Genomic DNA, 144,179 nt, shown 5'->3' on the forward strand with positions numbered 1-144,179 from the left:
CTTAGAATCTCACACCTGGCATAGAGTATCTGCTTACTCACATCCTTTGTAGAATGAATGGATTCTTCCTTCCGGGGTCCACAACCAGGAGATCAATTTCCTTAGTTATCAAATCTGGAGAGGTTTTAGAATAGTGAGGTCTAAGCAAGGAGTTCACAGATTTGAAATCCAGGGACACTTCCGTGGATTCATTAGGTTGTTTCAGAGTTGGGTCTTGGGCTCTGTCACACTTGCAAAATTCATCAGAGTTGGAATTATATAAAACAGGATACATTTATTAATTTACACGGTGCCATCACTGTGGCTGCCTGCAAATGGCATTCTCTTCTTGGGTATTTCCCAGGTAGCTAAATTCAGATCAGAACACCGCTGGGTGAATATATAATTAGACTCCAAAGGAGCTGTATGTCCCTAAGGGACATTTCTAACAAGCTATGGTAGCTTAACAGAAATACCTTTTTTCTCTCTGGGGAGAAAGAATATTTCTGCTCAGCAGTTGTCTGAGAGAAGATAGTGCAGCAGCTGAAGCTTGATCTGGGGGCTTAGAGTTTTTGTGTTATATGTGTTTAATTTTTTCAATGCCCTGTCCTCCCTGAATTTAGAAAGCCTATGCTGCTCACAGAAGTATCAAATAATGGTTATTTTTATCTTGGTATGAATTCAAATCTATACATTATCTTTCTAAGGCATTTTACATTCTGAAGCTCACCTAAAAATATGGACCCCAAAGTGTTGCTTCCTATAGAAGGAAACCCAAGGGTCGGTGAGCATGGGAGTGGGGGAGGGAGTGTTTTTTGGTTAGAGGGCAATTCTTAAGTGTCTCCTCATATGAGCACACCCCTACCCTGTCTCTAAATAAGGTGCTGTTTCTGCTTTAAAGATCCAGGACTGTCTGTGTGGAGTTACATAACTGTTGGGTGGGTTTTCTGGAAGAAACTCTGACATTGTTCCTCAGCTCTGTTTTTCTAACCTCAACGAGGACAGTCACTCATCTTTGCCTCTTGATTCTTCAAATTCTTAAGTACATTTCCGCGCCAGGGCTCTCTCCTCTCCCTAGAAAACTCTTCTGCCAAGTACCCATACGGTTCTCTCACTTCCTTCAAATCTGTGCTCAGCATCTCCTCAGAGAGAACTTCCCTCACCATCCATCTAAAATGGTGGCCCATCACTCTATCTCCTTATCGTGCTTTCCCTTATTCATAGCATTTATTACGACTTGCCAGTACAGTATACATTTAGTGATTTATTATCTATCTCTCTTGTGTGTTAGCTTCTCAAGGGCAGGGGCTTTTTGTTTACCTCTGACTCTTAGCCTGGCACAAAGTAAGTTCTCAGTAAACATTTGCTAAACAAGTGGATGAATTAATGAATGTATTAATCCCAGGTTCGGAGGTTATTTCTCCTGCATTATTTTTTTTTTAAAGATATCTTTTATTTATCTATTTGACAGAGAGATAGCACAAGTAGGCAGAGTGGCAGGCAGAGGGAGAGGGAGAAGCAGGCTCTCCGCTGAGCAGGGAGCCCGATGCGGGGCTCGATCCCAGGACCCTGGGATCATGACCTGAGCTGAAGGCAGCTGCTTAACCAACTGAGCCACCCAGGTGCCCCTCTCCTGCATTATTTTGTCAGCTGGGCCTGTTCTTTCTTTGTTATTCCCTTCCTCCTTCCTTCCTCTTTTTTTTTTTTTAAGATTTATTTATTTATTTATTTATTTGAGAGAGAGAGAGACAGCGAGAGAGGGAACACAAGCAGGGGGAGTGGGAGAGGGAGAAGCAGGCTCCCCGCGGAGCAGGGAGCCCCTTGTGGGGCTCGATCCCAGGACCCTGGGATCATGACCTGAACCTAAGGCAGGGGCTTAACGACTGAGCCACCCAGGCGACACTTTCCTCCTTCCTTCTTATTTTTCTTCTTATAGTAAGCTTTTACTGGGTTATGAAACCCTCCAGTGGAAAAGGTTCCTTCTAGACTGATTTTCTGCAGACCAATGGTGTTCTCCATGAATTCTCACCGTCTTCTTACCCAGATAGTAGTCTTTTCTGCTAGTGCGTTCTCCATATTTTAGGACCTGCAGCTCTCAGTTTATTGATTACACCATCACTCTTCCCATCTGGCTTGAAGGATAACAATGGTGAATGGACTGAGGACTGAGCTCATGGAGACAGCAGTCAGGCTTTAGTCTCTTGCAGCCCCAGTGTCGGTCACACCGAAGGCATTTAGTAAATATCTGTCCAATGAGTGCATATGAATGAACGATAGGACACTGAATTAGCAGGCATCTAGAGAAGGCACTTTAAGGGTAGAATGCATGGAAAAGCCAAATGCCTAGCAAACTAGTTTTTAAAATGTTATAGATAAGATTAATTTTCTTTCCTTAATACAACATCCTTTTTCTACTGCCCTCACTTAGACAGAAAGGGAAATGAGAATAAATGTACCAAATCATTGTTTCATATCTGATCATTAATTATCATTTATCCAAAATACAAGTGTGGTAATTTAGTTTCAGGATTACTGTCATGATAGCAAATCAGGAAATGTATATATAATAATAACTTCACTTTCTCCCCAAGTTTATTAATTTTAAAATAGCTGCTGTACATTTATATGTTAATTTTTTTTTTTAAGATATCCAGTGGAACATTAACTCTCTCTCACCCTGTGTTCTAGTTCCTGAGTTACAATCCCTAGATAGAACCACTCTTCCCAGTTTCTTATGTAGTCTCTCACTTGATCTTGACACAAACATATTTAGCTTTTTTTAAAAGAAAATATAAATGGTAGCATACAATACTCATAGTTCTTCACCTTTATATTTTTATTTAACATAGAGTTTTGAGATTATTCCATTTTACTGCATGGAGAGCTGCCTCCTTTTTTTTTTTTATCCTATTGTCTGCATCCATGATAATTTAATCATTTCTCCACTGATACGTATTTGTTTCCAATTATTGCAATTACAAATAACATTATTTTATACATGGGCAAATATAACTGTTGGATAAAGTTCTAAAAGGGGAATGGTTGGGGAATGGTGAATACGTTTGCAGTTTTGACAGATAATGCCAAATTATCTTTCTTGAAAGTTGAACTGTTTCTACTCTTACCTGTAATCCTGGTCTTCAGTGATAAGTCTCATTATTGGCATGAGTGTTGCTATTTGTTTATATCTCCAACAGTGTGTTTTTAAACTTTTTGATAACTTTACCAGTCTTTTAGGGAGAAAACACCCTCACTGCCATTTTAATTTGCATTTCCCTCTCTCTGAGGGAGACTGAACATGTCCCCAAAGGTTTAAGATTCATTTGTATTGGGGTGCCTGGGTGGTTCAGTTGGTTAAGCAGCTGACTCCTGATTTTGGCTCAGGTCATGGTCTCAGAGTCCTGGGATCGAGCCCTGCATCAGGCTCTGCGCTCAACAGGGAGTCTGCTTGAGGATTCTCTCTCTCCCTCTCCCTCTGCCCTTCCCCCTGCTTTCTCTCTCTCTCTCTTTAAAATAAATAAATATTTTTTTTTAAAAAAAGATTCATTTGTATTTCTTTTGCTGGGAACTGTTTGCCTTTATCCTTTCCCCATTTCCTTATTAGGTTCTTTTTCTAGTCAGTGTTCATTTGTTAGAGCTTTTTATATATTAAAATAGCTAGTGGAAGTTATTATTGCTGATGGTAGTTGAAGGCCACTGGAAAAAAATTGTGTGAAATGAAATGTTAAGCACTTAAAATTCAATGTCATGTTGCTTTTCTAAAAATGAAGATGGATTTAGAAAGATAGTTACAATAATATTTAGATTCTCCAAACAGTAATTGGCAATTACGCTTAGTGCCAGGGCCTATATGTGCCATTCACACATATTCAAAGTTGAAGGAGATCTTAAATGATCTAGTTCTGTTCTCCCAGCTTATAAGTAGTAGACTAAGGGCAAGAAAAATTGGTCCTCTGGCTGCAAGTAACAGGAAGCCAGGCTCAGACTGGCTTGCACAATTAAAAAGAAAAAAAAATGTATCGACATACTTAAAAGCAAGTCCAAAGTCAGTGCAGGTTTGGGGCCTGGCTGATCCATGAGCAGTATTAGGGACCCAGGTTCTTTCCCACGAAAGGATGGTTGCCAATATCAATCCAGGGCTATCGATTGCTCGTTCTCCTCCAACAGCCGAGAGAGAATGAAGCTTCTGTAAAGCCTCTCAGAAGCATGAGGACAAATCTTACTGGACGTCGACAACAAACCTCTTCTTACAGCTCATTGGCCCTGACCAAAGTCGCAGAATCCCTTCTGAGCCAGTCATTGCAAGAGGGACATCTCCCCCTCAAACCAGTCAGGACTACCCCTGAAACTGGGGGTCAGGTCAGCCTCTAGTGAAGTGGGTGGGCTGATGGAGAGGGGCTGGGTACCCAAATAAAACCAGAAGTCCCTGCTGTGTGTAATATCATGTAAAATAGCATCACTAAATGTCTTCATGGTTTTAATTTAGATGGCATGAAAAATAAAATAGATTCACTTGAAATCTGTATCAGTCGGAGTTTTCCAGAGAAACAGAACCAATAGTATATACAAACATACACCCCCTCCCCGCCACACACAAAGAATTATTTTAAAAAATTGGCTCTATTATGGGGCCGGGCAAGTCTGAAATCTACAGGGTAGACCAGCATGCTGGAGACACAATTTTAGTCTGAAAGCTAATCAGCTTTATTAAACCATACAAGAATTGGGCAGCATCCCATCTAGCAAGAAGAGGGAGGAGCTCCCGAGATGATATAGTCTTGAAGCAGAATTCCTCAAGTTTGTTCTTAAGACCTTCTGATTGGAGGAGCCCACCCACATTACCAAGAGTAATCCCCTTTACTCAAAGTCAACTGATTGTACATCTTAATTACATCTACAAAATACCTTCACAGCAGCATCTAGACTAGTGTTTGCCCAAGCAACTGGGTATACCACAGCCACATAAAACGGACACATAAAATTAACCATCACATAATCTTTATTCTTCAATCTTACTTTCCTTAATGTTTCTAGTTTCAGATCTCCTTGGAGTGGGCGATGTTGGTGTGATTTCAGAAACACAAACCTATGGAGAGTATGACCACTATAGAAACCACATGAATCATTGTTTTTCCTACTAGCCCGTAACATCCAGAGAGATGTCTCCAGAAATAGATGGACTTGGCCCAATTTTACGCTGTTCCACTTACACTCTAATTCAGATTTAATCCGCAGCGTTCTGCTGTGAGGAAGGAACTGGAGAGACTTTCTTTGGTGTCCACAGGAACACCAAGGCAATCCAGGACCCAGCAAGTGTCCCACACATTGGGACCCAGGCTCAACAAATAAAGGGGGAAAGTTAGGGTTTAACAATGGGCTCTACCTGAGTCAGCCTCTGGCTGATAAACCACTTATTCGATGATGATGATCCACTAGCCTGACAGCACCTATCAATATATACAGTATGTTTGAGGCATGTGTCTTGACCAATATTCTGGAGCAAGTTATGGGATTTTAGCTCAAGCATCTCTCAGACTATTTTAGATCTATTTTAGACGTTAGTATGTAATTATTAGATTGTTTTAAAATTTTTTCATAAGCTGACATTTTTCTTTCCTTTATGAGAAGGGATAATTTTAGTGTGCTGGTCATTTTTGTTTTTACACGCTGTGACAGCCCTTGTTCATCTCAAAGTTTAGGAAAGTTTAGGCTGTTTTTACCACAGAAGTCACTCCATTCCAGTGGCTAACCCAAAATCGTGGAATTACTTACTCTTCGGAGGTAAAACCATGCAAAACAGACCTTTATTAATTCTAAGGGGAAGTCTGTTTGTTTGTTTGTTTGTTTAGATTGATTTATTTATTTGAGAGAGAGAGAGGGAGGGAGCGGGGCGGCGAGAGAGGCAGAGGGAGAAGGAGAGAGTCAGACTCTGCGCTGAGCCCAAAGCGGGGACCCAGGAGCCCGGAGCTCAGAGCCAACGTGGGGCTTGATTCCACGCCCCTGAGCCCTGAGATCATGACCAAGAGTTGGAGGCTCAACCGACTGAGCCACCCACGCGCCTCTTTAAGGGAGAGTTTTGAGTGAAAGACTCCTACTTGGTTGTCAGTGTTTCATCCTGCCTTATCTTAAAACCTTCTTTCTAGTTCCCTGGAGACAACACAGGGTGGTGGTGAGGGGTATGTTTACACAAGGGTGTGGCGAGAACTAAAGGAACTTCGGGGAGCAGCCAAGTTAGTGCAATTTAGGAATTCTTGCCTGGTACTGAGCCAGCCCCATTAGTTTCCTTTCTTTCGGTATCTTAACAATTAATTGTCAAAACAAAAATAAATGAAAGGTGACTGTTTTCCCTCTCTGGTCATGTCTCAGATTTGGAAGCCCCTTTCTTCTCCTGTAGGTCCCCTTAGCATCACACTGGATGTCCCTGGGAAGGGACAGTGTCCTGCTATGCCTATTAGTTACCCCCTTATTTTAAGCCTGGGACGGGGGAGACCTCTCTGCCAAGGCTAGAGAAACTACTTCCACCTCCTAGTGAATCTGTTTCTTTCTTTCCTATAGACAGTCTTCCAATAGGGCTCCCTGAGGGTTTTCTCGGGATTATTGTCCTTAGAGTGTACATTGCTTTTGAACATCTGTCCTGGCTCGTTTAAAACAGATAAAATGTTGGAAGCTGGGCATGCCTGTGACCCCGTCTTCCAGGCTCCCCAGCCCTTGGTGCAGTGCTTCTAGGCTGCAGGTGTTGGAGATGCAGCCCTTTGTCTGCCAAATATGAGCTGGGAGGCCGGCGGTGCTCGCTGCAAAGAAGAAACCAGCAGAGGAGGAGAGGCGCCCTCCTGTGTCCAAAAATAAGACTGCCCACAGAGACAGGCGCGCCCAGGGTGCGCGGAGGAAATGTTCTCTCTGCAAATATGCTTGCCCACCGCTGTAAACAAGGCGAACCTGACCTTCAACCTCTGCCGCTTTACCACCCTGAATTCATCTTTCCCAGAGGAAAGAATGATGGACCCTGAGAAAGAAAAAGAAGAGCTAAGGACTTTTTCTTCTGTGTTAGCTTTTGTGCACGGCTTCCTTTCCCCATTTCACCTTCTTCCAGCCTACTGGCTGAACCAAACCGCCTGTGCCTCTCCTCCCCACCTCCACCTTTTGACTTTCTTGTCCATTATACGTTTTATTTCATTTTGCCTCCCAGTGAAATAAGTGGTTCGTTTGTCTGCCTTCTCCACCAGACTGTGTTTCCTAGAGGACGGGGGTCGCATCCTGGTTACGCCCGTATCCCAGCTCACATGTTCCATACGGTATGTGCTGCAAAGAGGTTCTTAGAACACTGACTGGCAAAAGGGAATTTCTTGATCATCTGGTGAGAGTTCTGTATAATGGCTGGTTGCAATTTCGGATTGTCATTGTAAGCCAGAAGCAGCAGGCTGATTTTAAATGTTGGTTCTACCAACTCCTTCAATTGACTTAGATTTTACAAAATGTCCTAGCTCGCATGGTTTCATTAGAAACATGTGTTTTTTCTTTAAAACAGCTGAGTGAATTAGATGGGGTAGCTGTTACTCTCCTCATTGTTTAAATAAGGAAAGTGTTCAGAAAGTGCGAGTGGCTTGCCCAAGGTTCTTCTTCTTGCCTGTTTGCCCAGACCTTCTGACATTCTCATCGAGTCACCTTTCGGGATTCATGCTATCTGGGTAAGTAAATGACCTCTGCATACTTGCCCAGGGCCTTCAGTGAGTTGGGGTAGTTGGGCACCCATCAATTCGGGTCCTGTCCCCAGCTGGCTGCATATGACATCTGGCAAGTCATTAACCTGTACCTACACCTCAGTTCCTTCATCCTGAAAATAAAGATGACAATAGATGCCGGCTGCCTCGAATGGTGTGAAGATTAATGAGATGATGCAGGGAAGCGCCCTGAGCTCCTGGGATGAAAGGCTTAGTAGAAGCACAAAGTCTAATTATAACTTTTAACAGTTTCAAAGGAGCCTCTGGGAAGGCTAGTTCTTGCTTCTAAATCTGGACAGGATGCCCGTCTGGGATGCATGCTTTTCTCTCTATGGCAGTCTGGGCCGTCTCCTGCTTCTGCTGGTCTTGACAGCTCTGCTCCGAGGGTAGTGCTCAGTGGACCCTCAGATCTCATTAACAATAGAAGTTAGAGACCCTGCAAAGGCACCGCCCCCATCTTCCAGGCTCACAGGAAGGAGCCGGGGCAACCTCTTTGGGCAGGCTTCAGAAGGGGATCTCTTCATTTTTGGGAATCTGGGCACAGTCCCTAATCTAAGGACGGGAATGTCACATAGACCAACAAGAACATAAGAAATCTGCTGGGACCCTCCTGGAAAGATTTTTCTTCCCTGGTAAGGGAAGGTACAGAAAAGAATCTGACCTAGCCCTGTCCTCAGCTTCCTGCCTTTGAACACAGTGTGAGATTTGCTCCTTGGAGCTTCTGTTGCCATCTTGTGACCTGCAAATTGCAGTAATGTTGGCCCTGACACTGAGTCACCGAGGTGACATGAAGTTCTTGTTTGTGAGGGAAAGAAATTTTTGCTTAGGCCGCCATTAATATGCTTTTCTGTTACTTAGAGACAGATACTCTTAACAGATCCGTTGCCATGTCCACCATAGTGGGGATCAGGTCCAGGGTGTAGTTGTAGATCTCTGACCTGGAGCGTTACTGTAGAAGTCTTGGAACACTGGATTTTACACAGAAAAGCTCCGGCTTTGCTCATTTCTACCTTACTTTGACTTCTTTCTGGCCACTCCCCCTGCTACTTGTCAATCTATCTTGAACATAGGAATAAAATCAGGGCTAGCTCCAGCTTCCAAACAACAAAGAAGTGAGCTTTGTCTTTGTTCTCCTTATTTATTTATTTAGAGCGAGCAGGGGTGGGGCAGGGGGGAGAGAGGCAGAGGGAGAGAGAGAATCTTAAGCAGGCTCTATGCCCAGTGTGGAGCCAGATGCAGGGCTGAATCTCATGACCCTGAGATCATGACCTGAACCAAAATCAAGAGTTGGATGCTTAAGGGACTGCACCACCCAGGTGCCCCTGCTCTCCCCATTTCTCAGCTTTCTCAGCCAGATATCCAGAGCCTTCAATGTCCCTGGCTCTCTACTCTGCTTCTTACCCCCACCACTGTGTGTCCTGGGCCCGGCACCCCCTCCCTCATGCAAACTCTCCTCTCTCACGTCCTACTTCTTCAGAGCCATAACTGGTGTTGGTTTAATGTGTCACCTTCACGGGTGGCACTGCCATTTTCACATAGTGGAGAAAATTCTGGGCACAGTTATGAAGGAGCCAGCTAGGATTTGGCACCTTCCCACTGCCCTTTTCTGTTCTCTTCTGTCCTCTAGTCATACACATTTTCAAGGATCAGTGTCTTCTTGCTGTTCAACAGGGTACCATTCTTAATTCTAAAGGACTCAGTTGTCTTATTTCTGAAATGGGGTAACCATGTTTTGTCTGATCAGAGATCATGGATTCTATCATGTGCTCTCCGGATCTTCTCTGGCTCTGTATTCTGTGCCTACTCCGGCACCATCAGAGGCTTTTTTCACCTGGCTTTACAGAAATTATCGTCACCTCAGTGCCCTGAGCAATGCTACAATGCAAAAAGATGTCTTCTTAAAGACGGTTTATCTCTCTCAAGATAGAGAGATCTTGCATTTTCAGAGAGGATCTGGGCGCAGAGGGGAACACTAAGAAGTTTGAGATCCTTTCTGGAACCCAGAGTAGACAGTCAGCTACTCCACCTTTGTGACCGGTCTGGTCCTGAGATGGGTACAGGAACACCCACAGTCTAGCTTTCAGTTGATTTTCCCGTTTCAGATCTACTGTGGATCAGGGCACAAAGAATTTGCTAAGGCCTTTAACATTTAATGAGTAGCAGTGGAAAGGAAATAAGAAGATGAACTGCTTGTCATAGAACTGTGAAAGCAAATATAGATTTCCTAGCCACCTCTGGGGAAGGGGGCCATTTTCCTGAGACCCGGAGGAAGCCAGCAGATACCTGGAGATACTTAAGGGAATGATAAAGCAGCTGAGCTAATTCAAACATCATCCAAATGCCACAAATTGGGAAGATGAATGGTGAAAGGGAGGCTTTAAGGACCATTTGTTTGCCTGTAAGGGATATGGTTTCAAATGATAAAGTTGACTGGAGATTCTCCCAGGCATTAAGTGGCTTGGGGGGAAGACCTTCAGTTGGCTTTCTCTGTGTGTGAGACAGAAATCTGCCTGTTGGTGGCATTTTAATATGGCGAAACTCAGTCCTCACGAGATTGAAATGTGCTGGGTCTTAAGGTAATTAGGATTCCTTCCCAGCCAGAATGAGAAAATTGGCTTTGCCTTATGCTTGGAAAGAAAGTTGAGTGTATATGGAAGCCAGCAGATATCTTACCTGTGAGCCAACTCATTAAGACAAATAACAAGTGAATAAAGAGAAATTCTGTTGAGGAATGAGGTATGTGTACACAATCATTGATGACATGGCTATATAAACATGGAATCCCATTTTTTCAGATTAACTTTTACTTTTGCCTCTTAAATCTTAGGTTTCTTGTTCTGCCCTCAGTGATTAATGATGGTTTGTTACTTCAAGCACCCAAGCCTGGCTCTGGTGATCGGCTGTTCCTTTGCTTGACTTGATAAAATCATTGATGAAAATGACATTAATGGACCATGGAATAGTTGGCACTATGTATGGATGGACTGATTTAGATTGGCTACCAAAGTGACCCAGTTTATTGTTTGGTAATTGGCCATGAAGTGAGCCAGCACTAACAGACAGTAATTCAGTTGTCCTAAATCACTGTTTAGTATGAGATGAGAGGTACAATAAGGAGTAATATCCAATATTTGTTCTGTAATTTTCTAAACAAATATTTTGGAGAGCCAGGTGCTGTGCTAGGTTCTGGGAAGGTCTTGGAGGAGGGAGTAAAGGATGAACAAGACATTGCGTGGTAGGGTTTATTTGGTGAAAGAAGGGTTTAGCCTTCATGCCCTCTTTTACTTCACTCAGGAAGCAGCCTGGAAAGCATCAAGGTTTAAAACACAGGTATGTGCAGGACCATTGTGTAAAGACTCATCATAAAAATGCCAAGCAGACTGAGGAATGGTAGAAAGTACAGCTAAGGTCACTGTATTCATTTTCTAGGGCTGCCGTGACCAAGTGCCTATTACTGGGTGGCAGAGAACATCAGGAATTTTTTCTTTCACAGTTCTGGAAGCCGGAAGTCCAAAATCAAGGTATTGGCAGGATTGGTTCCTTCTTGGGGGTTCGAAGGGAGTATCTGTTCTCTTTTAGCATCTGGTGGTTGCTAGCAATCCTCGGCATCCCTTGGCTTACAGCTGCATTGTCACGTGGCTACATTGCCTCTGAGCCTGTCTATCTCTGGGTGCAGTGCCATTTTATGCCTTTAATCTTGAAAATGTGTACGGTACTGCTAATTTGAGGAGAAATGGAAGAAGGTGAATTGGTCAATGAAATTCGTTCTTGTAGGAAAAAAAACAACAGGGAACATGCATTGCCTTCTTGATGAGGCCTCAGATGTCATCATTCTCGTTGTAGCAGGTATACCAGTTGGTTAGTTTCTCTTCTTAAGAGAAGTTAACAATTTTTGTTGTTGTGTTAGTCAAGATAGGCAAACTTATACTTCGCTGATAAGTAACTCCAAAATCTCAGTGGCTTAATACCACAAAAGCTGATGTCTCTGTCTTGGGACAGCTCTCATTTCTATCTCTGGCTACAAGCCAGCAGGAGGACCCTACTTAACACAGCCACTCAAGGACCTAAGCTGACAGAGGCTCCATCTTGGCATAGACTTTAAAAATCACTCTAGCAAGGACAGGGAATGTGGCAAATCCTACACTGGCTATCAGGACTCCTGCTCCTATTTCATTTGCTTAGTTCAGTCCCATGGCCAGGTCTAACTCTGAAAGGTAGAGAAGTGCAGACCCTACGGTGTGCCTGCAAGGAGGAGAATGGGAATATATGTGAACCGCCCTAATTTCTCCCACATCGAGGTGCTGCAGCTTTCTTTCTTCAGCTCTGCGGTTACTATACGTTGACATCACCAATCCTTTCACTCTGCAGAGGGAGAATATACTCCCCCTCCGCGGTGTGGAACTTGGACCAAAGAACTGAGTATGCTGCTGAGCAAACTCTTAGGACACAACGGTGGGTAATAATGCCGTTTGTAAGCAAAGACTTAAAAACAGAAGGACAAAGGATATATAGTCATCCCTTGAAAAGTCTTATGATTACTATTCAATAATTTAGGCTCCCAAGTGTGTTGGTTAATATAGAAGATATAAAAATAACCTATCTATTTAAGCTTGCTATTTATCTAGTTGATCCATTTATGCCTTATTAGGAAACTCGGCCAAGGAAGGTCAAGTAATACAATTAATATGACCCTCATTTAGATGGTCATGTTTCTCCTGTGTTGGTGTTTTTGAGCCTAGTCTATGTTTGGTTAGTGGGAGCCTATAGGGACTTCTGTGCTGTGAGTTCCTATTTCTGCGACCTGAAATTTCTTTTTGTGTTTTTTTTTTCTCTTCGAGATAAAATGGGAGAGTCCCATCATTTTCTTTTCCCTCATAAGAAGGTGTTTAGATAGGAGGGCAATAGGCCAATTAAGGTGTTGCTAAAGGATGATCCCTAATCAAGTTCTTTTTAAATCGAGCCTCAAGTTTACCAGTGAACTCTAACAGTGAGGAAGGCATGGAAATGAAATGAGGAGAAACAAGCACTCCACTTCCATTTCAAGAAAAAAACTTTGTCCCCTGCCCCCAAAGAAAAGGATTATACTAGAGCCATTTCCACTTGTGCTGTTGTATGTCTGCAATAAGTAACAGCTTTGAATAATGAACAGTCTTCACAGTAGGAGACTGCTACAGAGAGGCTCTCAATAATGGTCTACTTAATAATTAGAAATATGAGCAGGACTTGACCTTCCAGGTTGGATGTATTATTATTCACTTTACCTGTTCACTGTCACAGTGGGTGCTGTCACAGAGACGGTGACCAAAAATCCCGATGAAGATTTCTCTGCCAAGTCCCATAAATAATCTGTTTGCCCAATTTGCCTGAGGTATACATGGCATATGCTTAGATCCATGTGGGAGTCTGGATGGGGTAAGTGGCTTTGAGTTTACAGAGAATTTGTACCCAGTTTGTAGGTACGGACACACAGTAAATATGGCTGCCTGCCAGTGTCCTCCGGAAATAGCTTCCTGCTCCTTTGACAGGAGATTAACCTGGGTTATATAAGGTCCCTGATAATGAAGTCCTATCCAATGACATCTATTTTTAAAAAATTCTTACATCTGTAGTGAAATCATGGTTTGGGGAAAGAACACAAGACTGGAACTTGGAAAGCATGATTAGTCAGTATTTCTCAGATGACTCATGTCAGCTGTCCTCACCTGGCTTCGCTGCCCACTGTGAAGGCCAGCCTTCAATCCTCCAGGCATAAGGTGTACGAGGGATATCCATAACCCATGGTAAAGAGTGTGTGCAGAGCTTACTATGTGTTCTAATTCCCAGAGGAACCAACGGCATCAGTGTGCAAGGTGAGCGTGTCATACAAGGCTTTATCTCCTTTTCTGATTTGAGGTCTGTACTTTACTTATATTTCAATGTGTGGGAAATACTTTGTGTGAAAGCACCAGACACAGTACCTGCATTCCTGTCGGTGCTCAATAGTTGGCCGTTTCCTTCTCCCTTCTTTTTCTGAAACTCTGCAGCTCAGTAGCTGGGATGTCAGTCAGCCTGGAGCATGCTCATGAGGACCTGTGTCCCCTCTTGGCTGTAAGTAATATTCATCCTCAGGGAATGTCCCTCCTTTAAGAATCTCATCTTGCACTGACCATCAGATAGTCCAATGGTTGAAGTCCTGAGAAGTCATTGGCAAACACAAACATTTGAGGTTGATGAGGCTAATCCTGGGGGTAAATACCAGGCCTGAGAGCCAGGGCCCCTCAATAGGCTCGTGAAGAATAGCAGTTAGGATGACTGACTGTCACTACATATGGGCCTGGCAGGGAAACACAGAGGACTACATCAGCTTCCTGGGCCAGCCAGGGAATATCCAGTGGGAGGGACAGAAGGAAACCAGGCAGCCTGCTCTTTGAAGGTGAATTTTTTCCCTTTGTGGTACGGCTCCCCACCTACAGAGTCAAGCCCAGGGGGAACTCATTGGTATGGCACCCATGCTCCACATGACAGCAGAGTGTAGGACACCACTCAGAACGTTGTCCTTATACTGGGGAGCATGAGGACCAGTGGGCACTTAGTGCTGTTTTCAGCAAGCAACACGCCTCTCTCCATTCTCTGCAACCTCTCTGCACCGCCCACGTCAGTGGGGTCATTTGAATGGAAGTTTCTCTTCTCAGCCATCTGGTGATTCATTCTTCCCTACCCCCTGCCTGGAGTTGGGAGAGCTGCTCACAGGCTGCCAAGTCAGCTGAAGAGGGCGGCTGCCGCCTGCGGCCTGCCAGACAACGGGCCTCCTCAGAGGCCTTCTCCGTTCCCTCAGAACATGTGCAGTGGCTGGGTCGAAATAAAAAGAAATCCCACAAGGCAAACACACAAATTAGCTAGTTAATGAATATGTAAACTGGTGTGTGTATGTGTTGGAGATCCAGCCAAAATGACAGGGGCACGTAAAGGATGCATGCTTAGTTATTTTTTATGTTAAAATAGATCTTTCAAAATGTACTGCATAAGGCTTGTATTGGTTTTCCAGGGAAGCCATAGCTAATTACAAACTGGGTTGTTTACAACGATGGGAGTTTATTCTCTCACAGTTCTGGAGGCTGGAAGTGTGAAATCCAGGTGTGGGCAGGGTTGGTTCCTTCTGGAGGCTCAGACGGGGAATTTGTCCCATGCTTCTGTCTTAGTTTTTGGTGGTTGCCAGCAATCCTTCTTTTTTTTTTTTTTTTAAAGATTTATTTATTTGAGAGAGCGAGAATGAGAGAGAGAGAGAGAGAGAGCACATGAGAGGGGGGAGGGTCAGAGGGAGAAGTAGACTCCCCGCTGAGCAGGGAGCCTGATGCGGGACTCGATCCCGGGACTCCGGGATCATGACCTGAGCTGAAGGCAGTCGCTTAATCAACTGAGCCACCCAGGCACCCGCCAGCAATCCTTCCTGAAGCATCACTCCAACCTCTGCCTCAGTGGTGCTCCCCTCCCCGTGTCTCTGTTCCTTTGTCCAACTTTCTCTTTTATAAGCACACCAGTCTTGGGACGAGGGCCCACCCTAATCCAGGATGACCTCATCTTAACTTGATTACATCTGTAAACAAAGACCCTATGTCCAAATAAGGTCAGATTCACAGGTACTGAGGGTTAGGGCTTGAACCTATCTTTTAGCAGACACAGTTCAACTCACAACAAGGGTCAGAAGCAGAGCAGTTAAAAAGAGAGAGCCTTTTAAAAATGGAGTTATAATAATTGGATAAATGGAGTTAGAACAATTGGATATCCATATGTGAAAAAAAAAGAGCCTCAATTCAAACCTGCTAATCTACAAAAATAAACTCAAAATGGATCTTAGACATTAAAACCTAAAACCATAAAACTCTAAAATAAAACATGGAAGAAAATCTTTCTGACCTTGGGTAGGCCAAGATTTCTTAGAGATGACACCCAAGCACAATCTATAAGAGAATAAATTGATGAATTGAGTTTTATTAAAATCAAAAACTCCTGCCCTTCAAAAGACATTGTTAAGAGAATGAAAAGCCACAGACTGGGAGAAAATCTTTGCAAAGCATGTACCTGGTAAAGGACTTACATCTAGCAAATATAAGGAAATCTCAAAACTCAACAATAATGGAACAAACAACTCAATCAAAAATGAGCAAGTACATCTGGATACTCCATTAAAGAGGATATATGGATAGCGAAAAAGTGCACGAAAAGATGTTCAACATTATGAGTCACTAGGGTATCAGAAACTAGAACCACAGTGAGATACTATAATACTCCTACTGTAATGACTAAAATGACAAAAACTGACCATGCCAAGGGGCGGTGAGCATGTGGAGGAAATAGGAACTCTCATATACTGCTCTTGGGAATGTAAAATGATAAAAAGACTGGAAAACAGTTTGGCAGTTAAACATCACAAAACGTATACCCTCATGATTCCAGCCATTCCATTTCTATGTATTTATCTATGAGAAGAAAAAATATTTATCTGTACAAAGACTCGTAAGCAAATATTCACACAGCTTAACTTGTAATGGCCCAAAGCTGCAAACAATGCAAATGTGCATCAACACGTGACTTGCTATGGCTTGAATTGTGTCTCCCCCAAATTTGTACGTTGAAAGCCCTCATGCTTAATGTGACTATATTTGGAGTAAAGAGGTCATTAAGGTTAAATGAGGTCATAAGGGTGGGGCACTAATCTGATAGGGTTAGTGTCTATGAGAAGAGAGGCTGGAGAGCTCACTTGCTCTCTCCACCATGTGAGGACACAGTGAGAAAGCAGTCATCAGCAAACTAGAAAGAGGGTCCTCCATCAGAACCTAACCATGCTGGCACCCTGATCTCGTACTTCCAGCTTCCAGAACTGTGAGAAAATTAATTTCTGTCGTTTAAGCCACCCACTTTATGGTATTTATGGCAGCCCAAGGAGACTGATAGATGAACAAAAAAAACAGGTTGTAGTGTATCTATAAATAGAATACTGCTCAGCAACAAAAAGCAATGGACTACCTGATACACACAGTGACCTGGATGAATCTCAAAAAATGCTGAGTGAAAGAATCCAGATCTCCCCCACGCCCACACAAAAAAGTACACACTGTATGATTTCATTTATATAAAACCCTAGAAAATGCAAACTAATCCATAGAAAGCACAACAGTGGTTGATTGGAGTTGCAGGGGAGAGGCAGGTGCAGGAAGGATGTATTATGAAAGGGTGTGAGAAAACCTTTGGGGGTGACAGATATACTCACTATCTTGATTGTAGTCATGGCTTCATGGGTATATATGTATGTCAACACTTATTAAATTATATACCTTAAATATTTTTATTGTATGTTAATTATACCTCAATAAAAATATATGCTTGTTATATGTTGGATATTTTGCTAGCTGTTTTCATGGAATGTTCACTTACTTCTTAGAGTACTGTGTGGTAGGGATACGACTTAATTTCAAAGAAGAATAATATAACCATAGAACAAAAATGTAGTCTATAGAGAAGAAGAGGAGTAGAAGAGAGAAAGGGAATAGTGACTAGAACCAAAAATGATTCCTGGGATTCAGGGAGGAGGCAGGCGGAAAAAGGGGAAGGACAACGTGGCTGATCACTCTTTCCAACAGTGGGCATATTATTTCTTCTTGCAATGTAGCCCTGACACTCTTCCCGTTGAGAGGTGGAGTTCATGTTTCCTCATTTTCAACATGGGGAGGCTTGTCACTACTGTGGAAGTAACGTTATGTGACTTCTGGTCATAAAAGATGATTCAGTTTCTGCCTTTTCTTGGGACGTTCACTCCTGGAACTCAGCACTGTGATGTGGGGAAGCCCAAGGAGCCATGAGGAGGTCTTGTTGGCAGCCCGGTCAGGTCTGGATAGCCAGCACCAACCCCCAGACATATGGAGGAGGTTGATGAGTCACCCCCAGCCTTTGGTCACCCCAGCTAAGGTCCTGACATTGTGGAGCAGAGAGGAGTTGTCCTTGGTGGATCCTTCCTGAATTTCCACCTGCAGAGTCTGTGAGCATGATAAAAGTCATTGTCTTTTTACACCACTTAGTTTGGAGGGTCTTTTTATGCACCAATAGTCACAAAACAGGGATTCGGAAGGAAGGGGAAGACATGGAAATAATAAAAGAGAAGCTAGGATTCAGCCTTTCTGAAAAATTAGAAGAGATTCATAGGTAGTTTTAATGGCTTTTGAGAGTCGATACTCCCAAGAAGTGTCCCAAGGCTTTCTGGGATGGGAAGTAACCCTTGTCATCATTTGTACCAGAAAGGCAGCCACAGTAGCAAAAGTACTGGGGTGGAAGAAACACCCTCATCATCAGCCCTCTGACAATCCTTTCAAAACCAAAAGTGTAGCCAAACACATGGAGTAGGATTTGCAAGCTTCCTGTCTCAGGAATAAAGATTTTAGAAAAATTTTGTTTGGGGCTAATGTTATCGTTTATTTTTCTTAATTTAATTAATTAATTAATTAATTAATTTATCTTTGTCAGAGAGAGAGAGAAAGAGCTAGCACAAGCAGGGGGAACGGCAGGCAGAGGGAGAAGTAGGCTCCCCGCTGAGCAAGGAGCCCGATGCGGGGCTCGATCCCAGGACCCTGGGATCATGACCTGAGCTGAAGGCAGACGATTAACTGACGGAGCCACCCAGGCATCCCATTAATGTTATAGTTAATTGCACATACTGTAAGTTAGTACTCACGGTTTTTGCAAAACACGAATCACAAGAGACAGGTATGTGTCATTAGTAGATCATTTTAAAAAGAAGATTCCTTGATGTAATTTTGTCCACTCCCAATATCAGAACTTTGACCCTTAGAATTAAACAAAAGCTTCCTAAATCCAGGCTCGTAGAGTGTATCCCATGTTAATGTAGTCCTACCACTATGAAGAATATATTATGAGTTCTGACATCAAGGTCCAGTTCTGCATCACTAGTGAACTAGTAACAAGCTGTAATCAATGTGCCTGCACTGATTTTGGCTTGTCTGAATTTTGATTCCAGGATTTATAGACTTTTTTGTGTGTGAACCATTCCATCTTTGTCTTTGCCATCTGCCATGTTGGGATAGTCTGTTTGTTTCAGAAAATTCATTGATCATTTTTATTTGCTTGTGTTCTTGTTCCAGAATGGTTTCAGGCTGTCTTACTGATTCCTACCGATGCTCCTGTTTCCCCCCAACATGTAAGTTATAGGCTAGCTCCTTTACCTGTTAACAAAGCAATGGCTGAATAATTTTACAGCTCTCTTGCCTAACCTGATCACATTCTGCCTTCCATCTGGTGGTGATAATGTTTTCTTTTCAGAGGGACCAGCATTTCTGGTAAACTGTGGCAGTGGAAAGGAAATTTTAAAACTCATTTGGAGGAAGAATCTCTTTCAGCTTAGAGTGTGAGCTGAAATGGATCTCTTATTCTGTGCTTCTCTCACACTTCCTGTATCACACCATTAAACATCCTCCCAGGGACCAGAAGCTCCAGGAGATTGTTTAATCACTGCAAGCCCAGTATCATGGGTACCACATTTGCAGGATGTGGGGCATGATAACCTCCTGTGGTTAGGATAACAGCTGTTCCCAGTCCTTAACACATGCAATACAAAGTGAAATAGTCACAAAATTATCCTCAGGGCTAGTGACAGAAAGGAAAAATGTTATAGGGGTTAATTTGCTCACATTCAAATAACTGGTATGTTGTAGAGGCTGGTTTGGACTCAAGTTCATGCTCTCTTTCTTTCTTTGCTAAGTTTATTTATTTTTATATCACACCTTACCCTCATAGCAGATGTGCGAGAGCTGACTTTCATGGGAAGAAAGGGTTAGTCTACTGAAGTTTGATGATAAGAATTTGCTTGGCTGTTAGTGTACCATGTAATAGACCATCTGGCTCCTGGACCCTCTTCAGCCTTCTCACACACTTCTGCCAAACTGTCCTTTATACTGGGGGGGGAAAATCACAGATTCTACGGATGGGACGGGCTCCAGTGCGAGCGGGCTGATAATCTAATCTTCCTGTGTTTGAGAGAGAGTGGCCCATACAACAGAGGTTCTCAAAGTCTGATTCCTGGACCAGTGGCATCATCACCACCTAGAAACTTGTTAGAAATGCAAAATGCCCCAGATCAAATGAACTGGAAACTCCAGGGTGGTAGTGCCCAACAAGCTATTGTTTAACAAGTGTTCTAGGAGATTCTGACACCCATCAACATTTGAGAACCATTTTTATAAACAAGACCCACAGAAAACTATCTTGTTCACAATCAATTATGGGGCAAGGAAAGATGAATAAAATATGGTCCCAGCCTTCTGTGAACTCGCCCAGTGTCGGTGAGCTGTACAGATTTCGTATATATTTGTACACATGTTTGTACATATTTGATTTGCCAATAGAGATAAAAGTAGCATAGTGGCCTGTCTTTTGGTGGCTATGTGGAAAACCCTCTCACAAAATGAAAAATATGGCACAATTCACCATTATATCATTGATATCATCAAACCATCCTTTACTCTTTTCAGAGATGGGGGGATGAAGACGGTTCATGAAAAGCTTAACAGCTGGAACCACAACATTCGTGTGTTCAGCGACTGGAAAAGAATGCACAGCGTCATACTTCTCTGCAGCCGCCTTTGCCTTATGAATCAGCTCCAGCCCCAGGAACCTGAGGCTAGGTCAAGATCACAAGGCCATCTTTGTGCTCCGCAATTAAACAAATGTGCAATAGACTTTCCCTTCTATTTAACTTTTATTAAAAGAAGTGCTAGGGTACTGAGATGCAGTACATCATATTTATTACCAAAATTATTAACAAATATACAAAACTTATACATGTAATTTTCTTACATCCATTTATTCTCTATAATACCGATTTTTGTTCAAGTAGGTTATCTACAGTATGTAAACATCCCTTGGATTGACCTCACACAGATTAGGAAAGCCCTCTAACCCATGCTTTTATCAGATACTTCTTTTTATTTGGCTTTCGTTTGTAGCATCTAATCTTCACATTTGGCACATGGAAGAGACATCTACAGTGCAAAAGAGGCAGATTTTCTGGATTCGTTCTGAACAATTTTGCAGGGGCACAGTTAAAGAGCCAAGAGAACAGAGCACTCTAACTTGATGGAGTTGGATTCGTTGTAATGCCAACAACTCTTGGTTCAGCCATTAAACTTGAGCACAAAGTCAATGCCTCTTCCTTCTCCCACCCCCACCCCCCAGTCATGCAAGGCCGATTCGCCTTAACCTTGTCTCAAAAGGGTTAAAAGAAATTCCATCCATCCCAGGACAAGTAGGTTAATTTCACAGAGTAACAATTTTTCAGTGTTCTTTCGTGTGGGTTGGTTGTGCGGTTTGATGAGCCAGCAAAACACTTAAATGGAGAAAAAAAAAAAAAAAAAAAAAGGAGGTAAAAAGAAAAAGGATGCGAGAGTCAAACTTCCCTTCAGTTGCCACCCGTGTGTGTAAGGCCAGAAACTCTTCAGGGGTGGCCAAGTGACAAAGTGACAAAGGCCTTGACGAATGGGAGAGAAAAGCCAAGCTCGCCGTAACTTCACCTTGGACTCCCAGCCCTTGAATGCAGAGTCACAGAAATTAAAAAAGACAAAAGGAAAGAAAGGTGATTGGAGTGTCTGCCCCCCTCTTCCTGCGTTTCCTTTCGATTACCGAACTTAATGGAACCAAGTAAAGCTGATCCAGAGAGAGCTCTCCTCGCCGCTCACCCCCTTCTCGCTCTCCAGCACAGTAGTGCTCGTGCGGTTGGCCGCACCGACCGCGAGCCTGGCGAGCGTCCGCCGAGAACGTCTGCGTTTGGACGCGCGCCTGCCTCCAGGCTTCCGTCACCACAGGGGCGCCGGCCCCTCCGACGCCCCGTAGAGCTCCGCCAGCTTCCGGAAGCGGGGCCCCCAGTCCGTCAAGAAGTCGAAGCTCTGCTCCGAGTCCGACGTGGCCGACTGCAGGGAGCTCAGCGACCCGGCCACGGAGCCGTCCCCCTCGAACATGTACGTCTGGAGGGAGTCGAAGGGCGGGGCCCACACGTCCATGTCGGCCTCGTAGAGCTTGGCCAGCACGTAGCTGTGGACCGTGCTGTTCACGGCGCACGTCTGAGGCACGTAGCGGGAGAGGCTCTCGATCTCGGGCAGCATGTCCTGCCGCGTCTTGGGGGCGCCTCCCCCCTGCGCCTCCCGGGGGTTCCACATGGCCGCGATGTCAAAGGCCTCGGTGTCCTCCTCTCCGCCGCCCTCGTCATCGTAGCGGACGATGTTCTCGTGGATGTTCTCCTCGTCGTCGATGATGTACGGCTGTTTCCGGTGCCGCCTCATGGACAGAATGAGCAGCACTAGCACTGCGGGAAACAGAGGACAGGCTCTTTACCCGGGAGACCTGGCTGTGTGTGCCCTGACTTGAGGTAGCGGTGATTAACCAGGTATGGGAAGAGTTCTTTGAGTGCTGAGCTCAGAGACAGCATTTGGGTATTTTATTTTATTTTTTTAAGATTTTATTTATTTATTTGAGAGAGAGAATGAGACAGAGGGAGAGAGCACATGAGAGGGGGGAGGGTCAGAGGGAGAAGCAGACTCCCCGCCGAGCAGGGAGCCCGACGCGGGACTCGATCCCGGGACTCCAGGATCACGACCTGAGCCGAAGGCAGTCGCTTAACCGACTGAGCCACCCAGGCGCCCAGCATTTGGATATTTTAAACCACGGGGTCCACCTCGTTCTTACTCATTCTGCGCGGTCAGATTGAGAGTTTGTAGGCAAATGAAGCCCTGTATTTTTTCCAGGTGGTTCAGTTAGAAGAAGCTGCATATAAGGTCTCTTTGCATCAGCTTGCTGCTTTAAAATTGCGTGGGTGTATGTGTACACCCCCCCAGACCCCCCCAAATCAAATCCCATTTAACTAAGCGCAGAGCACTGCGGCCTGCCATGGAGTCTATGCTGAGCATCAGACAATGTCTCCTGACCATATAAGGACGAGTATACATTTCTGATTATGTGGAAATCTTGTTACGTAGGTGGAATCCTACTTTTTTTACATTAGTATCTTAGTAGGATTCGACTCTGTAAATACAACCACATATTAATACATACGCATAGAGACATACAGGCTAAGTATGAATCAGAGTCTTAGTCTTTCTATACCTCTTTCAAAAAATAAGAGTATAAGTGATCGCCGTTTTCCAATAAACTCCGATTCCTCAGAAAGCCTTCTGTTAGAGGGGTGGTTGTGACTCTCTGGATCCAGTGATGTTCATGGAAGGGAGGGAATGAGCAGGGACATTTTATGTAATTCACCATGTTATCAAAGAAGCACCACACTGTTAGATGTGCCCTTGCAGGCTTGGATAAAATTTTATCCCAACAAATGTATTTTTTCCCCAGGATGTGTTCACTGGGGTTTAAAGGAGAGGTAGAGATAATCCCGTTGAACTGTTTATCTCTGTGACTGAAAATGTTTTCCAGGAAGTGTGTTGAGGTTTTAGCTGTAGAACTGCTATTGATTTTTTTTCCCTGATGTGCTTTGTTACACCTAGTGAACAGTGACAATTTGCCACAACTACGAAATGAAACTGCAGTTTACCAAGGGGAGAAAAATGGAGTTCAGTCTTACGCCTAGTAAAATTATGAACGGACTTAAAAAATTCACAGTAATGATTTAAAAAATTTGAACGTAGAATGTGCTTTTTGTAAATTGCAGTTAATGATGTTAATACCTAGTATTTTCCCAAATAGCTAGGATGACAAAACGCACACACAGGAAGCAGTTATATACTCTCGTATATTTTCTCTGTGTGCCAAAATACGACCCATGAACTGCCTGATTGTGGGATTTCAGAGAAGTGGACTAACAGGGCTCTAAGGAAGTTGGGGGCTTAAACTGGGTGTGGGAGGCTGGGGTGTGATGCAGGCTGGACAAATGGGATTTTAAGTGAACATGCTGTGTTTGTGGGGTTCAATAAACAGTTACTAAACTCAAATATTTTTAGGCACTGTGCAAAACAAGAGAGAAACAATATTGAATATGACATGATTTTTGGTCTTATAAACTTGTAATCTAAGGAGATTATAGACACTGATGATTAATACAAGTCAGGCAGTGATAAGGGCTATCCTAGGGTTATAAGTGTTGCAAAGAGAATACAGAGGCAGGGCTGGGTAATTCTTCCTAGGGGAGAATGAAAAACCTTCACACAGATGATATTAGAATGGTAGGGGTGGTATTTAAGAAAATGCTATGAAGCAAAATTAGAAAAGTCTTTGGATATCTGCTGGAAAGAATTCTGATGATAGAATTAGGCAGTTTATAGAACTGGTCCATCTTAACATTTATCTTACAAATATCTTACATATATCTTGTTTTTTAGATAATCTGATTTAAATAACAAGTATTGGGTAATGCCCCGAAAATCAGATTCTGGGAAACATGGTCCTGTTCAATTGAAAGTCTTCCCTGACAGAAAAGAATCCGTTTTAGGGGTGTTTGTTCTTTAGGTATTAACGGGCACAGTTCATAGGGCCTATGAGATTTTCTAGGAACTAGATATATACTAAAGACATGAAAAAAAAAAAAACCCTATAAAGTCAAAATTAGTATGTTTATTTAATTGTCCACAAAATGTAGTATTTTGTTGGCGAATCAGCTATAATTCAATCTTATGCAGTTTTATGAATTATATTTTATTTGGGATGTGCATTCTTAGAAATAAGAGAGCCTAAAACTATGAGGATTTTATATAAAGTTGCATATAAAGCTCTGCTCGGTTTAGCTCCTGAAAATTGTCTATTTATTCTGTGCAATTCAAAAGATAAGACATAATGGGTTTGGGAGGCACAATATAAATTGCCCCTTGCACACCATTTCTAGCTTGAGAGCCTCTCTGTGCCAGTCTTTTAAAATCAATCTTTCTGTAATGATGGCTTTTTTTTCTCTTTGTGGGCAAGGGTGAACTTATAATGTAGACATTTTCCAAAGATAGAAGTAGGAACAGCCAGGCTGGAAATTTCTTCAAGGAGCTAGTTTCGTTAGAGGCTGCTTGTCGTTTATCCGGTTTTGCACTCAAGGACTCCCGACGCCATCTTATGGACATTCAGGGAATTGCAGGAGGGTGTTACTTGTTAATGTAGACAGGGACCAGAAAGCATAACAATTCTCTGATCCAGGGATCTGAGGATTTAGAAAAGTTACTTATTTATATTACTTCTCTCTTCATATAGCATTGAACTAAAACAACAAAATCAAACCACATGTGATATTTGTAAATATTTTTTGAAAGGCATATTTTACAGACCTACCTAGAAATTCAATCAAGTGCTGACATTTTACAGTCGGGACCTTTCTTTCTTTGGTCTGACTCAGTCTCCTGGTGCATAGGTAAACCTGGGATCAAGGGGTTCTGTGGATATCTGCATGTCTATTCTAATTTAAATCCCCAGGGCTGTATTCTTTTCCTTCATAGAATGCTAGGATTTCTTCCATATTGAATGATATTACTATCTTAAGTCTGCTTTTTTCTAAGCAAAATATGTGTGCAATGAATGAATTCAATCAGAAGAGTTGGGATATGTGTACAGATATTTTTGGTGGTTTCCAGAGTTAGTTTAGGTGTTTCATTGTTTTTGAGTGTTGAGTTCAAAAACGATTGCTCCAATAGCCTTATGTACAAGGGAGGTGGGTGGCTGCCTTGCTGTATGATTTGAGCAGAGGACTAAAGGATCCTTTCCCTCACTAATGCTCTCCCACCAGCCTGTCAGCACATCTTTTTATGTCACCAGCAGTAGGACACCCGCCCTGTGTAGTCACTGCTCCTTGTTAGATGGCCACAGGACCTCGGAGGGGTGCTAATGCCCCCAAATAGCTTATTCCCCCAGATAGCCACGGGGTTCACTCTGTCACTTCTTTCAGGTCTCTGCTCAAAGGTCTCCTTATCAGGGAGGCCTTCCCTGACCACCTTGTTTAAAATGGCACCTACCCTTGTCTCCTGTCCCTTCGGGATACCCTGTCCTTCTTCTCGTCTCTGTAACACCTACCACCTCCAGAATTTGGGGGATGAACATTTAGGAGAAGAGCCTTACCACTCAGATACAGGGATGCACAGTGTAGGCTCTGCCTGCATTTCACTTCTGGCTCTGCCTCTGACACTTGGCTTTGGGCCTGTCACTCTGTCTTTGTGATTTAGCTACTACTTATCTGAAATGAAGGGGTTAGAAGAGGTGTTTATCATATCCTGCCCCAAATTGTCATGTTGATTCTGTGGTGTCAAAATGAACTTGCTTTGCTTGAAGTAAGCTTCGTGAAGGCTGGGACGTGTCTGTCTTATTAATCCCAGCACCTCGAATGGTACCCCGGCCCGTAATAGATGCTTGATAAATATATTTGCTTTGGTCTGGCCAAAGAGGCCATGAGTTCCTTGAAGGAAGGGACTATCGTCAGTTTCTGTGTTCTTTCCCCGCCTTACTCTGCCACCTTTTCCATAAGCATGGTGTAGAAAACCGGTTCTGAGCAGCCGTGTTAGAATGGTAGCTATGTAAGCACTTGCGGGGCCCCACAGAAGAGAAGGGAGGCACCTGCTCACCTAAGAGGACAAAGATGCAGGCCAGGATGGCGATGAGAGCGCCCCGGCTCAAACTGACGGGGAGCATGTAGGCCTCGGGGCTGCAGGACAGGACGTGGCCGAAGTCGTCACAGCTGCACACCTGGATGGTCAGCGTGCCCGTGCTGCTCAGCGCCGGCTGCCCGCTGTCTGCTATCAGGATGGGCAGGTAAAAGACGCTCTGCTCCTGCTGCCGGAAGCCAGACCTCCTGGTGAGAATCCGGGCAGTGTTATCTGAAGAAGACAGGGATTCCAGGGTTGAAAAAAGGGAGAGGAAAAGTGGGAGGGAAGAAGAAAATGGAAGAACCCACAAGTGAATTAATTTCTTGGGCTGAGGAGAGCAAGAGGGCAGGGATGAGAGGTGGGAAGGACGGAGAGGGACCGTCAAACGTTCCCCGGAGGCGGTCAGCTACAGCCAGCCGCCTCTGCTCTGTCTGGATCAGCATTTGAATTCAGAAAGCATGGATTTTTGATTTTTGCTCGCTTCTAGGCAAAACCCTGAGGCCTAGGAGAGAAACCCTTTATGAGAGTCTGTTTTACCCTTTGTGACATAAAGTGCCCAGGGCGAACTGTTAGACTTCAGATCTAACTGAAATGTTCCTGTGAAAGCTTGATAGGAATGAGCAATCACTGGCCACTTGTGGTCCCTGTTTGTTCCCCGCTCATCAGCTTTCCAAGGCCCTGGGGCTGCTTTGTGCCTCCAGGAAAAGAATGCTGAGGAGCCCACTTGGCTGTGGCAGATTGCTTATTTTTGCCACTTTGGCTGGAATTCACAGCTTTTGCTGTTTTCTTTTATTCCTCTCAAACGCAGTCACCAACTCCTGTGCTTTCTGAAGGACCTGCTCATTTAGCAGAAGCTTATTTGAAATCCCCTAATCACGTGATACACCCTGTTATTTCCCCCTACTTGTGGTCTGAGATGACACAGTAAGAACTTGGAGAAATTCATTCCTGATCAGCAATACTAGTTTTTTTTTTTTTTTTTCCCTCCAGCTTTAAAGGGAGTAGCAAAATTATTTGATGTGTTTCCACAAAGGTGGGGTGTGTGTGTGTGTGTGTGTGTATTTATATTTGTATTTGCCTAATGTAATGTTCTGGGATCTTTTATTTTTTTAATTTGTGTTTTCAGGTGTCTTCCAGTGGGTTTGAATAATAAGTCATATTTTTTGCACAGTTCAGATCATTTTCAGTAGAGGAAAAGGTTGGGAGATGTGATAGGACATGCAAGCAGTGACTCTCAGAGCTAACATCAACATGGAAGGTCCTCTGGATGTGGTTTACATTTCACAAGGAAGAGTCTAGAACTTCACAAAAACTTCTGAGAGCCTAACCAAAGTAAACATTATTAATTATCAGTATTTCTGGTTCTCTTTCCCTTCTTGGACATAATAAAGGATTATACTTTTCTACCCTCTTGAATTTTGGCGTGTCCGTATGATTTGCTTTTCATCATGAAAAATGAGCAAAAGCGATTTGTGTCACTTCCAGGCAGAAGCATGTAACAGCTGGTATGTGTTTCTCTGTGTTCTCTTGCCTTGGTGTGATACTGTACAAGAACGTTTAAGAAGGAGAACCAGGCAGCCTGGGACACTGAGCTACATGGACGGACACCAGCTGTCCTTGTTGCTCAGACCTGCGGTTGGTTTTATGTGAGCAAAGAAACTTATTTTAGTTGTGTTAAGCCACTGGAATTTTGGAGTCATTTGTCCCGCAGCATCGGCTGGCCTGTTCTGATGAATATGTTATTCCTTCATTTGCTTTTCCACTTTCTCCTTGCCCTGCCTTTTCACAATTAGCAATGATTGTTTACTGAGTGCTTATGTGCACAGCAGCTCATTTAATTTTCACATTTGATGAGAGAGTGATAATCTGACCCTTTTACAGGGGGTAAGTTAAGCCCTAGAGAAATGATATAATTTGTTAAAAGTTACTAACTTAGTAGCAGAGCTGAGATTTGAACTCTGGTGTCTCTGACTCCCAAGTATACATTTCTTCCATTTTGCTGTGTAAACTGCTTATTTAGTGTAGTGATATTAACTCTTGAAAATTATCCAGCCAATGGAAATCCTCTCTTGCTTTGGTACGGGCCCCTTCTTGTATTTGCTTCTCTGTGGAGGAAGATAGCAACAGGTTGCCGACCTGAGGATTATATTAATATTTCTACCTACTGTACGACCCACCTGTTTTTCCAGATTTAGTAGCTAAGTACTATTAATTCTGTTCCACAGTGTTAATTTTGCTTTTCCAGAAACCAAGTTTTTCTCAAACAAAAATCTGTGTTATTTTTTATTTTTCAGTTTAATTGAGGCCAGGTTGTAAGACTTTTAGAAAGCTTGACCAGAGCTGAATTGCATAAAAGTATTACATCATGTTTTTTGATCTCAGAATTATTTAAGGTTAAAGAAAAAGAGAAAAGATCAGAGCATTGCCTTGCTGATTTCTTCTTAGAAGGGTTCTGGCCACTTGCAGAATAGCCACTTGCAGAGTTTTTGTTGAATGTGATGAGTAGGGCTTTAGTAACCCATTTGGAAACAACATTGTTTCCAAGATGAGACAAAACTTCTTTCTTTTGTGTATGTGTGTGTGTGTGTGTGTGTGTGTGGCTAAAACAGGCTCCATCTTCTAGTCCCAGCATTAATGCTTACTCACTTTCTGATTGTGGGCCATTTGCTTTCTTTCCTTATCTATCAAGCGAGACAGTGAGAATCAGAGGGGTTAGTAACTTCCTCAAAACCCTAGAGGGTTATTATAAATATCAAATAAAGCAAAGTGTGGGAAAATGTGTTTGAAACTGCAAAATGCTTATATACACACAATCCTTTTAATAATGCTTCGGGGATTAAAAAAAAAAAAAGAAACACTCTGCTTGAGATAGTGCCTTGTTGTGTTCATAAAAGGATATCATGTTTTGGGCATGGGAGTTGGGGTCCTGATAGTAGATCCACCAAATCAGATGTTGGTCAGTTTTTTAATGAGCCTCCACAGAAAATACTCATGGGATAAATTGTCATGAGGAGATTAAGGGTTCATTCTTCTATTGAAGATGTGCTGACTTTCGTTTTGGAAAACCTTCCCAGAAATGAGTCGTTTCTTTTTATAGTATCATGTTCCAGTGGCCCATCTTTTTAAAGCATTGGCTCCATGAATTGGTGTCCAAAGTCATCTTTAATAAATTTGCAGCATTTTGCTGCATATTGTTTCTGTGTTGATTCTGACAAATATCAGAGTGAAGGAATAGAGTGACACTTGACTAAAAATTTGAAGAAACAGTATAATGTATTATCCCCCCGACCCCCCGCACCCTTGGTTTCCACTGTAAAACCAGTCCTGAGGGGGGCTGAAACCACTTTTTGTAGGAAGGATTGCCCTGTGAAGCAGATAAATGAATAGTTCAAAATTTGACCCAATAAAAAGATCGGGTTGTTTAATTGTAGTACTTCTGTTGTTATGATTTATATTACCCTCCCTTCTAGAATTAGCAGAGTGATTTTATGATGACATGTAGAAGGTTAAAGGAAAGACTTGGAGGAATGTTTTCCATTGAAAAGAGAACAGGTTTAATAGTCTCAAGTGTTAATGGCAGGATATCATGTGGGGTGAAATTAATACCTTAAGTCTCAAATAATTGATGTTTGAGACTAAGACCAGGCAGGCCTAATCATGACTTTTTGTTACCCTTTGTTTAGATTGTTACACAGTGACAATTAGTATTTTAGAATTGGAATAAGAATGAGGCTAGTAGAGCCCAGAGAAGTGATGACCTCTCTCCCCAAGGTCAGACAGCAAGTAGCAGAGTTAGCAACAGAGGGGGGTTCACTTAGCAGATTTAAATGATTTTTTTCTGATCTTTCTTTGAAAATTATTTGATGCGAGAACAGAAGTCCCTCCTTTTGCCATCTCTGCCCAGTGAAGAGTATGCTAGGTCTATACATTTCTTAGCCAATCAGAATGCTTATTGGAAAAGAGGGGTCTAGAATTCCATTCCAGCAAAGTGGTAGTGGGGAGTGCTTTCTGGAATAGGGAACCCCACCTGGCTCTGTCTTTTTAAAATCATTCTAAAGTGATAAAGTTGTTTCAGGGCCAAAGCTACACTTCGTGATCCTGTGTTTGTCCTTTGTCATCGTAGCCTTTCTCTCCCTTTTGTTCTGCTAGCTTTTCACTGTTATCCCCTTTGATGCTTGCTCAGAAATGTTCCCTCAGGTTTTTCTCTTTATCTAGTTCAATTTCTGTCATTTTTCTCAGATTCTTCCGATAGTTACAGAGCATACAGGCATGGCTGTTATCTGTGGGAGTGAAGGAAGGCTTTTGCCTGTGTGCCTGGCATGCCGTCTCCCACAGAGCCAACTCCAAAACGTTTGTGAACTGATTAACTGAAAGTTTCAGAATCAGCAGAGGACATTCTTTGTCTTTGATCTGTTGAAACAAAACTTTTAAAGACATTACAAATAAGCATTAATGTCTTCACTGCTACTACAGAGCAGGTGACCTTTGACACTGTTTGCATGGTGTAGTAACCAAAAGTATCTGGCCCAAGCTATAGAAAAGCACTGGTAGTCGCCTCTCCACCTGATTACCTTGGTTGTCCCTAACGGTGAAGTTGGGGTTGTTAGCAGCGTCCGGAGCCAAGCTGTAGTAGAAGTGCTGACCACTGTGTGGGTCATCTTGGTCCACTGCACTCACTGTCTGGATCAGCTGTGGGAGCGACATGAAATCATGTGAATCGGAGTTGAAAGAAAAATCCTCAGGGCCTGGTGAGATCCTAAACCCTGAAATCCAATAATGGATTGTTTTCCCTAATGAGAAGGACATCCTGAAACTTACTGGAAAGTACCGTGCCATCACGCAACTCAGGGTTGAATTTTGGTCTTTATTGCTGGGCCTGAATACATTGACAGGCACATGGTGAATGTTACCTGAATACCTCAGGGGTTAAGCCATAACATAACAAATTCCCACACCAACACCAGTCATTTTTAAGCAACCTAAATAGAAGATTGGCTAAAAGAACTGTGGGATGCCACAAGGTCCTGCTTGTCTCGCAGTTTTTCCTTCTCTCACCTCAGCCACTTAACCTCATCATTTGGGTTAATGTTTTCAGGGTCAGTTTGCTATCTTTGAGAAGCCTCTATTTAAAAATGACCAATACCTAGAAGAGAGATAGACACATCAACATCTACTGTGTCAGGTTAATGGAACACAGATGGGAGGGCTTGGGTCACAGGCTGTTGCTTTTTGTTGCCTGGAAGGGGAGCTAGGAAAGGTGCAGAGCTCAAGACCTGTGGTGGGATATATGAAACAGACTAGAGTCAGAAGCAGAGCTTGGGGTTTAGGAGAACAAAAGAAGGGATGGCTTTCTCTTAAGCTCTTTGGCCCAAACTTTGCCTTTTCCACAGTGCTTTTCAAAGTTAAGTGTCCTGACTCTTGATTTCAGCTCAGGTCATGATCTCAGGGTCATGAGATAGGAGCCCCATGTCGGGCTCCACGCTGAGCATGGAGCCTGCTTAAGATTCTCTCTCTCTCTCTCTCTCTCTCTCTCTCCCCCTCTGCCCCACTTCTGCATGTGTGTGTGTTCTCTCTCTCTCTCAAAAAAAAAAAAAAAAAAAGCTGCTAAAGAAAGCAGTGCAAAATACACAATTTGAAAAATTAGTAGGCCAGCTGGGAGGGATATAGAAAAAGTGATGAGTGGGTGGTCACCTTCCTATGTGTTTCCTCCTCTACCAACCAATAGCATGGACACCTCCTACCCCTCTTGGGCCTGGCCCTGTCGACTTGACATTCCTGCCAGAACATCAAGGGTCAGCTGGAGGGCCTAGGTGAGCTTGCTTAGTCTTTATTTCTTCATCTGTAAATTAAGGGAGGTAATGCTACCGCTCAGTATACCGAAGGTTAAGTAACAGAGAGGGAGACTCCCAGCTAGGGGCCTTCTGGTGGACACTGTGTTGCTCAGATCCCTGTTCTGTGAAGGACTTGATGCCCCAACCTTCACTCATCTCTTTGAGTATTGCCTCATTTGCTGAGAGCTACCTACCCACATTTACCACATCCTTTCAGGGCAATCCACATCCAGTGACTGTGATGTAATTGTATAAAGGCCTGGCCATCGCATCTTAACTTGGGAAAACCCTAGTTCTAGAGCTCTCTGACATCATCCAAGGCTTATTAGTGGGTCTGCATCATAGCTGGACTTCTCATTTTACCTAGTCCTGCAAAAGTCCTTCTCTTCTACAGGCATTGGGTCCCAAGGGCATTCCTTAATAAACATCTTATACCAGAACTCCACCTCCGGGTGTGCCTCCTGGTGAACCCAGCTGGCAGCTGGCTTCTGTTGAATCTAAAAGCTGGGAGAGGGTGCCTGGGTGGCTCAGTCGTTAAGCGTCTGCCTTTGGCTCAGGTCATGATCCCAGGGTCCTGGGATCAAGTCCCACATCCGGCTCCCTGCTCGGCGGGAAGCCTGCTTCTCCATCTCCCACTCCCCCTGCTTGTGTTCCTGCTCTCGCTATCTCTCTCTCTGTCAAATAAATAAATAAAATCTTTAAAAAAAAAAATAAAAGCTGGGAGAATGGAGTTGCATAAAGGAGAGGGGTTGGTAGAACACTGAAGATGAACTTGTCCCACAGCCTAGCCTAGTGTTGGCACTGCTCACACATGAGGGCCACCCTACCACCCCATCCCTGCTGAGACAAATCCTGCACTTTCCATCTTGCCCATAGTGCCATACCCATAAAGACAAAACATATTTTTTTTTAAAATTTTTAAAAAGATTTTATTTATTTAACAGAGAGCCAGAGTGAGAGCATAAGCAAGGGGAGCGGCAGGCAGAGGGAGAGGGAGAAGCAGGCTCCCCACTCAGCAGGGAGCCCAATGCGGGGCTTAATCCCAGGACCCTGGGATCATGACCTGAGCCGAAGGCAGACGCTTAACTGACTGAGCCACCCAGGCGCCCTGACAAAACACATTTCTTGATGAATGTTATAAATAGGTGATTATGTATAATGAGGCAATCATAGTTGGGGAAGTCATTTCAGAATATCTGACCTGTGAAATCACATATGTATTGGTGAGATGGGGGCTTGAGGCATAGGACTGGTTGGTTACAGGACTTTTAAAGAATGAGTGAGCAAAGACACTGCCTTGCTGGGTTAGTTTCTGGGGTCTGAATTTTTTTGATGGCATATTTGGTTGCAGCAGTTGGGAACACCATGGCCTGCCCTCCTGCCCTGCACTCTCCTGGCAGGTCAGATACCATTCTCAGTCCCACTTTCCATGCAATATTCTGCTCAGCTGGTTTCATTCTGCTTTCAGCCACCGCCAGGTATGTCATCTGATTTCTTTATGGGCCTCCTTCGTGGCTGCTTGCTAGGAGGAAAGCACATATCCCGACTTGGCAGACACAGCTGACGACAGTATCTGACACATCTAACACAAGGAGGCCTGCTGCGTTATAAACCAGACATGCCTACTGAGCCTGTGTGCTTTTGAAAATCTTTAAAACATATCCCAGAGCCAAAATCAAGGGGTAGGATTTTTAGTATCTTGGGCTAAAGATGATAAATGTGACAGACTTGGGGCGCAGGACCTGAACTTTAAGTCACAAATAAACCGTGCTCCAAAGGACCGCCTGATAAGCCATTAGCAGGTGTATTTAGAGAGGCGCCTGCGTAGCTCAGTCGGTTAAGCATCAGACTCAGTCTTGGGGTCTTGGGATCAAGCCTTGTGTTGGGCTCTGCTCTCAGTGCAGAGTCTGCGTGTCCCTTCCCCTCCCCTTCTGCTTCCTTCCCCCTGCCCCCGTCCGCTCATGCTCTGTTTCTCTCAAATGAATGAATAAAATCTAAAAAAAAAAAAAAAAAAGATGTATTTAGAAATGTAGAAATGGGAGGGGGAAAGATGGCGTAGGAGTAGGGGACCCTATTTCAACTGGTCCCCGGAATTGAGCTGGATAACTACCAGACCACTCTGAGCACCCACGAAACCAGCCTGAGATGTAAGAAGATCTGGATCTCTACAAACAGAATATCGCAGGCAGTTGGTTTTGAGGTACGAAGCGGAGAGCCATGATTCTGAGGGCAGATATCAGAGGATAAACGGCGGCGGGAGGGTGCCTGGCCGTGGGGATCCTACACCGCCGGTGAGTGACAGCCGCAGCGCGCGACTCGAAGCGACCACAGACTCAAAGACCGGTAGCGTCGGGAAAGGACTTTAGGGCAGCCCCCGGGGTGGAAAACCAGATCGGCGGGGTCGCGCGCACGCGAACTGCAGCCCCCCTGGACAGAAACCGGAGCGACGGTCGCGCGCACGCAAACTGCAGCCTCCAGGTCGGAAACCCGGTGCGCCGGGGTCGTGCCGGTGAACTGCAACCCCCGGGGGTGGAAACCCTGAGCGGCTGAGTCACATGCACGCGAACTGGGAGCGGCTGGTGGTTTTAGAAGCACAAAGGGCAGAGATGCGCTCTGACGTGGAGGCAGGACTGGGGGTGCTGCAGAGGGGCGCACAACCCAGGATGCTGCAGTTTATAGCAGCACGGACAGAAATGGAGACAGTGTGGCCTGGAGAGCTCACTGAAGAACAGACTGAGGTCTCTCTGCTCTGAGGCAGAGGGTTGGAAACGGTCTCTTCTGCTCTGACTCGCGGAAGAGACACAGAAAGCCACCAGGGAAAGGCGCCAGAGAACAAAAGCCCCAAAGACTGATTCCCACCGAGCCCATCCCCCGCCACAGGGGCGCAGGGCAACTCCGCCCAAACAGGGTTGCCTGAGTAACAATGCAGCAGGCCCCTCCTGCAGAAGACAGGCTGGGAAAACAAGAGGCCAGCAACCCTAAGGTCCCAAGAAAACAGGTGCATCTTGCTTGGGTTCTGGTCAATAATTTGGACTCTAAACATTCCCTCAACCACCCATCAACAGAATGACTAGGAGGAGGAGCCCCCAAAATAGAGAAGACTCAGAGATTATGACTTATGCTGCAGATTTACAAATGGATGCAGACATAACCAAGATGTCAGAGATGGAATTCAGGCTAGCAATTGTGAAGACAATGGCTAGAATGGAGAAATCAATGGCAACATAGAGTCTCTAAGGGCAGAAATAAAAGGGGAATTGGCAGAACTTAAAAATGCTATCAATGAGATCCAATCCAATCTAGATAATCTAACAGCTAGGGTAACTGAGACAGAAGAGAAAATAAGCGACCTGGAAGACAATGTAATAGATAAAAAGGGAAAAGAGGAGGCCAGGGAAAAACAACTCAGAGTCCATGAAAACAGAATCAGAGAAATAAGTGACACCATGAGGCGTTCCAATGTCAGAATAATTGGAATCCCGGAGGGAGTGGAGAGAGAGAGAGAGGGCTAGACGATGTATTTGAGCAAATCGTAGCTGAGAACTTCCCTAATCTGGGGAATGAAACAAACATTCGAGTCCTAGAAGCTGAGAGGACCCCTCCTGAGATCAAGGAAAACAGGCCAACACCCCGGCATGTAATAGTAAAACTTGCAAATCTTAGCACCAAGGAAACCATCTTAAGGGCAGTTAGGGGGAAGAGATTCCTTACAGAGGGAGGAACATCAGAATAACATCAGACCTATCCACAGAGACCTGGCAAGCCAGAAAGGCCTGACAAGACATATTCAGAGTACTAAATGAGAAGAACATGCAGCCAAGAATACTTTATCCGGCAAGGCTTTCATTTAGAATAGATGGAGAGATGCAGAGCTTCCACGACTGGCAGAAGTTGAAAGAATATGTGACCACTAAGCCAGCCCTGCAAGAAATGTTAAGGGGGGTTCTATAAAAGGAGAAAGACCCCAAGAGTGATCTACAACAGAAATTTACAGGGACAATCTATAAAGACAACGTCTTCACAGGCAACATGATGACAATTAATTCATATCTTTCAATAATCACTCTCAACGTGAATGGCCTAAACGCTCCCATAAAACGGCACAGGGTTGCAGATTGGATAAAAAGACAGGACCCATCCATATGCTGTCTACAAGAGACTCATTTTGAACCTAAAGATACATCCAGACTGAAAGTGAAGGGATGGAGATCCATCTTCCATGCCAGCGGACCTCAAAAGAAAGCTGGGGTAGCAATTCTTATATCAGACAAATTAGATTTTAAACTAAAGTCTGTAATAAGAGACACAGAAGGACACTATATCATTCTTAAAGGGTCTATCCAACAAGAAGATCTAACCATTGTAAATATCTATGTCCCCAACATGGGAGCAGCCATCTACATAAGCCAACTGTTAACCAAAATAAAGAGTCATATTGATAACAATACGATAATTGTAGGAGACCTCAATACTCCACTCTCAGCAATGGACAGATCATCTAAGCAGAAAATCAACAAGGAAACAAGAGCTTTGAATGATACATTGGACCAGATGGACCTCATAGATATTTACAGAACATTCCACCCTAAAACAACAGAATACTCATTCTTCTCGAGCGCACATGGAACTTTCTCCAGAAGAGACCATATACTGGGTCACAAATCAGGTCTCAACTGATACCAAAAGATTGAGATTATTCCCTGCATATTCTCAGACCACAATGCTCTAAAACTGGAACTCAATCACAAGAAAAAATTTGGCAGAAATTCAAACACTTGGAAGCTAAAGACCACTCTGCTCAAGAATGTTTGGGTCAACCAAGAAATCAAAGAAGAACTTAAACAATTCATGGAAATCAATGAGAACGAAAACACATCGGTCCAAAACCTATGGGATACTGCAAAGGCGGTCCTAAGGTGGAAATACATAGCCATCCAAGCCTCACTCAAAAAATAGAAAAATCCCGAATTCACCAACTAACTCTACACCTTAATGAACTAGAGAAAAAGCAACAAACGACGCCTAAGCCACGCCTTAGAAGAGAAATAATTAAAAGTAGAGTAGAAATCAATGAATTAGAAACCAGAAACACAGTAGATCAGATCAACGAAACTAGAAGTTGGTTCTTTGAAAGAATTAATAAGATTGATAAACCACTGGCCAGACTTATCCAAAAGAAGAGAGAAAGGACCCAAATTAATAAAATTATGAATGAAAGGGGAGAGATCACGACTAACACCAAGGAAATAGAAACAATTATTAGAAATTATTATCAACAACTATATGCCAATAAACTGAGCAATCTGGATGAAATGGAGGCCCTCCTGGAAACCTATAAGCTGCCAAGACTGAAACAGGAAGAAATTGACAACCTGAATAGGCCAATAACCAGTAACGAGATTGAAGCAGTGATCAAAAACCTCCCAAAAAACAAGAGTCCAGGGCCTGATGGATTCCCTGGGGAATTCTACCAAACATTCAAAGAAGAAATAATACCTATTCTACTGAAGCTGTTTCAAAAAATAGAAACAGAAGGAAAACTTCCAAACTCATTCTATGAGGCCAGCATTACCTTAATCCCCAAACCAGGCAAAGACCCCATCAAAAAGGAGAATTTCAGACCGATATCCCTGATGAATATGGAGTCCAAAATCCTCAACAAAATCCTAGCTAATAGGATCCAACAATACATTAAAAGGATCACCCACCACGACCAAGTGGGATTTATCCCCGGGATGCAAGGGTGGTTCAACACTCACAAATCAATCAATGTGATAGAACACATTAATAAGAGGAGGGAGAAGAGCCATATGGTCCTCTCAATTGATGCAGAAAAAGCATTTGACAAAATACAACATCCTTTCCTGATTAAAACTCTCCAGAGTATAGGGATAGAGGGAACGTTCCTCAATTTCATAAAATCCATCTATGAAAAACCCACAGCGAATATCATCCTCAATGGGGAAAATCTGAGAGCCTTTCCCTTAAGATCAGGAACATGTCAAGGGTGCCCACTCTCACCACTGTTGTTCAACATAGTACTAGAAGTCCTAGCAACAGCAATCAGACAACAAAAAGAAATAAAAGGTATTCAAATTGGCAAAGAAGAAGTCAAACTCTCTCTTTTTGCAGACGACATGATACTTTATGTGGAAAACCCAAAAGACTCCACCCCCAAATTACTAGAACTCATCCAGCAATTCAGTAATGTGGCAGGATACAAAATCAATGCACAGAAATCAGTTGCTTTCTTATACACTAACAACGCAACTGTAGAAAGAGAAATTAAAGAAACGATTCCATTTACAATAGCACCAAAAACCATAAGATACCTCAGAATAAACCTAACCAAAGAGGTAAAGGATCTATACTCTAGGAACTACAAAACACTCATGAAAGAAATTGAAGACACAAAAAAATGGAAAAATCTTCCATGCTTATGGATCGGAAGAATAAACATTGTTAAAATGACTATGCTACCCAGAGCAATCTATACCTTCAATGCCATCCCGATCAAAATTCCAATGACATTTTTCAAAGTGCTGGAACAAACAATCCTAAAATTTGTATGGAATCAGAAAAGGCCCCGAATCGCCAAGGAGATGTTGAAAAAGAAAAACAAAGCTGGGGGCATTACATTGCCCAATTTCAAGCTATATTACAAATCAGTGATCACCAAGACAGCATGGTACTGGCACAAAAACAGACATACAGACCAATGGAACAGAATAGAGAACCCAGATATGGACCCTCAACTCTATGGTCGAATAATCTTTGACAAAGCAGGAAAAACATGCAATGGAAAAAAGACAGTCTCTTCAATAAATGGTGCTGGGAAAATTGGACAGCCTCATGCAGAAGAATGAAACTCGACCATTCTCTAACACCACTCACAAAGATAAACTCAAAGTGGATGAAAGACCTCAATGTGAGACAGGAATCCATCAAAATCCTAGAGGAGAACATAGGCAGTAACCTCTTTGACATCGGCGACAGCACCTTCTTTCAAGATACATCTCCAAAAGCTAGTGAAACAAAAGCAAAAATGAACTTTTGGGACTTCATCAAGATAAAAAGCTGCACAGCAAAGGAAACAGTCAAAACAAAGAGGCAACCCACAGAATGGGAGAAGATATTTGCAAATGACATTACAGATAAAGGGCTGGTATCCAAAATCTATAAAGAACTTCTCAAACTCAACACCCAAAAAACAAATAATCAAGTCAAAAAGTGGGCAGAAGAGATGAACAGACACTTCTCTGAAGAAGACATACAAATGGCTAACAGACACATGAAAAAATGTTCATCATCATTAGCCATCAGGGAAATCCAAATCAAAACCACACTGAGATACCACCTTACACCAGTTAGAATGGCCAAAATGGACAGGGAAAGAAACAACAAATGTTGAAGAGGTTGCGGAGAAAGGGGAACCCTCTTACACTGTTGGTGGGAATGCAAGTTGGTACAGCCACTTTGGAAAACAGTGTGGAGGTTCCTCAAAAATTTAAAAATAGAGCTACCTATGACCCAGCAATTGCACTCCTGGGTATTTATCCCAAAGACACAGATGTAGTGAAAAGAAGGGCCATATGCACCCCGATGTTCATAGCAGCAATGTCCGCAATAGCCAAACTGTGGAAAGAGCCCAGATGCCCTTCAACAGATGAATGGATAAAGAAGATGTGGTCCATATATACAATGGAATATTACTCAGCCATCAGAAAAGATGAATACCCAGCTTTTACATCAACATGGATGGGACTGGAGGAGATTATGCTAAGCGAAATAAATCAAGCAGAGAAAGTCAATTATCATATGGTTTCACTTATTTGTGGAACATAAGGAATAGCATGGAGGACATTAGGAGAAGGAAGGGAAAAATGGGGGGGGGAATTGGAGGGAGAGATCAACCATGAGAGACTATGGACCTGAGAAACAAACAGGGTTCTAGAGGGGAGGGGGGAGGGGGGATTGGTTAGCCCGGTGATGGGCATTAAGGAGGGCACGTAGTGCATGGAGCACACTGGGTGTTATACGAAAACAATGGATCGTGGATCAGTACATCAAAAACTAATGATGTTTTGTATGGTGACTAACATAATATAATAAAATTAAAACCTAAAAAAAAAAAAAAAGAAAAAAACCAAAAAGAAATGTAGAAATGGGAGATGTGTGTGTGTGCTCCCAAAACAAGAGAGGTATTTAGGGGTGACTGGGTGGCTCAGTTGGTTGAGTGTCTGATTCTTGGTTTTGGCTCAGGTCGTGATCTTCGGGTCATGAGATTGAGCGCTGCATTAGGCTCTGTGCTCAGTGGGGGGTCGCCTTGAGAATTCTCTCTCACCTTTACCCCCTCCTCCCACTCGCATGCGCTGGCTGCACTCTCTTTCTAAATAATAAATAAATACTTAAAAAAACCCACACCCAAACCCAAGATTGGTAGTTAAAGAGCTCTTCACCTGTCAGAATGCAACTTCTACTCTGAGAACCTTTAAGAAAGTAAGTGCTTCATTTTCTGGGGGAGAGGAGCTTTAATTAATGTGCTGCTTATCACCTTCTTTATAATGTAGATTGATAATTATTAGCTTCACTATATATATTATAATAAGATCTTATAAAACAAAATATTGTTATACTTTATGTAATATATATGCAATTGTTATAATATAAAACAAAAATTATTAAAATAAAGGTCCAAACCCCCTCACTCAAAACTCAACTACCATAGCACAATAACTATTGCTGTTTTTGCATCCTATCCCCTATATGTCTTAGTTCACATGTAGGCATAATTTTATGTAACTGCAAGCATGTACATGTAATTTTTATATCTTCTTTCTTTACATATAATAACACAGATCATTTCTTACACCATAAAGTCAGCATTGTAACTTTTATTAGCTGCATGTTTCAGGTCTTCCTAGAAATTCAATAGATGTGGAAGTAGAATTATTCCAGACTTGTTGAAAAATTTTAGGAATGCTATAGCCCATTGCACTGAGTTTCAAAAATCCATGGATGAGAGGATTTAGATGAGAATCATTATAGGACATTTTTTTCCCCCTGTGGCAGATGTGAATCACTTTTTCTTTTGACTGAGTTATAAAGGTGAAGATGTGTTGACTTAAATTTTGGTGAATACAGGATGCTAATATAAGTTTTGATTGTATAAACTAGTCTCTGTGCAGCAAGATGCCATGTTCCAGGTGAGTAAGAGAAGTGAAAGCAAAATCTGCCTGCATTACCAAAGCATGAATCATTGCCTTATAGATATGCACTTCACAGACTCATAACTTTCATATTAAAACTATCCTGACCCATTTGCCTTACCACCAGAATCCACAGGACCACAGAATATACTTTGGGGGAAGAAATTAGGACTGTTAGGGGATCTGTTGGGTCACAGGCAGAGAAGAAAGCATCTTACAAAAGCAGGAGCAGAAACAGGACATGGCGTATGCTCTGAGGTATGGAAGGGTGGGTACAGGGTGGGCAGCAGCCCAAAGCATGCATGAATACATGGCCACTCCAAGCAGAGTTCTGGATGTTTCTCAGTTATACCACTTGGAATTTGATCAGCCAAATTATTCATTTACATTTAAAAGTATACTTTAAAAAATACACAAATATGTCTTTGCAGATTATAGAACTGTGGTTATTTCAAATTAGTAGAAATTTGTGTCTTCAGATTACTTTCTTCTCAAAATTGACCTGACAGGAGCAACATTATGAAAATGGTGTTTTAATTGAGGGAGGAGATAGTAGGTATTCTAGGTTAACAAAGCATTCTGAGAATAGGGCAGGTAGTCCCTGAACAAGGTACCTGTTGTCAGAAGTTAAGAAAGGGAGGTGGGAAGATACAAAAAAATAAAGCTTCCCTACTGCAAGTATTTTCAGGTATTAGTGCTAAAAAAGAGTTTTCTGATCTTCATGGTCCCTCGCTCCTCAGACCCAGAGCACATAAGACTGCAGTGGTACTCTATAGACAGTTTAGTTACAAGATGGGTGGATAACTTCATGTCAGCCTGTGAAGCAAGCTACCATCAAAGCATTGTTGAGATCATAAAATGTTATGGGGACTCAACATGCTTGTCCTAACAAACTGTTACAACATGATGCACGGAAGTCGGGGACCCTTTCGTGAGCTGTTAGTTTCTGTAGTCTAAATTTCTTTGATGGCAAATTTGGTTATCTGTAGCAGTCATTTATGTTGGAGGTGAACCAACGTGCACATTTCACAGACTGCCTTACCTGCCCTGCTTTGGCATTTTCACACACAAAAGCTTCATAGAATCTGGGGAATTCTGGAGCATTGTCATTCACATCTAAGACTTTGATTGTGACGGAAACACTTCCAACCTGGGAAGGATTGTCTAAAGAGAAGACAGAGAAAACCAAAAGGTGAGGGTTCAGTAGTACAAGAAAGCAGCTCTTTGCTGGAAAAGGTATTTACCTTGTCAGTTTGGTTTTTTAAAGGAATGGATAAAGAACTTGGAAATGGCGAGAGAAACATAGGATGCGTGTGCTGCCCAGTAAGAGTGCGGTCAGCACACAAGATGCGTGGGCGGACTGCGGTGTGTGTCTGAGGGAGTGTGATGTCAGGAGGATGAAGAGAAGAGTAGGACTCTGAGGCGGGTGGGGGGGCAGGTATCATACAATGCAGCTTAAAAAGGTTTGAATCTCTCACTTGGCTCACGCTTCAGTTTCTGAAATTAAAGACAGGTCAGTTCCGTATTCTGGGCTTGAAAACAGCCCATTTCGGACTGGATGCCTACTGCGTGGCATTGCTTGGCTTTATTCTTGTGGAATAATCAGTTCTTTGAATTATATTTCAGAAGGTTTCAAGTTATTCCTGGGAATACAGATAACACTGCACATTTATTTCTGCTTAGGGACTAAGGGGTTATTATAGGATCAAACACACACCAAATCTATATCTTTGGCTGAGGCAGGAGAAGTTATTCATAGTCACTCATGGGGAAATGTGTCTTTTGGTCTGTCTTTTGCTTGGCATTGCCACACAAGGACAATTTCACAGCCGCAGGATTGCCCCTCCTGTCCTTTTTTGTTTTGGCCACATCCGAAGAAGATAAAATAGAAATTAACAGATTATTCTTAGTAAATAACTTTATAAAATCTCAGAATGTCTTATTCTTCTGATTTATTTTTTCTTTTCTTTCCCCAAAATATCTATGCTCTCCTATGTTATCCACTTAAATATTTCTGTTGCCTGGTTATCAAAAGTACTGACCTATTTAAATTTTTTTTTTCCATTATAACCGTGGTACTAGTTTATGGAAGGAATAATGAAAATCCCCCAGATTTTCAGGTACATATGATCTCTAATCCTACCCCAGAGATATCCATTATATAATATATGTAATATTACATGTGTCCAAAAATATGGAGAGACACACACACATACACTGCAATTAAGCAAAATTAAAAAGTTGGATTTAAAACTTTTAGGGCAATATTGTCCTGTGTCATTGAAATATACTTGAAAACATGTATATTAATATCTGTTTGATAGTCTCATTTTATTGTACGGTTGTACCACAGTTTACTTAGACCCCTATTACTAGACTTTTAGGTAATTCCCATTTTTTCCCCTATGTTAAAATAACACTGCAGGAGACATTTTGGTACATGGGTCTTTGTTGGTATCTGTGATTACTTCCTTAAGATAGTTATTAGAAGTAGAACTCTTGGGAAAAAGACTATGAATATTTTGGAGAATCTTAATACAAAAGCTTAATTGCCTAATTGCCCCCCTCTCCCTGAATGATTGTACATAGTTCTGCCAGTACATTAGGGTCTGCATTTCCCTGAAACTTTACCATCCCTAAGTGTTATGAAAAAAAAAATTGAATGTAGTAGTAAATAATCTAATTTTTGTAAAGTTTGTAATAAATATGGTAATCTAGTTTTTAGTAGTTTTTCATTCTATTTTTATGTTCATAAATCTGCTTTTTAGTGTTAGATGTCTCAAAATTTTGTATCCATGTTTCTGTGTATGTATGTGTGTGGTAGGGGTGATATGTTGTAAATGTTTTCTTTCATCCAGTAATAATATCTTATACTAGAGGGGTTCAGGACAGCTCCCCCACCCCCAGGTACCACTTTGGCATGTGGATTATTCTGAGCTGAAGGCACTTGAGGCCCTGAGGGTTCAAGAGAAACTTTTGTCACTCCCTTAACCCACAGAGAAAAATCTAAATTGAGTTTTTTTCCCCCAGAATAAGGGTTATTAACAGATAAATTTTATCTGAGTGACCCATCTGTACAGTAGGGCAAACTTCTGATTACCAAATATCTGCTCTTATCGTCCTATAAAATGCATTCCTTTCCTTTGGAATCCCAAACTCCTACCCCCTTCTTCATAGTTCACAATGACATATATACCTCATTTTGTCTGTCTTTGTAATTTTTATGTCTGTGTGCATTCCTCATATGTATGCATGTTAAATTTGATTTTCTTTTGTTAATCTGTCTCATGTCAGTTTGATTCTTAGTCCAGCTAGAAGGACCCTTGAAGGGGACAGGAATTCTTGGCTCCCTGACAATACTATTTGTGCATTCCCAAGCTTATTAAAGATTGAAAACCTCGGGGCGCCTGGGTGGCTCAGTTGGTTAAGCGACTGCCTTCGGCTTAGGTCATGATCCTGGAGTCCCGGGATTGAGTCCCGCATCGGGCTCCCTGCTCGGCGGGGAGTCTGCTTCTCCCTCTGACCCTCTCATGCTCTCTCTATCTCATTCTCTCTCTCAAATAAATAAATGAAATCTTAAAAAAAAAAAAGATTGAAAACCTCTTAGATTTCTCAGGAATTGTCCCTTTCCTCAGATAAAAGTCTAGCTCCTTGATTTAAGGGTGCTATTTTTGGTACTGCTTTTGCATAGTGTTTTTTTTTTTTTTTTTTTTTTAATCTCTAGCACAGAACTAGGTATATAGGAGATAGTAAGTATTTGAACTGAATGCATTCACTCACTTGCATAAACCATAATTTCTTCCTGTAAAGAATATAACAAGCTCTAGAAGCTTTCACATTCTACAATGCTTATATTTTGTCATGTTATGGAGACCAGTTTATTGTGTTACTTACTCATTTCCATAGCAAGGACAGTGATATTATGCCAAGAAAACTCCTCCCGATCAAGGGGTCTTGCAGTCATTAGGGCACCTGTTGTAATGTCAACATAGAAAAATCTTCCAGGGTCACTGCTTCTGTCAATGGAATATCTGCAAAAACACAGATTAAATACACTGTTTTATTTGAATAAATATACTATAGCATATTACTTGAGAGAACTGAGTGCATACTATGTGAAATATGGCTCAACCAGTTCTGAGTTGTAGACACTTGGAAGACCGCATTTGCTGTTTTATCATGTCCAGAAACAGTCCCCCATCAAAACCCCCTTAAAAACATAACCAACGACAAACTATTACTGCTTGAATTTCCACATTCATAAAATGAAATAAAAAAGGGTGTCAAAGCCTTAGGGCAGTTTTAGCCAATTAAAGATCAACTTCAGCTATTTAAAGCTTAATACTGCCTTAAGGCTTTTGGGACATTCTGAGAAGCAACCCCTGCATGTCTTAGTTCAAAACAAATTTTATTCACATAAGTTTTGAAATGCTAGATTGGAACTGGAAAAGGTATAGTTCAGTAGTTCCAATCCCTGTAATTAGTATCACCTATTGAGAAGGAAAGATTTCCATGAGGTCCTTTATAAACATGCTAATGACTGACCTGCTGGCAAACACAGTAGTAAGTCCTTATCTATGGAATATTTTCAGCAGGATGAACCAGGTTTGACTACATTGCTTAATGTAAATAAACCTGGAATTTATGAATTTATGGGGCACAGCTTGCTGGAAAATATCATGTGAGCTATGTAATTAATGGGGTATAAAAAGCAGATGTTCCATAACCAAAATGGCTTCTTTTTTGTTCGGACAGTGCACTTCATTGCTTGTATCTTTCATGTTCGGTATGGACCAGCATGCATCCTTACACAGGAAAAGAAGGATATTTACCTCACGGTTTCAGACCTCTCCGAGGACAGACTGCTTGCCTCATATTTTGCTTTTGTCTCTATCCTTCGAGTCATTATTTATTTTGGGTACTAGGTAAGAGCCACAGTTCCTGTTGAACCTGATTTGGCAATCTGACTCTCTGTGTTCTCTCACCTGGTCCCCATTTTGGGAGATTAAGTAAGTGTGGAGGGAGATTCAGGCATCTGTATATTTAAAATCTTCCATGATATATAGCCATGATTGAGAATCACTCTTTTTTTTTTTTTTTTTTAAAGATTTTATTTGTCAGAGAGAGCATGAGCACACACACAAGCAGGGAGCAGAGGCAGAGGGAGAAGCAGGCTCCCCGCTGAGCAGGGAGCCCGATGCGGGGCTCGATCCCAGGACCCTGGGATCATGACCTGAGCCGAAGGCAGATGCTTAACTGACTGAGCCACCCATGTGTCCCTTGAGAACCACTCTTGAGAATCTGTGTAGTCCTTGGTAATAGCCAGTAATTATAATAGGTGCCACTTATGGAATACCAGATATTTTATAGCTTCTTTTTAAATTTTTATAAAAATTCTAGAAGGTAGGTGTTACCTCAGTTAGCAGAAAAGAAAACTAAGAGAAGTTACTTTCATACAGTTAAACAGCTAATAATTTGCAGAGGTAATATAAAACTACTGTTCAAAATTCTATTTAAAGTTGCCAGTGATTGCAACCATGTCTTAAAGTTGTTGAAACTAGGAAACTGCCATTTTGATGGGAGTAAGAAGTTTCTTTAGTGCATTATTTTTCAAAATGCAGGTTAGTGAAATCAATAGGCTGGTTATGACTAGTGTTGAAAGAAAATGAAATAGAACATATGCATGCCAGACTGTCACATGCAATAAGGGTAAATATTGATGGTACAACTTTTGTTTCAAATAGGTACAGGTGTGTAGGTATATATACATCCATCCATCCATCCACACACACACACATAGTATATGCATGTATATGTATTATCGGGTAAAATATTTGTTCCAGATAGGTATTTTTTTCCTGTAGGGATTCTAGTTGGCTGTTCAGAGAGGAATTAAAGGAAAAAGTGATCACTAAGGGCTGGAGAAATGGAATCATTTCAGTTATAATTCTCCAAGAGTTGTGAAATTTAAGGAAGTACATTAATGCTTTTCTCTGTGACCCTATTTAATGAATACTTACTGTAGCCAGGCACTGCTTCCTACACCTTACATATATTGGTTCATACATTCCTTACAGTATCCCTAGGAGGGTAGGTACTGTTATCTTGGTTTTACAGGTGAGGACACTGAGGCCTGGATTGGTTAAGTCACTGTCCCAAGATTGGAATCAAGCCTAAGCAGTTTGGGTTTAGGTTCCTGCTCCTAACTGCCACTCCGTGCTGCCTTATTGCGCATGGAATGTATGCAACTGTTTAAGGAAACAAAGCCTTATCTCTTCTTGAAATAGACGAAGCCATGATGGCAAACCATTGACTTCTTAGTAAAGAACAAACACATGCCTACAAAGTTCATTTAAAATTAATTGGAGCATTTTTTTAATAGGTATAATTAGCGATTTAGTTTTGAAGTTCACTGGCTATTTTAAGAGTTGAATTTGTCTTTGGGAAAAAATGCAGTCTTTTCTTTCAGCCAGCCATTCAGCGCATGGAGCCATAACCCCGATGGCAGCTCTCCAAGCTGTAGGCATAGTGCCGAGGGGAGAGGCAGCCCGCAGCCTCTATGATGAACCAGCTTTTCACACTCAGACCTACCGCGCCATAGCAAATGTCGCAGATGCGAGATGGGAGATGGGGTGATAGAAATAGGCAGAGCCCATGACGGTACTGCCTGGTGCCACAGCGAGAGGAAACTCTGCAAGCTTGCCTCCAAGCAACCGTCCTCAGCAAGTGGAATCCCCTTCTGATTTCCCAAATCAGAAGTTCCTGAATTGAGGCAGTCACGGCATTCACTACTCTGAATGAGACACGGGGCCAGTTTTCAGGAGGCAGGAGAACAAATTAAAGGTGTAGATACAGATGGAAATTTAGGAAATTGGGACACACTAGTGAATTATGTAGGTGGTTTTCCTTTCTCTAACCATAATATTCTCACCTATTATGGGAAGAATAGGCATGATATGCACATACAAAACTGCCTTCAGGGAACGATAGCTAGTGTTTGTTGGGCTCCCTGCTTACTTGCTTGGCTGAGGACATACTCTGAATTTGGGAGCGATTTGAAGGTAGGGCGTCATGGGCAGGCTTGCTAAATCCACACACATACACTCTAGGAAGGCACAGGAAAGCAGGCTGTTTCCATACCAGCAGAAGCCTATTTCATTTGCCAAATGGTTTAGTTTCCTGCTTGCCAGAAGTGCCTTGGGCATTTATTAAAAATTTAGGAGATCCTAAATTGTTTAGGAGATACTACACATCGTATTTTTCATGTATATGTAACTAAATCTGGAGATTTAGTTTTGGGATTTACTAGTAAATCATGACCAGCTTATATGCCTGAACATGCCATAAAGTTTCTAGAAAGGAGATGATGAAAGTCCTTATAATCTTTTTAAAAAGTTAAATGGCCTTTTATCCATAACATCTTAACTTCAGGTGATATATTGATTTTGGGGCAATTTAATATGTGTGTTTTTTTTTTTTAGGAATATAAATCTCATTTATTTCTAATAAAAATGCAGAAGATGAATTAGATAGGCAAGCAGCATGTAACTTGCAGATTATTTTAAAAGAAAATAACTTTTATAGGAAAAATAAGGATAAAATGAGCAATTTGGGGAAAGATAACATAGGACAGTAATTTCCAAATGGGTTTATTAAATGATAGCCAAGGATTTGCCCTTTATGTGCTTTTCCCTGTGAGAATCCAGGACTCCTGATGTTCTACTTGAGTCTAGGGACCATTCTTCATTCCTGTCAGACAGTACAAAGAGTCAGGAACCCTCTATCTTGGCAATATGAATTCTCCTTTGCAACCAAAAGGCAGAGGGAGAATTGTCCCCAGGTCTGATAAGTGGAATTCTTTGCCCCCTCTGTCTGAATGCTTATCTTGTTATCTCCAGGCCTGTGGCTGTCACCCTGTTCTTGCCAGTTTCTCTCTCAGGACCTAGAGTTCTGCCCCAGGATAAGCAAGGGGACCTTGCTCCCTGCCTCTGGACTGTTCACTGGTGGATTCCTCCTGACTGGGGTCTATTGGAATAGAAAGCCTCTCTATTGTGTACCTCCCTGATGCTGGCAACTGATGATTTTCAAAGGCCAGGCATCTGAAGCAGCATTTTCTGTTAGCCAGACAGGATTCTTTAATTTTGTGTACCTCATTTTGCTCCATGGCAAGAGTGGATGTGGGCCTGTTGGTGTTTTGCTTTCATTTCGGCATCTGTTTTGAGATAATTAATGACTTTAGTCTTGAATACTGCACATACACTCTAGGAGCGTGTGTGTGTGTGTGTGTGTGTGTGTTTTCTGACTGCAGTCTCTTTTGCTTGTCATTTAGCAGTGTGACTCCTAACAACTGTATTTCCAGTGCTTACCATGTGGAAGTCCAGATTCAGAATCGGGAAAGAAGATGTAGAAGTATCCACTGGATATTTGATTGACTATTTTAGAAATGGTCTCTAATTTTTTCAGGCTTATGCCTGTTTTATTTCTCTCCCTCCATAAAATTTTCCCCACAGTATCTTTTCCAACATGAATAGATTAGCTAATTGATCAGAAGATACATATATTTTTTTCTTGGCTTCTGAAAATATGAATTTATAGAATCTGTTTCATTTATCTTATGGTTGTTCTGGGGATAATATGGTTTCACTTCTTCCCTCCTATTATACATTTGAAAAGCTTAAGGTTGAAATATCATTTCTATAAAGTTGGTATAATTCATACTAGAAAGATTAGTTGACTTCTAAAAATCAAATATCAGAATTCAAACACAATCATTTTAGCCATTTTAATGCCTTCAAATGTGAAATGTTTACTAGTTGGTTAGATGAAGCAGATTCCCCCAGTATAGTTATTCTCAGGAGAGAAGCATCCTTGTTAAACTGAAAAAGCACATTTTCATTAAATGCAAACACTAGGTGAGGGAAGTACCAGTTGATGGGAAAGGCATTTGATAAATTGGGGTGCATTTAAAATGTGTTATATGCACTAAAGCCCCAGATCCATTTTGCCATGTGACTTTCAACAATGAATGTGACAGATGGCCTCAAACAGCCTTGGAATCCTGATGTTTTGTGTCAAGCTTCAGAGGCTTGGCAGTTGCTCTAGAAGGTTGAGGTGTCAACCTGTCCACCAGCTGTTTGCTCTTTGGTTCTAGAGTTGAGGGGAGGAAATGGCCATGGCTATAAGAGCAGCTCTCCTCCCTGCCTTGATGGGGAAGCATCTTGATTGGAATCTTTAAGTTCAAAACACACTTTGGAAAGACTCATATGTAGGCTTGAAATAGAAAGCCCTATCAGGCCATTCTACATGGCATCGAAGCCATTGACAGCAGGAGTAGTTACCATGTTCTTTTGTAGTATATGGAAATATATATAGTAGAAAAATCAAAGGTTCATAAAAATTGAAAGAATGTGCATTGATCACTTTTGTATTCATCACTGAGATTTGACTTTTTTTTTTTTTTTTTTAAGTAGGCTTCATGCCCAGCATGGAACCCACTGTGGGTCTTGAACTCACAATGCTGAGATCAAGACCTGAGCTGAGACCAAAAGTCGGATGCTTAACTGACTGAGCTACCCAGGTGCCCCAAGATTTGACAGTTTTTAATTTTTTGGTGTCATGTGTCTATGCTTTATCTGAATTGGTAGTTGTCAACTGGGGATGATTTTGATCCCCCCATCCCTTCCTCCTCCTGAGACATTTGGCAATATGTGGGACACTTGAAGTTGTTAGAACTCAGGGTGCTACTGACATTTAGTGGGTTGAGGCCAGAGATGCTGTTAAACATTGTACAATGCACAGGACAGCCTGTCACAATAAAGAATCCATCCCCAAAATGTCAATAGGGCTATGATTGAAAACTAAGGTAGGGGTGTGTGTGTGTATGTGTGCGCATATGCGCATGTGTGTGTTTTTTCGCTAAACAAATTGACAGTGAGTTGCAGACATAATGATAACTTTACTTCTAAATAACGTGAAAAGGCCATCTTATTTAAACAAGAAGAACTGAAGAGGAGAGTCTTCAGAGAGGGAAGAAACAAAGGGAAAAAGTGCTAGAAAATTAGATACCAGGGAAGGGAAGATTCTAAGGTATAAGAAAGGTGAAATCTGTGGAAAAACCTGATTGAGTTGTTGGTCACATCTGGGTCCTTGGCAGAAATGATCTGTATGGTTGTTCCAATCGCCACATCCTCAGGAACCTCCACAAAATAAAAGCCCGGCTCAAATATGGGGGGCTCATCCACATCTTCCACACTGATGTGCACTGTTGTTGTGTCCTGAAATGGGCCTAGGTTCAGAAAACGCATCTCTAGGTGAGGATTGGCTCCTTCCACTTTTAAGGTGTAACTTTTCTTGCTTTCAAAACTCAGGGGCTGAAAAGTAATGACAGGAAAATTGATTAGCAATGAGCGTATATGTCAAGGTTTTAAAGGATTGCCAATATTGATGGCTAGGGGGTACACTTCCAACTTCATTAAAATGGTGGAAAAGAGGCAAAGGGAAAAGCAAGGAGAATTTTTCCTTTGTTTGTAGTTCTTGGTCTTAAGGTCATTTTCAACAAATGGGGTAAAGAAAGTAAGGAAGATCTAGACACTTCAGAGAGGGTGAAGGCAGCCAGTGTACTGATCAGGAAATCCACTGTTACTCTGGGCAGGCTGTACTTTAACCTGCCTACTCTTCAATCACCCTGGTCCCCTTATCTTTAAAGCTGCTTGTTTATCTGAAAAAATGTCATGAGAACTAGGCGTTTCAGAATATCCATATAACTGAGGCCTTGTCTTTTCCATTTTCTTCTTTTAAAAAAATTTTTTTAGATTTTGTTTATTCATTTGAGGGAGAGAGAGAGAGACAGAGAAGCAGGGGGAGAGGCAGAAGCCGACTCCCCACTGAGCTGGGATCCGACATGGGCCTCGATCCCAGGACCTGGAAATCATGACCTAAGCCGAAGGCAGATGCTTAACCATCTGAGCCACCTAGGCACCCCCACAAAAATTCTTCAGTACAAAGGCAATAGTCATTTTTTTTTCCAAGAAACTACCATAAGCACCTTACAAGGGTTCTCAGAGTACTGTGTCAGATCAATGTTTGTGTATTAAGTTTACCATAGATGCTGTCCTTTAAAAATCTCTTTTAAAGACCTAATCCAATGCCTCATTTTGTAGTTGAAGAGACTGAGACAGAAGGCTTGGAATACTGGGTGAAGCAGACATGGTTACATAGTGTTAAAGTAGAAATGCTCATCTAGATTTTTAAATTCTTCATTCAGAGGTCATCTACAAATCTTTTAACTTTTTCTAGTAAAATTCCGTGTCATACATAAAATTTTGTGGTTGCTCCTTTTTTTTTTAAATCTATTCCTACCTTAAAAATGTTTTATGCCAAAATAAATACAACATTTTAGGGTAGAAAGTGAACTTGAATGTATCTCTTAAGAACAATCCATTTATTTTTTTAAGCTGACAAAATGTCTAAGTGTTTTGAGCAACAGTTACCTCAGAACATCATCAATAATAAAAAATCATGGAAAGTTAGTCCTTTAAGATAATTATAGTGGATAGCAAAGCAGTTATTGAAGCTTAACAGTCACATATCTACTTGGTAGTGAACTAAATATTCACTGTTGCTTTTTTTCATAAAATAAGCTGAATGTCAGCACATTTTATGTTAGAAAGAGGCATGTTTCCATTTAATAAACTGCTTTGCTTTTGAGAAAAACAGCAGTAGAAGTTGCTTTAACTAAATTAGGTATTTTCAAATCTAACAAAGTGTTTTGTGTTGTTGCTGTTTGGTTATTACTTGTTTTGCATGGTTAGACCCTACATTGTATTCCTTGTTTTGTGGAGTCAGCCATTCCCATTTAAACTAAGCAGCCATTTTACCAGCTTGACTGTCTCCCTAGTTTTTAGTCAAAAGGCAAGGTTTTAGGGACGCCTAGCTGGCTCAGACGGTAGAGCATGTGACTCTTAGTCTCAGGATTCTGAGTTTGAGCCCCACATTGGGTGTAGAGATTACTTACAAAAATAAATTAAAAAATAATTTTAAAAAGCAATTTTTATTAACAGGGAAGTCTGCCACTCAAATTATGATACTCTTGAAGGAATAGTTTTACCAATTTATTTTATTTATACTTACTCTCTAAATCTAGACATCCACTGTGTCCTGGTAAATTACATAATGTTTTCTTGAAATTTTTCCTTAAATATGGGTAACCCAAAGTGGGCACTGTTGTTTATGTTAGGTTTGAGCTAGGTAAAGTTTATTTTCCCCTTAATTTTAAGTCTTTTTTCTAATTTGGTGTAAATTTTGTATTTTTTTTTAAAATTAAGGTATAATTTACATTAAAATTCATCTTTTTTAGTATAAAGTTTTGAAAGTTTTGACAGATTATATAGTCATGTTTCCACCATGATAAGATATAGAACAGTTCTATCACTGCCATTACCCCTTGCCCTGTGTCCCTTTGTGGTCAGCCCCTCCCCACGGCAACCACTGATCTATGCTCTGCCCGATTATAAGAATGTCATATAAATGGAACCATTCAGTATATACTTTTACAAATCTGGTTTTTTACTTGGCATGATGCATTTGAAATTCATCCATGTTGCTTTGTGAATGAATAGTTTGTCCTTTTTTATTGCCAAGTACTATTTATTGTATGGGTGTACCACAGTTTATCCACTCTCTACTAGAGATACAGTTGGGTTGTTTCCAGTTTCTGATGGTTATGAATAAAGCTACCATGAACATTTGCATACAGGTTTTTCTGTGACATAGATTTTTATTTAATTTGGATAAAAACCTAGGAATGGGATTGCAGGATTGTATTGTTAAGTATATTTTTAACTTTATAAGAAACTTCCAAACCAATTTTTAAAGTGGTTATACCACTTTGCATTCCCACCGGGAATGTATGAAAGTTCTAGTTGTTTAACATCCTTGTCATTATTTGATTTCATCAGTTTTTCTGATTTTAGCTGTCCTAGTGGGTATGAAGTAGTATCTCATTGTGGTTTTGATTTGCATTTCCCTAATGCCAAATGATGTTTAACATTTTTATGTATCTTCTTGAAGAGTTGGTTACGTGTTCTATATTTGAGTCCTTTATCAGACATGTGTTTGCAAATATTTATTCCCAATCTGTGATTTGTTTTAACAGTGCTTTTGAAGAGAAGAAACTCTTAATTTTGGTGAAATCGTATTTATCACTTTCTTATTGGGATTTTGGTGTCATATCTAAGAAACGGTCACAAAGATTTTCTTTCATGTTTTCTTCTAGAAATTTTATGGTTTTAGTTTATTACATTTAGGTAGGTAGATGATCCATTTTGAACTTATTTTTATAGTGAGGTATGAAGTGGTTTTTTCCACATATGGATATCCAGTTATTCCAACACTATCTGTTGGAGAGACTAAAACGAGTTTTTAATTATTAAAGTTTTTTTAAAAATAAGTTACCTAGTGATGATTACATTAAGATTATTGTCTCTCTCACTTAAATAATTGTATTATTTAAAATTGAAAGAAGACATTGTCCTTAATACTCTAAGCTTTGAGTTGCTCACAAATGAAATACGAGTTTAACTTTTCTCTCAGGAAAAGTTTTTGTACTTATTTTTTAAAATCAAAGAATTATTTCCATAGTCATAATAGTAAATCCAAGAATAGTAATCTCAAAACCTAAGTTCCAAATTCAAGAAATTTCCTAGAGTTAGAGCACATAATAATGAAGAGGCATTATAGCCTTGAAAATTGAGTCACAAAAATTGTGGCACAAAATAGTAATGCAGCTTTTTTAGGCAGGATTATTTATTCCTTCCTCTGTTCCCATAGCGCTTTTGTCATACTTACATTATGGATTTTTTTCATTTTGTTTTACAAATGTTTCTTTGCTTGTTGGTCCCTTTCACAGACTCAAGGGCAAAGGCTATGAATTAGATTTTTATTTCCCAGTGCCTAGCAAGGGTCTAAAACCCAAAAGGCCGCAAAAAAATGTTACATTGAGTAGCGCAAAAAAGCTTTTCAGTGCAAGTATTAACAAGTACTGGTTAGGTGATAATATATACAGATTTTATGTTACAGTATTTCAGTGATTTTAAGGTGTGCATCTTTTCATATTTTGACATTTTGGAAATAGAGTTGCTTCTCCAATTGATGGCATCTTACAATTGCTTTACACCCAATAGGAGACAGGATGCATGCATTTCAGTTGAGTTCTGCACATTGTGGATACTACATGTGTTGAACTTCATTGCCTTCTAAAATGTCTTCAGAAAGATTGTACTGTGATACGACATTGAAACAAGAATTGTTATATGGGCAGAATGGCATGGAAACAACAGCAGGGAGTAAATCTGGTATTAGTGAAGCACTTATGTCTGTGTCAACAAGAGCTTTTTCAAAAACTATAAACTAAGGCAGAAGAAGGCATTGTATCCATTAAATTGCAAGAGGTTTTTTTTTCTTTTTTAAGGTAGTATCTAAAACAGTGATGTAATTTACATTTCATGGGCATCTTAGATTTGATGAACTATAGAAGTGTTGCTCTGTGGACTAAGAGGAAAATGGAGTCAAACCAGTTGCTTTTATTGTATGCTGGGAGATGGAAGACATGCTGAAGACTGGAATATGGCATAACGGCATGCTCATCTAGAATAAAGAGCAATCTGCAAAATATGTATTTCAAGTTATCTTTCAAGCATTTGACTTAAGAGACTGAAAATCAATTGATTGATTACTTAAAAGGCAAAAAGACTCAAGGTACTGGGTAGTAATCAGTGTGGTTTTATGAAGACCCAATTCTATCAATTTAACTTAATTTTTCTTTTTGAAAAAGCATGTGCTTTTTAGACAAATAATAGGGCTTAGGGAAATAAATCAAAAACAGAACTTCTGTTTCAATTTTATACGACATTATTAATGACAAAGTAGAAGATGGGTGTGGATCAGGCATCTGAGTGAATGTTGTTCCAAAAGTACAGACTGAGCAGTCAATAGCCTCTAAAGTATTTATTATATTTGACTTGTCCATCTACCCAACTTATTGACCTCTTTTTTAATTCCATTTTCTGTCACCTCCTAAGTTCAGAAGAGAAATCCAGATGACCTTGCCCAAACTGATGTCTGTTTTGATTAAACAGGGATATAGTTTTAGTAATGACAATGAAAGACAGCGTTGTATCTTATGAGGTTTAATCTTTTCTTCACTTAAGGGAGCTGGAGAAAACAGCATGTTGAATTTCCTTTCAGATACAAAATTATAATGGTTAATATTTTAAAAAAAGGAATGGCTTGTAATAAGGTATAAGCTATATTCTAATAATCTGACATAAATTAATATTATTTAGCATTATCTTGTATATTAAGATACAGAATAACATTTAAAATATATTGAGAATCCCAAAAACTCTTTTTCTGATTGCTTAATTGTTTTAAAGAAAATTTTTGCATTAAAGAATCAGTAATTATCTGAAGCTTTGAGCATTTATCTTGTTTACAGTTAAGGCATACCACATAGTAGGGGAATGTTCTTAATCCTATGTCATATACCAAATTTGTATTATTATTTCTAGTCATCTTTTATACTTCTAACATGTTATTAACTCTAAAGGGATGAGAATAAAATAAAAAACTGTAATATTTAAATTATATTCAGATTTATTTGATGATTGTGAAGTTAATATCAGCATTTTACACTGTTTTGAGGTCATTGGGTGCTGGTTGTAAAGATTTTGGGTTGGTGGAATGCTGAATATATCTGTTCTTTTGCTGTATTTGTATATTGCTTAAGTGAATACAGGACAAATATGTGAACTCTTCCCCTCTAAAGTAGTGTTAATTCAACTCTGTGGAACAGCATATAGTAAAGTTGTTATTAAACACATTAACTTGTGCCCCATTCTAAGTTATGACCGTTGCTTTCATCAAGGTCATTAATGGTCTCCATATTCCTGAAGTCTGCGGTCAGTTTTCAGTGTTCTTACATGAATTTGAGTAGCCTTTGTCTTTCCCTTCTCCTGAAGATGGTTTTTCATGCCTTCCAGAACACCACACTCCCTTGATTTTCTTCCTATTTCCCTGATCTCTCCTTAGTCTCCTTGCTTATCTTTGCTCTTCTCTCTGACCTCTTCATGTTGGGGTGCTGTGGGGCTCATGTCACTAGCATCTCCATCTATGCTCAAGCCCCTGGAATGTCATTTTCTTGTATTTGCTTTACGTACCATTTATATGCTTGTGATCCCCAAATTTGTATTTCTAGCTCAGAACTCTTCTCCAACTCCACACTCCTATAACCAGCAGCTACTACACATCTCTACTTGGGTAACATGTCCAGAACTTAATCCCAATATTTGCCACCACCTGCCACCTTTTTTACCTGCAGACTCCCCCGTCTCAGAGGCAGCTCTGTTCTTGTTGCTCATTTGACTTCTGTCTTTCTTTCATGTCCTCATCCAGTCTGTTAGGAAATCCTCTTGACTCTAGTTTCAAAATTTATCTGGGTTCTGTTTGCTTCTCACTGTCTCCATTCCTACTACCCTAGGCCAGGCTACCATCATCTACCTAGATTATTGCAGTAGTCTCTCAGCTGGTGTGCCTGTTCCCATCCTTGCTCCCCTTTTATGGTCTTTTCTCAACACAGCCGACAGAGTAATTATTTTATAATGAAAGTCCAGTTATGCCATGTATGTTTTATTTTTTATTTATTTTTTAAAGATTTATTTATTTATTTTATGGAGAGAGTGCAAGAGCATGAGTGGGGGGAGGGGCAGAGGGCGAGCGAAAGAAACAGACTCCCTGCTGAGTGTGGAGCCCAGTATGGGGCTTAATCTCACGACCTTGAGATCATGACCTGAGCCCACATCAAGAGCTGGACGCTTAACTGACTGAGCCAGCCAGGTGCCCCACATCATACGTGGTTTAAAGCCCTCCAGTTGTTCCCTGCTTTATTGAGAGGAAGAAGTACTTACAGCAGCCTATAGGGTCCTATGCAGTTTGGCTCCTTTGTTACTTTTCTGACTTTTTTCATCTATTGGTCTTCCCCTCCAACTCAGCCTTATCAAACCCTTTGCTGCTTTTGAAACAAACTAGGCAGAGACCCGTCTCTGGGCCTTGGCACCGGTTGTCCCTTTGCCTGGAACACTTTTCCGCAGTCACCATGCCCATTCCCTTGTCTCCAGGGCTGCATGTGCAGTTCTCACGGAAAGTCATTTGTAAAGCACCTCCTGGGGTTGTGCACTGTCAGCCTGCCCAGCTCTGTGCTGTGACTACCCACGTTAAATCTTTGTATAAATGTCACTTCTTTGTGAAGCCAATCCCAAGCACCCAGTTTAAAATTCGAAGTCATGTTGGCTTTTCTGATATCACTTTTGTTCTGTTTTACTCCTCCCCACCATAGCACTTACCACTTTCTAGTATATTACTTTGTTGGTTTACTTGGTATTTTGATTGTCTTCTTCCCTTTATTAGAATGTAGGCTCCATGAAGGCAGATATTTTTGGTTATTTTATTTACTCTGTATATTAAATGCCTAGAATAATACCTGGCACATAGGGAGAAGCTCAACAAATATTTGTTGAATAAATAATTTAAGATACCTTGGGTTTTTAGATGTATTTAAAATGGAGGAGAAAGAAGATTAAATCAATGAGTTTTTAAATTTCATCACATATATTTACTAGGATATTAAAACTTCAATTTTTTAAGGTTTTATCTTCCACCCCAATATATCCATATGTGCTTTATGCTACAGAAAAACTTGATAGCTTACATTCAGAAAACTTGGTAATTTATGAAGCAAAGGAGTTGCAAGTGATAATACCACTCAGCAGCTATGTTTGACAAAGCTTTTCCAAGTCTAATTAGCATCTATGAGATCTTTTAGTAGCAATTAAAAAATCTCTGTGTGTTATTTATTGATTCATAAATAATATCATAGCTTGGTTTATTGTTATTTATGGTACAATAATAGTAAAAAATGAACATTATTCAACTGAAAATATTGATCAACTCATTAACATCATTAGTGAATTAAGCTACAATAATTTTTTTTAGTGGTTAAGTAGTGAGCTAGGAGAAAGGAAGTATTTATAATATATTTTTATCATGACATGGTACCCTCTCTGTAAAATGATCACACAGCCAGTGTTTACATGTAAGCAAAAGGAGTAAGAGGTTTGTTTTTTTTTTTTTTAAGAAGTGGAAAGAATGTTTATCAAAGGATTTGAAGCAATATGTATTAATAGCCCAACAGCCCTTACTAACATCTCATATATATTCAAAGCCTCCATTAACATGATTTGGAAAGAGGAGTTGGATTACCTTCTTCACAGTTATGATGCCAACTTGGAAATTGGGATCTGTGTTAATGTCAAAGGCATCTGCACCATCTCCATCCACAATGGTGTATTTCATCTCTGCATTGATTCCTTCGTCCAAGTCCTTGGCAAACACTCTGCCCACAGTGGAGCTAACTGGAGCTGATTCCAGCACACTCATCTGATAATGTTCTGTGAAGAAAGGTCAGAACATGCATTCTTGTAATCTGTTGCTATAAAAAATGCCTTGGCAGTATAATCATATCATATCAGGCATGCTGGAAAAGATGTCTTTCTCTTGCTTGGTTCAAGAATTAAAACTTGAGTTTTACAGAAGAAAAACTGAGATCCAAAGAGGCTGAGCCGACAGTAGGTCGTCTTAGCTTATACTGGATGTTTGATAAGGAGGGGCCAAAATAGCTTGACCTAATCCTAAGAATACGACAGAATAAAAACAAAAATATTTCTTATCTCAGTGAATCCACCTTCAGAGTGGAAGGAATTACCTTGCTTTCCAATCTTTCAGTCCCTCCTCATGAACTATCTCCCCAAATGTTAATTCCTTCTGAGAAAGAAAAAAACATTGTGATTGCAAAGTACATATTTATTCTGTTCAAACTTGAAATGCCCACATTTTCCTTTGTGGCCAAGCCAGTGTATGGAGTTTCCATCTCTGTGGCCACCTGCCCAAATTGAACGGCCATCAGTGATCTGTAAAGGAGGAATAGCCACAGAGAACAAGCTCCCGCCAGCTCCATGTGTCCATCAATGTGTCCTTGCACTTGGTTCTGCCCAGTGGAAATCTCTGTTGTTTCTTGTTCTCTTGTTCCAGAATAGAATATGCCAAAAGTTCTCACAAATGTAACAATCTCAGGGTTGGTAATGTTCTCCTTCTCAGCTTCACAATTAAATTTAGGTCCTTTTCATCTCCACAGAGTTGTGTCTTCGCTCACTTACCTTCTCTGGGGCCCAACTTTTTGACATTCTTCATTATTTTGTCAGTCAAAATGTGACTGACTAAATAGCAAAGAAAATCACACAATCACATTTTCAATATGTTCATGGTCTCTTTTATTCTAATATGTATTGTAAGCTACAGGGAAGCCTGGGATGTGAGGGCTTGATTTGGGGAGGTTGACAGCACCCAACCAGCTCACAGCACCCTCCCTTGCACAGGAGGAGAAGAAATAATGCCTGTTCTTTGCAAATACGAGCCAGGAAATTGCTAATGTCTGTAGTCAGCTGGCAGGCACTTGGATTTCATGATCTCTTTCCATTCTCTTCCAAAATTGTTGATGGATTAGACTTTGCTATTGCAGAACTTTTAGGAAAAATAAACAAGTATTTTTCCCACACCAGGAAAGCTTTGTGTTCTGTGTTTAAAAAAGCATATACATAAAATTTCTACATGTGATGCATTATATTAGAAATAAATAGCCTGAGATCTTGATATTCCATTAAATTTGGTTCAGTTAAAGGTAACTAAGCTTGTTCAATATAAAATAGTAGGAGTGTCATTTTGCCAACATCCCATGATCAGTTATGGTAAGATTTATAACAAGGAAGGAAAATTGAATTTTTAAAATGAGTAATTAGAAGATTAGTAAGGCAGAGAGTTTATCCAAGGCAGGTTTATGGAATAGTGAGATCATTTAAACTTTGTTTTAGCAGACAGATGGGGAGATATTTAATGGTGAGATAAAGGCAATTTTTTAAAAGTCCAAAAATAATTACGGTTTTAGAGGAAGCAGAGATGATGCACAAAGAATACTTGCAGGCAGATTACTTTTATACATTTACATTTCATCTTCTCTGCAACACAGTCCTTGCTTCTGCTCTATGCTAGATTCCCCATTATCTTGAAAAAGTGGTAACTCGAAATGTTTGCTTTAGAATGGGTGTTAAGATGTTGGTTTGTGGGGCAGGACTAAAACTTACCTGGTTATCATTGTGTTGTGTTATGCTGTTGTAAAGTTGTCATGTTTGGGGTGATTTGACTTTCCTGCAGTTTGTCTAAATCCACATACTTACGAGCTCTGTAATAACTTGCTGCTTTTGCTCTTTCTGTCTTCATCAGAGATACTGTCGAGTGTCAAATTTAAAAAGCCGAATAGGGTAGTTCAAGGATATAGTCTATAATGTATGCAATGTGAGCCATTCATGAAGTGATAAAGATAGAACCCACACAAAGTAAGAAGCCAGTCCATATGGCATTTCACAAACTGTTCCATGATGCACTGTATTGTAGAACTGAACAGCTTAGTAGACTACTTGGTTGCACCACTTGTGAAATACTTACCTAGTATTCTGCCTTTTTGTTTGATGAAATATCATGGGGTCTTTGTGTATACCAGTTGTATGAGAATATTTGAATTCCCTTCCTGTCTTTACGTAGATAAAAGAGATGACTCACTTGGTCTGGCTGACTCAGAAATTAGCTGTTCAGCTGATAATCTGGTTTGACTCTGTGTTTAGTTTCTTTTCTTTTTCTTTTTTTTTTTAACCTGATTTTCCTGGTCAGGTCTTTCACGTGGAATTGTGTCTGCTATTCTCATTTCTCCAACTGCTCCTTGTAGGCATCTGATTCTCAAATTCACTTCTCCATTCCTGGCTCCATCCCACAGGTATAGCTCTGTATTTCCACCTTCCTTAAGGACATTCAGTCAGATTGTCCTGCTGTCACTTCATATTCAAATGTGAATTTGTCTTCCTCCTTCCCTGCCACTGGTTCCATTATGCATCCTCTATTTCTATCAGTACTACAATTCTATCCCTGTCACCCAGACTTAAAACATCATAGTCATCTTTGACTCCACCCTCTGTTGTGGTTCCTTCAGCCAAGAAATCAGGAGGCAGAAATCTATGTTTTCTTATTTGTCCCACTGCACTCTTTCTGCTGTTTCCTTAAGTGCTTATCAGTTCAAATCCCAACCATTCTAAAAGCCTCCCTGATGGATTCCCCAGCTTCTAGTCTCCACTCCTGCCAATGCATCCTGTACATGGCTATCAGATTAGCTTTCCTTTAGGTTTCTGTCTTGCTCAGAAACTTTTCAGTGACTTCCTTTAGAAATAGAACACATTTAAAATATAGAAATATTTAGAAATATAACACATTTAAAACACTAAAGAGCAGGTCTCCATTTTTAGGGGGTCTTTGAACATAAAAATCACATTTGCTACTTTATTTCCAGGTCTTTATACTGTAGATACATATTTTTCCCTTACATTATATTTTCCCTTACATTCATGTTCTATGCGAATGAGCTCTAGGAGAGCAGAGATTTTGTTTTGTACACTGCTCTATATGCCATACCTAGATGGTGCCCGAAACAAATATTTTTTAAATGAATGAGAGGCTTCCCCCTTCTGGAATGTTTTTCTTTCTTCCTATTTAAATATTTTATATTTTTTAGTCCCCTGTGAAAGTATCATCCTTCGATGAAGCCTTCATTCATCTTAGTTTATTGTGAAAGTTTCATTCTGTACTAAAGTGGTAGAGCAAATGCTACTTCTTGGTTAACTTTTGATGAGTGTGGAATATGTACTCCCCAGCTGGATTTTAAGCTTCACAGGGACAGGGACTGGGTTTCAAGAATCTTGTATCCCTCACGCCCAGTGCCATTAGAAAGCAGGTGGTTGGTACTCTTGTGAATTGACTGGTTAAGGTAGTCAGATGGGCCACTATGTGTTTACCTTCAGTTTGGCTTATTTTCTATGTGTGCGTTCTCAACAGGGCAGTATTTTATCCTAGGGGGCAAACATCAGTTTGGGGAAGGGAGAGATAGGAACATAAATCTTAGATGCTACAATGGTTTGTGGCTCTCTAAAGTTCAACCGTACCCAATAAAATCTTATTCCTTAGTATTTAATTTTATGGGGTGGGGTGCAGGGCGTGGAGATCAAGGGGAAAAAAAAAAGTCTACAAGAGCTCCAGAGAGAGGTGATAATGAAGGAAGTGAGAAACACTGGCTCAGTGCTATGGGATGTTGGGACCCAGAAGGAAAATGGTGATGTGAGAATTGCATGATAAATGTAGGAAGGGAACCCATGAATAATTGAACTTAAAGAGGAACCCAGGCCTGCCTTTTTCTTTGTCTTCTGTAATAGGTGCATTCCTCTGGCTGGAGAGCTATACTCTCATTGGTTAGGTACTCACTCTGGGGAAAGCGGGGTGGGTTATCATTGACATCCGAGAGGGTGATGTTGACTGTTGTGGTCCCAGCTAATCCTCCAAGCTGCCCTCCCATGTCCTTGGCTTGGATAATCACTTCATAGTATTCTTTGGCTTCTCGGTCCATGTTCATGAGTGCTGTCCTAATTACACCTGCAGGATAGAAAAGACTTTTTTAAGAACAAATCCACCAATTCAGTGTTTAAGATCAGCTTCTAGGTTTCTCCCTTGTGCATTGCTAATATCTAGAGTCGAGATGCAAATCATTTATATTTTATTAAACTTGAGGTCAGAATTCTAGCTTCAAAACAGTACTGTGCTTAAACAAATGGTGTGAGTAAACACTATTCCAGCAGGAAGAGCTGAGGGCCCATTTCCTTTGGCGACATTACCGAGAGAGAACAGGAGGTGGCAGCAGTGGTTCCCCAACAGAGTTTGGGACTCGCAGTCCAGGCCAATTTCAAGGGTCTCTGTTGTACCAAAGAAAACTGGGGCTTCGGGTCCCGGAGAACAAAACCTCGTATGTCTGCAAATCTATGATTTTAGATAATTCTCTTTCAGCCCGCTCTTTCTTTAGCCCCTAGGGCCCTTGTAGCGTGAATGACTTTTCTTGAGGCAGCTCACTCCTAGGCTGCTTGTCCCTGCCTCCTCAATACCTGTAAGCAGGGTTGCAATTCTGATTTGATTTTCCTTTTGTTATATATTCTTTCAGTTTTGTTACGTTCTGCTTACCTCTGTGCTTCACTGATTTCCGTGAGCTGGAACATGAAAGATGCTCTGTTGAGTTGTTCATTTTTAACATGCATAAGGGCTGAACTCCCCCAGACAGTAAGTAGCAGTATCACAGTGTGATGATACAGTTTCATTTGAGAAGAGGCGTCTAAGTCAAAAGCCAGTGAACTGCGCTGTGTTGATCCTGCCAAGGATGTGCTGTAATGTTTTATCCCCCTTTTAGCCCTGCTACGTAGAAAAGTTGGCTTCTCTACACTCTAGGCAAAGATTAAAGGCTTATTTACTGCAAGTTTACAGCATGACCCTTGGCTAAATAGACCTTTTGCATGCAAAGAGAAGAGACTGGGAACCACAAACCTGTCTCCAGTTTACTCCTACAGTGTATATATTGCATTATAGTAATAACATTCTAAAGTGAAATATGCAGCATTTTCCTTTTTTAAATGCACAGCAATAACTATCTTTTCATGTATTTTTGACCTTAACACTAAAGATGCCCCCTGGGAGCTGTCAAAATAATGTAAGGTTCCTCTTAGGATATAAAGGACACATTACCCTCTTCCTGTCTGTATTTGTCTTCCCTGTGGGCATCCCCCCCCCCCCCCTTTCCCTCCCCTCCCCCTCTGTAGAATTGTTGAAGTTACTGTTTTATAGAAGTCCCTCACTGCAACCTTTTTTCTTTACTCCTAATAATTTACACTCCCTCACTTTCTGATTTTATGATATAATTTTCTGAATGCCTGGTTCCCCTTAGGACTTTTGGAAAAAAAAATTCTATCAGGTTGCTAATAGAAATGTATTTTTTCTCTTTCAAATGGAGAGGTGACTTTGAGTGTTAACCATTTACTTTACCTCTGTGGCTGTAAGTTTCTTTACTCAAGTTCCTTGTTAATTACCCTTAGGTCTTCAATTTTCCTGTATGGAAATGGGAGTAACAGTCCTCCCGTGTATTTCACAGGTTCACAAGAATAATGGGAGGCTCAAATATGGTAATGTCTGTGAAAGTATTTTAAAAGGAAGAAAGCTTGGCACAAGTGCAGGATAATCATGATAAAACATAAATTCTGTAGTCAAAGCTCTCAGGTAAAACTGAAAGAAGCAAAAAAACACAACCAAACTTCTTTCGATTTGTCCTTTTTTGCCACATTCCTTTTTACCCATCCAGTTCTTTATGCTTTCCTCCCTGTGAGAGCTTCCCACTCAGCACCTGCTTTTTGGGGGGGGGCACATCCCATGCTGTGAACTCTTTACCCCCTCAACAAAATCTGTGTGTCCCAGCATCCATTTATTCTGGCCGTGTTCTCTATTTAGTACAGGGTGGTTCAATGGGAAGAACATCAGACCAAAAGTCAGGGGACACATCTACAAATAGAAGCACTTTATTAGGCCTCAATTCCCAATTTCCTTATTTGTTAAGTGACCGGTAATGGACTGGATGATTCCCTTAAGGCTCTTCATAGTTTCAAACAAAATCAATGATCTTAGTTCTCTAGTGAGCGAGCCCAGGTTAATGTGTCAATCCTCTCAGGTCTTCTTGGAGTGATAAAAGACAATCCCTGGGAATAAATTCAACTGTAGGAGTTATTGAAGGCTGGTGAGGATGTCCCTTTGTGTAGGCAGGCCTTTTGGCCTCTCCAGTCAGACTCTGGGCAATGTCTAGACATAGTGCTGCTCTTACCCACCAGGGCAGTGCTGGTTTGCTGTCTTAATCCTAACACCTGTAACAGTCTTCTTTCGTTAATACAGTCCCTAGAGAGTCCTTGAAAAGGAGAGTTGGGTTTGTCATAAGTACCAGTTTTGAATTAGTAGGGCATAAAGCAACCACCTCTGACGATGTGCATCACATACCTGTTTTGGAGTCCACAGAAAAATATGGCTGTCCCTGGAGAATGCTGTATACTACCCGGGCACTGTTGCCGTAGGTCGGATCATCAGCATCTGTGGCTGTCACCTGGATGACAGAGGTCCCTGAGGAAGAGAGATGGTGGAAACCTGTTCAAGTTGAATTGGTAACGGCTTGGAAGCAATGCTGAATAGGCAGTCGTAATGCATTTGCAATTGTTATGTTTGGGAGAACCCCTTTTGAGGTCAAGCTTCCATAGCTCCTAACTTGTGCCTCTCTAGTGAGACAGGAGTTATTTGTGTTTTAAATTCTTAGTAACCAGTGAGAACAACACAGCCTTTGGGTTCTTCATTGCTCTTTTATAATACCAAAATGCTTCTCCCTTATGAATCATTTATCTATCTGTCTATCCTCTATCTTTTAAGAATCAGAACTGAATAACAATGCTAAGCTTATTATTACTATTATTTTTTACTATGGCTGATTTCATTGTCTAGTTTCCTGCCTAGGGACTTGGTTGTCATTTTCGGTCCAGGTTTATAATTTGTGAGCTGTCCTGCACATTCTCTCTTTCTTTGCATATAGAGAGGAGGACCTTCTGTAGAAGAACTGCTGTCTGTGACAATCAGTGACTCTCCACCTTACCCACTGGTGACATTTCTGGCACAGTGGCGACATAAGGTCCATCCAGGAACTTGGGCTCATTGTCATTGATGTCTTGGATTTTGATGATGAACTCTGACTCTGGCTCCATTGGTCTGCCGGTCCGCCTGTCTAGGGCTTGAGCCCTTAAAGTGTACTGGGCCCTTTCCTCTCGATCAAGCCTCTGAATGGCATGGATGTCTCCCGTGGTGTCGTCAATGGTAAACACGACACCTGCACCTTCTCCTGAGAGGATGTATTTGATGGATCCATCTCCCCTGTCCATGTCTGAATGAAGCTAGGAAAAAAAACAAACCCGGAAATCTCATGGATATGAACAGGTGTGGGAAATAAATTGATTTTCACTTTGGTCCAAACTTAAGACCTTCTTTCAAATAGGAAGAATTTTTTTTCACTCAAACGTTTTAAAATGTTGGTCTACAAAGAATTAATATATATTGAACATGATTGTATCAAAGACCAAATATAGATTGATGAATAAGTAAAATTTTTTCACATCACATTCAGTATCCTGAACTTACTACTGTATTTTTAGGTGCCTTTCCCTGAGAAGTATAGAAAACAGGAGTTCTGGGAAGTATAGGCCCCCACCCAACATGAGAATAGGAGCAAGTCTAATAAGGAGGAACCTAGCATTTCCACTTAAGAAAAAAAAATGGACAAACCTAACCTTTTAAAATAAGTATTTGACATAAACTGAGTTTTAGAGTTTCAAAAACCTTGTGATGATTCAAGTTGCCTGAAAAACTGATGAACTGATGAATAAATAGGCTATGGCCACTGTCCTGGAAACTGTAAATGACCTCCAGGGACTCCTGCAACTCTCTGATTCTGTGGTCCCAATTCAGTAATTTCGTTCAGTAGGACTATGTATGCGTGCCTCTGTTTCGGGTGTCAGAATGGATTTCACGGCCAGTTGTTGGTATTTGCATCAGTGTATCTCTCTTTGGTGGGACCAGTTCCTGGGCTTGTAATTGAATCACTCAAATCTATATGTGGATGGCTGAGTTAGGGGCATGCTTTTATCTGCCCATCCAACTATGTTATCTCCTGGATTACTTTGTAATGAATGATAAGCACTCTCAAAAGGAGTCCAGGGCACTATTTTCATATTACGCCTGGAAATACATTTTTGCATCTCTAATTACAGATAATGTTTTATGGCAGGAATCCTGAAATTTTGTGTTATCATATAAGTAACAGTCTCTCTCTAAAGTGGGTTTTAGCATTTTGCATAGTTCAGAGATTTAGTTTATAAAATGGGCAACCAGTGTTAGCCTTAGACTAGTGGGGGCAGACGTATCTGGCCTAAAACATGATGTCAGTTGTAAGTCGAGGGCCTTTGACAAAGATTTGAACATTTATTACTCTCAAATTTTTAATATTATAAATGTGGAGAACACCATTAATACTTTGGAAGGTTGTTGGGATCATTAGAAATTAATGTATGTAAAGCACCGAGCACAGCGTCTTTCCCATAATAGGAATGCTATAAATGGGGCTGATTATGATGATGATAATAATGACGGTGATATGCATAGAGAAAAGGGTATTAACATGCCCAGCTCTTCTCTGCTCGCTTCAAGCTTTCGGGAATGTAGCAGAGACTATACAAACAACCTGTTGGCTTTTTTATTATGCATAGTCTAACGGGGAAAGTGCTGCCTGAAGTGTTGCTAGGACAGTGTTACTCTGAGGATTAAATGGCAGAGACACCAAGAGGACACCTGAAAATGTATTCACAACATCCTCAGACAAGGATGGATTTGGAGGTTGTGGCTGGCTTTGAGTTGATCTCAGATTGACTCATGGCCAAATCATGCAGGCAGCGATTTTGCCGCCTAAAGGAATTCAGCTGTGTTGTACCTAGAGAGGGGAAATAAGAGAATACCACGGACCAAAAAAATTGCTAGTGGATTTTTTTTTCTACTTAAAGAATTCTATTTAGAATACGAAATTCTCACATTTCCTCATTCCATATACAGTATTATTATTTTTTGCGATCCGAATCTTTTATTTATGCAGTTAAAAAAACCAGAGGTGCCCAACTCTTACTGTGTAGAATAGAAAGCCATTTTATTGGGACCCAGTCATAAAGAAATGAAAATCCATTCCATCTGGAACTGTTTCCAGGCAAAGGAATGGGATTGGGAGGAGGAGGAGAGGAATCTCAGGATTTTTTTTTCTTTTTAAGATTTATTGATTTATTTGAGAGAGAGAGGTAGTGTGTGCACAGTGCAGAGGGGGGACAGAGGGAGAGAATCTCAAGCTGACTCCTCGCTGAGCTTGGAGCCAGCAGGACTTGATCTCACGACCCATGAGATCACAACCTGAGCCAAAGCCAAGTCAGACACTCAACCAACTGAGCCACCCAGGGTGCCCTAGGGTTTTTTTAATATAAAAAAAAATGCTGTGTATTTATATATGTAAGACATGTAATCCTAAGGCATGTGGCATAGAACTTTTACTTATAATGAAATAGGTTCATTTAGGGCATGGCAGATTATTTAGGGGGAAGAAAACAGAATAGAAGCTGACATAAAGTACCCAGGACTGTTTTGAGGTGTTCTATTTATTATCTAAAAAGTTTTGTCCTGTGGTCCTTAAAAAAACTAAGCGTACTTGCTGTTATCACAGGCCAAACTTAAGTGAGTATTGTGCCTATGGAGAGTGCTTAATAAGTAATAGAAGGCTCAAATTGTTGCTGCTGCAGAGGTCCTGGTTCCTTAGGAGCCATTCAGCTGACTGATGTTAGTAGAGTGTGGGCTGAACATCAGATCTGTTATCTTTTGTTTTTGTCTGTATTGGGAGAAGAATTTGAGAAATTCTCTGGATGGTAAGTTCCTTGAAGGCAGGAACCATGTGGCTTTCATCTTCATGTGGATTTTCACATGTAGCAAATGCTCAATAAAATTGTATGGGATGAGTGACATAGGGTATAGGATTAGGGTTAAAGCTTTTTGTGAAGTGTTACCTTTGTTTAAAAAGAGCTAGCAAGCATCTTTCAGATAGCTTCTGTGTGTGTGTGTGTTTGTGAGCTCGTGTGTAAGAAGGAGAGAAGGGAGGGAGGAGGGGGCGAGAGGACATCCACAGAGAAGCATGATGAGCCTTTTATGAACAGGGACAAATGGGGACCAGCTATGACAGGGACCAGAATCTGCTTACACAGAACTGTTTCCTGAGGAATATAATTGTATCATTTCAGGGTCCAGTCAGGGAACAAAACCTAAACCAGTTATTTTAGCAGAGCAAATTTAATATGGAGAATTGGAAAGGCAAAAAGGGAACACTGAAGTTTTGGAGGGTTAGAAACTCCAGGAAACAGCTAGTGTCCCTCAGGCTGGGGGCAGAAGGCAGCAGTTGGGGCTCCTGGAATCTAGATGTTTGGAGGAGGCTGGGCCTGAGGCCTCCGAAGAGGGAGTGCTGTCGCCTGGGGCTGCGGCTTCAGGAGCTTGGAGGAGGTGCCCCCAGCACCCACTTCTCTCAGACTTCAGACCCAGATTTCTGAGAAGGGGCTGCCATCCAGTTGTGCTGATCCTTCTGTGGGGGTGTGATGAGGCTGGTGCTGGGAGTGTGGGGAAGATCCAGGACCTGGAACCACCTGTTGGCTAGGTAATAGGAACAAGTCCCTTCTCCCTCCTCCTGCCTCTAGTTCTCTCTCTAGTACACTCTGCTGTCTGAACCCAACGGGGAGCTGGTCGGAAAAGGAGAAACTGGCTCGCAGAGTCCTAGCCCTAACTGACATCACTACGGGGAGTATGGGAGGGTGAATACAGAGCTGAGAGACTCTAGCTTAATAACCAGCATGGTAATGTGCATTTAATATTAGGGTTTACCAGCAGTAGAATACACATTTGGTTACGACAATTGCAAATGCGAGGCATTGATAACTTTCCCTTAAGTCACTCAGCAAATTGGCAGTGTAATAAAATGTTTTATAATTTATCCATATTTAATTCAGCTCATGTTGACTGAGTACCAGCTCTTCAGAGGAAGGGAAGGAGCTTCTGGAATGGAGCTGGCAGCACATGGTTATGTACATCTTGGGAAAACATTCTTCCTCCCAAAATCTAAACAGAGTAAGATAAGTGGATATCCTACTTATCCTAATAATGCTTTAGTTTATAAGATCTTCAGCCAAAGGAGTAGTGAAAGATGGAAAGTCCAGGTAGTTTATGAAAAATCTTAGTTGATTTAATATTTTAAAAACAAGGGTGATTTTCACTCTTTTTGTCATCTTTCATAGTGCCTTGTACAATTCCAGGAGCACAGTAGTGCTTATACTTTGTGGTTAGACAGCTTCTGTGTAGCTGTTAACCTCAGCATGCCTTGGAACCACTGCTTCGTGCCCAAGCACAAGCTCTCTGCATCCCACTCTTTGCATATGTCAATATAATCTAGCTTTAACTCGACACTGCCTTGTCCCTGGAAAGCCCAGTGTGGATTTTATAAGGCCATACCAATTACAGCTGATAATTGTTGCCATACGCCTCTGATATAAGCAAATACTCAGGCAGGCTCTCTAAAAAGACATCTTCCAGAGCTCAAGGTGACAAGCTAAATGCCCCTGGGAGAGAGGGAATGAAAGGTGGATGAATTCTCTTTCAAAACAAAGTAAGGGGGGGAAAGTGCCTGGGTAAGTGAATATATAACGTGGAGTAACACCCCACTTCACTGGCTGCTCAGTGTTGGCTGGATGAGATGGCTGTCGAGATGCCCAGGGTGTTCTGTGTCCTGGGTTGGGGTGCTTAGGAAAGAGTGGGCTCTGATCATGAGTACTGGAGAGAGGGTGCTAGACAGCTAAGTTCCCAACGTCGGGAAGCAGTTGGGCTTGGTTGGATTCCTGGTGCCCTAACACCCTTGACTCTTCACTGTATTTTTCAGGGCCAAGTCTCAGGGCAATGGAAAGGGAAGCCTGTGGCTGCAGTGTCAGATTTTCTGTTACCTTCTTTGTAACTTGGGGCAATAAGCGTAGCCTCTCCGAGCCGTGTTCCACAGGCTAATTATCTGAAAGTGGTGAGTCACACTTACCTCACAGCACCGTTGTGATGATTAAATGATCTGCTCTTTGTGACTGTGACTGCCACATAGTCCTGTGGTAGCCCAGTAAAATGTTAGATACCTTCGCCTTTCTGTAGGGTCGTATGTCCAGCCTTGTGCTGGGTACTCAGTGTTGGCGAAGTGTAGGGAAGGCTAAGGATGGAATCTCAGCTTCTACCCCTGGGAGAAGTGAAGAGGGCTCTAGATTGTACAAGTACACAAAGCCATTACTGAATACAAATAAAATGTATTTTCTTAAACTTATTTTAGCAGTAGCCATGTATGTCTAGTTGGAAGAAAGATTTTACAAATAACGAGTAGCTAGAAGTCTGTGGAACTCTGAGCAGATAGAAGATGTGTTCATGATGGAAATGGCTTTTAAGCTAAGGCCCTGAGCAACTGGAATGTGATTGAACAGAGAGGTGGTGACAGTGTGTCCTGGTCAGGGCAGTAGCATGAGTACATGTCTGTGGTGGGGACAAACGTGGTATGTGTATCAGGGCCAGTGAGGACACCAGCATGACTGGGATCAGGACTAGATTTGTGAAATCGTAGGGGAGGGCTGGATAAGGGAGGAAGACTCATGTTCTGCAAGTCCTTGAACTGAGCCAAGAGCTCTGATAAGCATTGGAGCTCCCACGCCTTCTTAATCAGAGGAGTGACGTGATGGAAAGTGTGCTTTGAGGAGATGAATGTCCTGAGTCCTAGGGAGTGGGGACGATTCTCTACCGGGAGATGGGCAGTGGCTGCTTAGTTAATCTAATCATGAAGAGCAGAGGGACCACGGTAATGACAGAGCCTGGAGGGGATGAGGTGAATCTGAGAGAAACTGGCAAGGAGATATTGACAGGATGTGGTGACTGGTTGTACATGAGGGAGGGAGAGAAGGAAAGGAAGAAGTCAAAGCGAAGTCACAGATTTTGAGACTAGGAGATTTGTGGCTGCATTAGGTTACACACATTACTGAGCTGCTGAGTTCCCACAGCAAAATCCCTATCTACCACTATTACTCCCACTATCACTACTATGCTTACAGAGTAATGATCATTAAGATCTTACTCTTGGACCAAGTCCTGTGCTAAGCACTTTACATATGTTAGCTTATTTAATCCTTATGACACCAGGAAGTATTAAATATCTTTTTAAAGCACCTTCTATGTGACAGGTACTGTGTTAGGCCTTGGGGATAAAATGGGAGCTTATAGTCTAGTCCAAGGCTTCAGACAGTACTCATGTAAATAAACAAATGAATTAGATATTGTAGGTTGTGATGAGAGCTCTGAAAGAAATAATGGCCGTGAGAGAGTCTAACAGAGGGGCCTACCTTAGGGAATGGTCAAGGAAGACCTTGATTCAAAATGAGCCCTGAAGAGTGAGGAGAGGCCAACCACAAAAGAAGCCAGAGGAAGAATATTTTATTTTGGGGGAAAAATCAGGCAAAGCTTGGCAAGTTGTAGGAAGTGCCAGAAGGCTATGTCCCTGGAACACGAGACGAAGGGAAAGAAAGTGTGGCTTGCGATGTGGTGGGAGGACAGGGGGGAGCCTGGGTCAGAGAGGAATGGTGTTGGGAGCTGTGGGGAGGAGTCTGGGTGATTCAAAGTACAGTGGGAGGACATTGATGTAAGCAGAGTGACATGGTCTGATGCTCATGTGTGGAGAATGGATTGGAAGAAAGTGTGGGTAGAAGTGTGGAAACTGGTTGGGAGTCCAGGTGTTTGCCCAGGTGAGAGATATCAGTGGAAATGGAGGTGGGAAAAATGAAGGATTTGGGATGTATTTTGGCAGAGGACTGACAATTTGCAGGTGGAGAGAATGTGGGGGCAAGAGAAAGGGAAGAATGACCACCTTGTATCTGGTTTTAGAAAGTGAGTGATGGCAGTGCTAAAAGACTGGGGGCAGACCTGGTTTGGGAGAAAAACCAAGAATTCCCTACCAGATATGCTACATTTGGGACGGCTTTGAGTCATAAATGTGGAGCTGTCACATATGCGTTAGGGTTTATGAGTCTGAAGCCCAGACAAGTGGCCTGAGCCAGAGATGGAGGCTTTGGTTTAGAGGTGGTGTTTAAAACCATGGGGATGGCAAATCCATCCAGAGAATGAATGTGGGTAGAGAAGAGGCCCAGGGCAAAGTTGACAAGCTGGACCTCTAATGGATGGGGTCATGTGGAGGGAGATGGCCAGCAAAGGGGCTGAGAAGGAAGGAGGGAAAGACGGGATTGTGAAGGTCATGAGGCAGAGAGAAGAAAGTGAGTCAAGAAGGAGGGACTGGTCAGCAGCATCTGAGGTGGTCGGTTCCATAAAATGAAACATCAAATTTGGTAGTAGGGAGGTCCTTGGGAGCACTGAAAACACGACTTTAATGCAGGGGACAGAAGTCAGATCTGAATTCAGAAGTGGGTAGGAGTTGAGGAAAGAGCTTATGCAGACAACTCTTTGAGAAGTTGTAGTTCTCTTGTTATTCCCATTTGATGTTTGAGGAGACAAGGCTAATGCGGCTTCAGTGCCCTGTCCAGAGTCGTTCTGGAAGCAATTGGCAAAGCTGGGTTTTGAACCCATGTGTGTTTGACTCTGAAACCCACATTCTTAACCTCTGTGCTAAATAAGCGTTTAAGTTATCATTTGAATGAGTTATTTATTTTCTAATTAGGTCCTTGTTTCCCATTTTCTCTCACTTGGTTGCTTTCACAAAATGGTCTCTGATTAACATCCAAATAAAGTAAACACCGGAGAAAGCCTGGATTAAAAATGAAATGATGATAGATAAATCAAGGGAATTCGAGTGTAAAGTTTATAAATATATTCATTGATTGTCTCGAACTATTCTAAAGCACATGCTAGGATCTTCTAGGATGAAGAATGTTTTATTCTTTGTTTTTCCCCCCATTAAATTTAGGCCCCAGGCAATACTTGTGGAAATGCTTTGGGGGAAAAAAAAAACCCCAAACAAAACAAAGGGAAAAACCCCTCTACTTTCTCCTTTGCATTTTCTGGTTTTTTTCTTCCCCATTCTGTTATTCCCCAAAGCTGCTGCCACTGCCTCTCATGGGACTCTAATGGCTCTTGCAGGGTCCCAGGCTTTTTCTCCAAAATCCCAATTCCTTGTTTTCTCCCACTTTAGAACAGAGGCTTGAACAAGGGGATAAATCTTTCCTTTTCTGACTGGTATCTGACAAAGCCAAAATTAGATTTCAACTAGCTGTTAAGTAACATACCACTAGTTATAATTGTTCTCAGGACTCCCAACACAGGCTAGGCGACCTCTCTTATTCAGTTCATATTTGTATTCCCTTTCAATATTTGATACCCTGATAATTAGTCTGTGTGGCCATTCTTACCTTGCCGACATACAAAGGGTCAGTTCCAGTATACTCTTCCAGAACAAAAAACTGGTTCCAAACCCAGCTCCTCTTTGTCCGCGAGTGTGACTGTGGCTTGTCTGACAGGAGTGCTTCTAATTTGCCTGGTGGTGTTGGTGTGCCCGAGAGAACGGCGGTCGTAAGGTCCATCAGTCCCCAGAAGTACAAGGACATGCCAAGTCCCAGCCAGCTCTTTGCATTGCTCATTCTACCCGAAGTCCACATGGGATTGCCAGGTTTTCAGAAAGTAAAGTACAGGATGGTAAAGCCACTGGAACTTGAGTATTTTCCAATGCAGTAAAAAAATACCAATGCAGTTTACCGGACACTTACGCTTCTCAAAGGAGATCTCGATTCAAGTCAATCTGCTTGAAGTTGACTTCCTGTCAAGTTAAGGAGAACACACTGTGATGATGTCAAATCCTCTCCTGTGGGCTTATAGCAAGTTCTCAAGAAATGTCAGTAAATATTCAGTTCTCTACTCAACGAATTAAAGAGTCATAACATGTTATTGCTTTAGAAATGTTTGAGTAACAAATAATATTTTAATAAAAAGAAGACAACCTATCTTGCTATAATCAATCCCAAACCTTTGGATATGGATTTCAGTGGGAATAAAACTGGTGAATAAATTTCTTCTCATTGGTAACATGGCTGGAGGGTTATGCTGTATTATTGATTGGCTTGAATTAATAGTGTGTTCTTTGAAATATTTATGATCAGACAGCCTTCTAAACTTTTAAAAACAGCATTCATTTCCAAAGTTTACAGCTAATAACTAATATTTTCATTAGCCCAACTGTTTTTCTTGGCTCATTAAAAAGCCCAAAGCAAATCTAACTACCTTTTTTTTGCTACCCACAATTATCTTATGTCTATCCCATGTTATTGATAATGTTAGGGATCTCGGACTTCATTTATAAGCAGCCACAGATCACTTCTGACTTAATCATTTTCTGAGCTCCTGGTAGAATTTGAGTTTCACACTCTACTGCTTTGGCTCTGAAGCACTGAGAGGGGCTGCTACTGTGACCTTTCTAGGGTTTGAACGGTCAGTTAATCATTATATCACTCACAACAGACTTTAAAGTGCTCTTAGTCACATGCTACTCTGGGCATGTTAAGAGAGGCTAGCCAATACATTTTTTTTTTCCTGATCTGAAAGACTCATTTAGACAAAGGGATGTTGACTTCAACCCTAGGGACACCTTTTCATCAGTCAAACTTCTTTTGTTGCTATGAAGGCAGATTAGCTGGTGACCTCACTCCTGGACTGTGACCTCATCCACCTTTTCTTCCTTTACTTTGGCTGGGCGCAATGAAATGGCATGGTGCTCCCACCACTCTGTCAAAACAACCAAAATGACTTCTGTGGGGTTGATATTTTCACTGTGAACCTGGAGAACTGTCATCGTCTCAGAACAGATGTGTATATTTGGGGATTTCAGACCCATGCAACTAAATAATGCTCCGTTTCTATAAGTGGTTTAAAATGAATGCGTTGATGGCATCTCTGTTACCACCTTCTACCTGTCACCATCAGAACTCGTTTTAGTGTCCTCGCCAATAGTCACTGTTGAGATGCACAAAAGAATTAAAAAATATATAATCATTTCACACAATATGCCGTTTCATTTCTGTGTGAGAAATCACTTCAATGAGGGCGCCTGGGTGGCTCAGTTGGTTAAGCGACTGCCTTCGGCTCAGGTCATGATCCTGGAGTCACAGGATCGAGTCCCGCATCAGGCTCCCTGCTCAGCAGGGAGTCTGCTTCTCCCTCTGACCCTCCCCCCTCTCATGTACTCGCTCTCTCTCATTCTCTCTCTCTCAAATAAATAAATAAAATCTTAAAAAAAAAAAAAAGAAATCACTTCAATGAGAACTGGGGGACAAGCTGGGGCAGACTAAAGAATTTCTGTAACCGAAGGGATGGCTGTGCCTCAAGTTCTAGCTCTTAAACTCAGATTGACTGTTAAGTAAAAGCAAGCTAGGTGTGCCTTATTTAGGGTGACGTGTTTGTTAATAAAGAACAATGGTGTGCTAGAAGGTCAGTTACCAAGTATTGGCGGTTTTCCTCTTTGGACTGATAGACAGAAACCCAGCTCATGTTTCTCTCATGCTTGTCCAAGAAGAGATGGTCTGAAAGAAGGAGTCTTAACCTTCTTTTTCATTAATCCATGCAACTAAATAATGCTCCGTTTCTACAAGATTAATGAAAAAGATTGGTAAGAAACAGCTATGCTGTTTATGAAATTAGTGAAATTAATGAAAAAGATTGGTAAGAAACAGCTATGCTGTTTTACGGACTTAGAAGATGGACTAAAGGGCATGACCCCAAATCTATCACCAGAATACTGTGATGGATGGTCATAAGGGAATATTCCATGTGTTGCAAGGCACAAACCTATCTGTAACTTCCCCAAAGAGCACTAGGCTGAGTGTCCCACAGTTTGTCCCCTTGGTTCTATTTTCATTACCTCTTACTTGTTCATTCTATAAACTTCTGTTCCTCCTGGTAAGTAGGGACTGATAATTCTCCTGCCTACTTCACAGGACTACCTGAGGATCTCTCTGCTAGGATAATGTGGGTGAACATACTCTGTAAATGACTGAGGTGCCAGCCAAGCAACCATGGAAGGAGAAGTTACTTGGGTTGTGTGTTAAAAATGGTGAAGCTGAGCCTGAACCACATTTCGTGGGCACTTTTTGAACGAACATTCTGAAAGGGCTTAATGAATATATATTATTTCACAGATTTCTACATCTGGGATAAGTACTTGGGGTATTAGAGTCTGGCCTAGCCTAATTCTGTAATAACCACAATTATTTTTTTCCCTATAAGGGAACTTAATGAAGGACTAGCTGTTAGAAAACTGTAGAATAGAGAAAAATTCTTTTTTTGGATTGCATTTATCAAAGCTAGAACTCAATTATATATACTTTTTAAAATATATTTCATGTCCGTGTTTCACATGTGTACATTTTGCCTGAGCATTATTTTTTTTAAGATTTTATTTATTTATTTGAGAGAGAGAGCGTGAAAGAGAGAGCACGAGTGAGGGGCAGAAGGAGAAGCAGACTCCCTGATGCAGGGCTCAATCCTGGGACTCCGGGATCATGACCTGAGCCGAAGGTAGATGCTTAACTGTCTGAGCCACCCAGGTGCCCCACCTAAGCATTATTTTTGACTATTTTGTATTTTCTCTGGCTGATTTCAGCATCTTGCTTTTGGATTCTAAGTGCTCAGGTGCAGGCGTGTTTGTGCGTGGGGGTGTGCAGATATCCCCTTTCCTGCTTGTACTGGCTAAATTTTCTGGACAGAATGAGATTTGAGGAAATTTTGTGGGATTTTAAATACTGTCCCTTATATTCTCTCATCTCTTACAAACTAGACATGCATTCTTGCCAATTAAAAGCCCCTGTTTTCACCTCGGTGTGATCTGAAGAGCTCAAGAAAAAAAAAAGGTGTTCTTTGGAATCTTTGTGATGAATATTTTGTAGGCAGTGCGGCTGCCTGAGCTTTCATCTGTCTCTTCTGCCCACTTTGGCCTCCTACACATGAGTGCAAAGCCCTCATGTTCTTCCCTTTCGCTGAACACGTACGAGAATGGCTTTAGATGTTTAGGACCTGTGGAGCCCTCGGTGACCCTGTGAAAGCCCAGGTGGTCCGGGTGCCCCTCTCATATTCCCCCTTACACACATCAAATATCAAAGCCCGCAGCGCCTGTAAACTCTTTTTGTGTTAAATAACTTGATAGCTACAGTTGATGGAAAGCACTTTATTCCTGCTTCCTCAGGGCAGAATGCATGAAAAATACTCCCTGCCTAACTTTTCACAAAGTAAAATCTGGGTTATACAAAAGTTACATTATTCTTTTCACAATTAGAGCCATTTATACAAGCGAAGGGAAGTCAGTTCTATCAGAAATACTAACCAGTTTTCAGCTGTTGTAAAAAATACGGTTCTCATGTTCATGTTTTTCCTACGGGATAATAGTAGTGATGATCTGTTTGAAGGTAGGCTAATTCTGTTCTTGTAAAGGAAGAAGCTAATATATGTATATTTGCGTGTATAGATCTGCTTTGGAAGACCACATACACCACACAAAGAATACATTAGTGGAAATTGACTTCTGTGTTAAATGAGTCTTTTAAAAGTTTTTCCCCCATCCTGCCTGAAGAAAGCAAACAGCTTGGTAATGAACACAGTAGGAAGAAATTAAAGTTGTGGATAAAGTGTGCTCTTGGTGAATTGTTTATTTCATTACTTAAATTCGTTGTGATATTTAAAATGTAGGGGGAAGGGAATGTTACCGCTTTCTCCTTGAAATGAACTGGGCTTTTATGGTCTCTCTCTGATTTCTTTCTTCATTATTCCAGTTTTCCTGAGCTTTTCATGGTTAATGGAAGTACTGCTCAGTAAAGCTCAAATGACATCTCTGTAGAAGCAGAAAGTCAGTTGCCTCTGCTGCTGACTCCCCCTTTAGAGGGAAGGTGTTTTAATTTTCTGATGCGGCCTCATGCCTTTAAGAGGTTAGTATAGACAGTGGTGGTGTGGTTTTGGGTAGCTAAACTTCTTAAGTTATCACTTTTACTTATAGAAAGAGCCTTAAAAATGTACTTAAAAAGAAAAAAGAAACCTTGTGAAGATCCTAGATATGGCAGGGGGATGTGACTGCGTACCGGGACACATGGCAGCATTCAATCAGAATGCATCTCAGGGTCACCATGCTATCCTGCCTCTCAATCAAAGGTCTCACCTGAGAAATAGGAGCAAACACATTTTACTCAGGAATCACAATTCTTCAGTATAGAATATAGAACCCCTAGAGAACAGAGCAGGTGGTTGTGGTATAAATTAGAGTGAAAAATTCATATGATGGTAGTATCTTTGAATATGTACATTTCACAAACAATAAGATACCCATTGTGGAATCCTATAAAGAAAATATTTTCATTGCTCCTATGAACAGACTTGCAGCATTCCTGAATCTGGACGTGTATGTCTATACTACTGACCAGAGTCCACCACTGGGGATGTGTTTCGGGAAGGGTGTTTACTATGGTTTTGTATGCTGGAAGATGAGACACTTCTCTGACCTGAAGTCTTTTCCATTTACTACAGATGTGCCATCTTCAGTTTCCTCCTGGGCAGTCTGTCATTAAGTGAGTAGAAGCTTCATCTCTCTTTTGTGGCCCTCAACATACCAGCCTACGCAAAGCTACCCATCTGTGGAGGCGACTGACCCTTGGCAGAGCCAGAAGAGGTTGTCCAGGTACTAGATTTCTTGGATTTGGGTTGTGCTCTCACTTCCACTCCCCTACTCCATGCTTTACCTGCCTCATGATACTGTCCCCAACCCCAAAGTTAGCATTTGTGAAATGGATATGGCTTAGAGTCAGTGTGTACATTTAATGTGGTCATATTTCTTTCCTCTACCCCTCAAAGAGGCTGTTTATAAATTGATGGTGTCTAGAATTGAGGAATTATGGTATTGCCTTTTTTTTTAAATTGAGCAGAAGAAAAACAAAGCATACTTAATTTCCATGAGATTTCTTAGAAAAGGTGGTCATTATTCTTGCTTATTCTAATTTTGCTCACCTATATTTCTGTGAATTCGCACTTCTCCAGGTTCCTCAAAAACTGGAAATTCTGAGCCTAACGGTTCAGTTGTTAAAATGTTCACTCCTCTGTTATCGTCTCTGAAATTGTCCTTTTCTCACCACTTATTCTTTCTCCTCTCCTTTTCTTTCCCACAACCAAACTAGTTTATGAGAGGGAGTGCTTTTAAGAAGCTCAAAAATGGAAGCGTGGGGCTGATGTAGCTGAGGGGGAGGTATAGGGTGGTTAAACCAAAGAGTTTAGGAACAGTATCTGGTTTTATATGAGGGTGTGTGCATGTGTATGTGTGTGCGTGTGTGTATGTTTGTGTCCGTCCATCTTTCCATCCACGTGTGGGTGAGAGGAGTAGAACAAAAAAAATGGGAGAAAGTATGAATTATGTAATTAGGAGCTGGCTCTGAAAAGCCTGACTAGGCCCATAATAAAAACTGCCTTGTGCATCCTACATATATGCTGATCCTCTAGCTATAAACTCCCTAGCTCAGGTCACAAATAAAGGCATTTCTACTTTAGAAATCCTTTCACTAGAGTTCATGCCCAATTCCTCCTTACTTTCATTCCCATTATAATTATTTTTTCCATTTGAGGATGCCCGGTATTTCTTTCCGTATCTTCCAAGAATGGCAAATACATTCTTACAGATCTTTTCACGCATACTTAGTATCTAGTACATGTCTTAATCCTAAAGGAGTCAGGAAGTTTTTGACCTACTTTATGCTTCCTCTAGTTTTCACTTTTAATCAAGCTAATGAAAGTACAGTTCAGTCCATGGGCAATTTCTTTGACTACAGTTAGACAAGAATGATCAGTTTGGATTTTTCAGAGTTGTCTCACATGCTCACTAATTTTTCTAGTCTTATGTGGCATTTATAATTGCACTAAATTGGTGCTTGTTCATTTTAAAAAAGCATGTGTTTTAAATTAGGTAATTCTCTGGCTAAAGTTCTTCTCTGAAAGAAGTTGCAAATAATTGCTACTTACTGTTTTTTCTTTAATTTTGCCTTTGCACAGAACGTTAGGAAAGCAGGACAATTCTGTAGTCTTTCCTGGACCATAAAGGTTAATCCATAGGAAGAAGCGTTTTGGCAAAAGTCCGTTTGCTGTCTAAAATTAAGACTTAACTTATTAATTTGATAAGTATTTGAGCATCAAATATGCTTGATCAATAGTGGTTTGTGAAGCCAAACGAAATGGAGTTTCAGTTTTAGCCCTACCACTTCTTACCTGTGCTGTCTTGAGCAAGTGACTTAAACTCTTTGAGTCTGTTACTGACTCTCATGGGGTGATTGTCAGAATTAAGTGAAAAATGTACATGAAGCTCTTAGCACGGTATTCGGCGGATGGTTAAAGCCTTGTGTTGGAAAAACAGTAGGTGCTTAATAAATGTTAGTCCTCTCTCCCTCCTTCAAGGAGTTTACAGTTTAGTGGGGGAGTGGTAATGGTAGTGGTAATGGGAGTAGGAGTGGGGCGTCGCTCGTGGCAGTGATGATGGTGGTGTAGCAGCAGGAATCGCAGAAGCAGTGACAGCAGGAGCATCCGGCGTGGCGTGTTCACCTCATGCCAGGCTGTGTTAAGTCCTGTACCTCTACTTTGTCATTTAGTCTTTGCAAGAAGTCTGTGAAAAGGTATCCTTTCCCCATTTTACACAGGGACAAACCAGTAGTGGGTGGTGTGCTGGGATGGCTCCTAGGCTCTCACCAGCTCGCACGAGAGCTGATTTGCACGTCTCTTTGCAGCTCCTTCAACTGGCCCTGGTGTGAGTGTTGACACTGGTGTGAGTGTTGGTGTAGGCAAATGCTGTGGGGAGAGTGAGCGGGTCAGCTTGGATTCTTCCTCCGGAGCGACTACACCACGCGTTGCGTATGTGACTGACTATGACACGGATCTGTTTGTGATATGGGCCGCCAGACCCCTACAGACAGTGCTGGGCCAGGTCAGCAGAGGTGACAGATGATTTCTGTCAGGGAGGGAAAGTTTAAGGTAGCCTGTGAACTAGACCTTGAAGGATGGAGAGGAGGGAAAAAAGTGAAAGCAAATGCAAGTGCCAAGGTGCAGAGGCAGGATGCAGATGCCTGTCAGAATAGTACTTGAATTCGCTTGGAGAACGGGGCCTGTTCAAGAGAGTAATGAGAGATGGGGCAGGGGAGACAGGAAAAAAACAGTAGCTAGGAGCTGTGAACATTGCTGGACTGAAGTGTTTTGAATCCGTAGTTGTTTAGAATCCGTAGATTAAAGGTTTCTGAGCATGCAAATGAGCCATTCCCATCACTGTTCAGGAGTGTTGCTGGAGAGGGGCGGAGAGCAGGTGCGAGAGTCCGTCTAGAGTCCAGGGGAACCTGTAAGGGGAACTTCAACCAGGAATCCCGGGGTAGGAAAAGGATCGGGGAGGAGTCTGAACCCTTGAAGAGGCAGAGTGTCCATCACTGGGAAACTGAATCCATGTGAAGGGATGTGGGTACGGGGGTGGGGGAGCTAATGAAACAATGACAGGAAGGTTCTGTGCTTAGGTTACAGATGGAAATTGGGAGGAGGCATTCGTTAGAGGCAAGGTAATAAATTTGGTTTTAGACTTAGGGATAAAAAATTCATCCTTCTATGCCTGATTATTTAAAGAAGCAAGAACTTTCCTTCTCTTTTTAGTCCAAAACCTCAAAGCAGCTTTGGACATAAAGAATGTGAGCTCCTTCCTCTCCCTGAGAGTGGTTCTGGCTGGCCGCTTCCAGAGCACACACTGCATGCAGGCCCCCTGCTCCTGACCCAGGGCTGGACCTGCTCTAGGTGCCTTCCTGTGGCCGACTTGGTGAAGCTGATCCGGGGCTTCAGCTCAGCTAGGGACCTTTTGACCTGTCAGCTCCCAGATGTTGTCCCCTTTACACAATACCCACTCTCACGTTGGGAGTCATGCGTGTTTTATCTTTCATTTTTCTAATGTGTAAGGAATGTGTACATAGAGGACAACTGGATACTCTGTTCAAGGAAAAGAAAAATTCCTGGTAAAACAAAAATCACACTGATATTTATTATTTCTCCTGTTAAAAGAAAAGAGAAACTTATCTTCTAAAATCTGTTTTCAAAAAAATACCTCTCTTTTGGAAAATGATGCATAATTTGGACTCAGGACATCTTGGCTTAAGACTTTCTAGCTCTGCCCTTCCATGTGTGATGCTGGGTGTTTGCTTAACCTTGTTGAGGCTCAAATATCTTCTTTCAAGGGCTTAAAGGTTTAAAGGTTGTCGAAGATTATCTTGACCTGATATAATACTATAGATCAAGTTCTGTTTTATTTTATTTTTTGACTTCTGTGTTTCCCATCTCATCTCTCTTCTCAGAGTGCCTCATGCATTTCCCATTGGCTCTTCCTTATTCGATATTGTAATTATCTACTTGTCTTTCTCTTCCCCATATTGTAAGCTCCTTGAAGACACAGATAGTGTCTTTTATCCCTATAGACTTGATACCTAGTGCGGTATTTGACACATCCCAGGTGTTTAGTAAATATTAACTGAGTGCCGATGTGTTTTTATTTTTTTATTTTATTGTTTTTTAAAAATTTTATTTATTCATTTGAGAGGAGAGTGAGAGAGAGAGATCACGAGCGGGGTGGGGGAGAAGCAGACTCCCTGTTGAACAGGGAGCCCGATGGGGGGACTCGGTGACCTGAGCCAAAGGCAGACATTAAACCGACTGAGCCACCCAGGTGCCCCATGAAATATCTATTTTAGATATTAGCAGTTGATTTCCCAGTAGGATAGTTGAGGATTTCGTTCTCTTTAAATATATTCCCACTCATTCTCCCCTCCCTCACCCTCTTAACACAGTTCTTTCTCAATTTTCGCTAAAAGAATAGTCAAAATTTACCGTTTTATGAATGAACGTTGTTTCCTATCAAGCAAAGTTGTACGTTAAGAGTCTAATTCCTGTTTTCTAGAACAGTTTTGTTTTTCTGGATTAACAACTGCCTAGTATTTTCTTTTGTCCTCTTCTTTATGTATGTGTCACTATTACTTTTTTCAAATGTTCCAAAGATCTGTTTCATGCTTATCGATAATTTTTCCAAATACTGCAAGAATTTCTCAAACCCTCTAATACCAGTTTCATTTCCGCCCCCTCCCCCAGGACCCTCCCTCCCTGGCCTGGCTTCTGTGTCTAGGCCTAGTATATAACTGTTACTCTAGGGCTTCTCCTCATGAGTCCCCTGTGCTGGATCTCCTTTCTCTAGGATCACATATCTTTTTCTTATTTTCCTCTATCATTTTGCTAAAATACATGAAATTTCTCAATGGTAATACCGAGTTCTAGAAGACAGTAGAGCAATTTTCATCATAGACTTCTATTCATAACCAAACTAGACAGAATAAAAATATTTTAAAAGGAAATGTAAAGGAATGAAATCTTGCCATTTGCAATGACGTGGATGGAACTGGAGAGTATTATGCTGAGCGAAATAAGTCAATCAGAGAAAGACATGTATCATATGACCTCACTGATAAGAGGAATTCTTAATCTCAGGAAACAAACTGAGGGTTGCTGGAGTGGTGGGGGGTGGGAGGGGTGGGGTGGCTGGGTGATAGACATTGGGGAGGGTATGTGCTATGGTGAGCACTGTGAATTGTGTAAGACTGTTGAATCACAGACCTGTACCTCTGAAACAAATAATACATTATATGTTAAAAAAAGAAGAAGAATAGGGCGCCTGGGTGGCTCAGTTGGTTAAGCGACTGCCTTCGGCTCAGGTCATGATCCTGGAGTCCCGGGATCGAGTCCCGCATTGGGCTCCCTGCTCGGCAGGGAGTCTGCTTCTCCTTCTGACCCTCCTCCCTCTCATGCTCTCTGTCTCTCATTCTCTCTCTCTCAAATAAATAAAATAAAATCTTAAAAAAAAAAAAAAGAAGAATATAGCAGGAAGGGAAAAATGAAGGGGGGGGAGTCGGAGGGGGAGACGAACCATGAGAGACGATGGACTCTGAGACACAAACTGAGGGTTCTAGAGGGGAGGTGGGTGGGTGGGGGGGATAGGTTAGCCTGGTGATGGGTATTAAAGAAGGCACGTACTGCATGGAGCACTGGGTGTTATACACAAACAATGAATCATGGAACACTACATCAAAAACTAATGATGTAATGTATGGTGATTAACATAACATAATAAAAAAAAGAAAAAAATATAGTCATATGGTGAAGACTGGACTAAAAGAGGGTCTAGATTCAAGAAAGAAGGGACTGTCAAAGTAATAGGTATATACCCTTTCCCCTGAATTAAAGACATAAAATGCTAAACTACCAGAGATAACTTCATGGTTATATCCCTTTAACTAGACAACTAAAAAATACCCCAGAATTTTAGACCACTGTAATTTTTTAAACCCCAATTCCCTCATAAGGTTTCCTAGCATCTCTACAAAGGATGCTAACTTCATATTACAACAAATGATGCCAAAGTCTAGAGCATTTCTGACATATCAGGGTTTATTTTATCTGCTGTCCAAGAACAAAACTATCACGTGTAAAAACTCATTGTTTTCTGGACTTTTTTGCCTCTGTACTGTCTGATTATACATGCCTCTTAATACGTTGGTGGATATTAAGTATGAGAAAATATTAAATAAAATTAAAAGACTGAAGGCAGAAAGAATAATAATATCCAAACTGTTAAATACTTTTTTACAGATTAAAAATACATGGGCAAGTACTTGGAGAAAGAACTTCTGGGGTTGCCTTTGGGGATTGGGTTTTGGAGGGGGGCAAGGAACTGCTCTTTCTTTTAAGCTTTCCAGTACTGTCTTGTTTTCTTTTGACCAACGCATATATTTTACTTTTAATAAAATAAAGACTGATTTAAAATTTAAAAGCATTTTAAAATAAACAAAATAAATATTGAGGAACTAAATAGAAAAGAAAGCCTCCAAACAGACCTAATGAATATATTTTGTGTTTTTTTAGGACTTTTAAAAAACTTTTAAGTGTTTCTGAGATCAGAATGTATCTTACAACAATTAAAGTTATTAGTATTTACATTATTACCACTTATGTGTTAGTACCTTTCTCCCCCAACCAAAACTTGTAACTATTATATTTCTGGCACCTTTTGATTATGTTTTCATAGGATCAAGGAAGTGGAAATCCTTAAGTATAGGATTTTTCAGAACTCTGCTCTTCTAGGCACTAGAAGTTCTGAAGCTTTTTCAAGGTGAAATTGCTAGGCTCTGCCTTCCTCTTAGTTCTCCTTTTCTTTATTTCTATATCCTCTTTACGAAGCTCCATCTTAATCTACATTATATATTTGGCAAGGTAGACTTCTTCAGTAAGTTGGTTAACTGTGGTTGGAAAAACTATATCCTGTCCTTCACCATCCACCATCCACCACTCTTTATTTCACTGGAGAGTCAAATGGGAAAAATCAAACTAGGCAGGTTAGTAGAACATTTAAAAAAAGTAAAAAAAAACTAAGAGAAGATAATAGGTGAATATTGTTTTTACAGTACTGGGTTGAAGAAGCCTTCTCAAAGTACCATCCAAGGTAGTGAAGGATAATGTTAATAGATTGAACTAAATAATTACTAGAAATTGTTATATTTTTAGTATAAAAATCAAGCAACATACATGAGAAAACCCTGACCATATTAAAGAGTCTTTATGCTCATTGTTAAAAAAGGTGATCAAATGACAACAAGAGAAATTCATAAAAAAGGAAATAAAATGACCTATAATATATGATAAACATTTTACTTTTGCGAATAGCTGAAGAAAATGAGTTATTTCTAGCCTCTTAAATTGGAAAACATTACAAAATAAGCTAACCCATGTTGCTGAGAATGTGGGGAACTAGACATTTTCATATACTTCAGATAGAAGTGTAGGTTGACAAAAGCTTTCTTGAAAGCAATTTTGCAGTATGTGTCATGTCTTTAAAATGAATATGTAATTGGTCCTAAGGAAATAATTTTGATACATATTTTATTTGAATTTAAATCTATTTATATTTATTATGGTATTCTTATTGTAGCAAAAGACAAGATTAATCCAGATTTCCAACAATAGGTGATTTTAAAAACTATGATATACCCATTCAAAGGAATATCATGCAGCTCTGTCTTTGAGGGAAGGTCGAGAATTGGTTTTAAAGCTGTTCTCAAAAAAAGCATTTATTGTCAACTTCTAACACATTTTTGCCACATATGCTTCAATTGGAGAAACAGAGTTTATGTACTTCACAGTTTTATCAGAAAGTGGGAAATCTACTCCAGAAATACCTCAAAATGAATTAATACTGTGAGTCAAGTTATGTTAGAATTAGCTGATCCTGGGCTGGTATTGTCCATTATTTATAGATCCCAGTTACCTTTATAGGAGGTAATTGTAGAAGGCATTGCCTTTAAGCCTGAGATTCAATATTCTCTACTCCTCCTTGATACCACTGACTCTTAGCTGTCCCCAATAGAGCATGCCCAGCCATGCTCAGACAGCCATGTGCATGTGACAAGAGTGCTTATTTGATCTGCAGGCTGTAGCAGCAGCTTCCTTCTAATTATATCATAGTGATACAATCATGAGGCAGAGATTGGTTCAATATCCTCACTTTTCTGGGCTGTGTTTATTCCCTGATGGTTCTTTGGTAGTGTTTTCTGGCTCAGTAATGGAACCACCTTTCAAGCAAATGTGTGATGTCTTAATTTGAACCCTGAATGGACTCCCCTTGCTTCCCAAAAATCTAGTCCAGTTTGATGGTTCTAATGATTCTAATAGAATCATTGAACATATACTTAAGTTTATGTTCTTCTTAAGGACATTTACCATGTTAACAAGGGATATATAAAAAAGGAGATTCCTAAGTGGCCCAAGCGAAACAAATTGGTTTAAAACTAGCGAAGTGGAGCCATGATGGGTTCCAGAAGTGACCAGTGGGGTCATGAGGAGTGAGAACTGTTCTCAAGCTAGGATCTTCTAGTTATTTCAGGGTCATCAGAATCCAGTTTAATGTTGGTATCAAGGTCACTAACTAGCTTCAGGCCTGGATCAAGAGGCACAAATGTAGCCTCACACAATGAGGTAAGGGGAACTTACCCACTGATCCTCCATATCTGACTTTGTACTGGATCATTTGGCACTAATTCCTATTTTCTGGCTAGCTATTGCTATGAAGCAAATCAGCTCAAAATGTAGTAGCTTAAAACAGCAATTATTTTATTAATTTTTGTGGTGTCTGTAGGTCAGGAATTTGGATGCGTTTTGGCTGGATGATTCTGGCATGGGGTTTCTCAGGCATCCGCAGTCAGATGGTGGCTGGACTGGGACGGCAGGGGTCTGGTGCCGCCGGAGCCCCTTGGGCGTCTCTGTTCCTTCACATAGTCTCATTTAGTATGTTCACATGCGATTTACACATGGACTAATTTGGGCTTCCTCAGCATGGTGGCTTCCATGAGAGCATTTGGACTATGTACGTGGTCAGGGCTCGCAGGTGAGCACATCCATTCTCAAAGCAGACAGTGCATTAGCTTTTATGACCCAACCTCAGAATCCTCTCAAGCTTCCCTTCTGCCATATTCTGTTGGTTATGAGCCACTTCCAAGTCCACACACTCAAGGGAAGGGAATTAGACTCCACCTCTCGAAGGGGAGTGGCAAGGCTCCAGGAGAGCCTGTGGGATGGCACATATTATTGTGACCATCGTTAGAAAATACACTTTGTCGCACCTGGCCCATCAGTCAAGCTCTCCAGGGCCACTGAGTTCAGTGTGGAAGAGCTTTTGTAATCTCAGATAAGCAAAGGCAAGTTTTTGTATTTGGAAGGGGATTTGGGGAGCGTGGGGGATAGTCATTCTTTGATTAAAAAAAAAAACATATATAGAGAGCAAGTTCTGTTTGGCCTAATTTCCATGTTTGCTGTGATAGAGATGGGTGTATGTAAAGGACAGGTGTATCTATATAAGCGATACCTGCACAACTTATGATTACTCCTGCTCAGGCTTAACAAATAAAGAAATGTGGTTCTGACTCTTTATTACTGAGTGACTAGAGAATTGTTATCAATGGATCATTTTCAACTTTAGTACAGTGACAAGTAGTATTTTTAAAGGAGTAAGTTCTGTATCAACTGTTTAATATTCATATTTTAAGGATATCTAAAGTCATGATCACTAAGCATTGAGATTTTACCGAAGTGGAACAAAAGTAAAGTGAAATAATGAATAAAATAAAATCTAGTGATATCTGGAAATAAGAGCTCACTGAACAAATACAAGATTGGTGGGTCATAGTGGATATCATTTCCTCCCAGTTTGACTCCTAATTGTTTTCTCTGTTGGGTCTCTTGCTCTGCTTACTCTAGCCATGGAACAAATGGCACTTCCAGCCATCAAAGTAGGAATCCAGAAATTAATGGAAGATTCCTTCTGTCTCCAACTCCCCCAGTAACTTCCACACCTTCACCACTGTAGCTGCTTCCTAAATGGTGTCCCTGTTCTAATCTATTCTCTTGTCAGCCAGAGAGATCTTACCAGGTCACTCTGGTAAAAGGTCTCTTAACGGCTCTTTGGCTCTTCGTTTCTTAACTGATAAAATCTGAACTCCTTGACAAGGTACTCAGGGACCTACATGATCTGGTCCTGCCTACCAGGCATTTCCTGTCCCTTCTCCTCTCACATTTTTTGGTCCATTAAAGTAAACTACAGACCCTTTATTTTAACACCTTCATGCTTTTGTTCAAACAGGAATGCTTTTTCTAGGCCCTTTGCTTGGCAACCTCTCTTCCAGGAAGCATTTGTTAATTACGAGACCTGTCTTCTGTGCCCCCATGCCACTCTGTCCATCATACCAGCCAGCCCACATGGTCTGCTTTCCCCACTACCCTTTGAATTCTCTGAGGGCAGCGACTGTCACCCTGTGTCTTCAGAATTAGCACAGTGTCAGCAGCAAGCAGGAATTTAATAAAACTTGGAATAGAATAAAATTAAACAAAAAGTGAACAATGAATGGTTCAGCAATATGACATTCTCATTTCAGTGAGAGTTGTGGTACTTGTATAGCAGCAGTATTAAAAGAGTAGGATCCTGAGGATCTGCCAGGTGGGACTGGGTTCCTCACCAGAGCTTTCTTGGTTTCTGAGAGCTGCAACCCAAAGGGGGCTGCAACCCAAAGGGGGCTGTGAAGTGAGGGTGGAAGCTTGGATCAGGTTCAGAGGAGTCCTCGAGGCTCTAAAGATGAAACCTACAGTGTCCAAGGAAAGGAAATTTTTTTAAAAAAGATTTATTTATTTATTTATTAGAGAGGGAGAAGAGAGCACGTGCACCAGTGAGAGGCAGAGGGAGAAGCAGACCCCACCCCTGAGCAGGGAGCCCAATGCGGGACTCGATCTCAGGACCCTGAGATCATGACCTGAGCTGAAGACAGGTGCTTAACCAAGACTGAGCCACCCAGGCAACCCTTAAAGATTTTTTTTTAATTTTTTTTTATTTTTAAGTAACCTCTACACTCAACGTGGGGCTTGAACTTACAACCCCGAGATCATGAGTTGCACGCTCTACCGACTGAGCCAGCCAGGTGCCCAGGAAAGGATATCTTTTTTTTTTTTTTTAAGATTTTGTTTATTTATTTGACAGAGAGAGATACAGCGAGAGAGCGAACACAAGCAGGGGGAGTGGGAGACGGAGAAGCAGGCTTCCCGTGGAGCAGGGAGCCCGATGCGGGGCTCAATCCCAGGACCCTGGTATCATGACCTGAGCCAAAGGCAGATGTTCAATGACTGAGCCACCCAGGCGCCACCAGGAAAGGATATCTTAAGGCTAGAGAAGAAAAAGTCAATGTAGCTTGATAATGGCATCCAAATTTTAAAAATTCATCTTCACTGAAGACGGGCATCTCCTAGGGATCAGGGGCATGGACCATGGCCTTAATCAGTAGAGGAAGAGATTTAAACAAAGATTTCCTGACAGTGAAGCTTATAAAGTGGGGCAGATGGCTTATGGAAATTAAGAAATCTGCCCTTTTTTGAGCAGGAGAAGACAGGAGCAGGAGACTAAAGGGTGGGAGGAAGCTTCCACAAACTCAAGTAGGTCTGTCAAACGTGGGAATGGCTTTTTGCAAATCCCATAAATCAGTGATTTTTCAAATGCTGACTTTACATCATAGTACAACATTTACAACATTTCACTCATTTTTGCCTAGAAGAAATGCTGAATTTATGAGCATACAGTGAAAAGAACCTTCTCTAAAGTGCAGTCAGTTGGTGATGATGCTTGATACTAGCTATTTCTACTTTTACTTGCTGTAAAGGATCTGTTAAAGAAAGGAAAAAACTTTTTTTTTTTTTTTTAATAACTTGCTGATTGATCTTAGGTAACACTTGTGGCAAGATAGGATTGTTAGCTCTGCTGTCTGGAAAAATTGTGTGTCTCTGTTCGTTGCTTTTATGCTGGCACTTTCTAATATTTAAATACCATATAGCAGCACCACAAAGATGTTCAAATGTTACTAGTGGAAACTGCATTAGCAGTTAAAATTACTGTATATTTCTTTTCTATGTCAGTAAAAGGAATTGGGTTTCTTTGGAATGGAAAATGCTCTTATGTATCTTTTGCAAAATTTAATTTATTAGCTCTTTGTCTTATAGTCCCTTTCATTTTTTTTTCTTATATAGTAAAGAATCATTAAAAGAAACACATATAAACTCTTCAAGGTTTTGTTCTTATACTGTAAGGCTAAGAATAGTTTAAGGGGAGCCAATCCACATGCTTTAATCCATATGAGGGAAAAAGATTTTGTAAATGTTTCTCTTCAAAGTACTAAAAGTAAATGAAGGTTAAAGGGGGAGGCTAAAAAGAAAGCCTTATTAATGGGAAATACATTCTGATAAATCAAACTGATTCCAATCTTAATAGTCAGTTTAAATAATAGAATTGGTTAATAGTATCAAATTAGGATTAAAGAAAGGGATAAAAATCTATTTCCACAAGTTGTTTCAAAACAAGGCATTCACTGGCTGATGCCATATGATATCAGTCTGATTATACTGTACACAATAAAGCATGCCCTACAATAAAATCGTGCTGGGAGGTGTGTTTAATCAGATGCCTTTGATATTATTTGAGCGAAAGCTACTGTGGGCTCAAAAGAATCAAAGAAAAAATCTTCAGCTCCCGCAATCAATCTTAATCCCCTGTGGATGCTGGTGCTCTACACATACCCTGTCCTAATCTACTCTCAAACATAAGCATGAGCTAACTGGTTGGGATTTCAGATTTGTCTTTTCAGAAGCCACAAACAGAAATTTGTTTTGCTTAATAACCGTGTTCTACACTGACTGTTCATTCCTAAGCTTCTCACAAATCAAGTCAAGATAAAGATTTTCTGTTGGCAGGAATTTTAATGGACCCTGGTGAGTACAATTAACAGCCATCCAATAATAATTTAAAATTACTGTCTTAGCTAGCTTTGTTTGGCTCCCACAGGAACTAAATCAACACTTGCACTTCCCAAGACGATCTTTATGTGTCATTGCCCAATTTTAAACCAGATTTTGTGAAGCTATGTCCTGGAAATAACAGACGACATGAAAAGTTTTATAACTTACTTTTCTCCTTCTTCCACGGAGGGCACTATATTTGCATTTTCCTGAGCTTGTCACTGTAGTTGTGGAGTTCGCTTCAAGCTGCCAGCTTCCAGTGTATGTCAGAACAACTTAAAGTGGTCCTCCCTCTGCCAGTTTGAAATTGGTCCTTAAATTATAATCAGCTCCAACGGAGGCTGCTGGAGGTAGGGAATTTAGTTCAGTAACTTTGAGGGGAGAAGGCTGCTCCAGCTAAAGCTTTCTTTACCCCTCTGCCAGTGCCATGGGGTTGGAAGACATCTCGGGGGAGTAAGGCCCAGCCAGCCACCAAGTTGCTGATGCAACCTAAAGCTACTTGGGAAGGGAAGGAGAACAAAAGGCATCACTTATGTTAGGTGATTAGCGGCAAATGATGTATGGGGGTGGGAGGGAGCCTGGCGTACACAGGGGAGGGGGGCTGGCAGTTGCCCTTGTCTAGAAGGGGGAAGGACAAAGAATGCTGTCCCTGAGCATTGGAGGCCCTGGGGGATTTCTTAACAGAATCAAACGGCAGAGGACTATTAGCGGCCTGGTACAGTAAGAGCTCAAGTTCTTTGGACGTGTTGGCCTCACAGACAGCTGAAAATACCTAGTGGCAAATACCTATCAGCTACTTACGTATTTCAGAAACGAAAGATAATGGGAAGGTGAACAAATTGCACATCTTTTCCACTACCATTGCTCAGGGTTTCCAGTAAGTACAAGCAGTGTCTCAGCTGAGCTGCTCTTTCAAATTATTGTTAATTAAATAATACTCCCTAAGAAATCTGTCATTACAGGCAGCCAGGAATGGGTTTGTTTAGTTTGCTTGAGGCTATTAATGCTCCAGCAAACGGGCTCTTAATTGCCAGACGAGGTAATTTCATTGGGGGTTGTAGTTCACGTTTCCCAACAATTTTATGGTATATTTTATATCTTAAACTTTTCCTTTTTGTTTCTCTGTCTGGAGTTGAGTTCTCTAATGCTTCATCCATTGAATTAGCCATTCTCCGTAATGGAAAAAATGCATGTTACTGAATCTGTAATTTTCCCCCCTATTTCCATTATGACTAAAGAGAAGCAACTAATAACGGATTTTAAAATTAATTTTCCCCTGCTCATTTCATTACTTATCCTTTGAAATAAGTGACTTTTGCTGGGAGAAATGATTTCTGGGATGTCACAGATGCAACTCTGACATTCCTTCTTGTCAACTGTTTTCCTAGTAGACAGGAGTGTTGGATGGGTAGAACAATTATCATTAGACATAGTTGAAAGGGGGAAAGATGAGGGCATTCGGCTCCAGAGAAGAGATGTGCTGTGGCCTAGAATTTGAAGTGACCTTATCGTCAAACATTTTCTTTCTGTTCATAAGCAGAGAATAAGGACAAATATGAAGAAAAAGTCACCTTTTTTTCAGTGTTATAAAAGCCTCCATATGCCATTTCAAAAAGAAGTGCTTTTTCAGCCTTTTCTTAAATGACCTCTTTTCATCATAATATAATCTATTTTTTTCACCTTTTGACCAGTACTTTGGTTTTCTAATAAAACTATGTACTTGTTTCAGAGGAATTACACTTTAGAATGCATCTTGGTGGTATTTCATCCAAGTTTCATTTGGTTGAATTAATGTGCAGGAGAGAGAGCGGGGGGAGAGAGAGAGAGAATAGTAGAAGCGAGAGTCACATAATCCAACCTCCAGGCGTAACTTTCTTCAGTTTCATATTTCAGTATCATTAGAGTAACTTTTATCTGTGATAAAAGCATAATTTAGCTGGATAGTACTAAAACATATATATATCCACATTTTATCAGTGATTTACTGTCCTGTGGTCAAAATAGTTTGCTTTCTTCCTCTTCGCCAAGTTCACGTTTTGTTATCTGGTGTCACTTGATAATCTTTCCTTCTCCTGTTTCCACCCCCCCTAGGTTCTTGTCTCTCTCTTTTTCCCATTAAGATGTGAATGGGCAGGCATCTCAGCCAATATGTCTATACATGGCTGAATACACTTGGAGAAAAGCAGGGTCTCCTTTTGTCTGGACCCTGGATGGCTGCGTGTCATTCCGCACCAACGGGCAGGGCCTCCCTCACAGTAGGAATTTTGTAATAATTGCCAGAACAAATTGAGCTAGGCTTATCAGTTCCTTTCCTTTTTCAGTTGGAAAATGGAGGGAATGGGAGAACAAGGCCATTTTTGACCAATGACAATACAGCATAGAAATAGATTGGATACAGCTAGTGCCCAGTCGTGTTGTAGACAACAGTCATCCATGTACACAATATATTGTGTACAGAGATGATAAGATGTTACCCCCACAGTCATCAAGCTAACTGAGCCTTGTTTTCCCCACATGCTCTAGGCATTCTGCTATGTACGATCTGCATTTACCGCAGTAGGCAGGGGGAGTGAGTGGAATTTATATGCAGACAGTTGGCAGAGGCAAGCAAACACAGATGTGACTGGTTGGTGCTTGTGTTCTTTTTGCACATTGTATAGACCAACAGAGGTAATATAATACTCAAGTTGTTTTACAGTAGGGAGCAATAAGAAAAACAGTCTTTGGGAAGAAAGTTGAATATAGGGGAAAAAAATTCATTTAAAAGTCGATATATATTTTTTTCCTATACAAATTTTTTATCAGAATCTCTATGAACTATATATGATATGTGATACCGTCACCGTATCTAGATACACTGATATCTGATACCTGATATCATATATGAGATCTGCAATGTATCTAGATCCTTCTCTGTGTTTGCTGTGTATTTATGTGTGTGTGTTTGTGACTATGTGTTTTTATTCATTAATTCCACATATATGGATGTAGCTGGAAACTATAATGTACATATGGAGATGTAAATGCAAACATGCAATAGCAGAGATGATTTTAATTTTATATATATATCTATGTAAAAATATATGTATATTCATACTCCAAAGCTTGATTCTAAATCTACAAGTACCACGTGTTCCCTTCTGGAAATCTTTCCACCTTAACAAGAGACTGCATTGGGCTTGAGGGTATCCTGTGCACCCATGGCTCTGTATGGGGTTGTCACTACAGGTCGGTTGGGAGGCAGGGCCTTTGGTAAACTGGGCAGCCAGTCTGGTGTAGCTGAACTGCTAACGCAGCCAGGCCACCTGGCCGTGTGACAGCCCAGCCTATATTTTTAAAAATACTGCTATTTAAATAAATTGTGTGTGTGTGTGTGTGTGTGTGTATGAGAGAGAGAGAGAGAGAGAGAGAGAGAGAGAGAATGAGAATCCCCATTCAGTGGGGTTAAGCTTTGCTCAGCTGCTTCCAAAGCAACTGGAGGTAGACAAGACAAGGCGTCACAGCCAACTGAATGGCTTTCCATCTGCCCTCTGCTTTGCTTGGAAATAACCAGCCAGACCAACGGTTTTTGCTTTGTTCATTTTTTTCCTCTGGTCTGAAGCGGAGGCTGACATGAAACAAACATGGCATTTCCTTTTGAAAATTGGATTCTGAAATTGGCCTCATCTTTCCAGAAGCACAGTGCTATTGCAGTTTCTTCCCAGTTTTGTAAATGTCATAAACAATTTGTATATAAAGCTCCAAATTTGGAGGCAGTTACCACATGAGGTTTTTGCGATTTTTTCCGGGGAGGTGTTTGGTTTTTGGTGGTCATGAAGGGATACGGTGTAGCGGGATGCATGGAAGTGGTTTTCCCTGCACAGAGAGATGAAGAAAATGGGGTAACAAATTAATAATAAAGAACACATTTGCCGGGCTTTTATTAGCAGTTTTAAAGGAGACACGGTAAAATGTGAAGTCATGCAAATGTGGCTTCTTTAAGAACTTCATTAGCATCACCCAGAAGCTGTAGTTTACAATAAATGGCCACTGGGGCCCCCATAGGTCATGGCTCGTGGCCAGCTCACTGCAATCGAAGTGATGCTTACTGTAAGGCAAGTCCCCTGGACACGATGTATGAGGTACGGATGACAGTACATTATCTAAACCACTTGCACTGTAGTGATTTGAAATTGGAAGACTTTTAATGGAGCAAGCAGGGAAAAAAAAAGCTGCTAGAGGAATGCCATCTATTAAGGTCTCCTGGCAGAGACACCACATATGCTTATCTTTAAAAGGAGAGGTAAGGAAAAGAACGTTTTTAGATGAGAGTTACCAATATTCTTTAATACCTTGCTCTCCTCCTCCCCAAACACACACACACACACACACACACACATACATGTGCACGCACATGCACCCCTGTACACAGAAGTGAAGAGATTTCCCTCACCCGTAACACCTTTAGTATGTCTTGATGTCTTGAATCTTTAGGGATTATAAGGAAAAAGAGCTGTTTTAGGGTGAAATAAGGGTGGGAGAATCCTGGTTACCAAGATTGTCATTTCCGTTCTCCACGCACGCAGTGAAAAGGCAAGCTATGCAATTTTAACTCTATTTTACTTTGAACTTGTGATGTAGTCATGGCTGGTCTCACAGACACAGTTAAGGCATATCGACTTAATAATGAGAGCAATCAGTAAGAAGGGCCATGTGCTATCTACAGGATCGGATTCTCCAGAGGAGGCAACTGGACGTGACGTGCAGCCGGATCACCTGGGTTCTAATCTCAGCTCCGCCATTTACAGGCTGTATGAATTTGGGCAAACACTAAACCTTTTTGTGTTTCCCTGTCCACACGTACGAAACAGAGCTGATGGTAGCTAGTTTATAAATCTGCTGCCTAAGTCATTGTAAGTGAAGTAAGGGAAAGGCCTTGGTACACTGTAAGTCCTAAATAAATACTAGTTATTAGTACTAGTGGGAGGAACACCATGGACTGTGGGATCAGGCAGAATCGGGTTTACATTTATCTCTGTGGGTTTTTTTTTTTTCCAAATTATTTCATCTTTTTGAGGCTCAGAGAGTTTTTCCAATCTATAGAGTTGTAGGGTTGCCCTAAGGATTAAATCATCTCCTGTCTGCAACATGCGAAGCATAGTGTGTGGAACAAAACAGGTGCTCAATGAAAGTTTCTTTCCAAAAGTAGGAAAGACAACACTCCTGCGGTGCAAACTATAAAGCCTTTTCTCATAATTGCTTGCATCTTTTCCTGAGGTTTTTTTTGGGGGGCGGGCAATTAATCTGTCCAACTGCGGATATCATATTACTTAGTCAGGAGTGGTGATTTCCCTAAAGGTATTGAAGTTGCAAATCCTATATTTGGTGGATAGGAGAAAATGGACACTTGTAGATAAGATGTAAAGTTCTACCTGGCTTGTCAAAAAGACACTCTATTCTTGATACATTTTTTGGGAAAAACAGACCAAAATACCCCAAAACATGCTTCTTCACTGTGACTATGTAGAAATTGTCAGATTCTCACGAGGCGAGGAAGGAAAATTATGCCACAAGTCTCTCCAAATATAGAAAAAATATGAAACATATTTTCCAGTGAAATAATTTGCACATAATTCTAACAGTAGAATCTGAAGGGGGTGTCTTAGCAGTATGTCTCCCAAATGGCAGACTCACCACTATGAATGGAGCCTCTTATTAGAGACTGTCCCAGATGCCTTTTGGGGTCCCTATGTAGCATATGTCTGTCTTGTTTAAGAACTGCTCCTGGGTCCCAAAGCCTGGGACCCTCCTGCGGCCTTGTTGATAACAAAAGACTATGTCCCTCTCCCAGGCTGAAACTGCTTAGAACAGGGTGGACATCTTGAGTCAAGGTGGGCCATACGGCTTCTCTTTCTTGGGAATGTGGACCTGGGATGTACAGGGATGGATGGGATGCTGTGTCCTGCAGAGGCTGTGCAAAGGAAGAATGGCAGAGAAGAGAGACACAAGGAAGGCACAAGACCTCTCTCTTCCCAGTTCCTGTCCCTTGGGAGGCTGAGCTGAACCTCCTGCTTTTGGATTCTGTGAGATACCTCTGTAACCATGCACTCACTCATTTCCCCCATTTCCTTAAAACTAGCTTGAGGAAACCAGTTTTGGTTATCTCAGACCAAAACTTTACTAGCAGGAATTATATCTGTCTCATGGAAAACTGTCCTCAAGTTGTGGGAAGAATAGTTCAAGATTTTCATAGAGTTAATCCTCTCTCCCACCCCCTCGATTGTTTTGAGCACCTTTATTACTAAGATGACCTGCAGAAGGTAGAGTCATAACAAGACGGCCTTGATAGAGATGGTGGTGATGTCATGAGCTACATATTCTGTAACTTTGCATGACTGGAACATCATGTCATGGAAAGATTTATGAATACTAATTTTTAAGAAATATACTATGATGCAGCATTTAAATAAAATAGTAAGTTTCTATTGTTAAATGTTAGATAATAAGTTTGAACATTTGTGAGATAACTAGGGTAGAATTTTTTTTTGTAAAAAGATGGGTAGACAATCACTCTCAGGGTTGTTTACGTGTTGTAAATCTTGTATTTGTATTTATTTCAAAAAGTGATTCATTACTCTTCAAACAGTGAAAAGAACTGCTTTGCAGTTCCTAGGGAATATGTCTTTATTCAGCTTTGTATTGTTTAGGTGATGAGTACACCTTCTTTTTAGGGCAGATCCTCATGTATGTGGGTGGGTTACTGAGATTTTCTGTAGAATTAGAATGAGGATAGTTTTTATTGACTTCGCACTCACAAACATCACCTTCCATTTGTTTTTTTGGTGCTTTGATCTACTGTGCTGTTCAAACTTCTTGTTTCATTTCAATATTAATTTTTAAAATGAGCCATTAAAATTCACCTTAGTTGATGACAAAATTCCAAGCCATTAATTCTCTCTGAACATTAAGAATCGTTTTATTTCCAAAATATGAAAATTTAAAAATGCTTTGGAAATCTAATGTCAATTCAGTCTTGCAAACCTGGTAACTAAACGATCCAGGGTTCTTATTGCCATTTCTGTTTTATTTTCTTCATTATGATGGGAAATAATGTGCGTTACTAGCAAAAGGTCCACACAGAAAGTGGGGAGGGTGCCATTCTTTGTAGGAAGATGGCAGTTGTAATTATCAGATGCAAAGTTATGGTTGAGAGAAGCCCGAAGGCTAGAGGATGAGTACAGTTAATAGATTTGGTGCTTTTCTTTGCTTTTTATGCCTTGCTTTTTGGTAGCTGTAGGAGTATACATGTGGAGAGTAATGAGTGCCAGAGCCTGTTGACAATGACCCTATTTTCAGTTTCAATTTTAAAAAATACCAGGTGATGTTTTGGGCAGCCAGGCCAGCGAGCATCCTGACAAAATCTTCTCTCGGATTTACTTTGGAATTGATGTTGTCTTCTACGACAAGGCTGATTTTGAAATGATTGATCCCATTTGTGGATATTATCATTTCCTCAAGTTAGTTACAAATCAGAATTAGTGTGCTACAGTGGTAAATACTGTTGAGATTTTTCTAAATAGGTTCAGTGGTTCCATAGACGTTTTAGTAAGAATAATTCACATCCAGCCCGTGATGGAGGTTGCAGCTGCTTTCCCCTCAACCTCAACTTCAACTTCAGTTCTGTGCCTGGTTCATTAATGTCTGCTTGCAAATTGGAGGGCTCTGGCTATTTTTCACTCTGATGCTGATGTTTCCTCCTAGTCCCAGGTACTGGTAAATGGGTGTGGTGGCTTTCAGCTCCCATGTGATGTCAAGTGACCGCCCACATTCATTCTCCACCAGTGTTTTGATCAGGGACCCAAGTGAAGATAGTTTTGACGGGTAACTGTCAGCTCCTGTGGCACGCTGTGCCCTGGCTGGTGTTCCCAAACTGCTAGGGTTGAACAGCGTATGAATTGAAGCATCCAGAACACACATGGAAGGGGATTGTCTGGTCTTTGCTGCAGTGTAATGAGGACAGAGGGAGGGGGTGTTGGTGGGGGGGTATCAGGGTTGAGGGGTGCAACTGGGTTAGCACAGGAAGAACAATGAGGAAAGTGATATTTCACACTTCAGGAAGATGTTAAACTTATTTTTTACCTTGTTAAACCACTAAACTGTTCTTCCCTCAGATGTTCCTTTGCATTTTTTTTTTTTTTGAAAGTTAGGAATAGTTGACCATGCTGCATAAGCAGAAAACTCTGAGCTTATATAAAGCATATAATGATGTCATCAATAAAATTAAAAAAAACGAAATTGCCAGAGTGGTACATACTTAATTACGCACGCCTCTCGCTGTGCTCTATGGTAATAATGGCAAGCAAATCACAGAAACAGTGTAGCTGGTATTACTTTTAATAGGGAAGGGAACTAATATTTATTGAATTCCTAATATCTGCCGGGCTCCATGCTGGGTGCTTTACATATGTTATCTCATTTAATGTGTAGCTACACAAGGCATTTCCAGGGCCCAGTGTGCTTAGAGGAGGCAGAGGTTACACTTCCAGGCCCTTCGGAAGACCCATGATTCTCTTTCCTTTGGCAGAGGCACTTATTTTCCCAGTGGTCCAGGGTCCTTTTGCCTTCTCCCCGATTTGGGAGTTTGGACTTCCTGGGCCCTGGAATCTTAGCTCCAGGTGGATGCAGTGAGGACACAGCTCCTTCCTTCCATACCGTATCTCACCTTCAAGTTTCACTAAGGGCTGGGTGTTGTGCTCCAGCCTCCAGATTGGAATTCTCTGTGAATACAAGGAAGCAGAACCCAAAGTAACTCGTTGCCTGAGTTTGAGGGAACGTGAATAGGAAACTCACTGCAGTCCCCAGCTCCGCTGTCTCTTCCTTTCCCGTGAACAGCTTCACAAAGTGAAAGGAAGAAGGCCAAGTTGTGTGCCTCAGGCGGAGGCCCCTCCACCCTTACCCCTCTGTTGCCCTTCCAAATAGGTTTATTAACAGTACCTGATATTTTACTACTTAAAGGGATTAGGGAATTCTTTGAAAGTCTGATAAACAATCTTGACTCCCCTTCCCAGAAAAATGTACCAGTGTTTATACTTCAAGTGAAAACTACTTGATTTAGATATTCACACAAACTGCCAAGGAAAACTTCTGAGAGGGTGGGGAGGGGAGGGGCGGTAGGGAGAGTGCATCATCCATTCATTCTTTAGTAGGATTATTTTATTCATTTGAGTACTTGAGATGTACTTAAGGCAACAGGAGCTGATGAGAGGGGGTGGGTAGTAGTGGTGAGAGATCATTTTGAAGTATGAGCCCTTGAGGGAGAAGGGAGGCCCAACTGGGGATGGTGGTAGGACTTATAGTGAAGGCCTTGGAGGGCCGTCCATCAGGGTGTACAGCCTTGCTGTGGGGGTCCATGGGCCAGTGGCTTGGTCATCACCCAGGGGCTTGTTAGGAATGCAGGATGGCAGACCCTTCGCCAGACATACTGAATCAGAATCTGCATTTTAACAAGATCCCACGTTCAAGTTTGAGAAGCATGGGTGTGTATCAAAGATACTAGGATAGAAGTCGGGAGCAGAGGTTGAGATGAGAGGAAGCTAGCAAGCAGGACTGGTGCTGAGAGGTTCCTGTGAGGGTGCCTATGAGTGCCTACAGGGTAGAGAAAAAAAGCTCACACAGGGGAAGAGCCAAGGGAAAGAGTCCTTAAGTAGTACTACAAGGGGAAGGTGGGAATATTCAAAGTCTGGGGAAGAAAGTCACATATTTAAATACTGTAACAACAAAAAGTCATTTACTATAATATGTTACATGATGAATGGTACATCATGACTTAGTGTGAATTATGTTTTCTGAACATTCAACTGGTATCAGAGATTTGTCATGCTAAATTATTTATGGAGTAAGTAACTTTAGGTAGTCTTCTATCTCTTCCCCTTGATGAATCTTTTGAACTTATCATTATCGTGTTTTCTTAAACCCTGTGTCACCCAGGGAGATGAGATCTCAAGGATCTTAAGTCATCAGCTCCTATCATTGGCACGGCCATCCCTGACATGCTTTGGATGCCCTTTTCTCTTTTCTAAGAGAACCTTTATCAAATACTTGTTGGACACATTACGTTAACAACTGTTGCTTGATTTCTAACCGTTCCTTTGTTTTGTGAAGGCATGTGAAAAGAAGTTATAATTTTTGGAGCAGAGAGAGAGAATAATACTATGATTTTATGATTTAGAGGCTATATTCCATCACAGAAATGCTGGCCACATTTATGGGTTGAATTTTGTCCCCCTCCAAAAAAATATGCTGAAGTCCTAACCCCTGGTACCCGTGAATGTGGCCTTATTTGGACTTCTGGCTTCCAGAATTGTGAGACAATAAATTTCTGTTGTTTTAAGGCATCCAGTGTGTTATGGCAGCCTAGGAAGCTAATATACCATGCTTAACTATTTTTCTGTAATTAGTAATCATTTTGATCTAATTTTGAATGAGGTCATTAGTTTTGTATACTACTATTTGAGATGGAATAGTCATTAAAGAAACTAAAACATTTTCCCAATTAATAGTAAATTCAAATCCCCTACTTGTATAGGCACTTGTATAATTTTTATAAAATCCGTATATGCTGTGGTTCAAATTTACCTTTTCATGAAATGACAAAATTGCTATTTTTCTTTTAGAATTAAAAAACTCATTTGTGTATCTTAGTGGAAAAAATATAAGTAACAATGTCCTGCATCTTGGTAGCACTTACTACCTGAGATACTTTAAATAATTTTGATTAAAAAATATTGAAAGATGTATTTACTCCTAAATCAATAAATTATTTGAAAAAACTGAAAAACATTTAAATATTGTCTGATGTTAGCAGCTGGTGGTATCTAAGATATCATTACTTATTGAAAGAAGTGGCAAAACATGAGAAAAACACAAATGGCTAAGGAAAGAGGAAATTCAGCAAAACAGCTAATGCAATAATAGACTATATGGTCAAGGGCTGTCAAAAATCTCAAACTTACTCTGAGGCCAGAGGCAGTCTGACCCTGCAGATTACCTTTCAGGGAAGGCTGGTGTTGCTGCCCATGTCACTGTCATGGATGGCTGTCAAGTGGGAAGGCCAGGACTGTATCAGACTCAGAGGAAGCCAATTCTGAGACACCGTTAGCTGGGTAAGCACAGCCTTTGTGGTGGCGGTGGCCTGTTTACGTTATGACCTCCCTGTACTGTAGGAGTTTTCTGCGACCGGCTTCTCCTCTTAGATTAGGTGTGGTCCGGATCCTACTACACCTCCCACTTTTGGTTGCTTGTCTGAGGGAAACTTAGCATAAATCTGTTGTTTTGAACTCAATGCCAGGAAGACTAGTGACAAAGGTACCCCGAGGAGCTTATTCCAAGATGGCTCTGAGATGTGAATATCATTGCAGAATTGTATCAAGGTCACTTGTATTTATATTTTTCCTGAACAGTTGCTTGACTTTAAAATGCCTTTGGAATTTCCAACTCAAAATTCTAATCCCTTTCAGTGAGCTCAGTCTCTATGCAAAACTTGCTTCCCGCCTGCCAAATTGAAAGCATCTGGATGGAATACTGAATTTAGGTCATTTTTTTTTTTTCCAATTTGTCCTTCTCTAGATGAAAGGAAATCAAATCCAATAACATCATGCAGAGAGGAAGGTAAGAGTTCCAACAAGAGCTTTTTCTTTCAACAGTTGGTTGGACTTAATTGTGTGACTCTTTCCTGCTTCCCTGTCTCTACCTCTCCCACCACCAGATTTCAATGGCTGATTTGATTTTTAAAGTGTTGCTGCTTTTTACTTTCCATTATCTCTGTAGCACCATTGTCTGCTGAGGGGAATGACTGGAATATTCCTAGTTAATTCCTGAGGCTAATCAGTGTGGACTTTTCCATCTTCTCCCTGGAGGCTCTGGGCCAGGTAGACGAGGCTTCTCAGACTTGCAAGTACATAGGATACGTAGGAGTCCTGCAGGGTCTGGTTAAGGTGCAGATGTTACTAGGGCAGCCTGGGTTGGGGCCTGAGCTTTTATGTTGCTGACAAGCTTGTAGGTGTAAACATGCTAATTGGTGGACTACATCTAGAGTAGCAAGGGGCTGCTCCCCCTTGGGGAATATCTAGCTTTACATGGCCCTGCCTCTCTAAGAACTTAGATTCTGGCCTTGATATGTTAAATGCATTCGGATTTAGCACATGGATGTAATTCCACCATTTCCCCTTTCTCCATTTTATTTCTCTCCCCGATTAAGTGCACAAATTGAGTTCAAAAAATCAGTGCACACAGAAACTTGCCATTATAGAGAAAACATTTTTAACTGCGTAGAGAGAGGGGAAACAAAGAAAGATGTCTATCTCCAATGAACTTGTATTCCATCATGAAAGAATTCAGAATATAATTGAATCCGAGGTGATAGAGTTTCATTAGTATTTACTTAGCACTAAGGTAAGTAATAGAATGATAGCAGATTGAGGCATATTTAATTTTTAGCTTTCCAAGTGCTCTAAATAAAAGAGATTATAATAATATGACCGAAGCTATTATATCCGCAGCAGCACTTAAGACTGATAGATATAATGTCCCACTTAGGAGCTCTCACGGTACAATTAACTGGATGGTATTAAAAAGAAGTTTCTTAAAACACTTAAAGTTGTAAAACAATTCTGAAATAGATCTGTGCTTCTCTAGTAAATACAAACAAGGAATGGAGTCATTTTAGTGGCTAATAAAAGAAATCAACAAGCCCAATTCTAGCTCCCTGTGGATGAGATTTAAAGCAACAAATCTATGCTACTTTATGCAATTAACATAAAATATACTTAAATTTGGAAGATTTACTCTGCCATCACCTTCCTACACAACAAACACAAATCCCAGGCTAATTTGCCTTCATTAATTCACATACCATTGCAGGGCTGACTTCTGCTCTCAGATGTTTATGCACAATCTACCTTCAAGTTAAGTTACTGCATATGGGCCCTTTAGCTTCTGTTCAGATCCTGAAGGAATCACAGGTTATAGACATCATGAGCCTCTCAGCCTGATTCTCCAAGCCCGAGGGAGGCTCTATTGATGTATGCAAAATCAAAGACGTTTGTGGAGAACAATTTTTTGCCTATCGTCTGGCAGAGTTCAGACCCAGATGCTTTGCTCTGAAAGGGAAGGGGCTTTGGCAGGCCTCATGTGGGAAGAGATAATGTCCAAGATGCCTCTTTGACGGACTACTTTCCTGGCCCCCCCTTCCCCAAATATTGCAGGAATGGGCCCAATAAATCAGGATCCAGGGCTAAATAAATCATTGACAACCTAAGGTATTTTGGAATTCTTTTTGAAAATGGATATTTAGAATATTTCACTATTCTCCTCAACTAAGGAAAACCCTATTCTGAAATAGAGTAAATAATAGGTAAAATGTTGGTTCAATATTCTAACATAGTAAACTAAGAGCGTGGGGTGGGGGTGGGTGCGGATGACAAAGGGAGGAGATTTTAGAGAATGAGAAGGCAACCAGATGGAGAGGGTGTCATACCAACAACAGGGCAGACAGAAGGAAAAAGAGAAACAGACATGGAGAGAAGACGCAAAGAGGCAGAGCAGAAAGACACTCTGTTGTGTTTGTTTGAACACTTGTATTATGTTCTATGTGTGTTTTCTTTAAAAAGTGTTCAAAGGAAGTCTGGTTTCTTTGCTTGTGAAAAGAGTTGACTGAGAACCCAGATCATCCATTGGAGGATCTGCATATAAAATTAGATCTGTTATACAGAAGAGAGGCATCAGTGTGAGGCCAACCAGGAAATGGCAGTGGATTGCCATGCAGTGGGAGCTCTGGGCCTGACTGGATGGAAAGGGGGAAGGGGACAAAGGGACTGAAGAATCCTTAGCTTCCTGTTTTCAGTGTTCGTTTGGCTCTAGAAGGCACTCAGTTTCCACCCAAATAGTCAAGATCTTGCCACATATGTTATATATTCTGTATTCAGTATTTTTGTAACAGCCCCAAAGAAGGAAAAAAAAAACCCAAACACATTGCTTTGCCATCATATTTGATCTTTCCAACAAGTCTGTGAAGTAGATGGTACAGGCATTAATTCTGAGGCCATCTAGTCAAAAGGCAGATAAGGAAACAGACTGGGAATTTAATTACTTGGGGAAAGTGACCTCACAAGGAAGGATATGAGTAGTATTCATAGTAGCTGAATGTGGGGTAGCCCTTCCACTGTACTATTTTGGGTGAGTAATTTAACCTTTCTGTGCCTAAATTTCCTCTTCTGTAAAAGGGGGAGGATAATAGGAATACCTGATGTTCAAGATTGTTGTCAAGATTAAAGAAAATAGTACAACAAGCACTTTGAACAGTGTCTGACAAAACTCTCTAAGTGCTAGATAAATGCTAGCTATCATTATTATAATTATTAATGCTAGATAAGCTATTCAGACCAGATTTTCTGGATTCACAGCCACTGCTATTTCAGTAAGCTGTGGTTAGGCAACCACTGAAGCATCAGTGGATAATCAGAGGTCACCACCTCTTTTTAGATTCTGGGAATGCTTCACAGACAAGGCTGATGTTCTACAGTGGAAGCAAGAACAGAGTTTCAGAGAGAGCAAGGATCTGTTTAGGAGGATCTCTAATTGGAAGATGTTCTATCAGAAATGGCTTTATCAATCAGGGGTCTTTTTTAAATTAAAAAAGATTTTATTTATTTAGAGAGAGAGTACACACTTAAGAAGGGGGAGGGGCAGAGGGAGAGGGAGAGGGAGCATCGCAAGCAGATTCTCCGATGAACACAGAGCCTGACGTGGGGCTCCATCTCACCACCCTGAGATTATGACCTGAGCTGAAATCAAGGGTCAGATGCTTAACTGACTGAGCCACCCAGGTGCCCCTCAAAGGGCTCTTTTTTTAAAAAGATAAACTGTTTCCATTGTAAAATGTCTCCCACCCAAACCTTGTGGCTACAATTGTCTTGCTCTCAAGACATGTCCTCCCAAACCTTGGTTTTGTTTTTTAAATGTTATGTAATTACATAACTCTGTTTAGACATGAATAGTTTTTATATTTTAAACATAGAAACAGCTCTATTAAAATAGATTAGAAGTCTTTTAAGCATTGAAAGAGATTTGGTTTGCAAGTCTTAATACCAAACATGAAAAGTACATCATCTAGTGGTATTACCCATGAACAACAAATAACGACAGTAATAGGTCTGGGAAAACCTCAGAGAGGTATTCTGCAAATCCTATGGAGAACACAGAATACCAAGACCAAGTTACCCTTTGCATTTGATGACCAGAAAGATGGGAAGAAATAGTTTGAGCCTATTGCCAAAATTTATCATCTTGCAACTACTCAGATTCCACACCCACCTTCGAGCAAATAAGAGGAATGGGGCCACACAGGGCTTAGGATAGAGGATTGAGGTTAGCAACCTGCCATGGAAAGGGGCCAATCCAAGCTGTAAGCTTATTAAATGATAGGGTCATAAGAGTTCATTTTTTAGAACTCTGTGGGGGTAAATCTATAATGAAGAGGGGTCTAGCATTTAAACTCATGTCAGTGTGTTTAAACATTTTTCAGTAATTCATTAAAAACTCTAAGGGGTGCTCATCCTTGAGATGATGTTAACTGCCCAAATTATGTAACAAATGCTAATTTGAGATAAGATTAAAAATAAAATTAAAGGGCATCTTTGATGCCATTTAGCACAGAATTATATGATTTTTGTTCTTAAAGGTAAAGCTATGGGGTTGCTTTGTTTGCTTGTCTAACTCAAGTTCTCATAAACCACATTCCTGCATTTGACAAATAATTGTATACTTGTAGAATCTCCTAGAAGATGACTGTGTGGCCAGAAGAATATTAAGAGTATAATGTAACCTTCCATTGACATAATTAGGCATATCGAAGAAACCCAAAACATGGAATAAATTACTCAAAAGCTGCATCATTTTAAGATTATTTAATATGCATTTTCACACTTAAAAAGAAGGTTGACCTCTTTTTGAAAAAATTATTTCATTAATGGCTCCAGAACCTTTATCTTGCAAACTGTCCTATTAAAACTTTTACCCATCAATCATACTTTTTAATTAACTACAGACTTTATTTAGGTTTCCCCAATTTTTCCACTAATGTCCATTTTCTATTCCAGGATTTAATCCTGGATCCTACATTGCATTTAATTATCATGTCTCTTTAGTCTCCTTCAAGCTCTGACAGTTTCCTGAGCTTTCTTTGACTTTCATGATACACTTTTTGAAGAGTACTGCTTACATATTTTGTAGAAGGCCCATCAGTTTGGGTTTGCATGATGTTTTCTCAAATCATACTTTTTAAGTGAAATTCTCATACTTTTCTAATGGAAATAATAGAATTAGGACCTGGAAGAAACCTTAGGAGCCATGTTATTGATTAATCCAAATTCCTAATTTCATTGGCATCGAAAGCAAGTCCTCTGTGGTTTAAATGTCTTCCCCCAGATCAGCTACAGGGACAGGACTAGTACTCGGTTCTCTTACCACATACTGATCGTTTTTTAGGGCACCATGAAAATGATGCCTCTATTTTGCCCAATCAACACCTTAACACATGGAACCAACAAACCCTGGTGATGCTGTTTATGCTCCTGGGACAGCGTTCACATAGTATGGAGTTACGCAGTTCTGGTGGTACTGACGTGTCTACCTGGACTATTTATAAGATGTTTTGAGGTGGCTTATAACAAAAGAACAGAAAAAATACGAAATCCTACAAAATGGTTCTTTGGGTATAATGTGATTGGCAAATGTTCCTGGTGCTCTACCCACATATTGTTTTTAGAAGTTGGTGGCTGAAGGGCAGACATTTTTATTTTTTGAAGGGATGAGGTAGGAAGTGACTCCTTTCACTTGGGACTTTCTCATTTCAGGGTAGAGTGCATGTTGTTTTCTGCAGTAATCATTTTGTTTCCTACATGTCTAATAAATGAAAATACATTTTTCTTTCCCCACCTCCAGCTCCCCACCCACCGCCCCCAGTATTGGAAGGCTGACATGAAATTTACTGATTTGCATTAATCTTATAATTCACAACTCTGCATTTTATGTAATAGAACTTTTTGGATTTCCACTTACTGTGGGGTTTTGCTATAGTTACCAAAACAAAAGATAAGCCAACAGATTGGGAGAATTGATTTCGTAAACCACATCTCTGACAAAGGACTAGTATCTAGCATACATAAAGAATTCTCAAAACAAGACAGTAAAGAAAGCAAATAGTTAAATTAGAACATGGGTAAAAGACATGAAGAAACATTTCACCAATGTGGCAGATGGCAGATAAGCACCGTCATATGAAAAGATGTTCAACATCAGTATCCATCAGAGAAATGCAAATTAAAATCACAATACCATAGTACTATATTGCCCTTCAGAATGGCTAAAATAAAAAATTCTGGCAACACCGAATGCTGGTGACGATGTGGAGAAATTGAATTACTCATGCATTGCTGGTGGGAATGTAAAATGGTACAACCATTCTGGTAAAAACAAACAAACAAACAAAAAAACCCCAAAAAACTAACCATGCAACTATCATACTATCCAACACTTGTACTTCAGGGCATTTCTCCCAGAGAAATGAAGACTTATGTTCACACAAAAACCTATACACAAATGTTTATAGCAGCTTTATTCATAATAACCCCTAAATGGAAACAACCCAGATATCCTTAGTGGGTGAATGGTAACAAACTGGCACGTCTACACCATGGCATACCACTCAGCAATAAGAGAAAACCAGTGATATATGCAATACCCTGGATGAATCTCCAGAGAATTATGCTGAGTGAGAAAAGCCAATCCAAAAGTTTACACACTGCATGAATCAATTAATATAACATTCTTGAAATTCCAAAATTATAGACCTGGAGATTGGACTAATGGTTGTTAGGGGTTAAGGAATGGGTGGAGGCAGGAGGGAAGTGGATGTCCTGTAAGAGGGCAGCATAAGGAGTTCTTGTGTTGGTGGAAACTGTCTGTACTTTGTTTCAATTTCAGTACCCTGCTTGGGATCTTGTACTATAGTTACCAAGAAGTTACCATGGGGGATGATGGTGGAGGAACTGAGTGATACACAAGATCTCTCTGAACTATCTCTTACAACTTTATGTGAAACTATATTTATCTCAAAATAAAAAGTTTAATTTAAACTTAGACATAGCCAGCCATTAAAGAAGGAAGGGAAGTGTGTCTACTTTGTTCCCAAAATATTTTTGTTTGAATTTTTAAATCAGTAGATATTCATGCATTACTAGTGCATTAAAAATTACCAAAAGAGGGAGGGAAGGAGAATGTAAAATAGTGTGTGCATCTTAACTAAGAAACTGTTCAGACATAAAATTTGGCTTTGTGCTGCCTTTTAGTCATGGCCAAGAGGGAAACATGTTAAGTAGAAGAAAAATACAAGAAATTCAAGTGCTAGTACATTTGTAGGGCTAATATTATTTTCATATTCTACAGTATAGAAAGGGTGAATATTAGAGATGGCTTATTTATACCTATTTGTATATGACCATTCCTGGTGCAGGCAAAACATTCATGCTTTAATTGGTATTATGAATATTGGTTGGCATTCTAGAACTCCACTTCTAACAACTCATACTTTTCTTTCTATATGAAAGGAATTTTAAAGAAATAACCATAACCAGTTTCTTGAGAATTCCTGGAAGGATAGTAAAAAATGAACAATGATCCAGCCATCATCCTGTTGGAATTGGTTTGCGACAGTTCTTTTAAACTTAGTTTTTTGTGGAGGAGTTTTACAATAATTCTAACTAGTGGTATAACATCTGTGATAAATAACTTTTTTATTTCCATGTAATTTTTATTTCCATGTATGTGTCATTAACATACAGTATTATATTAGTTTCTGGTGTACAATATAGTGATTCAACAATTCTGTACATTACTCCATGCTCATGTGATAAGTAATTTCAAAAATATAAAAATCCCATGTATGAAGTACATAAAAACCAAAGATGTAAAATATATAGAATTATGAATACTAGAAATGTATAGGGTATATATGAAGCAAATGATAAGATCCTAACAATGAATATGAAATAAGAGTTGAATGAAAGGAGATATCACTGGTGTATTGTTGGAAGGTATTGTTGGAAAGAGTTTATTAAAGTTCTGGTATAGACAGCGGTGGAGAAAGTAGTGAGTGGATTTGCCCTTCCAGGTATTTAATGTGTTTTATTTATTTTTATTATTATTTTTAATTGAAGTACAGTTAGCACACAATATTGTATTAGTTTCAGGTATACAACATAGTCTAAATGCATTTTACGTCTAAATGTCTATCACAGTCTAAATGATTTAATCATTACAGTACTGAGACCATAAATACAGAAAGATCAGCTTCTCAGTATATGACCCTAAACAGTAATGTGCCATTAAATGTTTAACAACCAGCTCTTTGAAAAAAAGTATGTATATATATATGTACATATGCTTATTATAGATTTTACTAATATAAAGGATGCATAGCACACAACTTAAAAATAAAAATTTACAATTCTCTTTATTGTAAATAAGTGTAATTCCATATAGTCAATTGTTTTTCTCAGAATGCCTTTCTTGATTTTTTTTTCTAACTTTAAATCTGCAGTCATATTCAGCCATGATTTGACAAAGGGAGTTGCATCTCAATCTGCTCTTTTCCCAGTAGATTTTTTGCCATTAAATCTGATATGTGGTTTATTGTTAAACTTCTTCTCACCCTCATATAAATTTTTAATTAAACTGAAAAGTCTTTCAACTTGAACACTAAATCAACCCTGATATATAGCACTTACTGATTTCCAAGGTAAATAACTCCTATCATGACCAATTTTAAGCTACCAACATAAAGTCACTGAACATGGATTTGGAAAGAGATTGGAGTAGTGCACACCACAATATATTATTTCCACCCTCCATATATTGTGAAACGTGAAATAAAACGAAGTCACTTATGTCAGGGGGTTTTAGATTTTTTTTTTTTTAATTTATTTATTTGAGAGAGAGAGAGAATGAGAGACAGAGAGCATGAGAGGGAGGAGGGTCAGAGGGAGAAGCAGACTCCCTGCCAAGCAGGGAGTCCGATGCGGGACTCGATCCCGGGACTCCAGGATCATGACCTGAGCCGAAGGCAGTCGCTTAACCGACTGAGCCACCCAGGCGCCCCCTGTCAGGGGGTTTTAAAATGGAGCTGAGGGGAGATGGGCTTTATGCATGTCTTCACTGGGTGAAAACATGAACTTCTGAACTGGGCCAAACATTCCAAGGACTCTGTAGGAACATCTGCAACTTGCTACAGTAACAGGCTTTTGCTTAGTGATAGTTTTAGCAACCAATTATGTTTAGCCAAGATTAATTTTCTGCTACAAACACCAATCAAAATTCTTTGTAAACAACATGTACAAGCATTCCCTTTTGTGTTAAAAAAAAAAACAAAACAAAACCCTGACTTTTACTCCCTAGTGGGACACAGTTTAGGTTGCTACCTAAACCTGTGCTCCCTCAACTGTAATTCTGAGACCCTAAATGAATGCTTTTGTTTTATTTCAGTTCTGCCTCTTTTCTTGGTTGATAATACGATACTTACAACTTTGAGAGTGTAGATAATAGTAAAATATAGAAAAATAACTAGGAAGTAGTGCACTGGAGTATTTACTACCCTGTTTTATTTTTTTTTAATTTTTTAAAAGATTTTATTTATTTAGTTGTAAGAGAGCGACTGAGCACAGGCCAAGGGGGAGCGGCAGGCAGAGGGAAAGGGAGAAACAGACTCCCTGCTGAGCAAGGAGCCTTATGTGGGACTTGATCCTAGGACCCTGAGATCATGACCTGAGCCGAAGGCAGACGCTTAACCGACTGAGCCATCCAGGCATCCCATCTCTATTTTAAATATAAATTATTTAATTGTAAGTTTACATAGTTTTAAAATAATGGCTACATTTTATAACTGGTTCTCAAAATTTCTGAAAATTCACCAGTTGGCTTTCACAAGATGTTGGGCTCTCCTACACATCACTGTCCCTAAGACAGAACCACAAAGTAGAAGATTTGAAACTTCCTGAAATATTTAAACCATAAACAAAGTTAAAACAATAAGACATAAATAACAGAAGATGGATTAATTGCTTTCAAGGAGGTAATTTAGCTATACATATCAAAATATAAGATTTACCAGTTCTTTGGCCAAACCATTTCACTGTTCATTCGTCTATTAATTCAACAAATTTATTAAGAACCTATTATGTGCCAGGAACTTCTAAGAATTAATTTTATAAGAATAGAAAGATGTATAAGATAGGAAATTTGCCACAATGTTTTTATGGTAAAAAAACATAAATGTTCATCAACAAAGGATTGGTTAAGGAAATGATGGTTCATCGATACCATGGAGTACAATGTAAACATTAAGAATGAAGCTATAGATAAATGTTTATTGAAATGGAAATATGTCCATTGTACATTTAAAGAGCAAAATTAGTAGGTTTTAAGAGTGTATGTAGTATGATTCCATCTTGTAAAAAATAATTGTATCTCTATACATGTATATGTCTGAGTAGAGAAAGTCTAGAAGGATTTGCACAAGCTATTAATAGAGGCAAACTTTTCTGAATGAATGTCTTTTTAATCTTTTATTTTTTAAAGTTTTGTTGATAGATAATTAACATACAGTATTATATTAGTTTCAGGTGTACAATATAATGATTCAGCAATTTTATACATTACTTAGGGCTCATCATGATAAGTATATTTTTGACGCCCTTTATCTGTTTGACCCACCCCCACACGCCTCCCCTGTGGCAACCACTAATCTGTTCTGTGTATTAAGAGTCCATTTTTTTTGTCTTTTTTATTGTTGTTTGATTTGTTTCTTAAATTCCACATAGTGAAATCATATGTATTTGTCTTTCTCTCTCTGACTTATTTCACTTATCATTATACCCACCAGATAAATCCATGTTATTGCAGATGGCAAGATTTCATTCTTTTTTATGGCTGAGTAATATTCCATTGTGTGTACATACATATAAATAAATATATATATATCTCACATCTTTTTTATCCATTCATTCATTGATGAACACTTGGCTATTGTAAAATTGACAATTTTGGCTATTGTAAATAATGTTGTACTGAAAATAGGGGTGCATGTATCTTTTTGAATTAGTGTTTTTGTATTCTTTGAGTAAATAGTAGTGGAATTATTGGATCATATGATAATTCTGTTTTTAATTTTTTGAGGAACCTCCATACTATTTTCTTTTTTTTTAATAGAATTTTTTTTTTTAATTTATTCATTTGAGACAGAGAGATACAGAGAGAGAGAGAGTAGGAGCAGTGGGGAGAGGCAGAGGGAGAGGGAGAAGCAGACTCCCCGCTGAGCAGGGAGCCTGATGCGGGGCTCGATCCCAGGACATGGAGATCATGACCTGAGCCGAAGGCAGACGCTTAACGACTGAGCCACCCAGGCACCCCCATACTATTTTCTATAGTAGCTGTACAGTTTGCATTCCTACCAACAGTCACAAGGGTTCCTTTTTCTCCACATCTTCACCAACACTTGTTATTTCATGTCTTTTTCGATGAATGGTTTTATAGTGAACATGTATTACCTTTAAAATTAAAAACAGCAGTGAAATTATTTCTATGAAAAATTGATGTGATAAATACTTCTATCTCATAAATGAAACATGTTCCAGGAAAAAAAAGGGCTTTAGACTTGGAACTAAAAGTCTTGTTTGGGGTTCATAATACCATTCTCTCTAGTTGAATGTCTATTTCAGTATCCTCATAATAAAAAGTTAAAAAAAAAAAGAGGGGTTTGAATTTTAGTTTGATTGCATTTCTGACTTTGATTGAGATAGTTGTCTATTCTGAGCCTTATTTTCCTTATCGAGAGGCAGAATCAACTGTCTTCACTGGTGATTTTGAGCCAGTTACTTAGATGTTCTGTTGTTTGGTTTCCCAATCTGAAAAATGGGGATGATGATGATGATGAAGATGCTACAATAAATTTTGAACATTTGTTGTGGGGATTAAATAAAATACTTGGCAACTAGTAGGTATTCCCCAAGTACGAGTTGCATCTGCACTGGAAGTGATACAACAAAAACACAGCCTGAGCTAAGTTTTCTTTGAGAGAATAGCCAATATAATTTGTCTCCTTTTGTAGCTAGAAAAGAGATAATGGAGGATTGAATGCAAGACTCTTGATTTTGACTCATTGAAGAAAATACCTCTTCTGTGTTCATTTATCTAACATATTTTCCTGTTTTAAAATTTGGGCTGTCATATTAAACAACACAAATATTTCTATATAATTTTATTTCCAGAAATCTCTATTGGATTATCGTAATTCTTTATTATTCCATTAACTCAAAACAGTTTGTACTGCCTTGCTTGATATTCTCTGTAAATGGAGGTGATACAATTATGGTATTTTAAGTAATTTGAAGACCATGTTCCCTACCACCTATCCATTTGTATGGTATATTATTCTGTATGCATGGCTATCGGACGCCAGCACACTGCCTGGTCTTTTAATAGAGAGCCATTAACCATGTGAGGATCAGAAGTGATATATATATTAATGATATATTTTAATTTAACACATGACAGCAAGGGAAGGCTGAGTGACAGATCATATTTAGTTACAAATAAGGAAGAACTCATTGCTTAGGAGTGTTCAAGTCACAGGTGAATAGCACAAGGTTTTTATTCCTTCCCTGACAGAATAAATTTATCTCCTTAAAAGTCACCTTTATGCTTTCTACTTACCATCAGGAAGGCTGCATTCTGTATTTCAATTTTATGTGGACAAGACATTAATTTTAAGTGAAAGACATTGTTCTAGCTGGAATTAAATGAGGTCGTTATTGGTTTGAGTGGTAAAGGTGGGGGGTTCAGGCTCATGTTTGGCTTTAATGAGAGAAATCCTGTGTGAATATGGTCCTCTTGACTTTTTTGGCACTGAAAGCAAAATATAAATGGGGCAGTGGAATTGAAAGCCCATCAGGAGCCTCTCTAAGTACCTGGCATCAGGGTGCACATCTGATACCATCAGAAAGGGAGTATAGTGTAAGAATATATCAGTCCTTTCTCAGTGAAGAGATAGGTAGGGCTACTTAGAATTGATTTTAGATAGAGGAGCTTGAAGAAGAGCATTAACTTCTGCCTTTGAGAAAGGGACTTCAGAGGTCACCTAGTTTAAACCAAAGTTTAATCCTTTCAGCAATAACGTCTATCCATTTCTTAAACACCTCTAGAAAGAGAGAGATTTAGCCGCTCCTCCTGATAGAGAAATGTCATCAAATTGGCAGGATAGAGAGAGTTGGTGATTAGAAAAGGATGAATATTTAAAACAACCTTAACTTGTTGCATATCTGAGAGAAAATAAATGAGATTTTGTTCAAATAAGGCCAAGAAGACCAATTCAGCTCTATTTAGGGAAGGTTCAGGTGATTTTAGAGGAGCACAAGCTAATTAAAATTCAGTAGTGCCCAGTTCTGCTGCCGGCTGTGGCCACACTTCCTGAAAGGGAAGTTTATATAACTTTCATTTTCTCACTTCCCATTCACTTTGCAACTTACTGATATCTGGCTTTGCCTTCCCTAGTCAATTGAAATGGCTTTTGAAACTCACCCAAGGTGTTCTTGCCTAGTTGGCGGACACTTTTCAAGCTTATATGATTTGACCTCTCTCTTGTATTTGAGAGAGGAGGAAGGTTCTCACAAGTATTCCAAAATACACAGTTTCCTGTTACTCCCTTAAATGTTGTGATGGGGGAGGGCTGGGCTTTCTGTAGCTTCGGCCCCAAATCAAGGGAGGTTGAACTGTGCTAACCACATCTTAGTCTTCTTTTCCCTTTTTGTTTTGATATTTAACGAGGATTCGGCCAAGCATTGTGTTCTGTGCTTTACAATACATTTTCTGATTTAATGCCCTGTGATATCAGCAGGAGGGAGATAGCATCACTTTCAGTTTACAGATGAGAAAACTGAAGTTCATAGAGGAGGTTAAGTACTTGCTCAGAGTTACTTAGCTAGTGAGCAGTGGAGCCTGGATTTAAACCAGCACAGAGCCCTTGTCAGGTATAGAGTGACAGGACTCTGAGAAGGTACTCACGTGGGCAGGAATCGGCTGCTCAGGACCTATGTTGTGGTGGCAGGTATAAGCTGAGGTGGCAGAATATTACTGGGATGAACAGGTAGGTACCTGTGAAAGTTGGTGAGCTGGCTTCAGACTGGCTGTGTAGGGAAGCAGAGAACAGGAATAGAGTCCTGACGTGAACTTAGATGTAAATCTCTCTTCCCAAAAGAGCATTGTTGGTTTAGCTCATCACACTCAGGATGACTAATTTAATGTCTGTTCATCCCATAGGTCATGGACTTTGCTCACCTTTTTTACTGCTGAATCTTCAACCTATAAGACAAAGGCAATTATTGAATAGTTACTGAATGTTACACACCCCTTTCTTTTTGAAATTCTCTGACATCTATGAAAACCACTCTCTGTAGGTTTTCCCCTTAGCTTATTGGCTGCTCCTCACCAGTCTCTTTGTGTGTTCTACTTTCTCTTGACCTTCTGTTGTTTCCCAGGAGTCTACTCCTAACATACATGTCAATCTACCATATTTATGTTGTAGGGGTTATGAACTCCACCCAGTGATGTTAGCTAGCCTGTATTTATTGCCTCCAAAATCTCTAGTTTAGTTTGAATTTCTTTCCTGAGCATGTAACTCTATGTCCAACTGTTTCCTAGTAAACTCCACTTTGGAGTCCCACGGGCACTTCAAATTCAATAAATATAATATGCCCCAAATGAACACACTAAGCCTCCTTATTCAAATATTTGTGTGTCTCTGTCTCTAGATATTTTTAGTCTAAGGGGAAGGTCTAGAGCTTTCATTAGACAATATAAAAGTTCCATGGCTCAAGAAAAGTTTAGAGCCACTTTACATTCCTCCTTAAGATAGAACTCTTTCCTGTGAATCATGATCCCAGTGGTTGGGGCAGATACTTCTGTGCAGACTTACAAATCCTGGCCATTGCAATATTTTCATCTCAGTCTCATGCCCCTCGTGAGGATAACACAGTCACTTGGTTTACACATATGGCAGCTTGCTTTGCTGTGCTAGCATTCATCATATGCTTACCCTCGTTCTGCTTTTAGGACTGGCCTTCCTGTTAGTGTTTGGGCTCCTCTATTAAACTGAGATGAATTGAGGCAAGGCAAACGTATCGCAGGATACGAAAAAGGGAAAAACTTAAAGACAGAGTAGACAACCATATCAGGTGATGCAGAATTAGGAAGGAAAATGAGAGAAGAGAGCAGGTAATTAGGGGGATTAGGAGGTAATTGGTAATTTCTGAGTAAATAATTTGAGAGGAATTGTGGGAAAGGAAGACAGATGACAAGGTGATGGAAAGGGTGTAGATAATGAAGGAGATGTGAAGAATTATAAGATGCCAGAAGAGGCATCTTATGTGAAATTCCTGACTCTGGAGCCCAAATTGAGAGATGAAGGACTTGAAGAATGTGAAGAAAGGGATTAGAGTTCTTGATGAAGGTTAAGTTCAGGAGCAGTAAGGTAGTGGGAGAGAGTTGAGAGTAGGAAACAGTTTAAGAGTGTGAGCCCTAGAGTCAAAGTCTTGTGTTTGGTGCCTTCCTCAGCGATGCTGAGGTGGTTGAAGTGCATTATTCTCATGGCTAGTTTAGCAGAACAGAGATGAAATGGGTGAGAGGGTGGGGGGCAGTGTGTGTGGCGATTTTAAAACAGGTGTGCATGTTCTGTGATATTCTTCTCATAAGAGGCGCAGTTGAATACACTTCCCCTTAAATATGGGCTGGTCCCAGGGACTGGCTTCTAACGATGTGCTGGAAGTGATGCTGTGTAGCTTGTGCGACAAGGTCGCAAAAGGCAGTGTCACTTCCATCGGGCTCTCTTGAGAGATGCTTCTCTTTGGAACCCAGTGACTGTGCTCTGAGGAAGCCCGGGTCACATGGAAAGATCTATGGGGAGAGGCACTGACAGTGTGAGCCAGCTCTCAGCCCGGGCCGAGCTCCCAGCTAAAATCCAGCAGTACTCTGGCAGTCCCGAAAGGAACCTTCTGGGAAGCAGATCCTCAAGCCTTTGGTTGCACCATCCAGGCTGCTGCCATGTGGAGCAGAGAGGAGCCTTTCCTGCTGGTCCCTGCCCAAATTGTGGATTTGTGAGGAAAATGTGCGATTATTACTGTTTTAAGCCACTAAATCTGGGTGGTTTGTGTGCAGCAACAGAAAACGGGAGCAGGGTTTCAGCAAGGTCAACAGAGAGATGTTTCTGTATGTCAGTGTGGTCTGTCCAGAGAGCAAAAATGTTGGACACAGGGTGATCTGAGTTCAGATCTTTGACCACCTGTGTGACTTAGAATGTTTCTGAGCTCCATCTGTCCTGTCTTGAAAGTGTGGATGATATGGACTTCAGGGATTACTGTGCAATTTAGAAATAATTGGTATAAAGTCAGTCGCTGTCCTGTGATAGTCATTAGCAAATGGTAGCTCTTTTTTTTATTGTTGGGGAAGCCTGGGAGGAGCTTGGGCTGTGGCATCAGTTATATTTGTGTTTACCTTCTGGTTCCATTGGCTAACTAAATGTGTGGCTTTGGGCCAGTTATGGAACTGGTCTGAATCATGCATTCTTGTGTAAATGGAGGATGAAACCTACCTTGCAGGGTTGTTGGAGATTAGAATCTGTCTGTAAGACAGACTAGCACTAGCATAGTGATTGGCACATGGTAGGTACTCAACAAGTAGTAACATACTAATTATATTTGTGATCATTACTATGATACCCCTGAACTTACTATGGCTACTGGCAGGAGTAGGGCAGACTTAAAAATTCTGAGATAAGCACTGAAACCTTGGATGCAGTTAGAGGAAGGTTCTGGTAGAGATGGTGATGAAGTTTCAGGAAGGATGATATTAATAATTAATATAAGTTGCAATAGAAGAAACTTTTGAATGATGAGAGTAAGAAAAAGACTTCAAAAAAAAAACATTTAGAGCAACCCCTTTCTTCCACTAGTACTGAGAATAGGAGGAAATAGGCTTAGGAGATTAGAAAAATAATGAATTTCTAAATATTAGAAAAGGCTACAAAACTCCACCATAATGGATTTGAAGTTGTGAGAGAACAAGGAAGGTAGAGAGACTGAAAGGGATGTAATATGATTGATAAGCAGGATTAGTTTTAGGAATTGCACTAAAGAAGGGGGAGATGAAAATCTCTCCATCATTCACATGAGCCGCACCCTTTGGCTTGCATAGACTTGTGGTCCTCCACTGGTCCTCCATCTTTGGGCTGAATCTCTCTCAAATTTCCTTAGATAGGAAATTATTCTTTTCTCAAAAGATTATCAATCAATCATTTACTAGCTCGATGTCTGGGAACCCGCATCCTGAATTCTTCCCATATCTACCAATGTCAGTCTTTTCAAGGATCTTGCCCTTTGAACATGTCCCATTCCATAATTAATGGCTACTGAGCATCTCTTTTGGCCTGGACATAATAACAAGGTATATACTTAACAGCTCCTTAGAAAGGTATATGTCAGCCTCTGGAAACTTTTTTTTTTTTAATTGTTTTACCTATCTAATTAGCATGATGTGTTCACCTGTCTTCTGTACCTTTGCTATAACATCAGTCATTCATTTGATATTTACAGAGTATCTACTATGTACTAGTCACTGGTCTAGACCCCCTATCTTCCTGGAGCTTATAATCTATGGTGGGGCCTGGGGAAGGGGTGGCAGTGATGAGGAGATAGACAATAAACAAATAGACAAGTCCCACTAGAAGGAGCATCCATGACATACAATATACCTTGACTAGATACAAGTGCAAAACTCTTATGTGCCTAAGAGAGTGCAGGTGTTGGGTATGTTAAGAGAGGGAAAGGGGAGCCTGGGAGGCTGAGACAGTTAAATGTCTGACTCTTGGTTTTGGCTCAGGTCATGATCTCAGGTTTGTGGGATCGAGCCCCACGTCAGGCTCCACGCTTAGGGCAGAGTCAGCTTGAGATCCCCTGCTTCTCCCTCTCTCCCAGCCCCTGCCCCTGCTTGTGCTCTCTCTATCTCTCAAATAAATAAAGAAATAAAATCTTAAAAAAAGGGTGGGGGGAGAGAGAGGGAAGAGCATAAGTGGCCTGGGAGGCTGCCCACCATCCTGCCTGCCCACACTGTACACTCAGCTCCACTGGAGAACAGGCAGGTCCTACTTGCCTGGCTTAGTCTTGCACCATCCATATGCAACTTCCCAGACCCTACTGGAGTTTTTGTCTCCCCTTTCTCCTTTCCATCCCTTACAGGGTACTGGGCTTTAGGGAGCCAAGATATGGGTCCATCCAAGTCTTTGAGACTGCACCATGATAAAGGTCCTTGAAAGTTTGTCCAGAGAGTAATGCTAGCAAAAATGCCACCTGCAATGAGATAAGGGGCTTGTGCCGGAATAGAATCAGTGCCCTGTGTCCTCTATAAAGAAAATCTCACTGTGGAAAGGATGTCAGCTGAACTATATGGTTTTCTTAGTGATTTACATGATTTACATTCTAGTGTTGGCTCCCTGTCTTGTCACAGATTGGGAACAAATAGTTCGTGGAGAGGTCTGTGGGTCACACTTTGAGTAGCTTGCTCTAAAGCGTAAATTGCAAATTAGGGAACCATCTTACTGTATCCAGCCTGCAGATATGTTTTCTTTGGCCTGCGCACTGTTGTCAACATTTTAAGTGGAAAGATTTTTGCATAAATTTCTACATTTCCAATACCTCTTAATCACGCCTTTGTTTTGTGTTCCTTCAACATCTGATGTCTTGAGGTCCCATATTCCTACATGGCAACACTCAGAGGGAACTGAGAAGTGACTATCCCTTTTATATTGGGCATATACCGTTAGGGAACCCAAGGGACCCATTTGGGCCCACTTTATTTATGTTGCCTACTGGCCCCTAGGGGCATTTGGTTTGATATCCCCTTAGAATCATGGGGGTCACTGAACAAGCATGATTGTAGCTCAGCCCTAGGAGGAAGAAGGACTGGTTGGGGTGTGATTAAGAATCCTCCTCCTTTTCTTTCCTTTATTCTTCCATCCATTCATGGAGTCTTCTCTTATATCCTCTCCCTCAAAAATCACTAAAAACTTGGTGTGTTGAACCTGCTGAGTGATGAGATTGGGAGAGGAGAGTGGAGGACAGGTGACTATGCCAAAGTTCTTTCATGCACAGCAAAGCCACAGTGCCAATCTGTCAGGCACTGTTTTTCCAGGAACCTGGGGAGCCATTAAATCTATAGACCTGAGAACAAACCAGCGAGGGGTAAGAGGGGTAAGAGGGTGTCTCAGAGGCCCAGCCCTGTGTACCACTGCTTACTGCTCAGAGATGAATTACCATTAACCTAATCCTGCTTTAGAAACTGCCTTTTGGTTTTCTAATGGTTCAGTGATCTTCTTGTTACAAAGATTCTCATTTCACTGCTCCCTCTAATCCTTACAAATTTTACAAAATGGTTTTTGATCTGACTTCTCGGAAAGCACACACTAGTCTCCAGTTTTAGTCAGATTTCTTGATGCCAGGTTTTCATTGGTTTAAAGCCTTGAATATATTGTGTTGTACAAAGTACACTAATTGAAATTGGGAATTATAAGACAGTACTTGTGATGCATAAGACTTGGTTTTGAGTAAGACTTCAGTTAGACAGACTTGGGTAAAGTTCTGGAAACCACTGTGATATTCTAAAACAGAAACCCTGCCTGGCAGATTCCCATGACCACATGACCAGGCCTTTGCTTGGTGCTTTCTGAGTTTTGTTTGCATTTTGCTTGGTTTTTATTTATTTACTTAGCATAAAATAGCATAAGATCTTATGGCTCTTGAGCTGAGAGAGATGGGATGCTGGTGTCCTCATTTCTTTAGTCTAAAGCCAGTTGAATTTAGAATTTTAAGCAAGGCATGATGGGTGAGAGAATATAAGAACATAAGTGTATAAGTGAAAAATAAGGCATTTTTACTAAATGTAAAATATTCTACAGTATAAATAGAATATAGGAATGTTGAAGAATTCTGAAGGCAGAATCAAAGTTGGGTACTATTAAATACTTAAAAGGCCGTGGCTTTACTGAAGGTACTAGGTCCCATTCCTGTCAGCATGGCCATATTTTATGGGCACGAAGACCATTCAGTGTTTCTTTGTCTCACCAACTTCAGTGTAATTTATTGAACACCTGTGTCCAGTTTATATTTATTACTTATTTAGTTCACCTAATAAAAAGGATAGAGTACCTGGATGAGCCCAAGCCCTTAATTTGGTTCTTTCTAAAGTTCCACCCTTCCCTGTATCCATATCTTCGGTAATCTGACTGTAACTCCGCCCATTAAGAGGTGTAGTTTTCTTCCTCTACTTGGAATCCAGGTGACTTTATGATCTGCTTTGGTCAGTAGAAAGCAGCGGAAGTGAGAGCGGCCTCAAGCAGAAGTTCAAAGGCTGGGCCTTGTATGCTTTCTCTCTCTCTCTCTGAACTCAACTATACTGTGAGAACAAGCCTCGTCCGTTGGAGGGTGAGGGGCTTTGTGGGGTGGAGCTGAGTAAGCCCATCCCGGCAGCCAAGCTCCCAGATAAACTGAAGAGTCTAGCCAGGATTAGAAAGTGTTCCTAGCTGGCTTGAAGCTGACTACAGATGCATGAGTAAGTGTCATTGAACCCAGCTGAGGCTGGATCCATCCAGCTGATGTTAGTCTTATGAATAACAACAAATGGTCATTGTTTTCTCTGTTTTGTATTGCTTTGTTATAGAGCATAGTTGTAGCAATGGAAAGGTGATACAGAGGATATGTATGTTAGTCAGCTTTGGCTACAATAAAGCTTGTATAACAAACAATTCCCAACTCTTAATGGTTTACAATATTTCTTTTTTATTTTTATTTCCCTCACAGATAGGAGGTTGGCTCCTTCAGGCTGAGGGTAGGATTCAGGACTGTTCCAAGTGTCCCTCATTCTAGGGTCAAGGGCTACCCTGGACATGGCTTTCTCACAGCAGGTGGCAGAAACACAAGAGTCAAGCTAAAATATGTGAGCAGATTTAAAGTCTTTGTTCACATCATGTCCACCAATATTCTGTTCTGTAAAGGAAGTTGCGTGGCCAAGCCAAAAATCAGTGTGGTGGTGTGGAGTTGACCTAAACTGCTGGAGGCCCAGCAAAGTCCTAAGGCAAGGGAATGATGTGTAATCCTATTATAGGAAAGAAATGAAGAAATAGGAATAATATTTGACCACAGGGAGAGCTATTCAGAAGGCAAAATGGGGGAAACTCTTCTGAAATACTTGATGAAACTCATTAATGCAATGAAGAATTTGTTGCCGAAAAAAGCCCAAACAGCCTATTAAAGACTCGTGGCAATTGATATGCTGGGATGAATATGGAATTACTAATTTTTTCTTGAAACATACATTATTTGGAATAGGCATATGCTGAAAATGTTTTCATTTTTTTGTTCAGCTCACCTGTCCCTCTTTTTGTTCACTACATTTGGGGGTTATGTGATATTTCTCCTTCTCTTGGTTTTATAACTTTATCTACTTCCCTTTTAGTAGGGTTACCTTGGGTTTACAGTGTTGTAGAAATAGGAAAAAAACATTATAAAAATGGTTTTTAGTTTGAGCTGTAAAATGAGTTGAAACAACTAAACAAGAGAATAAATTAATTTTATTATAGAAATGCAGGACTCTGCTTGCACATAATAGGCTACACAGAAAAGTGTTCTAAACACCCTATTATATATGGTATGTCACCTGTGTCATATACGTCACACCCTTCTCTGAGAGTTTTAGAATCTAGACATTGTTTTTTTGTGGTTGGTTGTTAACATAGCTCCTTTCTTTGATAGGTCTTCCCTTGAACACTGCCACTTTATTATTTAGGAAGTATGACAGTCACAGAATACTTTTTCTTTGTTAAAAATGAATATATACCACTCTCTCAGTATCTACAAGCACTTATCAGAAAAACTGATTTGAAATAACATACCAAAAAAATGTGAAATATGCTGAATAGTTTTGGTTGGCTTGCCCTATGGATTTGTCTGTTAAAGGTGACCTCTGCCTGCCTGTCTTCCTGTGTCAAGTGTGTTGAAGTCCCTCAAGCAGGAGCACACGTGCTTGGGGGAGGGCCAGGACCCTCTCCAGAATTATTCTCCACCTCCCTGTCTTCTCTGAATCAGCCCCTCTCTTTTTGCTGTCTCCATCTTCACATCTGAGCACATACAATGCCAGGGAATAAATCTGTTGTGTCCATTGGGAGCAGTCAATGTCAGCAGAGTCCAGGGGAAAGAAAGCAGGAGATCCAGGCGGAAGGGCACTCAAGGATGGAGCCGTAGTGCAGAGACCAGCGCCCAAGGGAGATGGAAGCAGGCCTAAGCACGTTTGAATATGGAGGAGCTAGAGACCTGCCAGCTGAGCTGAAATGCTCCTGTTGAGATACCACTGATGGGACTTTCTAGCTTCAGAATACTCATTCTTGGTCATCCACCGCACCTCACTCTCCTGCCCCCGTCTTCTGTGCTTGGTTGGGGCAAGTGTGCCAAGTGATAGCAATTTAGGCAGCTCTGCCTTGAGGTTCTTTGTGTTTAACATTTCATCAACCCTGTCCCAAAACACAGTGTGGATAAAATGAATAGAGAATCCACTGAAGGGAGAAAAGAGTAGTAGAAGTAAATTCTCCATTGAGTATCTTCTGTTAAAGAATGCCAGAGCTAAAAGGACCCTAGAAGCTGTACTGTCCAGCCTCTCATTTTATAGATGAGACTGAGGGCTAGAGAAGTAAAGTGACTTGCTCTAGGTAATGTGAATGCCAGAGCCAGTAGCGAACCCGGGCTCCTGACCCCAGGGCTGGTGCTCCTGACCCTGAACTTCCTTTCTGCCTGGCCCCTTTGAACCAGTTAACAATGATTTCTGTGCAAGGAGAAATCAGGGAAATGTCACAGTTACTGTCTGTGGCATCGGTGGGGTTAATGAATCCTTTCACCATGCAGTCATTTTCGTGTGCCTATTCAGTTCTTCATTTAACAATATTTAATAATGTCTATTGTAAGTTCCGTATATGATACAGTAAGCACACAGGGCCAGTAATATTTTATGCATTCTCATCAAGAGTGAAATTGCAAGGGCCATAAATGGCCAGATGGAAGAGGATGATGGGCATGGCGGCTCACAAATCACGTTTACTTGGCTGAAAGAGCTGAGAGACTATGGACATGAGTTCTTGCTGTCCGACAGGCCCACAGGGAGCCACCTGCTGGCTGGGCAGGACATATAAAGACATCTCCCATTCATGTCTCGTTCTGGTCAGAGCATGAGGGTAGCAAAGGAACGGTTGCCCTTGCTGCACATTAATCTTTATTGCTCGCACATATGGCGAATTAATGGTAACTGTTGAATACTTCCTAAGTGCAGGACACTGTGCTGAGTACTTTTCATTAATTAACTCAGTCATTCATTCCATTTTATTCACTGATTCATTCCCTCATTCATGCATTCAACTTTGAGTGCCTACTATGTGCCAGGTCCTGTTACTTTATTTATTTATTTATTTTATTCCTCACAGTAACCTTAGGATGTAGGTACAGATGTGTATTCCTCATTTCCAGCAAAGGAAACAGTCTTAGAGAGATTAAGTAAAATGTCCCGAAGTCAGGAAGCTATGTAGTGTGTAAGTCAGGATTTAAACCCAACAGGCTGAGCTTTTAACCCCTAGCTATGCAGCCTTCCCCACCATCAGGAAGTCTCTAAACATAACACAACACAGGAAAAGCCTGATTATAATTTGTTTAGATGAGGCTAGTCTTGGGTGTGAGTAGAGTTAGTAGTTATCCATTGTGGTACAATTTGTAATTCTTGGGAGAATCCCATGTCCCATATAGTTTCCACTTAATACCATAGTGCCTGAGTCCCACAAACAAAAATGCTTTCTTTTACATTATTACACTGATGACTTCCAAGAGTAAATATGGCATCTATCTTCAATTCAGACTTTCTACTAAACTTAAAGCTGCATTTCCAGAAGTTTTCTAGATGTTTCATAGGCGTCTCACATTCAAGGTGTCTAAAACCAAACTTCATCATTCATTTGTAAATGCGAATCAAAGCAGTGAGATAGCTAGCACTTCAGCCTACCAGGATGTCTAGAATAAAAAAGACAGACAATAACAAGTGTTGGTGAGGATATGGAGAAATTAGAACCCCCCGTACATTGCTGGGGGATGGAAAATGCTGCAGCTACTTTGGAAATGAATATGGCATTTCCAAAAAAGGTTAAATGTAGCGTTGTCCTGTACCCCAACAATTCCACTCCTAGGCATAGTCTCAAGAGAATTTAAAACCTATGTCCACACAAAAACCTGTACATGAATGTTCATGTTCATAACAGTATTATTCATAATAGCCAAAAGGTGGAAACAGCTCAACTGTTGGTCAGCTGATGGTGGGGCAAAAATGTGATATATCCATACAATGGAATGTTACTCAGCAGTAAGATGGTATGAAGTACTAATACAGGCTACAACATGGGTGAACCTTGAAAACATTATGCTAAGAGACACACAAAAGACTGCATATTATATGATTCCATTTATGTAAAGTGTCCAGAATAGGCAAGTCTATGGATACAGAAGGTAGGTTAGCAGTTGCTCAGGGCTGGTGTAGGAGGTGTGTGGGAATGGGGAGTGTTGGCTAATGTGTACGGAATTTCTTTGGGAGGTGTTTAAAATGTCCTAAAATTCACTGTGGTGATGGTTGCACAGCTCTGTGAATATGCTAAAAAGCACTGAACTGTGTACTTTAAATGGGTGAATTACATGGTATGTGAATATATCTCAATAAAGCTGTTAGCTAGATCTTAAAAAACTGACCTTTTTCCACCTATCCCCCAATGTAGGATAATAGTATCCTTGCTGCTTTCCCTGGCTCTACTGTGGATTCTTTGCAGGGGCCAGTTTCCTATTCTTATTTGTCCACCTGCATCCAGCATCATACCTCAACCATATTTGACCCACTTTACGTGGTGAATTATACTGGTGAGGGCAGTGGCATTTTCCTGCCTGCCAAGGAGAACCTGGACAGAAGGAGACCCCTGGGAACCTGGGAGAAATGGGAACGTTGAAAGGAGGAAAAAGAGCGGGGTTTGGACTAACGGGAGGCACTGAAGGCATCACGCCTACATCACAGTTTTGTTTGTGACTGGCCGGGGTGTGGTAGCACACAAGAGGCAGGACGGTATCTTGGGCAGAATGATAGCTTTGCTTGAGGTCCCAGAGATAGTAAATGATGAGGCCGGGCTCTGAACCCAGCTGGGGGATTTGAATAATTATCTGTCCTCTGTGAGTCTCTCAATTTCCTGATCTGTAGAAAAAAGATAGTAACACTTCTAAGAATTGTAAAAATATAATGGGAATGTATATAAAGTTGTCTAATATGGTAAGAGAGTGCTTCGTTGTTGTTTTTATATTACTGTTTTGACTTTTAGTCCCGTCCTCAGCCCCTATCTCAGTAAAGGGGTAAACATAGGACCTCAGTTGTGTTTTCTTTCTCAGTCCTTATTGTGGACACCTAAGAGAAAGTATTAGTGAAAGAACTGTGGAATTATACAAACACTGGGATGAATTCAGTAACTGTTTACTTTATGGGTCAAAATGGCCTCATATGTCATGATTTTCATTTGTGTTACATTAATCCTTTTCATCAGTCTTAGCTCAGTAACTAGTGAACTGCAGGAAGAAATGGCATGACACTGAAGACTGAGAAGGCAGGGTCTGATCCTGGTGCTTGGGCTGCCCAGCGATTGTCCACAGACAGCGCCAGGCCAAGTCCTGCAGCAGAGACAAGTGGCCGAGGGTGGGGCTTTCATGCCAGTCTGCCACTTGCTTGCTGTGTGGGCCCTTGATCGGTGATGTAACTTCTCCAGGCCTCAGTTTCCCTGTGTGTGAGACTCACGTCATCATAAGTGAGGACAGCATGTGAACCATCATGAAGTGAGGACAGCATGTGAACCACTTTGAACAGTGTCTGGTGCTTAGTAAGCCCTTCATAGATGTGCTTCATGCTGAGGGATCCTTTGAAGACCCTTTCTCCACATGACTTGTAACTGAATATAGAGTTTCATACCATATTTTATAGCAATTTACCTTCAAATCCCAGTTCAACAGGTCTTTATCATTGCCTAGAACACCAGGGACTCTGTTAGGTGTCGCTTTTGGGGACTTCTTCTAACAGATGAAATGGACCAGTTAACTGATAGGAGGATTTATATCATCAAGGCTCCTTTAATTGATTCATACACTTTTTTAATACATAGAATGCGATATGAAAAATATATTCAGAAACATACAGACTACTTATGAAATGTATTGTATGTCGTAGTGCAGAGGGCTGTTACTATTATGTTGGAACCCTGAAAGAATACACATACATATCTGTGTCCCCAAATAATTAGCCTGCCCAGACTTTTCTCTAAGGAAAATCTAGTCAAATACTGAGGAACTCAATACCTTCTCTTTGTGTTGTATTGATTCCACTCCTGAATTTGTTTCCAAGGTTCCATTTTCTAAGAGTAACCAGAAATTACATTTCTCTACTGTTTTCTGGTTTCTTATTTCTCAATTATGAGAAATAGGCCGAACCCCTGCTCTTGGACAACACAAACAAAAACAGCAAGGGCAACAAAAAACCACACTTTCCCAGACAGAACAGCAAAAGCAGAAGAGACAGTTGTTCAAATCAAATTACAAAGACCACCTTAAATTCTTACTTTGGTGATCGATACTGGCTCTGGTTGTTCTTTGGAGCTCATTTGGCCTCTAGCTCAGTCCTGGCCCTGAGGTGCATCTGGTTTGGAAGGGCTGTTGCTCACAAGAGCAAGAGGCTACCAAGGACACCGCTGACCCCGCCTTTCTACCCTGTGAAGTGGCTCTGTTTTCCTGTGAGACGGAAGTGAGAGAAAGGTGATAATTCGTGGGGAAATGATAATCCTCCGGGAGTTTCTAAAGTAGTGGTACTCTATCCTGTCCAATCATTATTTTTTAACATACAGTTTTCCTCATTATATTTCATTTATTTATTTGTTTTAGAGAGAGAGAACACACATGCGAGCATGAGCGGGGGGTAGGGCTGGAGGGAGAGGGAGAAGGAGAATCTCAAGCAGACTCCCCGCTGAGCTGAGCACAGAGCCCAGTGCGGGACTCGATCTCTTGACCCTGAGATCATGACCTGAGCCCAAACCAAGAGTCGGGCACTCAACTGACTGAGCCACCCAGGCATCTCCCTCATTATATTTCAAAATAAAAATGCAGCACAAAAAAATACATACGCAAAATGAGAATGTAGACCTATATTTAGTCACAAATTTCCATGTTTTCTTGAGCAAAACACCAGGGTACCAAATTTGGAATGTTGGTATGATCTCATGTTTGACAAAACATGTATTATTAGTAGAACCTACCATTTATTCAGTACCTGTTCTATTTTTGGCACTGTTTTAAGTGAGTTACATATATTGTCTTGTTTTCTCCCGACATAAATAATAATATGATGTATTTTAATAATAAATAATACACCATTTATCCTCATTTTACAGATGTGAAAACTGAGGCTTAGGTTAAGTAAGTTACTCAAGGTCACATGGCCAGTACGTGTGAGAGTCGGGAAGATCCTGACTTCAGCAGCGCTTTGCACAGTGGTATATACTGCCCCTAACAGATACATAGAGAGATACATAAAAATGTTAGTAATTGTTATCTGTGGATGTGGAGGTTTTTTTTCTTTTAGCTTATTTGTATTTTCTCATTTTCTTCAGTGAGCTTATTTGCCTAATAAATAAAAGGGGGAAGAAATTGAACCATTAAACAACTTCCTTTTTGTCAAAACAAAAGGAGATAGAGGGAGAAAGGAAAGAAGGGAAAGTAACAGAAAGAAAGGTAAAAAAAAGAAAGGAAGAAAAATGGAAGGGAGAGGAAGGTAGAAGGGGGAATAAAGGAAGGAAGGAAGGAAGAATGAGAGGGCAGGATGTCTTCCTAAGGTGGCCGGAAGGGGGACTAGATGGGTGTCCACAGCTCTGTACCATCATGCCTCATTTTGGGCATGGCATTGAATGCAGTCCAGCTCAGAGGACAGGAGCGGAGGAAACTGTCCTTCAGAACACAAGAGTGTGGGAAAGGGACCTGCACGCATTTAGAACACTGTTCTTGCCAGTGTGGAAAGTTAGGTATTGCAGTACGAAAATGAGTTGTAATTAATATTGAGATCTTACCTTCTATAAAGTGTAGTTGAAGCAGACACTATTAGCTACCAAAAACTTGCCCCGTTTGATTGTCAAGGTATATTTTGGGCACCAGCCGCGGAAAGGGGCAGAGTAAAGATTAGCAGCTGGAGTGGTAGCAGTTCAGTGGGAGAATAGTGAGGGCAGCAGTGGGACATAGGAGGGTGACCATACAATTTATCTTTCTTTTCTTTTTTTTTTTAAAGATTTTATTTATTTATTTGACAGAGACACAGCGAGAGAGGGAACACAAGCAGGGGGAGTGGGAGAGGGAGAAGCAGGCTTCCCGCGGAGCAGGGAGCCCGATGCAGGGCTCGATCCCAGGACCCTGGGACCATGACCTGAGCCGAAGGCAGACGCTTAACGACTGAGCCACCCAGGCGCCCCACAATTTATCTTTCGAAATTAAAAGGGTTCCTATTAATCATTAGCTGGGACAGCAGACATAATTTAGACCTGTCCCTGACAAACTGGGAAGTTTGATCACCCTAGAGAGGCCAGATAAATCAGAAGAAGCAAGAAGCTACAAAAACCACATAAAGGACATGAACATGAAAAGCAACGACAAACATTTTTGCAAGGCCAGCCTCATTAATAATCAAAGAAATTAAAATGACAACAACAAAAATGTTTCCTTTCACTTCTCAAAATCGCAAAAATCATTTAAAAAATAATAGAGCTACTATTTATTGAACTCCATGTACTTTCTACACCTTTTAAAAAAATTTAATAAAGTTTTTTACTTTAAAATAGGTTTATATTTATAGAAAAGTTGCAAGACTATTACAGGAAGTTCTCATATACCCTATATTCAGTTTCCTTTTACATGACTGTGGAACATTTGTCACAGCTAATGAACCAATATTAATACATTATTTTTAACTGGAAGTCCATACTTTATTTGGGTTTCCTTAGTTTATACCTAATGTCCTTTTCCCATTCATTTCCCATTACATTTAGTTAGCATGTCTCCTTAGTTTCTCACACTTCATTGTTTTTGATGACCCTGACAATTTTGAGTCCTGGTCAGGTATTTTGTAGAATGTTCTTCAATTTGGGTTTGTCTGATGTTTTCCGTATGCTTAGACAAGAGTTACGGTTTTTTGGGAAGAAGACCACAGAGGTAAAGTACCATTCTTATCGCATCATATCCAGGATACGTACAATCAACATGGCTCATCACTGTTGATGTCAGCCTTGGTCAGCTGGTAGTATTCTCAGGTTTCTCCACTGTAAATAACTCTTTTCTTCCCTTTCCCATATTCTACTATTTGGAAGGAAGTTACTATGCAGCCCACATTGAAGGAGTGGGGAGTTATGTCCCACCTTGTTGAGGGCGGTGTATCTACATAATTATTTGGAATTCTTCTGCACAGAGAGCTGTCTCTTCTCCATTATTTACTTATTTAATCATTGATTTATATTAGTATGGACTTGTGGATATTCATGGTATACTTTGGGTTATAATCCAATATTTATTTTGTCAGTCAAATTGTCCCAGCTTTCTTTCAGGTTGGCTCCTATGACTCTCCGGCAGGCTCCCATCATTTGTTTTTTAGCACGCACTTACTTTCTGGCGCTGTTAAGATGCTCCATGCTTTTCTTGTGTATTTAATGCCCCAGTCCCAGAATCAGCCATTTTCTCAAGAAGTCCTGGTTCCTTTTCCTGGAGAATGGTATTAGAAACCAAGATCTGGGCCCTAGGTGTACTTCTTGCTACTGGGTGTTGTTATTTCTACGCCCTCTTAGCGGACAGTGTTATGAAATATGTATCTGTAGTACCACATATGTACCTATATATCGATATTACTTTTCTGTCTATATCCATGTCTGTAATAAGCTAAACATGAACTCATACTTAGGACTGATTCTCACCCAGTACTGCATGGTTCATTCTAGCTTCTCACTTCACTTATCTGAAACCTGTCAGTCCAACAACGGTGAGAGACTTCCACCACCCACCATACATTTCCTTATACTCAGTTTAGGTGAGAGTGCCAGAAAATTGGCACTGTTGGTGCTATTGGTGGGAATGTTGGTACATCCTTTGTGGAAGGCACTTAGGTAGAATATGTCAAAAACCTTAAAAGTGGGCTGCCTGGGTGGCTCATTCATTAAGCATCTGCCTTCAGCTCAGGTCATGATCCCAGGGTCCTGGGATCAAGTCCCGCATCGAGCTCCCTGTTCCACTAGAAGCCTGCTTCTCCCTCTCCCACTCCCCCTGCTTGTGTTCCTGCTCTCTCTCTCTGTCAAATAAATAAATAAAATCTTTAAAAAAACACAAAACACCTTAAAAGTATCAGTTGGTCGAAGATCAGAGGATCAGTTCAGTCTCTAATCAAGAGGGACAAAGGCAAGGAAAGTAAGAGCCCTTTGAACTAAGGCCTGAGTTCTGGACAAGGGAAATGAGGCAAGCACAATGGAAGAATAGGAGAAGTTAGGAGACTTGAGATATTGAGATGGAAAGCATCAGCCTTGATGGCATTCCTCTTTGGTGATGGGAAGTGGAACTCTAGACCCTATAGCAGGGCCTCAATATTAAGTGCAGGAGACTCTAGAGGCCATCGGTTGCTGAGCTGTCACTTACTTATATGCAACACACAAGACGTCATCACAGTGAACCAGATCAAGGTAGGAAAAAAAAAAAGGCCCGTGATGTGCCATGGTGTCAAGACGATTAGTTATAGGGTACATATAGATATCTGGGGCTTCGCAGACCTCATTGGTGGTAATGTTAAGGAGAGAGAGCCAGAGTTGCTGTAGCATGGAGAAGGCTAGAGCCCAACTGACGCTCTTACTTGATTGGAAATTCCATTTTTATACCACCCTGACACCTCCCCATCCTATACTCAGCTGGTGAAAAGGATGACTTGAGAAGGAAAGCTCTTACAGCTTTAAATGTCTTCAGCACTTGGGGCAGTCTTGTATCATCTGGGATGTATTTTTTTGTCCTCCCTTCTAGAGTCTGAGTTCACAGAGAAGGCTGTATCTTTATCCTTACATCCTTCACATGTGATAGAACACCAGAAACAAAGCACATGCTCAGCAATTGCTTGTAAATCAATGGAAGATATCTAACCTAAAGCAGGCACCTGTGTTAGGTGCTTTATTCAGGTTGAATTTTAACCTCTAGTGAAAGCGAGTTTTTGTAGAGAAGGGGGATACCTGGACAGCTTTGCAAAATTTGCCTTTCACAACCACAGAGCTGGAGTTTAGAGACCATCAGTCTAGGACTGCATGGTTGATGGACCGATCCTGTGTCATGGACTGTTCATTGGTTTGCAATAAGTACAGAGATGGAAAGCACTTAGAAACTTTTATGGTATTTGACATCACAGAAACATCTAGTCCTGTGATCATTTTTCTAGTACTTCCTATTTGTAACAGTATTTCAATAGTATTGGTTTATGAAGGGTTGGAAATGAAAGAAACAGAATGGTCTGTCTTTTTTCCCCTCTCAAATTACTCATTTATAGTTTGGTTCTCTACCTTTTCAGAGAGGCAAGGTGGTATAAACATGGGCTCTGGAGGTAGGGTACCCAGGTGGGAATCTGGTTCTTCTGCTGTCTGGATGGGGGACCTTGGGCAAATTACTTAATCTCTGTTCCTCAGTTTCCGCTTCTGTAAAAATGGGCTACGATGATGACAGAATTTTTTGTAACTATGTCCTGAGGCGGTTGTGATAATAGAGTCCACACATGTAAAGCAGATAGAACAGAGCCTGCCATGTAGTGAATGTTGCACAATTACTGGCCACTGTTATTTTTATAGATGAAAAGCAGACCCACAGAAGTGGTGAGAGGGGCTTGTGGTTACAAGGCTACTCAGAGAGAGACCTGGATCCCCAGACATACCAACGGATTCTGTGTTCTCATTTTTCTCTTAATCGCAAATCTCTGCCTGCCAGCAATGATCATACTCTCTGAATTCTTGCATGCTCATCTCCCACTCTGCTCTGACCCCTCATTTGCTCTGTGCCCTCACACTGTTCACTGTAAAACACGTCTCTGTCATTGTGGTCTCAGTTGCGTCCCTGCCTCCCTGACCACGATGGAATCACTGCTTTCCTGTGTTCTGGGGCTTTCGTTTCTCTACTGGAGTCATCACAGGGATTACCTGGGCTGGCTGATGTCCCAACAGAGCAGCAACTTTGCTGCTTAACAACAATGAGGACGTGTCACAGGATGACTGCAGCAGAGATGAGTGGTGACTGCAAATGTTTATGAAAATGATGACTGATTTTCCTGCAAAGAAAAATGAATCACACAATATGCTGCTGATGCAGGCCATTAAGTCAGTCCTTGCGGGACAAGCAATATTGACCTGTCGTGGAAAGAACAGTGGGCGACAATGGACAAAATGTTTTAATTCTCATCAGACCCTGCCCATATGAAGGAACTGATTTACTACAAGACTGGAGTTAGTCTTACTTATGTTTTGTAAAACATAAACAAGCAAATAAAAAAAATATGCTCCCTTGCCTGTCTGCTAGGCCTCCTAAAAAATTCTTTATTTTGAGACAATAAAGAACACCATTCTCCTCATATAATGCCTCTCCTCCCTCAAGGCTTTAAAAAATCATTTTCGAACCCTTTCTAAATTTTATGTCCTTGGACTGCTTATATACCATACTGTATTTCTTAAAAAATGATTTAGTGAGGATTTATTGTGTGCTGGGCCCTTTTCTAAGAGCTTTATGTATGTTAACTCATTTGATCCTCACAGCCACCCTGGGAAATACATTCTCTTTATCCCCTTTCTAATTTGGGGCACAGAGAGACGCAGGGACTGGCAGGGTGAATGTGCTCCTGGCAGGTGTCTGCTGGGGTCACCCGCTCACCACTGCATGAGGAGCAGTGAGGGAGATGCCATTCCTGCCTCTGCCCCTCAGCCACCCCTCATGCCCCTTCTCCCTCATTCTGTCTCCTTCCAACCTTTCCCCTTACCTGAGAGCATAGCATTCTACTTTCTGTCCTGTGGGGCAGTGACTGGGTCATCACTGGAAGTTCCCGTCACTTCCTGTCCATCTTCCTCTGCTTGAGAACAAATCTGAATAATGAAGTTGGGGAAATTGTAAATACAGACCCTACAGTCTGATGTAAGCATCCCTAGGACCTTGGCTTTCTCCTCAGAAATACAGTCCTTAGATTTGTTTTGTTTTTTCAGTAACATGTTTTTTTTTTTTTTTTAAAGATTTTATTTATTTATTTGAAGAGAGAGACACAGCGAGAGAGGGAACACAAGCAGGGGGAGTGGCAGAGGGAGAAGCAGGCTTCCCGCCGAGCAGGGAGCCCGATGTGGGGCTCGATCCCAGGACCCGGGGATCATGACCTGAGCCGAAGGCAGACGCTTAACGACTGAGCCACCCAGGCGCCCCTTCAGTAACATGTTTTTAGGAGGGAGGGAGAGAGAGAAAGAGAAAGGGACTGTGGAGTAATGAGAGGTATTTTAGAAGCTCTGGAATCTAATTGTTAATCCTATCATTGATTAACTTTCCATTGCTTGAACAGAAATTGGGGTGAGAATATTGAGGAATTCCCCAAGATGGTTTGTGACCAAGGGCCAGATTCTTTTTTTTTTTTTTTAAGATTTATTTATTTATTTGAGAGAGAGCTAGCAAGCAAGTGAGCATGAGCAAGGGGGGTGGGGGGCAGAGGGAAGGGGAGAGAGAATCCAAAGCAGACTCTGTGCTGAATGTGGAGCCTGATGCTGGGCTCGATCTCACAACCCTGATATTGTGACCTGACCTGAAACCAAGAGTCAGATGCTTAATCTACTGTGCCACCCAGACACCCCCAAGGGCCAGATTCTTATACCATTTCTTTTACTGTTAGAAAGCAAAAATACTAAAGGAAGAAGAAATATGTGATTTAAAATTACATAAGCAGCAAGTAGGTTCTTATATCAGGTTGGATTCCAGTATTATTCCAGTGTTCTTAACTTAAGAAGGCTACCTCAAAGCAAATGTCAAAAAAAAAAAAAAAAAAAATTCAAAGACTAGACTGACTAATTTTAAACCAATGCTATTTGAATTAAATAAACAGTATATAAAAAGTCTAGATGGATGAGATCTCAGTAATCTCATCCATAATATTTTATGAGATTCTATAGTGTGACGTATACTGTATTGATTGGGAAGGGCATCTTCTCTTCCTAGAGCAAATTAATCTGGACACAAATAATAATCAGTGCTAATACTGCAATGCTGCCCAGTGCCCAAAGAAATAAGATTTTTATGCTTTCAACTGGCCTCCCATTTAGTAAATGTTGTATAAGGTAGCTGGTAAGACTTCTGTGTCTCTAGCATGCTGCTTGTAAACATGAGTTGAAAGACCCTGGCATATATACTCAAGTTTGCATTAGAGAGAGTTCTGGAGCTTGTCTTGCCTGCCATTTTTTGACAAGTATGGGAAAGCTAGGCTAAAAAAGGTATACTTGCCAGAAAATAAGAGAAAGATAAATTGGAAAAAATAACAAACTTCTGGAAATGATTAAAATCTTTGAAAGAAATCATTATCTTGTACATGTTACGTTCTTTAATTTTGGTACTTTAGGAAACAATAAAGCACTGTCAGCTTGAAAGAATTTAATGTAGCATCTAGAAATGAAACACAGACGGCCCATTTTCTAGCTTTGGAAGTGAAATATAGGCAATTTATGTTAAGTAGAAGAATTTTACAGAACTTCGGATTTATAGAACCAGATTGCAGAGCCTTGAATTTAAGGATTTTTTATGGGAGGAAAGGTAGGGAAGAGCAGGGACTGGAGAGTCTAAGACACATCATGATTAAACAGTGGCTCTTACTGGCTAGATCTTATAGTATAGTACAGATCTATTAAGTTAGAAAGAAAAAGAAGTTTCCAGAGAGAATCAGTGTGGACTTAGTAGATCCTTAGACTTGTGATACATCAAATTCAGGGGAGTCAGTGTATAGGGAAGACAGGGCCTTGGCCCTGGTGGGTGAAGCAGAGATTATATATATACATTCATATATATTATCTCTGGTGGGATTGTACTGTCTGAATATTCAGAGAATAGTGAATTCTCTACACCGAGGAGTGAGTCCTCAGACACAGAGAAGCTCAAGATGGAAGATCTGGGTTGTGTCACACAACACCAAGTGCTCTGATGAAGACTGTCTTGGCAGGGCTGACAAGAGGGACAGTGAGGAGGCAGGGGACCTCCCCAAACCATTCTCCCTGTGCTCTAAATACCTCCTTCCGCTGTTGCTCTGATGCTGACCCGAGCCTGTTGACCGCGTCTCTCGTGGTCCACTCTTCATGTGATGCTTGGCCTGCTCAGGATTTGCCCCTATACCTACTTCTCTGACTGTAAAAAGCCATTGCACATCCTCGGTGCTTGCTGATTCAGTTTGAACAGCTGCCTGACTTACCAGACATTGGCTTATGCATTTTCCAAAGTAAAAACATGATCGTCAGTTTCATAGTTTTGCTTAAGATGGATGCTGTGGGTGACCATTGTGTGTAGTAGCTAATGCTGATTGTGATGTTAGATAAAAGGAAATAGCAGGAAGCAATAAAACCGAATGATAATTATACAGTTGTGTTTTTAGTTAGTAAGTAAGCCAGTTATCTACCCATAAGATTTATCCCAAGTTACAAAATTAACCATTGTGTTTTTCCTCTGTTTTTCTCCTGCTACTTCAAGAAAGTTAACCTGCTTAGAAGAAGGTAAAGAGGAGTTGTGAATGTTTAAAATTCACAGAAAATATTTCCTCCTTTGCTAATTGTTAATGTTAAAAGACTCCGGACAATAAATAAGCAAAAGTAATAGAAAAGCACATTGCTCTCTGTGCTGAATATAGTCAAAGGCAAAATATTATAATTGTTGGAACATATTTTCTCTACTGTTTCATAGAGTTATGTTTATGTTAAATAGATGAGTCATGGGCAATTTTATTTATGAGTTATATGCTCTTTCACATTTACTAGTTATATCTATAAAATATGGACATTTATATAAATTTTAGAAATATATTCATGTATTTGATACATGTTTATAAATATATAAGTATCTACATATTTACTGTATATTTATATAAATATAAGATTTAACAAATAATGTATTTTTGTTCTCATTTATGATGTGTGCTACGAATAATTTCTGTTAAATCTCATGTAATCAAAAACTCACAGTGTGCTGATCTTTTTTCAGAATCTTGGCTCCCATGCTGGGTAATATTATTTCTCTGAGATGTACAAATAGTTTCAGTTTTTTAAAAATGTAATTTGCAGCTATGTAGTTTTCTTCTAATAACAGCTTCTCTCAAAACCACAGAGCAGGGGTCAACAAAAATTCCTGGCTAACTAAAAAGCAATTAGAGAAATCCTCATTAATTTGACTATTTAATTTTTGTTTTTACTTGTAGCAACATTATTTTCCCCAGTAAAACACTAATTTCTAATTCAACAAATAATATCAAGGCAGAGGAGGATGAGGTGGAGAGAAAAAAAGAGAGTTTGAAAAGCCATAAAGTAGCTTATAAAAAACCGATAGTTTTTCTTTTGACTGGCAGCTGCCAACTGCTTTCCCTGCAGCTGTATCAGACATGGTCACAGAATATTCTTGAAAGAGAAATGAAATATATGTTTAATTATGTCTTTAAGCTTATGTAGGAAATCACTTTTCTGTCCTGCAGAACTAAAGAACTACTCGTGTTAATTTAACATTGTACTTTATGAATTGTTTTTATATTACCATGCTGATGAAGGTCATGAATGCATGGGCCTAAAACCATGTTAATCCCAAATCAGTATGCCTCTTTTGTTATTTTAGATATTAGGCATAGTAAGCAAGGTAGTGTATAGATTTTTGAAAAGTGACTTGGAAAATCAGCTCATTTTATGATATGGACTATTGAAAATGGAATTTGTGACTATTCAGATGAAAACTACTTTAAAAAAAAAAACCTCATTGACAAGAAACAAACCAAACTCAGTTTTTCCAGTGGAATTGTCAGTTCTACAATACCATGTACCCTTTTGATGGACTACGTGATTAAATGTGGAAGACATTTCAGCCTGGTTGCCAGAGACTCATATTTAGATCCAGGGCTTCCCTTTTGGAATATGCAAATGGGATTTATGCCTCTGGTGAGAATAGTGAATTTGCAAAGATAATAAGAGAGAATAATATGAATTTCATTAAGTGAAATTTATCTTCATGTTCAGTAGATTAAATTACACTACTTTTTAATGTTTGGAGTTTGCTGCAATCTTCCTGATGGCCTCTGTTTTTCTGCTCTGCTTCCTTTACTAACAAAAAAACTCTTGACTGTTTTCTTAGACACCATTTTGGTAGTCTACACCACTGTTACTGTTGATCAAATAATGCCAAACTTAATCACTAGATAGCTATTTAAGTTTGGAAAGAACAAGTAATACCCCTAACCCTTTGTTTTTTAGAGTTAGCACAGTATTAGAATGGATTATCCAATAGAAGTTTCTGAACACTGGGCATGGGGTGTGGTGATGACATGGAGCCAGCATGAGCATTGTGATCCCTTACCAGACTGCAGGCTCTGTAAGGGGGGCATCATTTTGTTGTTCGCACCATTGTAGTTCCTGCCCTAGAACAGCACTTCTCACCTAGAATACATTCAATAAATCTTTTGAAAGAATGAAAAAAACAAATCAGAGCAATGCAAACTAACATAAATTCCTGTTTTGATGTTTGTTACTAATTTGGTAGACTAGAGGATACTACCCATAAAGTATATGTGGATTTCAGCAAGATATTGATCAATTTGTACATGATATCTTTCAGGGAAAGATAAGTACATGTTCAGTCACAGGTTAGTTACTTCAGAGCCTGGCCAGTGGTCACTCAAAAAATACCTGTTTAAAAAAAAAAAGAAGCCTCTGGAGAGTAGCTGCATCATGGCATGCTGTGGTGCTTCTACTTAAATCTTTTTCGGGGAGATGAATGAAGACATTCATAAATTAGATGATAGCAGACTTCCAGTTCACAAAGAACACAATGGGCTGATAGAGTAGGTAGAAAGTAAAAAGATGAAACATCAAAAGAATAATGCAAATGCTTATTAGCACCTAGGTTCAAAAAGTATAAAAAATATAGGCTGACAAAGATGTAATTTTCCAGTAGTTAAATATATAATGTAAATTACACTTGAGATGTAGTTTGATTGCAAACTCAGTGCGAACCAACAATAATCTGATATGGTCACTAAAATGTAAATGTGATTTGGGGCTGCATTAATACATATTTAACCTTGGGTCTCTGGTTCATGAAACCTCTGATACTGTATGCGTCTTGTACCTATGTGTACTTTTTAAATTTTTTTTAGGAGAAAGTGTTCATACCTTTTATTAAGTTCTTAATGAGAACAGTGACTCACAAAGTACTAAGATCTACCAGTGTAGAGGATCGGTAATAGTCCTATTTGTATACAGGTCAGGTCAAAGTATAGTTGTACCATTGTAATCAGTTCTTGGAAGTACATTTTAAGAGTAACAATGATAAATTGAAGCATCTCCAGGAGGCAAGGTGGCATAGTGAAAGGTCTGAAAATCATGACCTATGAGAGTAGGACTGAAGGAACTGGAGGGCTAGGCTTGGAAAGAAAAGATCATAAAGCTATTGCATGACTTCAAAAAAAAATAAATGGTTATTTCCAACTGGGAAAAGCTATAAATACTGAGAGTATCTAGTACTGCTGAGAATGTGAGGAAATGGAGAGTCTCATGATGTGTTAGTGGATGTGAAATGCAATGATTGTGTTGCATGGCAATTTGGCATGATTGATTAAATGAATATTTATAGGTAATTTAGAGAAATTTTGTGCACAAGTGCATATGTGAAAAAGTACATATACAAAGAAATTTACAAAGGTATTTGGCAGTTTTATTAATTGCCCCGACTTGGAAATATCCTAAAGATTTATCATAGGTTGTATCCTCGATACGACTGTGGAATACCATGCAGCAGTGAAAATGAAAGAGGCAGATCTATAGGTTCTGATATGCAAAATATCATCAAGATTTATTAAGTAGAAAAAATAGCATGCTAAGTATAATATGAAAGTCCCACAAAAATGATACATTTCCCTATGTGCATAAAGAGATAAATATCTGGAATAATTCATAACAAGCTGACAATAATGGTTTCTTCTTTGGGATTCAGGGAGGGTCAAGGGGTTCCTTATTTGCATAAATAGTAATTTTTACATAAAAATGTATTCAAGTGGTTTAAAAAATAGGAATGAATAATAAGTGGAAGTTATAAATGAATAAAAGTGAATAAATAAAATTTTAGAGGATTTATACATGGAAAATGATTAAATTCCTTTTTCTATATAGTTTCAGAGAAGAAACAGGGTCAA

The 144,179-nt window shown here is 40.6% G+C and overlaps 1 protein-coding gene across 1 annotated transcript; it reads right to left on the reverse strand.

The window, feature by feature from the left end:
- Positions 1-21,111: 21,111 nt before the first annotated feature.
- Positions 21,112-118,975, reverse strand: CDH20 (cadherin 20). Its single transcript, XM_034995865.1, has 13 exons — positions 118,608-118,975; positions 75,776-75,825; positions 75,422-75,650; positions 67,027-67,321; positions 66,387-66,506; positions 63,792-63,959; positions 59,640-59,827; positions 51,444-51,697; positions 45,222-45,358; positions 42,370-42,491; positions 30,859-30,976; positions 26,267-26,518; positions 21,112-22,038 (listed from the first exon to the last, which is right to left on the reverse strand). Exons 3-13 carry the CDS (start codon positions 75,647-75,649, stop codon positions 21,533-21,535), a joined length of 2,388 nt encoding a protein of 795 aa, XP_034851756.1. The 5' UTR covers position 75,650; positions 75,776-75,825; positions 118,608-118,975; the 3' UTR covers positions 21,112-21,532.
- Between the last annotated feature and the right edge of the window lie 25,204 nt (positions 118,976-144,179).

The sequence above is a fragment of the Mirounga leonina genome, unplaced genomic scaffold, assembly GCF_011800145.1.
Source record: "Mirounga leonina isolate KUSES-001 unplaced genomic scaffold, KU_Mleo_1.0 Mir_93, whole genome shotgun sequence".
In the NCBI taxonomy this organism is placed as follows: Eukaryota; Metazoa; Chordata; class Mammalia; order Carnivora; family Phocidae; genus Mirounga; species Mirounga leonina.

What these genes read in the sequence shown, in the direction of transcription:
- CDH20 (XM_034995865.1), bottom strand. Translation starts at nt 75,649, where the DNA reads ATGAGCAATGCAAAGAGCTGGCTGGGACTTGGCATGTCCTTGTACTTC. An exon ending in GCCAGAAATGTCACCAGTGG is followed by an intron (nt 66,507 to 67,026) that starts GTAAGGTGGAGA and finishes TCTCTTCCTCAG; the next exon opens with GGACCTCTGTCATCCAGGTG. An exon ending in CTGCATCTTTGTCCTCTTAG is followed by an intron (nt 22,039 to 26,266) that starts GTGAGCAGGTGC and finishes TGTTTCCCGCAG; the next exon opens with TGCTAGTGCTGCTCATTCTG.